The 120,722-nt window shown below is 46.6% G+C and overlaps 1 protein-coding gene across 1 annotated transcript; it reads left to right on the top strand.

Annotated features, from left to right (window-relative positions):
• The first annotated feature begins 18,214 nt into the window (after positions 1–18,214).
• MARCHF4 (membrane associated ring-CH-type finger 4) lies at positions 18,215–109,880 on the top strand. Its single transcript, XM_051623876.1, has 4 exons — positions 18,215–18,679; positions 81,339–81,494; positions 90,118–90,310; positions 109,267–109,880. The coding sequence occupies exons 1-4, from the start codon at positions 18,215–18,217 to the stop codon at positions 109,626–109,628; spliced, it is 1,176 nt and encodes a 391-aa protein (XP_051479836.1). The 3' UTR covers positions 109,629–109,880.
• Positions 109,881–120,722: the final 10,842 nt, after the last annotated feature.

Below are 120,722 nucleotides of genomic sequence, written 5' to 3'. Positions count from 1 at the left end.
CTCATCTAGGCTCCTGTTCCCACAGAAAGTTGGACCAGATCCCTTTCAAGGTCTCTTCCAACCTGAGCTGTTCTATAATTCTGTGAATACCTTCGTAATAAGGTAATTATTCACATTTGCATCAAAAGTTCTGAGAAAAAGGGTCTCCCAGGGTTTTAGTTATACTTGGAGCTTGATTATACACATTGACCTGTCCTTTCTGGGCAGCTGTGATCCCCATGTGCCTGACCAGAGCAATACGTGGAGAGAAAGCAAAGAAAAGGCCCTGGGGAGCACCATAAACCCCTCTCATCTCTGACTTTCACTGCTTTGCCCAGTGGCAGGTCTGGAGCCGCCACATTGGTCCCAGATGCCATTTTCTCCCACCTGACAGACCCTTTGGCTGGGGACACTGAAGCCAGCTGGCTCTTTCACAGTTTATTCATGCTTCTCACTGCTGGTTAATTAGAAAAGGTTATCCTTAAATTGCTTCCTGATTAAGCAGCAGTGAGTGCCATTAGTCAGAAGCTCATCAGCCTGAGAAAAAAAAACAAGGCAGGCAGCAAGAATGAGGTGCAGCTTGACACACAGCACAGCCCTGGGAGTGCTGTTACTCTCCTGGGACTCACACAGGCACAGACGTGAGCATGCTGTGTGCACACAGGTTCTCTTAAGGAAAAGAGTAAAAGTTGATCTTTTTTCCAGATTCCAGAGCCTCTCACTGCAGAGGGGGTTTGCTAGGGAAGGATTCTCAGCCCCGTGGTCTCTGCTCAGATCTTCTGCTGTTGCCCTTTCTTCCCCTGCAAGCCAGCAACTCCATCTGGCTACACAGCAGAGGGAAAAAGGAATGGATGAGAGTCTTTTTTTTCTTCATTTTGTCACTGCCCAAAGCTAAACCAGATTCCAGTGTCACATGCAGGAGAGGAGAGAACATGTAAAGCATGACCCTGCAACTGTTTCTAGCCACCTTCTGCCTCCCAGCAGCTATCCAGTTCTGGGTCTCTGGTGATGGCTCCATATGCGTTGGGAGATCTGGGGGGAAAAAATAAGCTTGGCAAAAGTGGAAAGAAGCCCATATCAGGGACTGTCCCCAACTCCTGAAAACTATGAGAGCAGAGCATCATTTGCAGAGAGCTCTTGGGTTGCACGGCCAGGCAGACACACAGACAGACGTTGCAACATTTGGTCCATATGGCACAACTTCAGCGCAGCACAAGGAACAGCCCAGCCATGCAGAGAACAGACCTACAAAACGAGAGGCCGTTTGTGAGCAGTTTGCTGGTAGCACTCCAGGTGTCCTTTCAGTCAGAACATGTTTCCAGCAGTGGCTTGGACTCATCCTCCACATACTGGGTCAGGTAGCAGAAATGCAGTATGAAAATCCTGGGAGGACTTGGGAAGGTTTGCACTCCTCAGCTCTGCTGCAGAGGAAATGGTTCACCCACTTCCAAAGAAATGCTCCCATCACTCAAAAAAAACAGAAGAAAATGGGGTTTTCATTGTTTTTCTTACCCAGATCTTTCCATCCCTTGAATCACGCTGTAAACATCCTCTCATGTGCTGGGCTGACTGGTCCTGACTGCTGGCTCCCAAGTGAGGACAGAACTGCCTGTGTTGTATGTCTTGTATAAGCAGCCGCTAATATCCAAAATATGAGTGACCCAAAACCCCAGAGAGATTCTGAAATCCCATGGATTGTCCTCTGAGGGGTTTTGAGCTGCTCTTAGGTGGTCCTACTGCTGTCATATTGCATGTATTCGTCCCACTCCACCACCTTGCCAACACACTTTGGTGGTTCTCCACATGGACAGAGATGGCTGCCTTCATCCTGGATGTGTGGCCAGCCTGCACTCACTGCTGGGGCTGAATGTCTGCAGCGCTGCTATGTGCAGCAAAACCATGCAGCAGGCACCTGGAAATCAGTCCAGGCTAATGCCCTTCAGATGTCCCAGCTTCTTGGAGGGTTTTGGTAGCCCACGCTGAGCTCAGAGACACTATTATTGGTGCCCAAATGTGCCCATCCTTCATCAGCTGTGGAGAACTTGTAGTTGCACCTTGTTAAAGAAATTAATCCCATGCTCGTGAGCCTTATCAGTCATTCCCAGCAAAAACCAGTCAAATGGCTAGACTGGGGACTTGCACGTCAGCTCTTCAGAGATGGCCTTGGGCAGAATCACAGAAGCGTCGTGGTTGGAAAGTACATCTAAGATCACGGAGTCCAAATATCAACTAAAAAAAAATCTCCAAAAAACCAACCAAACAAAAAACCAAAACAAACAAAACCACCTTGGCCGCTGTCCTGAAGTACCAATCTACACCTTTTTTTAATATCTCCAGGGATATTCAACCACATCCCTGGGCAGGCTGTTCCAGTGCCTGACCACTCTCAGTATAGAAATTCTTCCTAATATCCAATTTAAACCTCCCCTGTTGCAATTTTAGTCCAGTTCCTGAGGCAGAGCTTCTTCAAGTTGGAAAAACCCTTCCTTGTGGGCTGCTGGCATCTTACCTGAATACTTTTTACAGCACTTGTCCTCTGTAGGCTGCAGGCTTGTCCTTCTGCTCAGGTTTGGGGTTTTCAGCAGGATCTAGGATTCCTAATGCAGAACCAGAGCCCTGGGCTTGGAGGGCCATGGGGTGCTTGGGTTTGGGAGGTGTGCTTGCACTGCATGTACCAGTTCTCCCTAGATTTCTTCTCTTACATAGCTGTTTATCCCCTCTACCTTCACGCTGCCATCAAGGCAAATCAAGGACTGTGGCCTGTGGGACCATTCCACAGCCCAGCTAGTACCACAGGGTAACTCTGAATCAGGCCCTTTCCCCAAGCACATTTGTAGCACCAAAGGCAAAAGTTGGAGTTTGCTGAATCCAGCTGTTCTTTAAACTCTGATGAAAGAGGACCTGCAGAGGCTTTTCTGTGAGCTTTTCTAGCATGAGAAAGTCACTCCCCTCCTTTGACTGCCAGCTCAGTGAAGACCACTTCTTTTTCCCTGCTCCTTGGCGGCCCGGTGCAAAGAAAATTAGTCACCCTCCACTCTTTTGAAGCAGCCTCTTTTATCTGCACAGCTTGTACTCCCCTGGCATGCTGAAGCCTTCCTGCTCTTGTTTATAGCACAGCCCCTCCAACAGATTGCAGGGTCTCTTCTCTGCCTTCTGTCCTTCTTGGCCAGATACCTCTCCACAGCTCCAGTCCAGAGCAATGGTTTACACAGCCCCTGCTTTGCTGCCTGACTGCTGCCACATTCACAAGGCTACTGCAAATCTGAGCCTGCTCTTCATCTTATATGTGATGCAGCCCAGGTGTGGAGGGGCAGTTCTCTGGCACCCAGAGTAAAGATTTAAAAAAGAAAGAAAGAAACAAACAAACAATAAAACCCCCACATCCTACATGGAGACACAAACCATTGCATTCCCAGTTCTATTCTGGAGCTTAAATTAGTGGCCTGGTTTTTGAGCTCAGAATAAGCAGCTAATCCTATGGCCTCAGTATTGATATGAAGCCAACTTTAGAGACCCTGTTTGTTAAAGCTAGCCACAGTTCTCTGCCCTTTCTCTTCCTGGTGCATTGGAGACCCAGAGATAGGGAGAAATCCTTTAAGCAGGAGCACTGGAGGTCACTGATGTTAAATAATTAACCAACAATGTAATATTAATGGTCCTTTGTCCTTGCACAGGAGCAGCATCCCTCCTTCAAGGATCTCAAAACATACTCCAGACCAAGAGGAGTTGGCAGAGCAGCTCTGGATTTCTGCGGGATGCAAAGTCTGATGCCAGGGGGAGTTTCCCAGATAGGTCCAGGTTTGTGGCATGCTCAAGACTTTCCTGAAAGCCCTGAGCTTATGGTGGGTTCTGATACAACTGTCTGCCATCCCCTGCTGTGAGATGGGAGCAGCATAAGACCACTGCTCTAATTAGGAACATGGACTCAGCACAGGACTTTCTTCTGCCTTGGTCTTCACTCAGCCAATGATGAAGGAAGATTGCTCTCATCTTAGAAGCCTCTGTGAATGCAGTGCATGGAAAGTGAGCCAGAGTATGGCCTTGGAAAACAGCACACGTAAGCACATGCTTAACTTGAAGTGTGTGCTTTAACTTGTCTAGCCTCCTCCTTCAACAGAGATGATTTTCCTTTATGTTGGGAGTCTCATCTGCTACAGAAAGGGGAAGTCACAAGGTGATTTATTTTTTATATTTTGTATAGCAGCCTGATCTAGAAAACACTTGCTGTCAGCTACAGTATTTTGCTACCAGCTTGTCTCATTGACTTCCACTAGGCTCCTTGGGATAGCAGTTACTCCACAACAGGGCATGCTCTTGAAGTGTCAGTGCAGTGTGCTTGCAAGGTGCTGCTCCAGTCTGCCTGGGCAGTGCTGTACATCTCTCATGATAAATAACAAGGGTCACAGGCAAAGGACATCCACGTGCCTTTATTTGGGGGGATTATTTCCCCATTTTGATCACAGTAAAAGTTCTGATAGCCAGATCCTGAGAAATGGCTACAAAGGTTCTGTTGAAAAGAATGTGACTACAGAAAGCAGATGGTCATCAAGTTAAATAAGGAATTTAATTAGCCCACATTTTATCTTGTTTTCAGCAGTATAATGAGAAATCATATCTTAATAAAATAACATTAGGGAGCAGCACAATTCCAGTGCTTCAGGAAATGAGAAGCAGTATAAGTTCTAGGCCTGTTCCCACTGAAGAAGTCATTCTCATTCAGAAATCTGACATGATGTTAAGATGGATAATGTTTTAGCAAAATGGTCCTCTGGCATTTAGAAAGATTTACAGGCATTTTCAACTTTAAAAGGCTTAATACATGGTGGGGGGGGAGAAAGAAGTGGCATGAATAGCTCAAGGGACTGGTAGTGCAATTAATGTATTTCTAATACTATGGTGGCACAGGCATGCAGGGTTCTTCACAGATGAATAAAAAGAGTTGTCCTTTTCCCAGTGGGATTATGATTAAATACAGATGTTACACATTGTACAACAGGTTTAGTGTTTGTCATGTAGTTGAATATGTCAACATTTAATTACAAGCTCTCATTTGATCTAGGAAATCAGCTTTGTGTAACGCTTTGAAGGCAGGTCTTGCCTCACCCTGAGAAAGGCTCACGAAAGATCCACAGAAGGTTTGCTCATGTCATTGTTTGAGGGCTGCAAAAGTTTGTCTAAACTTGGTTGTAACTTCTGAGACTTGAGAAGCTAGCATTGTTGGAATATTTCTGTCCGGTAAAAAGGATTACAAAAGACAAGAGTAACAACAAAAAGATTATGAGATTTAGCTTCATTATACAAGAATAAAGGAAGTACTCGTCCCATTCAGCATGGTTGTCCACTGAATTATTTCCTTTGTCTGTACCAGGGAACAGATCATGGTTGGGTGATAGGTCATGGGATTATCACCTAGCTGCCTGCTACAACATGCAGTTTGATCCTGGGTGTCACCTTGAGGCAATATTTTTCACTTGCTGATCCTCTGTTGTAACAACAGTTATTCCTGTTGGTTTGTTTGACATTTTCCATCTTTCAGATTCAGTGGTTGCTCCATAGCTCCTGTATTAGGAAAGGAGAAAAGTGCCAGAGTTGTCTGATTGGATCTCTTCTCATGCGAGGGTGCACACGTACACAGACAGTGCACACCTTGAGTTCTTATGTGTATACATATTTGTGTGTATACAAGTATATATATTTGGTGATAGAGTAATTTTCTGGATTCATGATGTAATGTATTAATCTTAGATGATGCTGCTGTTGCAGAGGACAGGAATGCAGCAAAAGTCATTAATGAATCGGGAGTCTTCTGCCATTAACTTAGGCCTGCATGTAGTTTAGGTTGATGAGGTCTGAAAGCTGTTGCTCTCCAACAGCTGTTCACTGGTGTATGTGAAATGAGTTTATAATTCTTGATCCATGTCCTAGAAAACAGATGTCCTTGCTACAAAACCTACCTTTGCTATTTAGACTCTTACTATCACTGTCTAGAGGGATGGTGATGAAGCTCTGCTCGTTGCTATGGGGCAGCTTGGAATCAAAAGACCATGGAAAAGTATGGTTTGGGAGTGGGTCTCTTCTCTTAACAGGCAACAAATTTCTTTCAAAATTATCTTGCAGGAGCTAGATACAATAGCAAGTGTGGAAGGCTGAGGTTTTCCCTTCTCTCTGTTGATGGAAAATTTTTTGAAATGTATTCACCTGGAAAATCCAAGCTCATTAGCAGCAGCTGGAGTTTCATTAAGTCCCTTGTTTCTTTCTCTGTTGTCCATCTGGATTAAGTGTTACACAGAGAAATCTAGCATTGCCTCTGAAGTCAAGCAGAGTTTGGAAATGGCCACCATTTCCATACAATTTTGCTAGGATGGGTGATGCTGCCCCATGCTCTGAGAACGCTGCTTGCTGGGTGTGAAGGACTCAGTTCTGTAAGCAGTGGTGGGAATGACTTTTCTTATTTGCAGAACTGTTTGCAGAATTGGACCCTGAGCCCTCCTGGAGCAGATTGTGAAGCAATACAGAAATCAAACCAAGATGCTGACTGTGACTGCATCACGACACAATATCACGCTGACAGGATTTGAGGCTAAAAGCAGTGACAATCGTGTCTAGCGATGTCTAATACATCGTATAGTTGTAAAGTGACAACTGAGTCCCAGAGGACAAAGTATGCTCTGCAAACATTTTCCAGTCCACAGACAAGTTAAAGACCAAGTCTTGAAAATCATTTAATGCAGCACCTGAACTTGATCTCTTAACAGCAAAGCAGGCAGTTCCCTCCAAATTTGCACATGCTGTCAGGTTTTATTCGTGGTCATGACAACATGAGGTATTAATGTTCCCCATGGATGCAACCAACTTTATAGATTTTCCAGACTTTCATTAATTACTTAATTGGCACACAGTAATATAAGAAATAAAGTGTATTCCTATAGGACAGTCATACTTCAGACAAGCACTAAGCTATTTGCAAGCAGAATTAAAAACAAACTGGAGAAACATTTTCAGTTGTCCCTGCTTCATCCCCAGTTTCAGTAAGAAAGCTGATATATTGCCAGGTACTGATTCCAGAACCTGGGATTTGTCCAGTTTGAGAACTTATTAGTGCTTACTTGAGGGAAGAGGGAGAGAGAACACAGCCTGTATAAATCAGATTAAAGTATTGACAACTCCTAAGCAATGCTCATTCCAGGAACAAGCTCACTACGTGATAACACCACTGCTATAAAAGAAGTGCAATTTGAAATCGTGCCACTTTGCAAATACCTGGTGGGTCATGAGTTCTTGCGGCTTATTTCCTAGAAGAGAAAACAGGATTGCTGGAAAAGTTGAATACTCTAGATGGAGATTATCCAAATTATTTAATAGGTGAGAGGCTTAACAGCTACTGCACCTTGCTTTGTCTGTAGTTGATGGTTCAGAGGCGTCTTGGGTCAGAGTAGAGTGGAAGTTGTTACAGCTGATACAAACTAAATGAAAAAAAATCAGTCTTGGCCCAGGCCTAGTTAGCAAAGAACTCCACTGTGTGTTGTGATTAGCCTTGGCATGCACATTCAGTGGGAAGGGTTAAATGAGAACCTAGAAGAACAAACTCCCTTCTCTCCTCACAGTGTGGTTGCTGGACATCAGGACCATGAAATACTAATAGTCACTGTGTGTTAAGAGTCCCCCTGTCTTTCTGATCCACAGATGATGTGCAACTGTCTCTGCTTTCAGCCACAGAGCTCAGCTCAAGCTGGGGATGCTGGTGCTTTTCATTTGGGAGCCCTTGATGCACCAGGCAGCAGGGTGGCTTTGCCACTGGTGTTGAGTTTGGGCTTGGCAGATGGCTCCAGCTTCCTGACTGGCACCCTGGCATCTTCCATCAGCACTGAAAACCCCTGTCTTATTTTATTTGACACAGTAATCTCTTTTCTTGCCACAGAAGAGAGCATGAGGAAAGGGTTGGAGGCAATGTGAGATGACTGGAGGATGGATGGGTAGCAGGGTAGTAGGAAGGAAAGGGGAGAGCTACAGTTGCCAGCAGAGAGATCTTCAGTGGCTCTACCAGTATGCCCTCCCCTTTCCCCATCCCTCTTACACACACACAATGGGAGTTTGGCAGCATCAGATGGGGAAAGAAAACTGATGAAGATGTCAGTAGGATGGATTGCTTTGCACTTAGTCTCCTCTCATCTCTCTGCATATGGCTGCTGGTACGTAAAGATCACACAACCAAGGCACTTAGCAATGACTTGGAAAATTTATACCACTGAACATAAACATGAATCAAAAAGAAAAATAGGAAGTAGGAAAAGTAGGAAGGGGATGGTCAAGGAAGAGAACAACAGGAGATTAATTTTTTTTTTTCTGTGTACATCAGGGGTTTGTTGAGACAGCAGTTTTGTGGGAGCACATATTGCCAATGCCACCACAGGAGCAGCTCTGCCTCAGAGGAAAAAAGACCAGGTGAGCAGTTTCCTGTGCTGAGATCCCTCATGTTTTTGATCCTTACCTGCCTAAATCAGGGCTCCCTGAAGGACATTAGAGCTGGACAAGGGTGAGTTCAGTAGCAGAGTCCCAACACATGATGGCTTTAGACAGAAGAGACACCGTCTCCTGCAAGCTCTCCTGATATCATACACCCAAACTACATCAGGGAGGGAAGGAGGAGCTTCTATCTCAGGGTACTCTGGGCCAATTCTCCTGTGATTTTCCAGTTTTCCAGTAAGTTGGTGTGTCGAGGAAACTCTTCCTCTCTGTGTAGTGCTACCATATAACTGCAAAAGCAGCATCCCAAGAAAGAGATTGTTGGTCTGCCCGCCCTGCCTTTTGCCTGGATGGCCAGGGCTCCAGCCATGAGCTTCATTTAGCATATGTCAGCAGCAGTTCCTCATCCTCATAATGTACATAAGCACAGTCCTTCTTGCAGTCCTGCCTGCTTGTGTTCTTCCTCTGGGTCTCATTAGACCCAGACCTATTCTCACAGTCACTATGGGTACCACAACACCATGCCCTGCAGGTGGCAAAAGCTGGTGCTGCACTGGGCTAAGCCCACCTTGCCCCATGCACCGTCCTGTGCAGGCAACCTGGGCAGAAACCCATGACATGGCTCCTGTGCTGGAGCAGGATGATGGTTGGGAGCAGGGGAAACAAAGGCCTTCATCTCCTCTGGTCGGGACATGACAAGCTTGAATGCACATCCCTGCTCCTCCAGGGGTGGGTGGGGAGGATTTGAGGCACCATGGTTCCAGCTCTCCTGGCCTCCATGCCCAGCACAGGAGCCATCCCAGAACCACAGGCAGATTCAAGGGTGGGATGACATTCAAATTTGGCCTGTGTCTTATGTGGGGAAACCTTCCTTTTGAGAACATGCTGGAAACTTTTTTCCTAAGGCACTATCTATCCTTCAGGGCATCCTTTCCTCCTTCTCATTGCTAGTTTCTACACAAATGCAGGATCTTTGGTGCTTAGTCACTCTACCATTCCTGCTGTTTATTGCCTCCAACAGGCATAATTCTCTGCTCAGGAGACTTTTGCGTGTTGCTGTGGAGGAGCCGTGGGCTGTTGTCATCCTGTTTCCAGGGGGCAATAAACAGCAGCAGTCAAACTTCCATGGAACAAGGATTGTGTGATTATTCAGTCATAAAGAGAGGGAAGAAAAACAGATACATATAGCATGTGTGCTTATTTGCACGTCACACAAGGAAGTGCAGATTGCTCTCAGAAAAGAGTCTTGCTATGAGGTAAAATAGGTCCCCACGTAGCGCTTCACTGTTGACTTATATGAGGAAATTCTCCTGCCTGTGCCTCTGTTTCCCAATGCAAATCAAAGGACTTGCAGCTCTTCCACCTAGCTGAAGTGCTTTCAGGGCCAGGTGTTTATTCATGCCCCTACAGGGCAGGGCAGGAAGGCAAGGATGTGAGTTTGGGGGTGAAACAGGGAGAGAAGTGTTTCCTGGGGTTAATGGCTTGTGTTTTCACCCTCTTCTTGAATGAGAGCAAGTGTTTGTCTAAGAGGAAGGTCCAGAGAAACCACATTAGTCTTAAGATGGAAAGGGCTGGAATTAGAGCCAGCCCCTCACCACAGCCACCTGCATTTGGCCTGAGGGTTAAGAAGCCATAGAGAGCTAAAGCCTGTTAAGAAGGAAAAGCCCCTTCAAGAGCAGGGAATTGCTGCCTACGTGCAGACACTGGCTTAGAAGCAAGTGCTTTTGAGTGTTTCCTTTTGGGGGCTGTGAGAATGAATTCTTCAGTCTGGTGAGACCAAGTCATTAGGAGCAGCATGACTGCAAGGACTAGAGGGAACTTACAGCTCATCAGCAACAAGGGTTCAGCCCACTGGGAAACCCGGGTGCTCAGCACCTCCATGGAAGCATTCGGCACCTGGCAGCAACCGTCCCTCCAATGCTCCCCCCACCATAAAATGTAATTACTAAATCCTTTAACTACATAAACTTCTAAATCTGTTAATTATCTTGGCAAGCAAATGTATATGGTTTTGAGATCTCCCTTTAATTAACAAAGAGTCCATTAGGAAGCAGTAGATCTAGGCCATCACTTGGAGGTAACAGTTTCTCACTTCACGTGCTCCTGAGTCCCTGGGAGAGTGTGCCAATGCGATGCTCAAGCTCCCTTTCAAATGCCACTTGCAAGGCCAAGTCCTCCCTTTAAGAACAAGGTTTCCACTCTGATGTACTATTGGGGGGGCCCTCCTTAGAAATGCAATGGTCAAAAATCATCTCCTCTTGCCACTGCCACTGTTTTTCTATTTCTCTCTGCTTTCATCACTGGCAGCACTACATCTCCAGCAGCCCTGCCTTTAAATCCTCACTTATCTTCTTGTGTCTGTCTTATCTCTCCGAGGTGGAGCCCTCAGTTCTTTCATTGACAGACACTGTGCTTGTCTTTTGTGCAAAGGTGTGGGAAAGAAGTGACCATGGAGAGTGATACCTGCCAGTGAAGTCTTTGTGCAGTTACTAGCGACAGTTGTGAATTGTCCTGTATTTCTGATAGGTACTGAAGCACACTCAGAGTGAGAGAGGCAACACAGTATCTTAACAGGCTGTGGGTTAGCCCAGTGTTTTGTACCTAACATTTGCAAGCGGATCTGGAAGCCTACTGACTGCTCCTGCTGTGAAGATGATGTGGAGCAGGTGCATGCAGTGGGTGCTTCTTCAGCACTGGGAAAAACTAGGATGTCTTCCTACAATGTTCCTCACTGTGCCTTGCTCTGATCTCCAGTGTCTCCTTCCTTCTCAAGACCCAGTATATGCAATGAGGGTCACTTAGGAGACACCTAAAGTGGTCTTCTCCTCATGTCTGGACTTTGGCCTCTACCAACATGGAAACTCATCTAATAATCATGAAACTAAGAAGATTATCTGCTAGTAAGCGTCTTTGCCTGCTGATACAGAAACAAGCTGCTGTGGCCAAGGAAGTTATCTGGGCAGCCTAAGATGTTAAACACTAAGATACAGATTTGTGAGAATGTGGGGAAACAAACTCAAATGTTCAATATGTTTATTATACTGAATCAGAATTGTAGCTTAAGAGGGATCTCAGCTCACCACAGGATTCACAGGATTCACCTCCTAGACATCCTGGCATGTTGTCACCCCACATGACCCCTTTGTGACATGATTGGGTCCTAATGGGTACAGACATTCTGTCTTCCCATACACAGTTGTTCCTGTTTTCTTAAGCTGAGTATGGCAGTGTTGTGCCACAGTATAATCGTGATGGTCCTAAGGGGAAAATCCTCAGTGTCACCATGTCTGATAATGAATTCTGGTAGCTAAGCAAGTACCTGATGATATGCTAGATCCTCTCAATTCACCTTGATTTGGAGAGCCTAGCATATCTCTTAGGATCAGCCTCTAATGGGTTTAACAACGTTTTCTCTCTAAATCCTATGTCAGACAAGTGAGAGCTGGTTCTAGGACTGTTGAATGGTGCTAAAATAATATACATGTGAGAATGCAATTAGAGACTTGAAACAAATTTGACTGAAGTCAAGAAAGCAGTGGAAAAATCCAAGGAACTTGCAGTTATATACTTTCTCTTAAAAAAAAAAAAGAAAATAAAAAAAAGAAAATAAAAATCTAAATTACAGGTCCTTTTAAGTTTGGGATTTCGTTACAATTACTGCATTCCTGGAGAGTTAAAACCACTCAGCACTTGGCTAAGTGCCTTCTGAAGATATCCTGAAATGCACCATCTATTACAGCTGCTCTATTCAAGTCACAGTTCTGACTAGTCACCCAAGGGGACAAGGAATTCCTTTTGTAGGAGTTAGTGTAGTACTTGTTACCAGGAAAGCTCTATGTTTGGGGTTGTTTAGTCCTGACGAGAAGTGCTGTGGCTTTGCAAGTTTAATTTTGAAATCTAGATCCTAAAGGAGGAAAGGTGGGGGCTGACCTCAGCAATTGCATAATCTCTCTCCCACGCTCCTGCATGTTGACTGGCCTCAAGACTGCTTGTAGGGAAAGCTCAACAAAACAAAGACCTGCATTTCTTCCTAAACCCAAGGAAAAAGATGTCCAGCTGTACTTCTTTGGTTGGGCTCCTGTTGTGGGACAGGCCTGATTTTTCAAAAAAGAACAAATCCCTCTCTTCCATTAGCAGAGACCAAGCTGCCATGGAAGTGGAACAATTTGCTCTGTATCGTCTCAGGGGTAGACCATGATCCTTGCAGGAAGAGAGCGAGTGGAGTTTCAGTCCCTGCTTGGGGCAACAGCACAGAGACTCCCTGTGTGCAGAGTACCATGCTTTTTGCACTAGCAGCATATAAACTAAGGCACAGCACTCCAGAAATTATTTCTGATTTCCTTTGAGAAGATAATTCCAATCAATACATGGAATATTTCTGGATGCTTGGAGGATGTATAAACCCCACCTGCTGAGTCTGACTTCCCAGCAGCAGCATCCTTTGCATCAGCATATTTGCAACTGCCCAGAAAGGCCAAAGAAAATGGGACAGAGCTCCTTCCAGCCCCCCAGCTGTGTCTGCCCACAAGCTTCGTCAACTGAGTTATTGTAATTACATCACTTGTGATTTACTTAATATCTCCATCTGGGAAAAAAGAACCAGGAAGTCTGGCTGTGACAAGCAATCAGAGGGTACTCAGCTGATGAGCAGCTCCCCATCACTGAGAGAGCAGTAGGAACCTTTGATGGTCTGGATTTAAGTGATGGTTTGCCAGAGGGATGGGGCCCACGTCATGGCAATCAGAGCTCCTCTGCACCATTAAGGAGCTGTAAGTGGAGCAGGAGGCACAGTGAAGCTATTGGAGTAGGTGGGCATGAAAATGGGTTTAGGTAACTGTTTACTTCCTGAGAGATGGAAAACACAAAGGGATGTTTCTCTGGCAGCTTTCTGGCTCTCTGATCCTGGCTGTCCACATCAGCATTTATATTGTCTGTCTCTCACATACTCGAGCACAATGACCAGTATGCTGTGTTCAAGCTGTTTGGCTGCAGTCCACACAGAGCTTTCCTGCTTGCATTTGCCCTATCACTATCTCTGCCATTTTAAAAATCTCTGACCTAACAATATTTACAAAAAAAAATAAAGATTTCTGATAAGATTTTATATCAGACCACCCACCATGTAGGCAGATCAAGTATCACTACAGGTCTAGCCACCCTCTTTCTTCCTCCACCCCCTCTGCACTGAGCAGTGGCTTGTACAGAGAGGTGAAAAGGAGGCACATAAAGAGCAATAATTTTTTCTTCCTTGTCGAGGTGGTAGCTAAGAGCCAATGGCCTCTAGAAGAGCAGACTTGGAATATCTGCCATGAGACCAACCTGCAGCCTGACACCTGAAACTATCGTGACGCAGGATCCATAACAAACAGGCCTGCAGGTCTGCACTGAGATGCCTTGGCATCTCCCTTTCTGATTTCCCAGTCAGTAGCTCAGATGCAACCAATAAAGAAGAACTAGTTCTGCACTCACACCTGATGGATCCATGGGTTTTGTTTCCTCTTTCTGTACCTGAGGAGGACAGGGGTAGTGTGTGCCACAGCTAATGCCTCCTGTACGTTTCCTCTCTATGTTAACCTCATGACTACTAGTGAGCTCAAGAGACATAGCATCAAAACTCCCAGAGACAGGCCCTTCTGCTAAAGGAAGTGTTGCCCATTATTAGCTGCACGTTGCTTCCTGTGGAGCCAAGTTAGCAAGTCTGCATTGGTCTCCTGACAGCTCCCTGCTCTCACTGAGATCCCACCAAAGTGTCTTGGCCCAGCCCTTTCCGGTGTGAGCATTTTAAGCAAGGCACCTTGATCCATAACAAGGGACCTGAATGCAGCATCCAAGTGTGAAAACATTGGCTGCTGTCCCATCTACCAAAACAGGAATAATAGTACCCACTCACCTCTGGGAGCACCTCCGATTTATTATTTGTTTTATTTATTTTGTCACATTTATCAGCCATTCAACTCTCTGGGCACGCAGCCCATACATTAAAACCCAGAGTATAATACAAAGATTTGCTCTAGCCTGAGCATATCCTTTCTGTAAAACCAGGCAGGGGCAGGAGGAAAGGACAAAAGATGCTTTACACCAGCAAACGATGACAACATATTTTCCTCCAATTCTGTTATTGATCGAACCATTCTAAAAATGTCGGTGACATCAAGCCAAGAAGACGAGGGTAATAAAAAGCAGATGGGGGGCGGTGTGTGGAAACCATCCTGGAGCATGGGCACAGAGACTCAGCCAGCCCGTCTGATGCTCAGGAAGTCCCTAAAATGCTTTTTACATTATTATTTCTCTAATGACCCCATTAGACACATGAAATTCTGAGAAGCCTTAAATATGTTGTAGAGAGCCACATTGGCAAATCTGCCCAGCTTTTCTAAGAAATGGCAGGCTGCAGTGATGAATGTTTTAGCTCTAGAGCTTCCCGATGTGTAATTTATTTGCTGGAAATTAATTGCATGTGCTGGTTTCATTTTCCTGTAGCAAATAATCAGTTTTGCTCCCTTTTTAATTAGCTAACACCATAGATTCCTCTTCTGATGATGGCACAGTGGTTTATGCACATCACGTCTTATTCTAAGGGAGATAATTTCAAATTGTTGTCCAGGGCCCAACATAACTTTTGATTGATATTAGCTTGTCTGTCAGCTGTAACTCCTGGGTCACTGCCAGTTAAGACCTCATGCACAAGACCAGCTAGAGAACCCAGCCTGGGCATTGGTGCTTGCTGTGTCCCACTGAAGGAGGAGTTTGAGGAAGCCCTGTAGGGAAACCAAATTAAGGAGCCTGAAATTTCAATGGCATTGACATGATGTCAGAGCCAGGCCCAGTTCTATGTCACCAGAAGGTATGTCCCATCTGGCAGGTGTTCACTGGTCCCTGAGCTGAGACATTGCATTGACATTAGCCAGATTGCATTGACTAGAAGCCTTCAGAGCATCTGTATCATGAATACTTTTGGTCCACATCAAACCCAGCACCTTTGTCAGCTGTTCCAGCTGGGATGGCAAAGACAAAGTCCCAGTGGAGAGGAAACTTTCCCTTTGTATTTGAAGGCTGGATGGGGCTGCATGGACACACATAGCAGGAAAATGTGGAGAAAGCCACCTCTGCTGATGTTTGCAGAGAAGAGCTAGTGGACTCCAGCAGCCTCTACTTAAAATTTTCAAATAGGCTGAAGAGAGGTAAAAACTATGAGCTTTGGCTGCCAGTGGTTACTTTTGGCAAATCTCTAATTAAGCAACAGTTTTCAGTCATATTTACCACTTCACTGGGCTGCAAGGAACCCTTATTTCTACTGAAATATATGCTACTGAAACAAACCAAATCTATCAGTGAGCAAACGCTGCTGGAGTGAAATGGAAAAATATTGATTATCATAGCTATTAAACCATGAAATCCCCTGCAACTAATGAATCTGCTAGGGGAAAGTTTGTTAGTGGGATTTCAGCTTCCTGCTGGGAACCTGTAAAACAGGCACCATTGCCCGAGAAATCCCAAAACACTCGATCGCTGCCACCTGCCCCTGAAAGTTTCCTTATTTCGTAGGTCCCCGCAACGGCCGGTGGGAGGTGAAAACCCGCCTGAAAACGCTCCGGAGCGCAGAGGTTTCGCCTTCCGCGGGCTGCGGAGCTTCTGAGGCTGCGGAGCCGCCCCCTGCCGTGGCCGCGCTGGGCCGGCGGGACCCCCGGGGCTGCCTGGGGTGGGGGGCCAGCCGGGGCGGGATCCCTCGGGCCGCCCGGAGCGGCGGGGCCAGGCGGGGCGGGATCCCTCGGGCCGCCCGCGGCCGCGGAGCCGAGCGGAGCCGCCGCGCCCCCGCCCCGCCCGGGGAGCTGTCCGCCACTCGTGGTGCTGAAGCCGCAGCAGCCGCCCAGCCCCTTCCCCCGCCCCTCCTCCCCTCCTCCCCGGCCTGCGCTCCTGCAGGCAGCCGGCAGAGCGGGGCATCAAAGCCTGAGGAGGGCCCCATTTCTCCCTCTGATTCCCCCCCCCCCACAACCTCGCCACCTCACCCCGCCTTTTTTTCTTCTTCTTCTCCTTTCCCCCCCGCCACCAAACGCGGGGAGGGAGTTGCGCGCGGCCACGTTACACCCCTCCCTTCCTGCAATCCCCGCTTGCACTGCAAACAATCTGCCTTCCCCATCGCATCCAAGGAGATAGCAACAGCAACATCACCACGGCATCACGGCAAGCCGGATGGGCGAGCGGCGAGGCGGCTGCTGAGGAGGGAGGAAGGCGCACACCCCAGCTCGGTGCTGCCGAAGCGGTAGGAGCCGCACGAGAAATAAGCCATGCTGCCCCGTGTGTCTGGCGCATTGTGCTCCATCCGAGCCTTTTAGGAGGAAGAAGAGAATTATCTGCTCTGATTATTATTATTTTTTTTCCTGCCGGCGAGAGTGCGACAGACTTGCGATGGCTGAATGTCAATGCCTCTGAGAGAGAACAACAGTCAGAGGAGGAGGAGGACAGAAGGGGAGGAAAATGAAGGTGGGGACGGTGGTGGAGAGAAAGAAGGAGCCTCGTCCAATGCATCAAAAGGAGGTCCCTGCAATTGCTGCTAGAGCCCCGGCCGCCTCGCCATCCACAATGGTCTGTACAAGCTGCCAATGCGTTTGATGACGTTCCTGTTTTGTGAAAGGAGGAAAGGAAACGTGACCATGTAAGATCCACGTTTCCTTGGTCAATTACATGCGAAGAATAGATCCGATTTCGACGGGGTTTTATTTGCTCCAGGATGGTAACAGCCTAGGGAATAATACAGCCGCCTTCCCTCACCAATTTTGCTCTGATTTTTTTTTTTTTTTTTGGTGTGATCCAGACAGCTGCTGGATTAGAGAAGGTCAGAATATATAAATATATAAAAATATATATGATATATTAAATATATATTATATATATAAAATATATTTATCTCAGTACGTCTGGGATTAAGCTCATTGAATGCTAATTATTTGTTTCAGGACTTTTAACATTTACAATGAAATCTTTTAAAGGCAACGGTAAAATCTGAAGCCACCTGGGAGTACAGTGTTGGAAACGTAGGGTGTTTTCCCACAAACAATGTGAAGGTCTTTTTTTGTCAAAGAGGCAATTTTGATAATAACGACAGCTACCAATTTTGCATTTTGATAGCCCGACCGGCTGCTCTTTTGCCTGGGTGCACACTTGGAGCTCGTGCCATCGGGTTTTATTTTTTAAATGAAAAAAAAAATATTTAAAAATAGAAGAAAAAGGAAAATTACTTGAGATGCCAAATACTGTCGAGAGAACCATATTCTCCCTCCTCCTCACACCCACCGGAGACGTGGACCCTTCTTTTTTACAGGCTTAGGAGTTGCCAGAGCCGATCGGGGGGCTTTCTCCCGAGCCCGCCCCGGCCCCCGGACCCTCGGGCGTGGGAGATTTATTCCCTCCTCTTGCTGGTTTCTAAACAAACTTGTGGAGAGGGGAGAGAGGGGGGGGGGGCCGGCCAGGAATTCTCCAGGAGCGCAGAGTCGGGTTTTGGTTTTTTTGTTGTTGTTGTTGTTGGTTGGTTTTGGGGTTTTTTGGGTGATTTTTAAAACTGATTGTCATCCTCGGCGGATTTCAGCGGGCTGCTGGGGGTTGCACCCCCTCGCCCTCCGGCTCTGCTTTTCTCCTTTCCCCGCCGGCCAGCGCAGCTCCCCCCGCCCCGAAACCAGGCAGTGAGGCCGCAGCCGAGCCCCCCTCCCCGGCCGCGGGGCTCCCGGCTCCTGCCCTTTTCTTTCCCACCCCGTCCCCGCCTGCCAAGGAAAGGCACATGTTAATACAACCCGGCGCGGGCATTTTCTGCTACTGCTGCTGCGGGCTCCTCCGTCCGAGACAGATGTTGCGAAACCAAGGCCTCCTCAAGTGCCGCTGCCGCATGCTCTTCAATGACCTGAAGGTCTTCCTCCTGCGGAGACCCCCCGCACCGCCGCCGCCCTCCCCGCCGCCGCCGCTCCCCATGCCCGGCGGCGCAGAGGCGGCGGCGGGGGCCGCACCGCCCGGGGGGCGCGGGCCCGGCTGGCGGGCGGCGGCGGCGGCGGGAGGCGGCGGAGCGGGCAGCCCGGCCGCCGAGGAGTGGGGCAGCCCCGCCGGGGAGCCGCCCGCCTCCCTGCCCAGCAGCACCTCCTCGGATGACTTCGGCAAGGGCAAGGCCGAGGACCGCTACTCGCTGGGCAGCAGCGTCGACAGCGGCATCCGCACCCCGCTCTGCAGGATCTGCTTCCAGGGGCCCGAGCAGGTGAGACCGCGGTGGGCGCTGGGCCGGGGGGCTGAGCGGCTTGCCCCGCGGCAGCCGTGCTCCAGCCTGCAGGAACTGGGGCCTGCTGCTCGCAGGAGTCTCCCTGTTTTCCAGGACGGGACCCCAAACCCAGAGGGGCTCTGTACCCTGCCCGGACTTTGCGCCTTGGCTGCTTCCCAGGGAGATGTGGGGTGCAATCCTGCTCCATCCCTCTCTGCTCCATCCCTCTCTGCTCCATCCCTCTCTGCTGCCCAGCAGCCTTGCCCAGAGCACCCGTGCCCGGCCCGTGTGGCACGGCATGGAGTCGCAGGCTCCTTCGTGGAGCAGAGCACATCTCAGCATGGGGGTTTTGTGTTGCCTCACGGGTACCTAGTTGTGATGATCCCAGAAGTGATGCGAAGGATGTGTTTAATGTCCTGTTTGCTTTTAAAAAATAGAACTTCAGCCTGTATAAACACGTGGCAGGAGGCAGCCCCACCACATCAGTGGTTTCCAGGGGACAGGTGATAGCGGCTCTGCAGGGTTGCCATTGCTCCCATGCTCCCAGTTGCATTAGCTGGAGGAGTAAACCTGCTGGTTACAATTGTACCTGCTGAAGCTGCAGCCTTCAGATGCTCTTTGATACAGACTGAGGTTGGGCCAGTGGAGTTTCCCTCCACCACACAGGAGAATGAAACAAATGCAATCTCACTAGAACATAAGGTGCCATCCTGGGGCATTATTCTCCCTATTTAATGACAATGAAAAGCAGTCCATGTATTTTCAGGCTGACAACTTCCTCAAAGTAATATACACAGCAACATTTGTACCTAGTGGAACATAGCTGCAGCAAGGAAGCCTGCAGACCTTTGTTGTAGGATCAAGCCTGGATATGCAGACAACCTTTATTCCCCAGGATAGTCCTGTTACCTGTGATAATAAGGGATCCTTGCATGAAAGGGTTGTGAAGTTTGACTTGACTGATACCCGTTTCCATTTTAGGCACAGATTCTGGCACATAATGTGATACGTTAAAATCCTGAGCAAAACAGGTTTTGCTCTATGTGTTCTTTCCCCTTCATAGACCTGTGTGATCTGCTGAGGAAAGGCAGTGCTCACTTGTGAGTGGCCACACTCTGGCACACGTCCTTCCTGTTGTCTGTAACGCAGTGATCGTGCCTCGTGTCTGCCCAAGGATGGTGTGGATGGGGACAGGGAGGTGGGAAGCAGCCTCCCTTTCTTCTTTGGGAGAAGCAGAACCTGCCACCAGCTCATGTGAATACCCACAGCCCTGCTGGATGTGTCATGCCAAGGGTCCCATAGATCAGAGCTCAGCACTCAATGGACTGTAGCCTTCTCTAATGGCTCGTGCAGCTGACAGATGAGCTGTGAGACACAGTTTTTGCCATAGGCTTTCAGATGGGGGTGGGGGAAGTAATTCTTTTTTTGGAGCTGCTTTATGCCTTCCTCACTTGACTGTCTCCTCCCCATCTCTTCTGAAAGTTGGAAGCCATGCAGCTCCCTGCCTGGGAATTTGCGTGATTCCACATTTCTAGTACTCTTCCCTGGCTTGCCATTCTGCCTGTGAACACGAGATGTAGTGCCTGCAAGACTGGCTGACGTGGCTCAGCAAATAGAGCCTAAGCAGAATTCAAATAGAGGTAACTTGCTTCCTTGGAGAACATTAGTGCTCAAAAATAATTGGATGCTAATTTTCACACTGAAAACCTGTGTAGGTTGCATTGTAAAAGTGAGACTATTTGCTGACCATCTGCCAGCCTACCTGAGTGAGAAGCTGAGCAGGCGTGACTGGCATCTAATACAGTTTCACCAGGATTCTCCTTTTTTTGCTTCTCATAGTTTCTGACCAATATAATAAGACACTTACAGCTGGATTCTGCCACTCAGCCTTGAGCAGTACCTTATTCTACAAATAATTTTTTTCTTCACCAGCATGGCTTGAGGAGTATCTGAAACCCTTTGCCCTGCAGCAGCTATGAAGCACAAGTCATAATGGAGGCCCACATCGTGGGGTTTTAAAGCATGGCCAGATCCTGACACAGTTTCCTAGAAGTACAGTTCAGAAAAACTGAGAGCTGAATGAGTGCAGCTGATGTCAAGACCTGCAGTTTGGTTTATTTGGCCATTACATCAACAAAATTCCAACAGAGCTAAATTCAGAGTTAACTGTTCTTTTTTATATGGTGTTTTCTACTGGTTCAGCCTTTGTTTCCCATTCATTTTCTAACTCAACAGCTGAGCAAGAGCCCTTCATGTTTTGGACCCTCACAACTATAAAAGTCATACCATCCCTGCCAAGATCATAATGAAAATTTATCCACTTGGAAACAAAATATAATTGCTGGTTCTTTGCTGTGCAGATTAATAACAATGACAGATATAAAGAGTGTTTTATTTACCTGTCAAAAACATCTGAAACGGCTGCAGCTGTGGGCAAATTTGCAGGGTTGCATCACAGTACTAAGAACAAAAGCCTTCATTATAAATTGACTGCTAGGCATTCTAAGCTTATTTACCCAGATAAAATGACAGCAAGTCTCCAAAAGATGTTTTAATCCTGTTTAGATTTAAAAAAAAAAAAAAAAAAGCCAAAAAGGTTTCTTTATTAATCTGGCTTTGCAAGTAGGTTTTATTTAATATCTAATGTGAAACAGAATTGGTAGGGATTTTCACTTTAAATTTATGATTGTCCAACATGCATGATACTTCAGGCTACCAAATTGCATTTATCTTAAGCTCATCATATTTGTTTGTGGCTCTTATGGGTAAGATGATTCCTTCATTTAAAAATGTGCTGAGGACTGTAGGATGGAGTAAAGCTCATTATTGTAAAACTGTTCTGATCCTTGCATGTTACTCTAGAGAAACCAGTGATGCAGGCAAGAAAGAATGGATTGGGTGGCCAGGTGATCACAACATCTGGGCTCCTGTTTCGAGGGCATGAAGAACAAGCTCTGCTCAGGTCTGGCAGTTGAAAGAGGCAATTGCTTTTATGGAAAATGAGGACTTGACATCGTGAAAGTTGATGGGCTGAACTCTGAGCTTGGCAATGGCATTGCCTTTGGGGGCTTGCTTGGCATTTTCAAAGGTTTCACTGAGTGAGCGTCCTGCACCATTGTGTCAGCTAATTCTGAGCCCCTGGATTGAATGGCAAAGCTCTGGGGAGAAAATGAGAAAGAAAGATGCTGGAGTATTTTCTTCTGTTTTCATTAATACTCAGTGTTTGCAGAATTTTGTCTGCTTTCCTGGATCTCTGATAACGTTCCATAGGAGAAAGAAACTATGGTGAACTCCGCTCTCCCAAATGTTTCACAGTGCTTGGTATGGATCCAGGTGGAAAGCAAGTAATGGAGAGTAGCAGGAAAGGACATGGGTGAAAAGTCCTTTCATATCAGCAGATAAACTGAGTTAGCAGGACGGTTGGGTTAGGAGCTCAGAGTTGGTGCTAGCTTTGCTGAAAATAAATAGAAAATAATTCTGAAATGAAACTGAGATGATTTGGAAATCACTGTGTCTCAAGGACTGCATGTTAGATTGTCAGTCAGAGCATGTGTACATCTTTCCTTACTTGTCAGTTTCTCTCTGCATTTCTGTATTTCTCAGTTCTGGGGACAAATACTGTAAAGAAGATTGAAAGAATCAGTGCAGATAGGATTGGCTGGCTAAGAAGGATCAGAGAGAACAGACTGTGGACTCTTTTGCTTGAAGGTTGCTAGCTTGGACTTAGCTTGGTATTCAACAGAAATGTTTGAAAATAGACTATTCTTCCCACTGAAGTCCCCTCCAGACTTCAGGGACACCAACTCATTAATATGAGAACATGAAGACCTTCAAGGAAATTGGAAGGGAAGACAACTTATAATGGATATTAGGACATGTATTTCCATGTGATATGTTATTATGCTGTGGAGCTCCTTCTTGCAGGACATGAGCAGGACAAAGAACTTTACTAAGCTTTAATAAAATAAAGCTGTGTGGTTATTAAGGATACCTAGAGTCATGACAATTAATGTTAACACTTGTGAAAGTAAAATTTGTGCTTCAGGTCTGAAGCCAATCTAGAGATCAGGGTAACACTGAAGAGGAGCAGAGCCCTGGGGCCGGTCTCCAACCCCACAAGTCACCAGCCCCTTGTGCCTGGCCAGTGAGATTGGCCTCTCCAGATGTGTGTCTGGATGTCATGTACATGTAATGAATGTCTTAATCATGTAGGCACCTGCCATGCTCAGGACCTCTCTAGAGCTAAAGTGGCCCTAAATTACTAGGTCTGGACTAATGCACCATTCTTGGGGGCTCTGTGTGGTATCAGTGAATGGTCAGTGCCATTGAATAGCTCATTTTTAGTACATGTTGCTTGAAATAACAATTCAGAATCTCAACCCCCTTCCTGTTAAAAATACAAAAACAGGCAAAAGCCATCATTAGCTTCCTGCCTGGTAGTGACTGCAGAGAAGACATGAACTAAGCCAGGAAATACTGCCACTCTGCAGATTGGTCTCTCAGCAGCACAGTGGAAGAAGTTTCTGGGATGCTTGATGTCTGATTTACAGCGTCGTAAAATAGAGCAGAATCAGGTACCTCTTTTCTAGAGTGAGTCAAAGAGGAAGAGAGGTAGCCTGTGGCAGAATTCAAGTCATGAGCGTGATAGTGAGTGAGTGGAAGAAGCAGCAACTGCTCAGCCAGCATCACAAGCATGTCCAAAGCCAGGAAAACTTGGGAAGGGGGATGCTGGTGTTTGGTGGGTTCTGTTCAAACTGTCCATTGGGACAGTATTTTCAAACATGTTGAATCACCTAATGACCATGCAGGCTTCTCATCCATGTCCTTTTCATAGGTGTGTTCCCACAAGATTCATTTACTTGGTATTAGAAGGAGAATCATTAATTGGGAAACAGCCAGTCCTACTAAAACTGTAGACTCAGATGCTGCGGAATAGCCCTTTAGATTTCAATCTGTCTATTGTAATTTATGACAGAAAGGAAAGGAAGATGCTTCCTGTGACATTCTGTCCACCTCTCTGCCTTCCTGTCTTTGAATCTTAACACCTCTATAGCTAACTCTACTGTTTCATCTGTCTCAGGATCAAATCTGTACTGTGAGGACAGAACATTTTTGGCTTTGGCAAAAGCTTTGCTTGAGCCATCAACTGAATGGAGCCCAGGATGTCATTTATTTTAGATTTAGACTCTGTTGCCACAGAGTTGATTGGCAAAACTCCCAATAACTTCAACAGTGGAAGGGTAGGCATCCACTAGCAGGGACTTGACCCTTGTATTTCAATAATGTTGTGCACACAGTGGGCTTTCTATAAATAATAGTGAAGGCCACTAATCCCATTGACTTTTGATTGCTCCAGAAGACAAGGTTTTCACCTTTTGTGCCTGCTGAAACTCTGATGTCTGACCTGTTTATTTCAGTGCCACTAGCTAGCCTGAGGAGCAGTTTTTATTTTCTTTCACTTTTCCCCATATAAAACGCTTCATGAAGGAACTTGTCTGTGTTTGTGTCACTGTTTCTTAAATATACATTTCAGGCCATGATTAACAGTGGCTTATGTCAGTTAGTGACAGAACAAGCAGTGCAAAAGCATGTAGTTCCATTGTTTGCATCTCTAGAGTCACTGTTACTTCCACAAAGGCAACACTTGCTCCTGGAAGGGCTCTGTTCGTACAAGACTGAATTGCATTCAGGTTGCCTTTCAAGCAAAAATTCATTCCCAGTGAGGACCTCCTCTGTGACAGCCGTTTGCTCACATTGGTATTTTTCCATTCAAGGTTGGCCCTGACCAGAAGTCAGAAACATGTTTGCGCCAAAAATTTGTGATGCTGTATGTCTTGTGTGTCTGCTGCATGTTTTCATCACTTCTAGGCCTGGAGTAAGAGAATAAGATAGACTATAATAGTTCTCATTCCATATCTGTGGCCACCCCATCCCTTTTATTAGCTGATTGCTAAAGGAATAAAGCTGTGTGATGGTGTTAGCTGTTAGAGTTCCTGCTCATTAGCCTTCCTCCAAACCTATTGACCAACTTCAGCCAGATTTGTCAGAGTGGAGATCTGAAAGACAGTAAGTTCCTGCAAGTTTCATGAAGACTAGCTGGATGAAAAAAAGGAAAACTAAAAATGTCCTGTTGTGGGAGAGATTGTAGCATTGGCTGTGCTACACACTTTGGAATCCATGCAAGACAGAGCTTCAGCTGGAGAGAAAGCTTTGGCAGGAATGTGTATCCCATTAGACTAAAAAAACCCCAACCCAATAAGATATGGTTTCCATGGGAAACCAGACTCAAATAATACTCACAGAAGAGAGCTTGTTAACTTTTTATCTTTCTCCTTTTCCTTTGTTAATTGGGGTTACTTGCCTAAAAAGAACTGCTTGATGCTGAAGACTTTCTTAGCTTTCCCAATCTTTTCACAACCAACCTTTTGTCCTTTTCTGATTTATCACTGGTTACAGTAAAACAGATTACATTGTTGGCAGTGGAGAGAGATAAGTGATGACATTCTTCTGGGTGAGGAAAAAAACAGCACGACCTGGAAACCTATGTAGATAATAAGTGGGCTACCCCTCTGGGAAAAGTATTGCGAGAAGGCAAAATGTTGGAGGACAGACTGGTTCCCATGACAGGGCCCAGATCCTGAAATCCTCATGCATTTTTTCTTCTGTTATGTCTTTTCTTCTTCTTTACATTCTATGGTGATTTTCTCTCAACTCTTCATCCTTCTCTTCTTCTTGGCCACAGTCAATTGACACATCAGAGCTTGGTCCCACCCATCGTATCTGGCTCTACTCTGCACAGATTCTTCTATGGCCTATGTTCCACCTTATCCAACCACCCTGTATTTGCAGCTTAAACACTGGAGGCATCGCTCACAACAGTTGCATGAGTTTAATCTGCTTCCCTGGGTGGGAGTGAGGGAAGGGATGGTACAGAGTGGGAGAATGAGAGGTCTCAAGAGATCAATTAGTCTACCCATCCAAAACCCTTACAGAGGCTGATCTAACTAGTTCTGAAGGATGATCACTGTTGGAGACTCCATCTTTTCTGCTGCAGCCCATTTCTTCTTGCCCTGGCCATTAGGACAGCAGATTACTTACTGTTTCCTTTTTTTCCAAGCAGTAGTTGAAGGTATTATCTGGTAGCTGCATGTAAATAGAATGAAAATTCCTTTTCTGAGGACTCTAGAAGTTCAAGTCACAGCGGAAGCCATGATACTCCCTGTACTTCTCTAGGCCAAACAATTCCATTTCTACCTTTGCTCTTATGACATGTTTTCTAGACCTCTAAACATCCTTGGTGTTATCTTCTGGACTCTCACCAAATGGTCCATATTTTGCTTTAAATGAACTGTCTAAAGTTGGAAACAATTCTCCAGCTGGGTCCTTGACAATGCTGAGCAGTGCAGAAAGGTTGTGAATCCTGTTTAACAGATAACAGATGCCATCCATTCCAGGGTGATGTTTGTCCCATTTATTTATTTATTTATTTATTTATGGAACAGCAGAAGATTATTGATTGTTACTCAACTCCTGATCCCATATAGTCTCCATGTCCTTCAGGACTGCTTTCTGGCCAGTCCTCCTTCATCCTGGCTCTGTGCAGTTGGCATTACTGCCTTGGTGGAGGAGCTGTAATTGGCCCTACTGAACTGCATCCTTTTTTCCCCAGTCCTCCCCTCTGCTTTAGCAGCCCTTTCCAGGTGGTCTTGGAGATGCATTAAGCATTAATGCTACTGAATCTGCTGTTAATTACTTGAGCCCTTCTGCCTTGACTCCTGAGGAGAGTTGGGAGGAAGAGGCTGGAGGAGCAGCTCTGCTTTTCTTTAAGGATCCCTTGGCTGCCAGAGATGAGACTTATGGCTGGGGTTGGTCCTGTCACTGCTTGCTTGTAGCTATCTGGAGGAGGAGAGAATGTATCCTCATTACTTCAGTTCAGGTGTCTGCTCTCTGCCCCAAATTAAAGCCACTCTCGGCAAGGCTGAATATGACCTGGCCTGACAGATGCAGGCCTCCAGCCTGTCCTGCCTGAAAAGTTGCCCCCACCACCCATTTCTCTCCTGCATCTCCAATCACTTTATCATTGATGGGGTAGCTCATATTTCCTCCACAATACCCTAATGGGGTCCCACAAAGCTCCTTTCTCCTTGTCCTTCCCATCTTTCTCCAGCTTGTCCACTTACTCCATTATGTCAGCCTTTAAAGCTGGCTCTGCAGGCTTGATTTGCTCCAGTTCAATCCCAGATCTTCTTCTGTCTCCTGGACATCAGCTATTGAATGCTCTGGCATCAGATCAGGTATCATGTATCCAGCATTTTCCTCCATGTCCATCTTTTTTCTGTCTTCCTCTTGTGCTAGCACTGTCACTCAGGTCGTTAGCCCTATCCTCAGCTTGAGCTTCTTTCCTCTCACTTCCCAGATTGTTGTGCCCAGATCTTGGTTTGCTTTCTTTTGGATTGCGGAGGTGCTTGCTCAGATCTTTATCCCTTCATTTCTGTCATACCTTCTCCAGTTCCTCAGCACAGACATTGTCCCACTTCAGTTAAGTCAAAATCAAGATGTGAAGATAATTGACTGATATTTTGATGGAATAAATGGTTTCCTTAAGAACTCCTCTCCCATAAGTATTCCCTGTCTTTGCCCAGGTAGATCCTGTCCAGTTTTTCACTCCAATCCCCAGTCTTTGGGAAAGCCAGGAAGGCCCTGTGGGTGGATCTGGTGAAGACATAATACACAGCTTTGGCACGGAGGAAACCCACATCACATCAGCAACTTCATGCAGGTGCTGAACTAAAGTTCATAGGATGGTTTGCACTTTCTGCAAGTACAAGGCCATGAGCTAAACCTGCCCCTCCACACACACCAGCACTTTTAGTTGTGTCAGGTCATCTTCTCAGCCTGTCTGATATGCTGCATGACCTTGCCCTCTCTGATGAATGAGGTACTTTCCCTTTCCTTCTCTCCTTGTTAAAGCACACTAGGACCTGTCAGAGTTAAAGGTGCTGGAGAAGTACAACCAGATTATTATCCCATTCCAAGTGATATTAAAAGAACATAAAGACGGATCAGATGAGCATTCAAGAGAAGTAGGTAATAATAAAATATTATATCTGAGAGAAATAGCAGTTAAGTAATTAAAGAGAAGATTTGCACAAGAGGCAGAAGTAAAGTTATGGCTGCTTCTGGCCTCTAGACCATTCTTTATTTTAATACTGTGGTAACCTTTAGAGGATGTCAGGACGTCAAGTATTGCACCAAGAACTGATGCAAAGGCTTTTCTTGCCCTAAAGAGTTCACATTTTAGGACATACAAAAAACAACATTTCCTTAACATTGAAGAGGCATGAATTCTTACAAAATTTAGGGCCAGAGGGGTTATTGGGCTAGTCTAGTCTAAACCTTTCTATAATAGTAGTGAAATAAGTTCCCTCCGTGAAATTCCTGCTTGAAGGTTAATAGCTGTGCAAGCACTAGAGAAGAAATATCCCATCTTGATTTAAAATTTCCAACAATAGGAAACTGTTGCAGTGCCTGAAGAGAAAATCTGAGGAAAAAGAGAATTGAAACTGCCTTTGCATATGAACTTTTTGTCTAAAGGACCATTTACTGTGTGCGTCCTTAGAAACCAGCTTCAAAAACCCTTGGGCTGGCTGGCAGAAGAGATTTCTCTCATGGAAAAAGTTCTGTATTTGAAGACAGTTTTATTCCACATCAGATTAAAAGCAAGAAACTTTCAGTCTGGGAAAACATGCATGGGATTCAGCTAATTAGCAAAAAACAATTTGTAGCCTCCTTTGACGTATGAATGTAGAAGTGCTGTCACCTACATTTAACCCACATTTGGAAAAATTTCTTCATAGGCAGGATGGCTACATCACTGCTAAGAAAAACATTTCTACAGCCCCTATAGCCTGCAGTGAGGATTCTGCATAAAATCCAGCTTGCCATGACCTGGCCGTGCTGCCATTGGCTTTCCCGTTCCCAGTCCTCATGGATTTATTTTGTGCCCTTCTTGGAGACATGCAAAAATCTGTAGGAGAGCCCCTGGCCTTCCCATCCTGCAGCTATTAAAGAGATTTCTTTTCTTGCTTTTTTCTTGGTGTTGCCAGAAAAAAGCTTCTTAACTTCGTAGGTGTGCTCAGACATATGATGCAAATGTCAGGAGAAGGTGGCAATTCTGGGTGTTACATCTCAGGTCAAATGCAGTCAGGCAAACCCAGAGTAATATAGGATGCAGGGATCTCCAGAGGTCATGTTGTCCAAACCTCCACTCAAGCAGATCCGACTAGATCAGGTTGCTCCGGGTCTTGCCCAGCTGAGAGCTGCGTATCTCCAAGGATGATTACTCCACTCCCCTCTCTAGACCCCCAGTCCAATATTTGACCTCCCTTAGGATAATAATGTGTGTAGGGGGTTCTGATTTCTAATCATAATTTCTTGTGTTCCAAATTGTGTCTTTTTCCTCTTATGTTACAATCATGCACCTTCAAGAAGAGTCTGGCTCTCTTTGCTGTGCCCTTCCATGAAGTGGCTGAAGACAGCAATAAGATTTCCCCTTAGCCTTTACAGTGATTTTAGGATGAACTCTACAGAAGATAGGATTAAATGTCTGGCCAAGCTCCCTGGGGTGGAGTTGGATAGGGTCTGAGATTTTTGTAACAGCAGTAAGATAAATACAAGGGACAAGAGCTGCCCAGCCATCAATTGAAAAATGACAGCAAACATCACTAATAGAAGCAAAGGCTCAGATATTTCTGTTTGTCATGGCCAAGACACTTCTTGACCCAAATAATCACTAAACCTCCAAGAGGTGATACTGCTTCAAATCTGACTCTTACAGAAATACTGGTTGTAGAAATGCTGGATTGAGCAAGAACATTCTGTTTAAATTGAATAGAAAGATAAGCAAAGAGACATCTGTAACTAAGATTTTCAACTTGACAAAAGCAGATTTTGAAAATTAGGAATCTTTAAAAAGATGCAATATAGCAGAAATACATGATGCATCATCTAATGACTACCAAAACAGCAGTTAGTGTGTATAAGAAACAAAAGCAGTTTGTTACAGTTGTTGCTTTCTGGAAGCTCACACTTGTTCTCCCTTTTACAGACAATTTTTGTTTTCTGCCTTCAATTAATTTGGAAAACTGCTAAAAACCTGTCCCAAGATGTATCTTAATAAAAATGAAAAATATTATTTTCTCTCTTTCTAGTTTGCTTTCTTAATCAACAGTGTTGTCTGTGTAAGCTCTGTTTGTAAGACCATGAGATACACTCAGTGACATTTATACTTTCCCAAAGTCACCCACCTTTCACAAGTAAAGGCTGCAGAATTACTAAGCTTTTATGAGTTGCATGAGAACATGTGGCCAAGTGGGGCATATCCCCCCCCATTGAGTTTGTGCTGCCATGGAGAAGAGCTGTCATAAGAGGTCCGCCCCTATTAGACATCAAAGAATCCACCTTACTCCCAGGTACAAATCAGGGAAACCTATACTTTGTCTCCATTGCTTTGAGAACTTCTGAGTTTGATTTTGGTTTTGTTCTCCATTCTGTTTAAATTAAAAGGCAAGGAAAAGATCCATCTGCCAGCAGAGGCTGAGCCTAGCAAGTTTGATTGCACTAATAAGTATTGCAGAAAATTACACCTTTTGGAAAACTGAGGAACCACATAGTAAAAGTTCTCTTCTCCAGTGATGATAGTTCAGAATGTGTCACCAGCCATCTTTTCCAAGGGTATTTCACAAAAGGGCAATCACAACCAGGCAAATGATGGCATTTGGCCTTAAGGCAGCATGTAGAGCTGCTTAGGATGGCCTGAAAGCCTGAACCAACATCTGATAGTTGGCTGATGGCAGCATCTCTTCCCCAAGCCTGCAGAACCCCAGGTGTCATACGATAGCTATGGCAAACCCAACTGGAGTGGACAGCCAAGGGATGCAGGGAGTGACTGTAGACCAGTGAGGTGAGCATGCATGGTGGGGAGAATATCAGAAATAATTCTCGGCAGCTTAATGAGAGGAGGAACTTTGATCAGAGGCAGCCAAAGTGCATCTGTCAGCGGGCAAGCAAACTAAGCTCCTGCAGAAGTGGAATGCAGAGATAGCTACAGGCTTATGGGTTTCCATGGAGCAGTCTGAGAAGCTTCACATCAGAGATTATTTGCAAGCGCCAGGCGTACAAATGTGTGTGTGCGTGTAACTGAGCTGCTCTGTGTGTGTTTAGGAGGATCAGAAACATACGGGGAGAATGTTGCAACCTCCTCTGAAGCTGGCAGGAGGTTTGCTACGATAGCATAGCTCTGTTTTCTGTTTGGGTTGGATCCAGTTATTTTTCCTTGTAATGGATGTGAGGAGGCTACTGAGATCAGGTTTCTTTGATGAAACAGAAAGTGCAGGGGAATGATCTTGGGCAAGCAGAAGCTGGAAAACATGTGCTCAGCTTCTCTAATCAGCACAAGGTTGTGTTGCACCTGATGGAGCCTCGTTTGCTCCTGCAGGCAATCCCAGCGCTGCTGAAAGAGCCCAGTGACATTCATCTACTCCTTCCTTCTTTGCATCATTCCCAATTCTGCCCTTCCCCGCTTGTGTAACTCTTTCCATAGGATTTATAACTTCATCTCTCTCCAGGCGATGTCTCTCCTACAAGCTGAGGGAACATAACTCCACCAGATAATCCCTCTGCCCCTAAGTGCTGTGATTGGAGCAGCAATGCCAGCCATTCCAGGCTACAGGGGAGGTTTTTGCCTTCTCTAACTGCATCCTGAATGTTCCCAGTTTTTCAGCATGTTCTGCATTTTGTCTTGATTAGGCTATTTGTTTCATTGTATTGCCGAGACGAGGAGTGGTGCTTAGGCACAAGAGAGTATGTTCCCTACGTATTCTGTAAAATAAGAGAAAATTTGCTCAGCTGGAAATGAAACAACCTGGAGTTCAAAATTCACTTCCACTGACTGTTTTGCATTTTCATACACTTAACCAGCCATCAGCACTGGCCAAGGTCTCTACCCATAGGTAAATGTCTCCAAGGCCCTTAGCTATTTTTATGGTGGAGGAACTGACAAGTCAAAAACAGGCTGTACAAACAGATGAAGATGGGGAAAACTATCCAGATCCCTGCAATTCAGCCTGCTTTAACCATGTCTGGGACAAATATGCACCCCTTGAGTCCCTTTTCTCAGCCTGCCCCGTGGTATTTGGTTCCCAGGGGCGAGATAAAACCCTCAAGTCTCCCTGGCTGACACTGTTTCTTGAGCTTGATAACCCTCTGTCACAGCTTCAGATGTAAGGGGTGGGCTGCAGGATGGGTGACAGCCCTTCCCAACATTTATATCCTGTCAGGATGGGCATAAATTACTTTTGCCAGATACCTATTTACCTATATATGCGTATGGCTTAACTGCTGGGATACAGCTGCACTCCTGTCTGTCTTTAATGTGTTTCCTTTTAAATCACTGTGTCCACATTGCCTTTAGCTGTTTTTCTTCCCTCCTGAAATGTGCGCAGCAGAATCAGAGGTTGGTATCTTCAGTGCATTGCTCCACTCCTCGACTCCACACCCTCTGGGGCTCTCATGAGATGGAGAACCATGGAGGTCAGGGACCTGAGCTCTCACTAACCTCAGTCTTTGGAGGATCAGCATGATTTCCAAGCAGCAGCCAGCCATCATGCAGTGCTGCAGTGTGTGCTGATCCCAACACTCACCATTAGGCAGGGATTTGCTGTGTGTGTGTTTGTGTCAGTGTGGTGGAAGGCAGATGCCATGTGGCTGAGCCAAATTGGATAGAGAAGGAGATTAAGTGGTCACTTGTGGGTCAGCTTTTCCTGCACAGGGCAGCTTGGTGCCACTGTGTGTATCTGGGCTTCTGAGCAGATGCAGCAGAGTTTCAGGCTGCTGCTAGGCACTTTTCTGGAGGTCTCTGCTGAGCTCACTGCAGGGTTGGGGAGACAACACGCCGACCAAGAGCTCCCTTAGCTAGGAATGTTCCTGTGCAGAAAGTGGTCCTTTGGAAGGTGACTATTCTTTGCTGTTACTGGTGCATTTGTACTCACAGATCAGCACTTTGGCTGTTTCTACTGGTCGTGTGTGCTGGCTTTGTCCAGTGCAGTGTGGTGAAATGCAGCTCATCACGACTGGGCTGAATCACAGTGGGCCACAGACCAGGTCTGTTTGTCTTTTGTCTCTTAAATCTCCATACCAGTGCTCTGTGTCCATCCACTCAAAAAGATCATTCCATCTGGCTGGGCAGCTATGAGGTTCACCAGGTCATGAAAGCAGGCTGGCATGGAAAGATCCAAGACATGATGATGGTTAAGAGCTTAGGCTTGTTTAGGCTTGAACACCTTCTTACACTGGGATGTCAGTGCTGTGACTGTGCAGCAGTAATGAGCCTTTGCTGGACAACACAAGTAGTAAAGAAAACTTCGTAGTCAGGGCAGTATTTAATCTATGTGAGAAGATTTCTAAGCAAACAGCACAGCATGTTATGGAGGAAAAAACACACAGCCTGCCCCCATGAGTGCTTGGAGAGATGCACCTCTGCTTTCTGCGGAGCCAGGGTTTGCCTTTCTACTAGAGAAAAAAGGTAGGCTGAAGGATGTGGGGAACTGAGCAGCAAGCACAATCCTCTCAGATGAGAGCTACCCTAGAGATCAGTATTAGCAAACCCCAGGTTTTAGGGTCAAGGTGGAGCTCGGTCACTGCATAACAAACAGATCCCAATGCAGGTGAGGGGTTGCTTACTGGCTGTAAGAGGACAAACTTAGAGTAACTGCTTCACGGTGACAGCTTGACTAGAGGAGATTCCTCTTCTAGTTCAAGCAGGGTGAAGAGGTGATAAGCAGCGACTCAAAGATCTCAGTTTCTCCTCTGAACTTTGTAAACAAGCCATGATCCCAGACACATCACTGAGGCGGGACATATCTCCGGACTGCAGACACCTCAATGTGAGTATCACAACATAGGTGTCTGCATGTGGACTGGGTGTCTAGGAAGTGAAAAATCAAGAGCTTGACTCACGCCCACACAATGTTTTCTTAGCGGAAAGCATCTTGAGATGGGTCATCATGCCCCTAGTCAATACAGTCAGTGGAGTTGGAGAGCCAGACACCTACATTTGCTCAGCTGACTCAGGGCTAGGGCTCTGCTGTCAGCATTGACTAGACCTCCATTGATTACATGGGAACACAGATACCCAGTGTGCATATAGCTGCTACATCTAGGTATAGTCCCGCTGGTCCTGGGTTCATCTGGAGGGATACGTAAGGCCCTTTTATCCTTCCATAAAGCAGGTCTAGAAATCTTCACTTCCTCCTAGGAAAGGTGCAAGGGATCTTTGCTCAACTATAAAGCCTAAAACACTTCAGAGCTAGGTGCTCTGTAAATGCTGAGGGTTCACATTATTATAAGTAAACAGCAATTCAGAAATGCACGCACAACATTGAGGAGTAGTAAACAGATGGGAGAAGTTGCCAAGTAAGGCCATGCTGAAGTGGCGAGCAAAAATAAGTGTTAGAGACAGTCTGACATTTTTATAGCGAGACAGATGCAGCCAGGATTTGAAGCATATAGCAAGGAAATGGGGTCAAGGAAGTGAGCTGCCTTTTCTTGGCCAAGTTGTATCGTCAGGCAATCCCTTCTGTGCTCAGACAGCAAACATTCCTTGTTGCTGGCCCGCCTGGGAGTTTTCAAGACAATCATGGCACAACGCAGCTCCAGTGGAGAAGGCAGGAAAAATGATGTTTATGATAAGATGCTGTGTGGGAGGAAAGAGATTCTAAACACTGCCTTGAAGTCACTGGGTGATACCAGCACTGGGCTGAGTTGAACTGACAACTACTAATTACTAAGAGAAAAATTACTCCCTAAAACCCAATAATAATTGTCTTACATCTAATTAAAATAGATGATTTACAGTCAAACAGAAAACTAGAGTCTTGGCACAGGGGCCATGCAGGATGTGATGGACAGCCTGCAACCCTGTATATCTCTCATAGAAATAGCATTGAAAAGTTGTGTGAGACATACTGCGCTTTAATTAAATGAAGCCCAGAGAAGCTGTTCTGCAAACCTAAACAGAAACTGCATATGAGGATACTGTTCTCCTGGCAAAACAGTGAAGGTCCAGTCTGATGCTGCTAATAACAAAACTCTTCTGGCTTCTAAGGAGTCAACATTTTTCCAGTATCCAGCTGGAACTACTGCTAGAAATGCTCCCATGGGGAGGGGAGAGAATCGACAGAGAGGGTCTCTGCAGGGAAATAAATAGTCAGAGGGGGAAGTTCTTGTGGACTGACGTAGTAAATGTATGTCAAGCACTTTGGAAAATTCATGTGTCTGTCAGAGGTGTTATTTCATGTTGGTGTGAAAAAAATTATTAAATATTTGTTGGGGTTTACACATGCATGGATTATAAGGGAAGCTCTTGTATTTTAAGGGATTACATGCTTCATTACAGTGTTTGCTACCTAAGTAGTACAGGGAACAGTCCTCATTTGTACCTGTGCTGCAAAGGAACAGTAAGTAGAAGGCAAATGACTGTTAGTGGTCTTCCATGTAATTTAGATGAATAGGCATGGCTTTCCTCTTTTTGGCATCCAGAATGATCTCTTCACCTACATTAAGTGACTGAAATCTGTCTGAAATCTGAGCTGGCAGCATTGAGGCTCTCCTCATCTGGGGTAAATGGCTCCACCATGCTTCTGGGGCATCAGAGCTCGGGGAGTCTCTCTCTGGTTCCCAGATTGCTTTTTAACCTTGTGCAGGTCATTTCCAATCTCTATTTTGGGAGGGACAGCTCAGCAGACCTTGGCTCTGAATTTCAAGCCGCTGGTACCACTCAGCAGCCAGAGATGTCTGCTGGGGGGCAAGGGACTCAGCATCTTTGGAAACAGCACTGTCAGTTCAATGTCATTTATTTTTAAGTTGGCTTGGCCCTTCAGTTACTGTTACATTCCCATTGGTATGTTGCTAATGCCTTGGTTTTGGGTCATCTCTGTAAAGCACTTTGAGTGCAGTTCAGGACCAGTGTGGAACACACTCTTCCCTGAGATGGTGGTGGCTTCCTGTTTGCCTGTCCTTCCCTTTTTCTCTCGCTGCTGCAGTTGCTTGAAAGTTCCCTTGAGCCCTTGCTTAGCTGTTTCACCCTGGACTCAAAATAGTAACAGCCTTAATCCGAGGGACTTCTCTAATCCTGGGGTCGGAGTGAATGGCATGAGTGATTGCTCTAAGCAGCAAACCCATTTATGCAAAGTGTTCCTGAGCAGCATCATTTTGAGGAAGGATGAGATTAGAAGGATATCACTGGCAAAGTGATGAAGAGATTTATCTTATTCGTAGGCTTGGCTCGTATTTAAGGAATTTACATTATTGGGATTTTTAAAAATCTGAGCTGGCTGAATCTATCCTTCTTCCAGCAGAGTCACAAGATACAGAAGGCTTGTTTTTTCCTTTCTAGTTCTACCTTCCAGCACTAGCACATCACTCCCATTTTCTTTGTTGCTCTTCCACACTTGTTTTCCAATGCCAGGAGTAGCACAGCCTCCCCCAAATTCCTGAGAGATTATCATAAGGCAATTCAGTCTCAAGACATTTGCCCAAGTATTCAGCCTGACTTTTTCTTTTGCTTAATTAATTTATTCCTGTTTTGTCTAGTTAATACTGTTGGTAAGAATTAAGAGGGATGCATCTCCCTCTGACACTGACATGTCCAAATATTTATAGTAAATAAGAGTTAGATCTCCTTGAAACATCTAAGTCAGAGATCCCCTCTAGAGAGGGATCTGGGCCAGACTGCGGGGTGGCGATGGATACTTCCGTGCCTTTATCCTGAGAGAAAACCCTCAGGAGGACAGACCTCAGCCCCAGCTGAGATTTAGGGATGCCCCCAGCTCACAGTACTGAGGAAAGTCCTGGACTGCCTTTGCTTTGCTAGGACTGTGTATTCAGCCAGACTCCTTGGGAAATTATATCAGCAACACCCCACTCTCCTCTGCTAATGAAGACTGGCACCTTGCTGGGGGCTTTGGAGAGGTGACAGGGCAGGTCTGGGTGAGGAGTGGGGATGGCTGGGCTGGCACATACAAGTTGCTTCAGGGAAAAACAGTGTTGAACAAGACATGCAATGCTGGAAGACAAAATGTCCACAGTGAGCAAAGTCTAGCCAAAGTCAGTGCAGAAACTGTGCCCTCCCAGCAGAGTGTCTCCCTGCCCAGGAACTGAGCCAGCAGCAGCAGGGACATTCCCAAGAGGAAAAAAAAAAAAGAAAATGTTGCTGAAGCTGAGTGTCACTGAAAGAAGGCAAAGTCTAATCTACTGACCTTTTGGTACAGCTACCAAAAGGCTTGAGTGTGGTCACCTGTCTCATGCTTTGAGATGCTGTTTATTTTCTCCCTCAAGGGAGCAGGGGAAGGGTTTTAAATCTGGTCCTGTTTTGTGAAGGGACAAAGTGATGCCAAAATGCAGCCTTGCTCAGCAGAGGAGTCGGGTGAAGAGGATGGCTCTGGAAAGGCAGCGTGGGCTCACCCATGCAGGTCCAGACATCACAGGCAAACCCCCATATCTCCTGAGCTTACCCAGCACCATCAGACAGAGGGTTTCTTCCCTCCCTGTTCTTGTTGGAGTTAGACTCTGAGCATCCCTGCACTAGCAATGGCCAGGAAATCTTGTCTGATTTCTAGCCTGCCTGCAAGTCCAGGCTACTTAAGACCCATTTGGTGCTTTATTTAACCAAAGTCAGACCTTCCGCTGCCTCAGCATGTTCTAAAGGGTGAAACAGTTGATTCGTATTCCTTAAAATTGTTATTAATTTTCTCTTTTAAAATTTCCCTCCCATTCTCCTACACTACCTGAGTTTGGATCAGGTGCCACAACAAGCCTACCTGTCCCTGGACAGGGACAGTTTACTCAGCCTCCACCTGGGGTTTGGTGCCAGACAGCAGGTTTGCAGAGGAGCCATTTTCCTGATTTCAGCATGGGCTTCAACTCTTACTCAAGCCACCATGAAAGGAAAGGCATTAGGGAATGGCTGTGAGGTCCCTGGAGAGCCAGCCCCAAGCAGAACTGTGAAATGTCACTGTGCCAGCAGGTGAGAAGGAAGAAAGTGTGTTAAGGATTTCAAGAAGCACTGTCAGGCCACAGACTTCATTTCTCAGCCATCCACCTCACCACCCTATTTGCAAACCACATAGTAACACCTCCCTTCATCCCTCCCTCCATCCTTCCCTCCCTCGCAAAATTAACAGGCAGGCAAAATTAACTATTGTGAAGTCTCCTGTGCACAAGAAATGAAGAGTCCAAAGGGTCTATGAAAAGGCCTTTCCATGATGTAAATTCTCACTCGGGATGTATTCTAGGTTTTCCATAAATTAAAAATAAAGCGGGACCAGCTGCCTCTCCCCTCTCAGCTCTGGGTGTGTGTGCCAGGCGGGTTTAGCTCGGAGCAGGTGCTGCTCTGCTGCATGAGTGACTCGAAGGAGCCAGCCTGGCCTCCCATTGTGCTGTTCACACAGGAGGAGGGATTTGAGGCTCACTGCAGAGGGGTAGCGCTGCCTTCCCCTGCCACCACGGTCCCACCTTCATTACGGCAGAGCGCGCTGCCAGGAGCAGTTAGGCAGAATGAGTTTTATTCTCTCTGAGAGCAAGAGCTCTCTCGTGGCTAGGTCACTTCTCACTACTCAAACATGCCTTAGCTCAGGAATTTGCTGTGTGTTTTGAAGTAATGATGCCAAGTGAGGTAGGACCAACAGGCTTCGTTAGAAAGACAATGAATGCGAAGCTGAGGAGGGGCACAGGCAGTGGGGTGGGAAGGAAGGATGGTTCCAAGATGAAACCTCCTGTCTGGCACTTGGAAGCTTGTGGCTTAAATCTGGAGACCTCCCATGTGTCCTCCAGCAAGTCTCTGCCCACGTGCCAGCTCCTGCCTGGGCTCTCAGGACACTGTGCTTGTCCCTTCTCCCTGGGGAGAGCGTGAAGGTAAAGGCACCAACAATTACACAGCCCTCAGACAGCAGGAAAAAAGGAGAGATGCGGACATGCCCGAGATAGCCACTATTAACCTTGCCTCTTTTTATATATTTTTACAGCTGCAGATGTCTCTGTGTCTCCCTGGAGGGACATTAGGTACTTAGAGCTCTTTCAGCTCAGACAGAGCTGCCTAGAGGAGCTGATGGCTTCGGCCCTGGCTCTGAGAGGCTCTCTCCTGGTGGGCAGGCTGATTGAAGTCAGTCGAACCATCCCTGCCCTGAAAGGGACTTTTGCAGCCCGGTCAGTGCCAGCAGCCTCTCACCCAGATCTAATGGCAAGCTCAGGACATAAGTAAGACAGAGGATAAATATGAAAGGATATGCTGGGAAGCCCCACAAGAGAAAATAAGGATAATATTATTGATTAGTAAAGATAATACCAATAGTAGCTATTGACCTGTTCTTGCAGCGCTGGGCACACCAGATATGTTGTGCTGATGCAGGAGAAGCGAAAGGTGCAGCAACCCCTGCACATCAGGCACGCAGCTCATTTGCTCTCGCCAAGCTGGACTGGAGAGAGGATGTTTGTAAAATGTAGCCTGAGTATCATAAGCTAAAGTGACCTGTAGGATTTTGCTGTGATAGACACCTAGGGAGATGTTGGCAGCAGTAGTCCAGAAATATTTTTTCTATGGCATTGGCCCAGAGGTGGCATGGCTGTGAAATGTGCTGAATTTGGGGAGCTTTGGAGATGACTGGAAGAGTTTTGCAGAAGATGGTGATTAATTGGGTTTTAGTGTCAGGGCACTGCTGGCTTTCAGTCCCAGGCTCTGTAGCAAACTGGTCTCCCCCTTTAAGCCCCCCAGAAGGAAATGCAGGGTGCAGAGAAACCCATCACCTACCCTCCTTGGGGTGGAAGGAAACACCTGTGATTTTTGCTGGTGGTGTAGCCATCTCTGCTGTGGCTCAAAGTGTTTTGTTTTTTTTCTTCCCATCAAAGATTATCTTCTCCATTCCTTCCTAGCTGTCTGCTACTTGTCTGGCCCTGGCCAAGGCTCTGCCTCTGCAGTGCATGGGTGATGTCTGAGCATCACATCTCTCGGCACCCTCTGTGGTGGCTTAGCCTGGTTTGGAGTGGGGACTTGAAGCAGCTAGGAACAGGACACCCTGACAGGCAGCTCTGCGACCCACTTGCCCTGCACTTCATCCCACCCGTGGCCCAGGCTGCCCCAACCCCAGTCCTGCCTCTCTGCTCTGCCTCCCTGTGTCCTTGCTGGCTTTGGCCTGCAAAGTGCTGGTAGCTACATGGAGATCCCCTTGTCAGAATTAAGGGGAATATTTTCCCAGCCCTGCAGTTGCTTTAGTTGCTGGAGACAGTGTACCTGGCACATCCTGTTACCCTGCAGTTTCCATCTGCTCCCTTGTGCTTTTTTTTCTCCCCATGTAGAAGGTACAATGAGGGTAGCCAGCTTGGTTAGGTACTAGGATGCTTAACATATTAAAGTTCACATGGCACCTGGCCGGCCTTGGATGAAAGTGCATAGAAAACCGCTCCACGTTTTTACTACATGTATTTTCTACCATTCATTCTGTGCTGCCTTCCCCAAGGCACCAAGTCCCTTGTGGATGAGGTGAAAACCTCATACTGAGCAGCTGAGCCAGCCATGGGGACCTGCTGGTGGCAGAGCCATCTGTGGCTGTGGCACAGGGTCTCACCATAGCTGCCTGGGTTCAGAGCTGGCACAGCCATCCCTGGGAATGCCACATAGTGGGATGTATCCCTCCCGCTCCAGCTCAGCATGCACAGCTGGACCCTCAGTCTTACTGCTGAGGCAAGGGGTGCTCTCTACAGAGCCAGATACAATGGCTCTGTCCTCTGCTTCATGGCCCCCCAGCCACCTGGCCCCTTTGCTAGGCAGGTAGCTTTTAATCAGGGAAAGGACTGCCAGGATGCTGCAGCAGCTGCTGGTTTGGAAAACAAGTTGCAAATATTCTGAGTGCGAAATTGCAGAGCTCAGGTAATCCCCACCCACAGGGACTGTGGGGTGAGTGCAGCCTTGACTGGGGTAAGAGGCTTATCTGTGTTGCAGCAAGAGCACCATATGTGGGAGGAGCAGCTCACATTTGCTTTTTCCTCTCACCTACAAATCTGATTTAGGGTGGCCTCGTCTATGAGGAAACCTGCTTATTTCCCATTCCTTCAGTGTGTTTCAAATCATCCTGCTGGCCACACTGGTCGTGTGCAGCTGTATGTGTATGTAGAGGGGTGTTAAGCCCTTTAGAGCATGAAATGTGATAGCTCTCCCTGCACGCAGTGAACTGGGGCTGCAGAGGGAGATGGAATTAATTGCACCAGCAGTAGCAGCTGATTGACAGTCAGTGGGGAGGTGAGCCTGCAGAGGGGTGAGCTTTATCAAGAGCTCGTAATCGTCTTAAATCAGGAGGGTTTTTCTTCAGCTGGTAGCTGGACAGAAAACACATCTGTTGGCACTAGTGCCTGAGGGCACCCACTGGGTTTGGAGGTGGGCAGTTGGGGTGTGCAGCAGCCCCTTGGGTGCTGAGCTGTGCTCCCCGAGGGCATGGAGAAGAGCAGCCTGGATGTCCTGCATGAGAAACCTGGTTCGATGTGACTGCAGGGAAGGGGACACAGACAAAACCTTGGGGATGTGAGCAGTTAAGTAAGGACTTGGGAATGGTTTGAAATACCAGTTTTAAAAGTGAATGTTGAAGGCAGCAGTTTTCAGCGGACGCTGCCCCTAGCCACTGGATTAGAGGATAAGGGACATTTAGCTGCTCATCCTGCATGAGTTTCAGCCTAGCATTTCTGGTCCCAGAGCATGAAGCCATCATGAACCCACTGTGCCAAGGCAGGGTAAAGCACAGTACCAGTCAAAGTTGTTTTTACTGTGCCATAGGCAACACTAATGGCTAATCTCCAACCACCTAGCTCACTGTGGAAGACTTTACTAAACATCTCCATAACCCCAAAACCACTCTGTACAATATACTGACTGATTCAGGGTCCCCAGTAGGACCAGCTCTTCAGTGAGTCCAACTTGGTATCTTTCTCTGCTCAGTGCCAAGGAGAGGTTTTATTGTATGCGTCAGAGATGTGACCACCCAGGCTGATCAGACCAAGGCTGATAGTCACCATAATGACAAATTACCCCATGGCTCTGCCTTTTGTTTCCAGGCTATTGCCACCATGTCTGTGACACACAGATGAATCATTCTGCCCAGCGGTAGCGTACAGCCTCCTCCAGAACGGCTGCTGGTTACTCATGCACAGCAGCCATACATGCTGGCTTACTGCTCCAGGAGTGTTATCTCCAGCTGTGGCCTCAAAATGCAAGAAGGGTGTGATTTAAACCTGCTGTATCCCATAGCTGATTTGGGCTGAGCTGCTAGATAGGCAAAAAAGAGACAGCAAATTTTCCCTGTCCCTCTATGGAGAGTAGAGTTGCTCAGAGTGTCTGCTGAGCATAAGGAAGAACCAGGACTTCCACCCTTGCACAAAGTCATCTCAGCAGGAGGCAGGACTGGGCAGCAGGACCCTCAGCCCAGTATTTGGATCACAGCTGTTTCACTGCCTGACACGGGAAAACGAACTAGGAATTGTGTGCACCTGAGAGTTTCCCCCTGCACTAATCTGGTCTGGCAGGGGAGGCAGAGTAAGACGCCAAAATGTTTTTTTTTTTTCTTTTCATCCTCTTTTAAAATAGCAGTTCAGCTGATGGGCAAAATATGTTCTAGAGTAGCATTTCAGGCAGCAGAAAATTAGTTCAGCTTTTACCCTCATTAGCTGATTGCCAGTAATTAACATTCTGCCATTAACTACAGATGTTTATGGCCTGGAAGAGAAGTTTGGGTGTATCCACATTAGCTCTCAGAAATGCACTGATTATCTCCATTTAATTGGCTGACTTTGCCTCAGTTTCCTTATTGCTAAGGGGAATAAAAGGTTATAATGACTCACCTCCATTGTTTTCTCTGCGTTCCAACCTATCATGGCTGTCCAAGGAGAATCTGATGCCATTCGATATGGGTCCTTTAAGGAAGTTTAGCTTCAGGAAATGCAGTTTTTCACTCTCTGTAGCTTACCAGTCCTTCCTTTTAATGAGCCTCATCATCCAATAGATCATAATCTCCTTGGCATTAAGTGACTCTGCATTGTGTCCTTGGGCTTTATTCAAACTAGTATCTTCAAATGACTGTGGATGCCCACAACTGCATTCATGCCTGTTTTTTGATGGCACCTGGTTCTTTTGCAGCTTATTGCACTAAGGTGTCTTAAAGAAGCATAGTAGGGGCTCAGGTGGATCATTCTACCCTAAAGCTCCTTCTTCTGGTCTGAGAAAGCAGGCATAACCCAGAACTTGGGTACCAAAACCAGCGGCAAGTGGGGGTGGCTAGCACTTGTTTGTGTCATCCTCATGCCTTCTTCTCTGACAAGCTTCTGTGTCTCCCTGAGTTTCAGAACAAATCCTTCCATACTGCTTGTTTTCTCATTAAAATAAATGCATTTATGTAGCAACCTCTTCTGGAGGAGTAACCTCATGGTAGCAAATGTGTTTGTGCAGCCTGGCATTTCAGAGCAACGGTGTAATGGGAAACAAAGCCAGCTGAAGTTTCACTGGGGAAGCTAAGAGAGAGCTCCCTCTCCCTTACCGCTACTCCTCGTGCCTGGGGCACTGAGCATGGCCCCAGCAGCGTGAGGTGGCTGTGGCTCTCCTCCCCTCCTATTCCCACTGCAGCTTCCATGGCCCCAGAAAACATGAAAGGCAGCAGAACTCAGTGCAAAAATTGTGTTTCTAGCAGGCTGCCATGTCACTGAACAACCAGGGAGCCTGGATAGGTAGTAAGAACTGGAAAATCATGCACAATACCTCTCCAGTTTCCCTTTGGAACTCATTCCTGTTTATGTCCCCAGCACACCACTCCCATTCTTCCTGCTGCTGATGGGAGCCTGCTCTTTGCTCACCAGCCCTTCCTCCTCCTCTGCCTATGGAGCAATTCCCGCCTTTTGATGCTCATTCTCTTGAGTGGAAGGGTGAACTTCAGAGGTCCCTGGCCCTGGGCATCAAGTGGTGCTGCTTTCTCTCTACTGCAGTGACTCTGGGTCTCTTCCTGGTGCCTTCATGTGCCAGACTGCACACCATTGCCTCTCCCAGGTATAGCCACCATGTCTGCAGGCTGAGACAAAGGCTCTGGTTGTATCTGAAGATCCTGGCAGTCTCTGACAGGAGGGAATACAGTTTTTCAGCAGAGCTAGAGGCAGCTGGGTGGTTTCTGGTTCACACAGCAGGCCTGGAGCTCAGCTGCTCTCTGCACGGGCAGAAGGAGTTTGTGTGTGCCAGCAAATTGTACACATCGATGCAGCCTTATACATCAACTCCTCCTGCACAGTAGCTCTGGCTGCTGATGCCATCCCTGCCCTTATTTATATCCCAGCAGTGCCTGAGCCATGCTCTTAATTGGTGTCAGCATCAGCACAAGCAGATTTGATGGTCCCTGGGGAGAACTCATCTGAAGGATAGGGACAGGAGGGCATTGCCATGTCCAGGCTGGAGCTGCTCAGGCACAGGATAGTGTTGGAGGCTGAGGACAGGCTGTCATGCTGGGGACAGGAAGCAGGAGAAACAGGGTTCATGCAGCATTGCCCAGCCCTTGCATTTTCTTGCCCTCACACCTGCTTAGTTTCCTCTCCTCCTCTGAGGACGTCACCTGCCGGATCTTTGGCCCTGCTTTTCTGTGTGGCACGTCCTGGCTTTGCACAAATTAAACCCGACTGTGGCTGAAACCTCCTGGGGCAGCACTGGGAAAGCATGAAAGCACAGAGAGTGGCATCCCAGGAGCAACCAAGACAAGGGAATTACTGGACATCAGGATATATCCAAGGAAGGGTCCAAGGACTGGCCTCAAGCGAGGCCAGTTTGTGTCTAGAAGCCATGTTACAGGCACATGTAACACCAGGTCATTATGAAGGAGACTCCAGTGGCTGTCCAAACTGTGCAGAGCATGAGTTTGTAGTGGGAGCTGTGTGTCTCGGAGCTCTCTGTGCTGTCTGCATCCTGGTTAGGCTGAGGGCATGGTACCGTCACACTTGATCTAGTGTCAGAGCATTGGCCCCATAGGGATGACCCGTAAGTTCCAGTGGCTGTGTTAGCTCTTGCTGGACCCATTGTTTAGCTTAAGAGATTTTTTTGAAGTGGGTCTTTTATAAAGAAAATTGTAGTGGTGTGGTGTTGTGAAATGTAGGCAGGTTCCCCTCATTTCAAACTGAGGGACACCAGTCATTTAAAACATTACTAGGTTTTGTTTAAGACTTCAGGAGCTGGGGGACCTAGTGCATCTCTCCATAGGTTCTTTAATGTCTGATTGTTTTCACTGCTTCAACAAAAAAAGCACTTTATTTCTAGACTGTATCTGCCTGCCTTCATCTTCCATCCACTGGATCTCATTCCGCCTTGTCTACCAGAGTAAAAAGCCCTCCACTGTTAAAAGCCTTCTCCCAGTGCTAGTACTTAACAGATTGCAGTTGTGTCACATCTTCACCTTCTATTCGTTAAGCTAAGCAGATTAAGCCTCTCTCTCCACTCACCAGTGAAGCACGTTTTCCTAAACATGGACTCACAGTTCTGCTTTTCACCTCTGAAATTGTAGAAGGGTGGTGGGGAGTCAAGAGTATGCTCCAGATGGTCCAGATGATCAGACTTATCTCAAGACATGAGGATAAGGTGCAGGTTGTGCTTGAGAGGCTAAACACGCTCTGTCTGAAATACTCATTTGCCAGACTTTGGCCCAGGGAGATGAAGTACAGTGCAGTCTGGTCTTGAAGACCTCTCCTCTCCACCATATCTCCTTCCAGGATGTATTTACAGGAACTGGAGGTAAAAGAACATTGCTTAACCTTCCCAGCTTACAGCAGCTCCTCTCTGCCAGTCCTTGGGTTAATTTTTGCACTTGGAAGTTTACTGATTTGTAGAAATGTCCTGTTTATTTCTTGTATATACTTTGTTAAGGATAGGCCCATATGTCCTGTCTGCTCACCTAGCATGAGGAGGATTGACACAGACGAATGATGCCATCCACAGCCTGATCATACCTGGCATCCTTGCATTTGGCAGAGGCTGAGGAGCTAGTTTTAAAAGAGAAGAAAGGAAAACAAAAAATGGAAGATGCTGTCAACTCTGCTTTCCTAAAGGGCTTATTAGAAAGTATGTTGTAAGAATCTGCTCAGCATTTTTGTGATTTGATCAAGAGTACCAAGAGGCATGGGTGAAGCAATCTGGAAAGGAATAAGAATTGATCCAAAGCTCAGCCTGAAACTTGCTGGAAGTTCGTCAATTTGAGCAGCTTCATCTAACTGTTCCCATCACTACTTTTCAGGAGCCTAAAGCCGGGACGTGTCCCGCCCTCCCCAGACTTGCCAGGCCTCAGGGATGGGCTCAGCCTCAGGGATGGCTCTGCCTGAGGGATGGGCTCAGCCTCAGGGATGGGCTCAGCCTCAGGGATGGCTCTGCCTGAGGGATGGGCTGGCTTTGCCTTGGGGATGGGCTCAGCCTCAGGGCTCCCGCCCGAGCCGCGCTCCCGCCCCGCGTGCTGCTCCCGCGCGGTCCCTCCTGCGGGAGGCCTGAGTCCTGTCAGGGCTGCGCCTCAGAGCTGCGGGCGGGACAGGCCTCTCAGCTGCGGGCAGCGGGATTTCCAGCCCCGCATCTTTGTTTCTGGTGTCTGTGAACACGAACCTCTTCCTAGCTGCTTTGGTTTAATGACTCAGATGTTTTCTGTCAGGTCCCTGAAGCCTTTCCCACTCTCTTTGTTTTGTGAGAAGTGGAGAAAGGGAAGTCCAGCTAACAAAACCGTGCCAAGTCCTCAAGACTCAGTAGTCCTCAAGATGGCACAGAAAGATTTAGTTAGGGAGAAGACTAAGCAGAAAACAGCTGCCAGCTTCAGAGGGGGATGGAAAGAAGAGTAATTGTTGGAAATGATCCTGGTGTCACCACAAATGGGTCTGCCTGCTGCTTGGGGACACTTCCAGTCCAGACCCAACAGACTGCTTGGAGCAGCATTACTGAGTTCAAGCAATATTTCCTACCAGGTCCCCAGTGTGCTGTTAGGGCTTGTGTTTATCTCAAGAAGCTTACTTTCAGTCACAATAGCAGTGCCTGCTCCCACAGGCAGGTGTGGAAGTTCTCCTGGTGCTTTTGGAAAGGGCATCCAAACAATAGTGTCCTGGCAAAAGGGCATCCAGACAAGTGTTTGGGCCACTCACCAGGCGGGGGAAATCACTACTCCTGCAGTCTGCCCAGATCTCTCCTCAGGGGTGTTAAAATGTGGTAGGCCTGACACCACTAGCAGCATTGAGAGTAAATGACTAGTTTCAGTGGCAGCCTGCTGCCTCCCTGCTTTGGGCTCTCATCTGCCACATTACCAGCTACCTATTGACATACGTGCACCTCCTCTCTATGTGTGAAGTAGATGAGTTGTTCATTGAGCAGTAAGTCTGATGCCTTCAGGTGGCACTGGACTTTCCAGAGCAACTGGACTTTTCCAGAGGAAGAATCTGCTTTCCCAAGGAGGTTCAGGCTAAAAATACTTAATCCTTATGAATGTGAAGAAAGAGTTTAAGGAGCCATCAGCCTGTTTGGTTATAAATCCCAACTAAATGCTTTTAGCACAGTCAAACATGTAAATTTATACTGACTAAATTTCTTAGTAAGCAAGGAGATTATTAACTGTGTGGGCAGGAAGAGTGGATCAGAGTGCTGATCCTTAGAAGCCAGTGCCCCTGTGGTGGTTAAATTGTCCCTTCTGTATCCCCCTGGGCTTCCACAAAACACACAGGATAAGATGTTTAACCAGGCATATTTAAGGTCATGGGTCATAAGTTCAGGCCTCAGGGGACTTGTAAACACTAAACCCACTAAGACTACAGAAAGGGCTGTTCAGCACTGGGGAAGTCTCCCATGCAAAGATCCTTTTCTGTGCAGCAATCATGGATGTTCCCAGAATATACATGTACAGATTCACATTCCTTTTCACACCTTAAAAACAAAGAACGTGAGAAAGTTGGGAAAGCACAAGGTGTAAAAATAAAATATAAGAAAAAAGGAAAACAAAATTGTCTGCAACAGTGAGAAAGTTGCGATCCCTCCAGCTTTCTCCATCTCTGGACACTTCCAGAATAAGGACCAGAAGTGCAGTCCCTGCAGCGCTTACACCGGTGTGGTGGGTTTTGCTTATCAGGTTTCCCAAGAGGCAGAGAAAGCCTGATTGAAGGACAGAGTGGCTTGGAGGACTATTACAGGAATGTGCTAATGAAATCTGCTGGTGGAATGAGGTTCAGAGGCATCGGCTGTGGAAAGGAGAAGAGTCTCAGCTTTGGATTACTGTGGACAATAGAAATAATATGAGTAGGGCTGCAGGGAATAACAGCCTTGGACTTCCAGTGTTGCAGCTGGAAAGTCAAAAGTCTTGATCATGGTATTGGCAAGCTCTCCTGAGGAGACCTGGACAGAGGAGGATTTCTAGGATGGCCTCAGGCATGGAAACCCCATTGGATGACAGGAAGACACCAGCTGTGTGTTTCTAAGGAGGCAAAGTCTGAAGCTCTGCTCAAGGTAGGAAATAACAGTGTGAAGGGGCAATATACTCAGCACTGGTTCTCAAAGGAGAGAAATTCAGAAACAGCTTCTCACTAGGAATAACAAAAAGAGGGAAACTACTTTTAAGAGGAGCCTGAGTCTTTTATTTGGGATTGAGACTTGCCTGGGAGTCAAGTGACTCGATCTGCCCAAATTCAAAGTCTTCTTTGACTGTAACAGTCAATTCAGAAAAGTCTCACCTGAATCACCCACTGTTTTATGTCCCAGAGTCTGTAGCCCTACTGTTTTTCACACACCTGTGCATATTTGCCAGAAATAATAAACAAGGTGGGTATAGGTAAGAAGAAGGTGTCATGAAGTTTTAGCTGGGAGAGGAGGATTTGAGATTCCAACGTTAGGTTTATAATTCTTTATGCACAGCTGGTTAATCCCGGCTGGATTTGTTTGTTTTAGTCACTTGAGACTCATCCACCAGCAAAAATAAAAATAACTTTGAACTTGTGACTATTTCATCATCCCTGGTTTCTTCTCCCTGATCAAAAACTGGAGCTATAAATCGGATGGTTCATCTTTCTAATCTACATCTAGTTAAAGAAATGTTATCCTAGATCTTAATCAGAATAAAGCCTCATTTGAACATAGAATATTAAATCTGGGAAAGATCTAGACCTCCACACACACTCTTTACTCCACTGAAGTAACCAGATCTGCTATCTGGAGGCACAGAGAGGAGATGTGCTCTGGTTCAGTTCCTGCTGTCATAAACAAGGGGACAACAAGCACAGACACCAAGACCTTGTCTCAGCTGTGTCTCAGCTCTCATGGCTTTGTAGAGAGAAGAGAGATCAGATGCAAATCATTCAGCTCAGTATTTACATTTCCACTCACTGTTCAACTGGTGGTCTCCTAAGTCATGGTTATCTGAGGACAAACCCAACTGATCACCAGGCAAATGGGTTTAGCATTAGATGTTGCTAATTACCTGTAGCTATTGCAGGCTCTCAGAGTTAGCCTCTAGTGACAGCCCCATTGTAACTCAGCCATTTGTGCAAGGCAGTGCAGCCTCTTCAGTACATGAAGTTATGAACATGCCTAATGCTCTCTGCTAGGCAAAAAAATCCCAAATCTCCGAGGAGGTGCAACTGGGAATCAAGCTCCCTTCCTGGGCCTGAACAAGGGGCAGCAGGCTTTCCAGCTGTTGTTCAAAGGACTTACAGAGACTGCATTTTTTCACTTAGAAATTGCAAGGTCCCCTTTAACAGGTAGTTTCAGCTTTCCTGAGATTTTATGAAAAAATGGAAATTATAAGCTGAAACAGTCATTGGGGTGATCTCTATGGGAAGCAGTCTCATGTTGCTCCTCCACCTAGAAGTATCTCTAGGCACAGTTCCTATCCTACTTTCTCATGGCCCCAGTGCAGGTAGAAGACCTCTGCTCCAGCCCAAGTGGGCCTGGGAAAGGGTCTTTAGCTCTTCACAGCCAAAAATGCGGTGGGTTTGAACACACCCTCTCTGAGTGACCTGCCCTGAGACCCATCTTGTGGAGGGGCATAAATTACCCAGCTCCTGTGGGCTGCACAGAGAGCATTAAATGACTCACTAAGCTTTTATGCCAATTTGTTGGATTTAAAATTTTTTATATTATTATTATTTAGCCTCCAAAAGCATTTTTCATATCCTGTTATCTGCTTTTAATGGAATTAATTTAATTCTTTTTTTTTTTTTTTTTTAACTGAAGATGAAGACGTTACTCTATTTTTAAGCCTGGGCTGGTCGTTATCTCTGTCAAAGTTTTTGGTATGTCTGGAGTTTCTTTTCTGTGTGTGTTAGGGAGAGCAGGACTTGAAGCAAGAATAGACATCTTACATTTATCCACTGTGCCTGCCATGAAAACCATTCCTGTTTGGAATGAAGTCTTGTTATCTCAAAGATGCCTTTTCTGCGGTGGCAGCTGCCAGAGAAAATGCATTACCCTTCTAGCTTCTGCAGGGGGTTGTGGCTGTGTGTGTGGGAAGGGAGGAGTGTTTTTTCTGGAAGGACCCTTTACCCAAGTGTCGATGCCTTTCCAGCACAAAATTATTGCTCCTGAGCTGAAGGACACCAGGCGAAGATGGAGTTTGCTCCTCAGGAAAACATGGGAAGAGCAATTGAGATGAATGGTGTGTGTTGCATTTTTAGGCACTCTCTCCTGTCACTTGGCTCTGGCGCAGGCTAACGTGCTTTTCTGGTGGAGCAGAGGGTCTCCAAGAGGAGCAGCACAGCTCTCACTGCCCACCTACACAACAGCACATCGAGGTCTCATTCCCAGCCTTTGGTGAAGCCTTCGCCAGCGCTGGAGATGGAGGCATGTGTGGGTGAGAGGGGTGCCTCTCAGAGCAGCTCTCCAAATTACGTCACTGGAGAAAAGCAAGGAATACAGGCAGGGAGCAGGGAAAGGGAGGGAGGCAGACTGGAAGGGTGAACTCAGGAGCATGCAGGGAAGAGAAGATTGGCAGGATCCCAGAAGCAGAGGCAAAAAGAGAGCTTGATGCTGTCATCAACCTGGGAGGATCAGGTGAAGAGCAGGGGCATCCCAAGTACTGCGTGTGGCTGCGCTGGGACGCGTGGCTGTATTTGCTATCTGGAAGAGATTGCACAGCATCTTCATCATCCCAATCTAATACACTGATTTATGCTATCATGTGGCCTATCTGATTAATTAACAATGGCTTCCCACTTGCGACTGCTCCTAGCCCAGCAAGTACCTCAGCTCTTGCCGAACAGATGGTGGTACAGGTATTGCTGGACCCATCAGTGATGATCCCTACTGCCCACCATGGGAGCAAAAGCACCACATTGGAGACAAACCAAGCTTTGTCACAGGAGGAGCAGGGTGGCCCATTGTGCCAGTGGAAAATGTAGCAAAAGGAATGATGTTCATCTGGTCCAATGGAGCGGTAGGCTCAGAGAAATCAGAGTCACCCCTGTGCAGGGCCTTCATTCTCCTCACAGCTCCCAACCATCAGACTGTAGGCTTTCATCTTCCTCCCAACTGGAGCACTCAGCACTATTTGGACAGGACGGTTAGAGGCTCTTCATTGCCTCACATCTCCTCCTTTGGCATCTGTTGTTTTTTCTCCCTTATAAAGTTCTCCAGCCTTGCCAGAGAAAAGGCACTATGGGAACCTCCTCACATGACCTTCATGGCAGGGGAAATCAGAAGTCTGCACATCTGCATCTCCTCTCTCCTGTGCTCAAAAAGCCGTCTTGATCTGCTGCCTGTTAGCACCTGCACAGGAACCAAAGGAGAGTGGTGGATTTTTGCATCCTCTTCAGTGTGGAGGACAGCTCTCCCTCTGCTTTCCCCCTCATCCAGGGACAAGGCCAGCATTTGGCATCCCCTCCCTGCTGTGTGTCCATCCTCCCCCCCACCCCAGTTGCCATCTCTCCTCATGGTATGTCTTTTGTGGATGTTTTTTGAGAGCTGATAACCTGTTACCATGACAACCAGCCTCTGTTGTGACATTGGTCTTGAAGCAAGCCCAGGCTGATGGTTTTCAAAGTTCCTTCATGTCTCAAGCAGTCAGAGAGCTGCCTTTGTGCCCTCTGTTCATCCCTGGCATGCTTCCGAAGCCAAAAGGATGAGGCCCTCTAATGAGGGCAGTGGGTGCCTGGCTACATTTTTATGTATTAGTGAACCAGAGAGAGATTAAAGGAAAGAGGCTCCACTAAAGGATTAGTAGATTTGGGTATTCAACTGTTTCTTTAAATTATTATCCTTCATTATGAGTATGATGAAAGTGCACTTGGTGAGGGATTAGAAAATAGTCAGATGGAGCACTTGGGGCTCTTGTCCTAGCGCCTGGCTCTGGGAGGGTCTCCATGTCATGCTTTTGTGTGCTCCACTCTGCTCGCTCTTGTCCTTTTGTGGAGAACAACTCACTTAAATGGGAGCTGAGGTCCTGCTGTTCCCTCTCCACCCCTCTGAACCTACTCAAATGATCCATGTGTAGGAGAAGACAAAGGCAAGCAAGAATCCCATCCCCTTCTTGGCTTCTCACTATCTGCCTTTGCATCCAGTTCTGATTGGACATAGTTTCTTTGTCTTCCCACATCATGACATGATCATATCCTCACCATCATTTGCAAAACCCTTTGGGGTCCTCACATACACTCCAGACAGAAAATTATTTGCATTTAAAATCCACTCTATCTTTGCTACATATAGATCTTTTGCACTTTTTGCATTATTTTTGCACTTAAAGGATTCCAAAGTGGTTTGCAAGGACAAGACTGAGGTTCCTGCTACAGACAGAACTAGTGGTGGGAGGGAAAAAGGTGGCTGTCACCAAAGACACAACAGCTCAAACAGGGCCAGACACTGGAAATGCTTGGGAAATGGGTGAGTAGAAGGCAAACGACTTCTTGCCAGAAAGAAAGCAAGCTGAAATTTGGGCAGGAGATAGGGACTAAATCACCTATGTCTTCAAAGTGCACACAGAAAGGTTTTAGGTCATTTTGGGTGTCATTCTGGGGGTCCTGAACCTTTATTTTCCTGGAAAGCTGGCACACTCATTCCTGGCAGCCTGCGGAGGCTGGAGTATCATCAGCCACAATGCACAGCTGAGCCTTGGGGCCAGAAAGGAGTCTATGCTCAGGGTTGAACTAATTAGCTCAAACACCCTCTGGGGAAGGGTGAGGCTGAGCAGGACTAGGGAGGGGGAGAAGCAGCTGGCATCCATGAGCCTGGGTTTTGTCAGGGCCTTAGTGATACTAATCCTGTGAGAAGAGCAGAGCTTGCCAGCAGCTGGGAGAAGGACCCTACAACCCTGTGTGAACTGTGCCTGGGAGCAGTTCTTCAGGAGCTTCAAAACTGGCTGCAGCAGCCTGGGCTCTCTTGTGGCTGTGGTGTCATACTACAAATTTGACTAAATAATTCATTTTTTGGGTGCTGAGTGTTTGGGGATGGGGGAGGGTAAATCACTGGCAAGAACTGGAAACACAGCAATTAATAGGATTAAAGTGTCATGTTTTACAGAACTGTATACACAAGTTACAGTAATGAGAATTGTAATCATAAGTTCTCCCAGCTGACAGGGAAGGCACAGCTTTGCAGGTTGGAGTGCCTTATCCAGCACTCCACAGCAGTTCTTTAGGATGGGGAAGAAATGAGCAGCAGTACTTGGGAATGGCATCATTTTAGGAGAGGAGTTGTTAAATGGGCTCACAGAGGAAACCTGAGTGGTCCCAGGTGGGGAATGGAAACCACACCCAAACCAAACGTCATCATTGCTATCAGGGCTGCAGAGCTCCAAGTCATGTCCTGGTAATCCCAGTTGTATTGCCCCCAAAAAGTGATAACCATGGTTTTGCTAAGCTTCTTGCAGAGGAGAGGGGAGAAGGAGATCAGAAAGGAGTTGAGTAACCACATTTTGATCCCTGTGGCTCACTGGCTTCCCTACAGTGATGACCTTATGTTTGTGCATTTGGTGGAATAAGATTGAACAATGTGCAAAGAGCTCTGCATGGTGGGGTGGCAGGGTGGTGAATGGAAAAGGCTCCTTGTGCAGGGCCAGTGCCCCAGGCATCTGCCCACCTCTGTCACTGCCCTGGCCATAAAGCACAGTGGGTCCATGGTCAAAGGGAAGGTTTCTGGGGGCATGCTTGGGGTGGTTAATTAGTAACATTATAGTAATGAGACAAGAGGTGTCAGTAATTGGACTCTGCCACTTCATTTTATCTGCATGTCAACTTGGGGGTTCCCAGCACAAGGAGATGGGTGCCAAGCAGGGCTGGATCTTTGGAGGATTTCTATGTTGGGGACCTCTCTGAGTCTGGATGCAACACCAGAGCTGTGACCTCTGGGTCCATAGTTCCCATATGTGGGGTTGTCTTAGCCAGGAGGGTCACAAACTCCTTGGAAATACATTCCTAGAAATAGGGCTACGAAATTAACCCAGTGGTGATATAGCAAGTGGCCCATCCATGAGAAAGTCTGGATGCAATAGAGCTAGAAACTGCCACCAGAAAGAAAGCTGAGATTGTCACTGAGGGGAAACAGGTTTTGTTGGCAGGGAAGTGGCACGAAATATTTTTTTACTTGAATTTCTGTGGAAGACTCCCACTGTAGACAGGAGCAAAAAATGTGTCCTTCATCTGACACTAATCAGCAGTTACCATGATCTGTATGTAGAGATCTGCGCAAAGGCACTGCAATATTTGGGGAACGCTGAGGGCAGAGGGTGGGCTAGATTTATTCAAATACAATTTAGGATAAATTTTTGTGTTGACTCTGAAATTCACAGCAAGGGCAGAACAAATCTCATGCAACACAAAGGCCTCACAGGAAAGAGACGAGTAGGTCAGCACAGGGGGTTAATTCCCTATTGCCAAGGAAAGCTGGAAAGCATACCTCTTCCAGCTTGTGATGTGCCCACCTTCCTGCCAGGCTGGTCTGTAAAATCCCTGCCCACAGCCAAGAGTCCTCCTAGTTCCATGCAGTTGTTGTTCGTGTACCATTTCATCGTGGACCTCTTTATGTCATGTTTGCAAGGTGCTGATGGAAACCTCATTCATAGCTCTCAGCTGAGAAGCTGGGTCTGCATTTAATGACAAAGAAGTGTTAGGGGCAAATGTTGCCTTGGTCAAGATCAGTTGTTACAAGTTTACATTATTTTCAGCTAGATTTATATCCCTGTCCAGCCCTACTCCATGTTTGGGCGTTATTGCTGCAAGTAATTAATAAATAAGTGAAAAACTGGGCTGAGATTCCTGCATTTAAGCAGAAACCCACTCCCTTTTGGGCTGGTTTTCTGATGGCCAGCAGGGAACAGAACAATTTCAGACTCCCCTGAGCCTTTAGCTGAAGGCTTTTCCACCGTGTCTCAGTACCAGCATTCCAAGTCACCCTCTTGCTGATTTAAACATTTTGCAGCTTGCAGGGCCTTAAATGAGTTGTGTATTATGAACAATAAATTACATCACAGTGTGTGCAATTGGGTTCAGCCTAAACATGAAACACTCATTTCCCTGAGTCAGCGAGTTTTCCCAGATAACTTTTACAGCCATTTGTGTTTAAATGTCATCTGTGCAGAGGATCTGGGACGTGTCCTTTTGAATGCTGAGGTCAATAACTGCCTACTGAATGCTGGCAAGAGCAATAAAAATTGTAGTTATGCCCACTCCTTTTGCCAGGGAGATTACTGCTCTGTTCGCAGAAGTTGTGTGTGGTTTGCAGTGCTTAGGGGATTCAAAATTTTGCCAGGAAGCTGCAGTGTTTGATGGCTGGAGCTCTCTGCTGGGTCTTGAGTCCTGGGTTCAACTCTTAAGTCCGTATTTATTCTCCTGAGGCATCTACCCTTCCCATGCCTCAGTTTCCCCAGCATTAAAATGGAGACAATGGCTCCCCTTCCCTATAAACTGCTATGAAGTAATCCTAAAAAACAACTCATCTGAGAGGAGTTATATTTTCAATACGGTGTTAATAAATACTGCAATACAAATAATTCCATAGCCTTACATATAATTATATACCCTCCTTAATTATTGAACAGATGCTTTAATAAAACATGCAACAAATAATTCAAAATCTATTCAAGGAAAAAGATGTGCAAAAATTTTTCCTGTAAATATGTACAAAAAATAATGTGTGTATTATTTAATCAGAGCAGTCCCTTGCTCTATCTGTAGAGAATAATTGAATAGAAAAATATTGAAGTTAGTAAACAGCAAATTAATAATTCACATAGTATTTACAGTCACAGAACACCAAATTTTCCACCAAGTGCATGTTCTCTTTTCACCAGTCGACTGAAGAGGTCCTGCAGTCTGAGGCATGTGTGTCTGGGCACTTCAGTTTTGTGGCTGAGGGATGCTGCTCTGAGTGACTCGTCAGTGAGTGACTTGTCCAGCTGACATTGGAGTGATGAGGTGGAAAGCCAGCCCCTAACTAGAGGTCTGCAACATTTCAGCTCCAGCATCTGGAGCATTTCACAGCCCCTTCTTCGTGTGAGTACTAGTGATCTCATTTGCATGCTCTGCATCCTGGTCCCATTATCACAGACTGTTTATGGCAGACAAAGAAATAGATTTTAAATTAATTTGCCTTCTCCTAGTAATGGTCAGTTTTGGAGGTGATTGTCCTTCGTTAACGTTTATTCTTCTCTGGGATTGTCTGAAAATCTATTGCCCAAAATCTGTGTGTTGCTCAGGAGAAGTAAGAAGTCATCTAAGTCATTTAAAGAGGAAATGGGGGTAGAAACCAAATTTTGCCACAGATCTCTGGTGGGATCTTGGTGAATCACTTGGAGCCAACCTGAAACCATCACTACAGGGTGCAAATGTGGGGGGAAATGGAACAATTTAGGTTGCCCACACCACTCTTGAGCCCCCATGCCTAGCCCCTGGGGTGTCACTGCCAGGGGGTGTGGACCTTCAGTACCCAGATAATGGATGCTCAGGGCTCCTCAGCATTGAGGGGGTGGTTTGAAAGCAACTGCTCACTAGGGAAACACAGGATGGTATCTCTGGCAGCTTATAGACATCCAGCTTGTACCCTCAAAGGTAGCACCATCCGGGAGTGGGGACTTTCCATCCCTGTTCCCAACCATGACTGGGGAAGGTGTCCTCACACCTCACATGCACAGCAGTGCAGGAGGAGACATCCCAAGGGTAGTGCTGGGCCAGCCTCTATAGGCAGCTATGATCCAGCTGTCTTGACATCAGGCTGGGGAATGTCTGCTCCTGCCTTCAACCCCCTGTTAATCAAACGTCTGCAGCCAGGGAGGAGTTTGCCAAGAGGCCAAAACCTGAGAGTCAGATTTAATGTGGGCAGCCCTCTGGAGAGGGTTTCAGACCTGAACTCAGCAGCTTTTTGGGTAATTTTGTTTAGGATCAGCTCCAGCCATCTACATTTTCTGCCCAGGGCAGGTCTCTAGAGTTCAGGGCATTTAATAGCTTTGGAGTTTTTTCCATGATAAATCTTGGGGGAGGAGGCCTTTTCAGAGGTTCTTTGAACAGGTTTTTCTAAGATCTAGATTTCTATTGTGGCAGAGAAAGCCAACCATGTCCTGGGCTGCATCAAAAGAAGAGTGACCAGCAGGTCGAGGGAGATGATTTTCCACCTCTACTCTGCTCTCGTCAGACCCCACCTGGAGTAGTGTGTACAGTTCTGGAGCCCCCAACACAAGAAGGACACAGAACTGTTGGAGCAAGTCCAGAGAAGGGCCACAAAGATGATCAGGTGGCTGGAACCCCTCTCCTACGAAGACAAGCTGTGAGATTTGGGGTTACACAGGCTAGAGAAGAGAAGGCTCTGAGGAGAACTTATAGTGGCCTTCGAGGTGTTAGTAGAGCTGAGGTGGAGTCAGGGAGTTTTGGGGGGAGTCAGGAGTTTTGGTGAAAGGAGAGCAAGTGACAGATGGCTCTCCAGCATGGGCCATGCTCAAGGAGAGGCCAGGAACAAGGGAACAAGCCTTCAGCCAGGAGTTAAGAGTGCTAAACCCAAAAGGAAGGAGATGTCTGTGCAGAGCAGAGAGAGGAACTGTGGCCACGTTTGCAGACATTAGCCCTCAGGGGTGTGTCTGGATCTGCTGATGAGGGTGGGGAGGGGTGTCACCAGAGATCTGCATCGGGAGTTATTTCTTCAATCAGGTTTCTCCTGCGGTTTCCTTTGGGAGCCCCTGACTGACAGCTCTCCAGCAGGGATTCATGCAGCACTGTCAGTCATTTATTATTGCCAGAGACATTATGTGCTGAGTGCAGCCACTGGTGGGACCACAAAGGAGTGGGGGATGTCTGAGGGACAGGAGGTACATTTTACTCCATCACTTCCCTTCCTCGTTGGGGCTCACTTGACTTCATATCTGACAAAGTCAGGGGTATTATCTTCAGGTCTGTGACCAGATTTCAAGGAGGCAATTATTTTATTTCTGCTTTACATTAATTGAATGCCTGGCTGCAGAGAGGAGGCATTGCATAGGGATTAAACCATTCTCAAATCTGCCAGAAGTGGTGAGCCAGAGCTGCCATCTGTGCTTCCTGTCCCAAATCTCCCACAGAGGCAGTGATGACCACCTTGCCCCAACCCACAGTTAGGAATTTCAGCAGAGGATAATCAGGAAGTTTGGGGTGAAAGCTGCTCATGAAAGCCAACTTCTTACCTTTCAAGGTTAAGACTGCAAGACCATGAAGCATGAAAGGCAGCCACAGACTTCACAAATGTTGCCTTGCCATCCCATCAGGGGAAGGGTCTGGGTACAGGTAATGACTGGACACTCCACTTGTGCTTTTACATGGTGAGGGCTTGTAGGGCCAAGTGGAGAGATGTGATCAAGAATCCACTAATGTCCTCAGCGACTGGCCATAAACTGCCTCAGATGAGAGCAAGGAACATGGGTTATCATGAGGGTGCAGTGTGGTTGCATGTCAGGACAAAATAACCTTTTGGTTCATCTCTTTTCACATATTTTCTTGGACACTCACAACCACATTAAGGAAAGCAAACAAAAGTGAAAGGATGGGATCCACATGGCAACACCTGCTATTTTCCTTCCTCCATACTCTTCCACATTTTTAGTTCCCATCATCCAAACTGCTTGCTTGGGTGAGGTCCTCAGCCATGGCCTTGCCTGGAGAGATGTGTTGCAGCTTGTGTGTGATTTGTCTCTCGCGGCACTCCTGCAGTTGTCCATTCATGAGTACAGATCACACACTGGCAGGTGTCTGAAGTTAAGGGCTGGCTCTTCTTGGCAGCAGTATCTGTCCAACCATGCAGGTAGAACCTTCCCTTTTCCATAAGGATGCTCTATTCCTTTTTAGTTTTATCACTGGAGATAGACCACATTGCTACCATGGACCCATTTCTGGGCCTTTGGTGTGTATTTAATATATTTAGCATCTGTTTCATGCTAATGCTGCTGTTTTCTTTTGCTCATGAGAACACCAAAAGAACTGAAGTGAGATTTAGATTATTTTCTTCTTTGTTCTCCCAGAAGTATAAAGGGCATTATTCACAGTAAAGATATATTTAAATCAGCTGAAACAGAAAGCCTGTCTCCCCCGCTATATACATATAATATAATTTCAACTACAATTTAAAACTGAGGGAAGTTATCACTGTAAAAGCTAATTATATTCAAAGACGATTAGTATAAACGAGACATCAACTGATCAAAAATATTTCTGCATTTATAAAACATTTAAATTCTAGTCAGCTTGATTGTGCAGGAAAAAGCCAAAAAATATCACATCTCAGATTTCCTGAGACAGAATTTCTGCCATTGAGATCAGAGTAGGGAAGTTTCCAGGTGTGCAGGGGAAACTGAGCACATTGCAGCCCACACACTTCCAGAAACTTCTAGAAACCAAGCAATATCTCCCTGGATTAATAATGGATATGGTACAGCAATAAACTGTCAAGACCAGCTCATTGGTCTTGGCTAGTTAATCATTACTGCTACAGCTCTCAGCCTGAGACTCTTGCTTAGCATTGGTGTCATCACAGGATAACGTAGGTGTCCACATCTACCTCAGACTCCATTAAAGACAGTGGGCTTGGGACATGCATCATCTCACTCAAAATAAGCCTGCCCTCTCTCATCTTTGTGACTCGGCCCTAAACCAGGAGCCCAGGGAGCCAAACTTGGATGGAGGTGTCTGCATGGGAGCACTGCACGTTAGCTGTGATAAATCCCACCTTCAGTGTGTCTCAGTCGAAGTTTTTCTTTTGGTGTCAGTGCCTTTCTCAGTGTTCCTCTCCATGTCAGGTTTTCAAAAAAAGGCTGCTGTTGCTTCTACCTATAGGTTAAACATCAACATTTTTTGCCCCAAATACACGACCTTCCTTTGCTCTGTTTCTAGATAGAAGGAAGCTTAATAACTAGCTTACCTTGGCTTGGCAAAAGAATGATGGTGGGGATGATGGGGTAGAAACCTCTAAAATCCAGAATGGAGTGGAGTACAAGAAGAGGATGTATTTATTCACCACTTCTTCCAGTCTGCGTACCAAAGGGTGCCCAGTTATCAGGTAACAGGTCAGAAGGCAGCCAAAGGAAGGTGTTCCCATACAATGCATCAGCTGGGTGACTCATTTCCTTGGGATTTTGCAGGAGGAAAAAGAACAAAACACCTGAGGAGTTATTAAACTCAGTGGTCCAGAAGTTACCTCTTTCAGTGAACTTTCAGGTCTTATGATGACTGGCATTTACAAGCACTGTTACACCCCAAGAGGAATACTAATCAAAACACAGTTGTCCAATCTGGGGCAGACAGTATGCAGAAGTGATGGGGGGAGACTCAACAGATAATTGTGGCTTTAGAGGTGATACCCTCTTCTGTCAAAAAGCAAAGGAGCTCCAGCTGGATGCTAGGAGGACTTGGGGGTGATGGTGGATAAGAAGCTTGACACAAGTGGGCGATGTGCCCTTGCAGCCCAGAAAGCCAGCTGTGTCCTGGACTGCATCAAAAGAAGTGTGTCCAGCAGGTCAAGGGAGGTGATTCTGCCCCTTTACTTGGCTCTCATGAGACCCCACCTGGAATACTGTGTCCAATTCTGAAGGCCCCCAACATAAGAAGGACATGGATCTCCTGGGGAAAGTCCAGAGGAGGGCCATGAAGATGATCTGAGGGATGGAGCAACTCTCTTACAAAGTCAGGCTGAGAGAGTTGGGATTGTTCAGCCTGGAGGTGAAAAGGCTCCAGGGAGACCTCATAGTGGCCTTCCAGTGCCTGAAGGGACTAAAGAAAAGCTGGGGAGGGACATTTTTACAAGGGCTTGCAGTGAAAGGACAAGGGGTAATGGATCAAAACTGGCTGAGGGGAGATTTAGGTTAGTGTGACATTCAGGTTGTATAGTGCTTGTCTTAAACACTCCAAGAGATGGGCAGTGTCTTTGGACACTCAGGATGCCTGGTGTTTGCCTTGATAAAAAAATTTGCCACATATCCAAATACTGGATCATGACAGTTAGACATGAGGAAGAAATTCTTCACTGTGAGGGTGGTGAGACACTGGAACAGGTTGCCCAAAGGAGTTGTGGAAGCCCCATCCTTGGAGTGTTCAAGGGCAGGTTGGATGAGGCTGTGAGCAACCTGATCTAGTGGGAGGTGTCCCTGCCCAAGCAGGGGGATTGGAACTAGATCATCTTTAAGGTCCCTTCCAACTCAAACCATTCTACGATTCTATGAAACCAGTTCCTTGTTACTGCTCCTGACCGTGGTCTGTCTTAGTAACATGATAGTCACTTCTGTAGGGCAGGAGCAACCTTTTACTATATGTCTGTTCAGTTGTTTGGACAAATCAGCCCATCTCTCAGGCAGTGCCTCTCATTGTGCTTGCAAGAGAGACCCAAATTGGCAACAATTGTGTCTGTTATGGAAAAAAATATCCATTCCACTGTGTATTTTACTCTGCATATTTGAAGCTGTTCCATTTACAGACACCCTCCATGTGTCACTCCAGTTACAGACTCTGATGCAGATGGTCCAATTATTTATTAATCTCCTTTTAAAATATCCTCAGAGTGTTTCAGCAGGAGACACTTTCTTCAAGGTCCCAATTTCAGCAGAGTCAGTAAGAGTTTTGCTGTTGAATTTTCTGGAGAGCAGGACTGGGGCTTCTTTTGTCCTTTCTGACCTTTCCTTTTACATACTACCAACATCACTTACACCTGGGAGAGGCAGTTACTCTTGTGGTGTGTTCGTATTTTTAAAATATCTGAAATTGAAGGGAGTACATCTTATATCTTCACCTGCATCCCTAGAGTGCCTTTATACTCACACAAGCCATTACAGCCTGGATAAGAAAAAGCATAAACATTTTTGTGAATTAAGTGTTAAAGAGGTGGGGTTTTTTCTTTCTGCCATGGGTCCCAGCAGATTCAGGACATCTGGGATGTCAGTTGCAGGCCTGAATGAACTGGTTTTAGTGGCAGCTTCTTGGACTTTGCCCCTCCATCTTTGTGTGTGAAGCTGACCAGGTGATACATCCACCCTAGGCACTGCAGCTGAATTGGGCATCCCTTGTGCTGTGACACAAGATCTGTCTGGCTGCAAGCTAGGTCATGTGGGCTGTGCTGAAACCCCAAGGACAAATTCATCCAAACCATGGGGGACTTCAAACATCAGCTTGGGGATTGCACCCTTCCTTTGCAAAAAACGGAGGAAGAACAGTGCTAGGAAACACATTCACTGCCTTTTTGCTTTTCCAGCACCAACATTTGAGCACCACTGCTGATGTGCTTATGGGGGGTGATGCACCAAAGGGGTCCAGAAAGCACTCTTAAGATCTGTGCCTGCAACCCTCCACTGGCTTCACAGGAGGAAGTCTGAAAATAACCATCGCCTTCAAAAGGTCACGGCAGAAAATAACACACACAAGACTTTCCTCTCATGCATCCTGGGAACCTGAGGTCATGGTATGACACTGCTACTGCCACAGCCAGCCTGAGCACACCTGGGAGGAGGACTGCCTTGTAGTGAATGGCACTGAGTGTATTTTAGAGGTCTGAACCTCTGCCTCTAGTTCAGTGCTCTGCCCTGTGTGCAGGAGAAGCATGAAGGAACAGGGCAGCAGGTTTTCCCAGGCAAGTCTTTTTTAGCCTTATGTGCTGACCTGCCTCTCAAAAGTACCTGTCATTCAAATCCCACCACTGCAAGGTTAAGCTCTCTTTTGTTGCACTGAGTAAATTTAGAAACAACTAGTTAATCAGTACATTCATCTTATGCCCATTAAATTACAGTGCAGCAAAAAAGTTTCCCAGAATTAAAACAATTACTGTGGAAAATGAAAGGAGCTGTTTGTTAAATTCCCTCTTGTAATGAATTGTTTGGACAATGCAACATTGGAACTGACAAGCAGGAGACAAAGGGACTCTGCCACTAAAGAGAAGTGGAAGTCCTCCCAGCACTGGTGCCCCACAGGGCAATTTTCTCCCTCCCAGCTGCAACTCGGGCCTGAGAGGGAAGCACAGGCAAGTGGGGCACTAAGGGCTTCTGCTCTGCCAAAGGAAATCTTCAGCTTATCTGGGCTTTCGTTGCTATGCCTTTTTGTGCTTTTCCTCCGTATTATTTAGCTTTTTGTAGCCAGGGGTTTTTGTGATTTAAAGGCCTTTTGGCTCAGATCCCTACGCTGTGTCTGAAGCAGGCAGAATGCCAGGGAGCAACACTGGGCTTAGTCGCAGCCAAGGCTTGGGCAGGTGATCTAGTATGGATCCATGCCAAAGGTGTGGCATCCTCTTGTAAAATCTCTCAGTCCCTAATGCACAAATATTTGAAATTTGATAAACTTGTGAGGCTCCTACCTGCCATAGGCTGGTGTTACAAGACTCCAATATCACCATCTGGTACAAATAATACTCCTACACTTGCTGCTGTAATGTCCTGCATACATCAGAAGCAGAAGGTTGTATGTTTTCTTGTGTCTGACATCTCCACTTGTAGAAAAATTAAGAACAGGGAGAAGGTAACAGAGCTCCTTGAGGAAGCCATTTATCTGTGCATCTGTAATACAAAGACCTTGGTGTTATCATTGAACATATGGTGATTTTGCATGACCAGGGTGCTTCTGGGCTGAAAAAGACCAATATGATCCTGCAACACTGTGGAAAACATTCTCCCCATCTGCTCTCATGTAGTATTGATACCTCTGTGCCTGGCTGCAGGAAGGGCTGGGCTAGGAGAGCATGAAGAGCAGACCACCCATGCTAAAAGAGAAGGGTTCCAACCCAGCAGCAGCACAGAAACAGGCTGCACACATAACCACCGTGCTGGGGCCTCATGAGCTCAGGAGTCCAGGAAATAGAAACAGCAGAGAGGGGACCTGAATCGTCGCTGTAAATATGCAAGAGAGGGGGATCTCTGGGGAGGGAAAGAGCTGTTCAAGACCCCAAAATAATTTTGCAGCAGGAATATTTTATATAGATAGAGCTGAAATGCATTTAGGGTGAGAATCATAAGCAAGTTTCTAAGTGAACAAGTAGGCAGGTTTTGAAAGAGCTTTTCAGAAGGAGTTGGGGCATTAAATTGAACTGATTTTATAATGGAGCAGAGCACATTTGTGAGCAAATTTATATGACATGCAATAAGAGGAGGCTGGAGCTGGCTGCTGAAATGATCTCTTCAATCTTAAATCTGTTCAAAGCAGGCTGCAATTTCTTAAAGCAAAGGCATTTACCTCAGTTAGTGTGGGAGGACACGTGGCTGGACACCAGCCCATGGGCCTCTCCCCGTAACTCGGATCTGCGTCCCGTGGTCTGCTCTCCCTGTGACTGGGCTGGAGGCTTCTTGATCTGAAGAGATACCAGCAAACTACAGAACAAGGCCAAAAAAAAAATTCTGCACTGAAGAAACTGCTTTCTGTAACGTCAAATCCAGTTGTGTTCTCTTTCTGGAAAATCCTCTCTTGAATGCGCTTAGGCTTTTTTCTCTGGCTACAGAGTTAAAAAGTGTCTTATTCCTAATACTGAAGCAACCCGGAAAAGGCGTCCACAGAATGTAGAAGCATTGTTGTTTATGACACAAGGGCTATTAACAGTGGAAGGGGAAGAAACTTTCCAGCCCAGGAGGGCATAATCCAGGCTAAGGAGGACCCTTGTCACGTTAGGGAATTTTGTACACTGTCTCCCATTGCCTCTCCCTGAACTTGGCTAAGTAATCACTCTCCCTGCCTGACCTTGCAGCTTTCAGGGGGCCATAAACACAGTGGGGCTACCTGTCCCTCTCTGGACAGTTTGCAGACTTTGAGCATGAGTATTCCCCTGTGCTAAATCCCCTTGGGTTTTCAAGTCTGAATCAGGACAAGCAATCCTCAAATCAGCCACAGTCACTGAAAGCAACAAGCTCCAAACTCACACACACAAGGCAACAAGTTAAACCTAAAACTGGTAAACAGCGTGTTGCTCTTTTAATATTATTGCTTAGCAAATAACCCAGTTTGCTATTACACCTGGGTGATCTCATTAAAATTACTGTTGAATTGCAGAGAAGCATCCTCCAAAATAGTTCCAGGTAGATAGCACTTGCCTGGCAGACAGCTCTGAGTATCTCCCAAGATGAGTAAGTACTGTTTCCACCTAAATAGGATCTAACGAGGCATTCAGGAGAACAGAGAAAAAAAAAGTCTTTGCCCTGAGGAAAAGCATCCCAAAGAACTCAACAGTATCCCAGCCTGCTGCTGGCAATGCTTGTCTCTCAGATAAGACAGGCTAAGATAATTCTCTGAAAGTGTAAAGAAAACCACAGAGCTAGGTGGAGGAGGTGGGGAGTCTTTGAGGTACAGATTTTATAATTGTTTTCTGGAGTCTCACCATTAAGTTTCATAGTACGTCATCCTATCATGCTTGCAAAAAAGAAAAAAAAGAAGTTGTTAAAATGGACTGTGGTGGTCCCAGAGGCTGCTACCTGTGTTTGCAGGGAGCTGGAGGCAACAGGTCAGAGCTGAGCAGAGGCTCATCGCAGGTTCCCAGTAATGCAGGCAGCAGTATCAGTGCGGTAGGGACCTCTTCAGAGCTCACAAAAGCCAAGAATTGCAGCAGAATCACACACACACAAAAGTGAATGTCTACCCTGAAAAGCTGCTGGGTTGCAACAGCCTGCTTCTCTGCGCCTGGGGGCAGGGCAGGGAGATGCAGTTCTCTGTGCAGTTCCGTAGTCCGCAGCAAGGTGTGCAGAGCGCAGCGACTGCTTTTGTCAGCTGAGTTGATACCGGTGAAAAACTGGCCAAACTCACAGGAAAAAAAAAAAAAAAAAAAAAAAAAAAAAAAAAAAAAAAAAAAATCAAATACAGGCCAGATACAGAGGCCCTGTGTTAATCTGATTGTACAAAAAGAGGTGAGGCTGGGCAGCCCTGGGAAGCAGCAGAGGGTTAGAGAGAGGAAGGAAAGGCTGCAAGCCCCAGACAGAGAGAGGGAAGGATGCTGAGCAGCAAGTGAAACCAGGGGTGAGCAACCTTGTTATTGCAGGCCTTAAACCTGAGAAAGACAGTGGTTCGTTGACAGAAAACTAATTTTTAGCCCCCAAGATCATCTCTTGAACTCTTGAGGGTCAGGGAAGAAAAAAGTAATTTGTATCATCTCTGATGAAAGAACATTCCCATTGACTGGATGTTTCTATTCATGTTCATGAAAGAGAGGACAAGTCTGGAGCCTAAAACACCGTGAGGATAAGGCAGGTTAGACATAAGCAGAAGGTCTCCTCTAGGGACTAGAAAAATGTGAGGGGCTTCTGAATCACAGAAGCTTAAAGATAAAATGTGTTTAGCAATTAGGTCAAAGAGATCATGCCAGCTGCCTGCTCACATCCAGCCATTAATCTGCTTTCGTTCTTGCACCTGAGAAACATGCAGAGTAAGGGTGAATGCAGGAGGAATCCCAGTCAGACCAGTTCAGAACTCATGTTCTCATTTACACTCAGCCACATTGTGGACCAGGACCAATAAATCTGTCCTAAATGGCTCCAAAGTGACCCCTGGAGCTGTCAATCCCAGGGGAGGGGGAGCAGAAAGTCTCTGACAGAAGGGTGGGCTTGGGTGTGCTCTGATAACTGCAGGCTATCAGGTGGCTTTTTCTTCTTGTGTGATTTAGGAATAAAAAAGTTAATTTGTATTTTTTTATTAAAAATTTAAAACACATGCTTGGGAATGGTCTTACAAAGTACACAGGTGCTGCATGACTGCTCAGAGACAAGCTTAGGAGATAGGATAAGGGGAGGCTGAGAAAATCAATCTTACCTGCTTTCCAAGGGACTAGAAGTCCAGTGAGCCAATCTTCCTAGGAGAGAGGTGCAGAATAAGTTTGTCTCTCTACCAGGGAAACCAATCCTGTTTAACCCACTAAAGCCAAATCAAGGCAGAATCGCAGAATCACAAAATGGTAGGAGTTGGAAGGGATCTCTGAAGATCATCAAGTCCAATGCACCTGCCAGAGCAGGACCACCACCAAATCTAGGGTAGGTCACACAGAAATGCATCCAGATAGGTCTTGAAAGTCTCCAGAGAAAGAGACTCCACCCAGTACTCCATAATTCTCACAGTAAAGTTTTTCCTCATGTTGAGGTGGAACTTCCTGTGTTCTAGTTTGCATCCATTACCCCTTGTCCTATCACAGGGCATGACTGAAAAGAGATTGACACCCACCCTTCAGACATTAAGGTCCATTAAGAAGATCCCCTCTCAGTCTTCTAATAATGCTGCCTAAAAGGGAGTGAAGCCTGCTGCCAAGCACAGGTTCCCTTCTATCTATTTATCCCTTCCCCAGCCCCAACAAAAGCTTCAGTTTTTCCCCAGGTCTGCATTCAGTCAGACCAGCAGAGCTAACCAAGCACACAGCCACCAAAGTGCCAGCTGCAGTGCAAGAGAGACACAAAAACTTCCCAGCTGTCTGTGTGACCCATAGTAAACCTATGCCCAGCCAGATTTCTGCTTTCATAGAGGCTGTAAATGTACCTCTTCACAGCTGTGCTAGGAAGAGAGTCAGCTACTGAGGTTCCTGGGATTATCCCTGGGCAGGCCACCTGAGACTTCCCAGCAGGAGGTCCTGCTGCCTCATCCAGTCCCACAGCCAGCCTCGCTTTCTGCTCTGGGAATGTGGGATGCTCAGGTGTGTCTGATAATGAGGGGCGGGACTGTGGAGATGAGCTCAATGGCTTGCCACAAGTGTGTTTAGTAACCAAATCAAAGAGAAGGCTTGGGCAAGAGAAGTTCTTGGATGCCTTTTGGACAGGTGCAGGGCTGTGGCAGCTGCAGGTAGATTGTGATGCTGTGAGATTCCTGCTGAGGAGGTCTGAGTTGGAGAAGCCCCAGGTTCTCCCCAGACAGTATTTTAGGAAGTTGGGCTCCTGCAAATATTTTCTCCTTTAGCCAGGATGCTTTTAGTTTTAATTCAATATTAATATTTTAAAAGAAAGGCTGTAATAAGACTGTTTCATGTTCCAAGGCACTTCAGGATCCTCCCCCTGCTGCCCAGTGGGACATGGGGAAGCTTTTCTATGTGTGACAGTCTCTGTAACTGCATCAAACTGCAAAAAAGACTGGGTACACCCGTGTTGATGCCTTTTCTTTTAAGGCATCATCTGCAAGATAGATAATGGCATTTCCCTTGTAGGCCCTCACTCCCTCCCTGTGTCAGTCCCCAGATCATCCCTCATCATCTTTCAAGGCTATACCCTAAGATGTTTCTCCTGTGAGAACAGTGCAGGTGGGTGTGGCATAGAGTATGCAGCCATCTATTCCTGACAGTCTGGGATGAAAAAGAAGAAATGGGTGTGTGTAGGGAGGTCACGTAAAGAGCTGACAGGAGAGGAAAGGTTATGGCCAAGTCAGTTGGGCAGGTTTGAGTGACTGCCTTTGCTCATCTGAGCTTGTTTGATAGTGCAGGGAAAATAATGGTTTTGCTTCTGAAAAATAATGTGCAAGTATCTGTACAAAGCTGGGGATGGTGCAAAGCCCTGCCCTGAAGTGTTTGCATCCTGGGATGATGAACATGGAATCAGGCCTGAGGTCCCTCTGCCTGAAATCCCTGGGCCTGAAGCAGACAGGGAAAGCATCACCCTGCTCACAGCAGGACTGATCCGCTGGCAGTCTTGAGGCAGTCTGACTTAACACATTCAGTTCTAGCAGCATTTTATCCCTGCCTCATGGGGAAAACCAAATACCAGATCTCCCTGGGTTGCTGCCTGGCAGTGGCTCACAGCTGGTGCTGCTATTGACTGTGGGCAGCATGTGGGCAGCACTGGGCAGGGCTTGGTGCCTGCTGCCAGCTCCTGTTTACTCCTTGCACCACAGCTCTTCATGTCTCCATTTCCTTTGCAGTTCCACACCTCACTCCCATCGCATTAAGCTGAGGTGACTGCTTCCCTCTGCCTTCCTCCTCCTGTGCTCCAGCCCAGGTGCCCAGCGTTGCCTTCACACGCAAGAGTTACCTGCAGGCTGTGCAAATAGAATAATTTACGCAGTGACAAACGTGCCCCTATTTTTGGCTCACCTTGGGGAAACTCTCACTCAGCTTATGTCCCCGTTTCCTTGCAATCTAATCAGGTACAGGGGGAGGTGAGCTCCCCTGTAATGACAGGCAGATCTAATAGTTGTAGGCTTGGTTTATTTCATTATATTTTTTTCCTATTAGCAGTGAATTTAACCAGAAAACAAGCTAGTCAGGAGAGACCTGGGCACCATGCTCTCTATCTGTAACATAGCCAGCCCTGAAACACGTGGCAGTGCAGCAGAGTGCATTTCAAGACCTTCCCTTGTGTGCTGATGTTCATCAGCGCTGTTACTGGGCAGACTTTCCTCTCAGACATCTCCAAAGAAATTAAAGAAAATAAATTAAATTAAAAATTCAAAAACTCTTGCTTTCCTCCCAGCAGCAGGGGGGGCAAAATTACTGTAGATCCTGTACAGTGAGGCCCAGGTTGCAGGTTCCCCCAGCCCCTAGGAGACCCTACTCAGCTTCCCTGGCTGCTGCCCAGGGATAGTGGGCAGGCAGAAGAATGAGAGGATCTGGAGGACGCAGGAGGAGCATTTCCACCTGCCAGGCCCCGGGGCTGTCAGAAATGCTGTAACTTTTCAGGATGATTGCAAATACCCTTGCCAGCAGGCACCACTGGTTTAATTTCTCGCTCACTGCCCCTTAAAGCAAAAACAAAGGCACTGAGTGAATTTACCACCTTTGGAAATTACATGGATATGAGACGAAGGCAGATACAGTTTGGGCAGGAGCTGTGGATGCAGGCATCATGCCTCTGCCAGGGCACTTCGACCCTGCCCTGCTCCCCCAGAGGAAAGGAACTCACTGAGCACTGATGCTTCATGGAGGCTTGCGTGGTAGCTGGAGGCACTCGTTTTGGAAATGAAGTTTAAAAAAATCGTCTCCCACTGCCCATTCCTCTCAGCAAGGTCACAGAAGTCAGACCAGGGATTTGTGAGCAAATGTATTGAATAAGAGAAGCCCCCTGACTGGTGGATGTGCAGTAGTAAGATCATTTCTTTTCCCTCAAAGGCTCAGTTTGCTTTCACACAATGCTGGCAGGAGTCTCTGAGGGACACCTTCCACTTGGACACCCTGGCAGCTGGACAGGGCTGCTGCAAGGGATGGGACAGGATATTCCTCCAGAGCAGGCACGGGCTGCACCAGAGCTCCAGGCTGGGACACACTGACTGCCAGAGCAGCAAAGGCACGCCAGCAAAAATTTAAGCCCATGCCAATGGGTGACCAGCCACATTTAATCATTTGCTCTTCAACAGCCTTGTTTATTCAAGATCTCAAAGCCCCCAACAAATGCAGTTAAATGAAGTCTCCAGTTGGCCATGTGTGGTGGATAAGAGTCATTACCCTGACACACAGAGCATGGAGCCCAGCATGGAAAATGCCCCAAACCCAACAGCATGTTGTCAGCAGAGCAGCAGGAGGGAGGGCCAGGGCCAGGGCCAGGGCCAGGACCTGCTCTGCCGGTGCCAACCTCAGATGGACGTGCTTCCCAGCACACCACAGCCCACAAGGAACATCTGCAGCTGCTGCAGATATTTCCCATTCCTGGAGCATCGCCGTGAAGGGTGATGGCTGCATAATGAGTTTCTTTAGTCTTGCCTGAATGCTTTCAGCTCTGCAGACACAACTTCTCAGCGTTCAGCATCAAAGAGCAGATGAGTAGCTGATTACATACTGCTCTGCCCTGAACACAAATCTCAACAATTAGCAGGATGTCTTCCAGGTAATATGCATCTGTGAATAGTGATCATTTCTGTGCTCATCTCTCTACCAACCCCAGTTCTGCAAAGGCAAGAAAAGAAGCCAGGGAGTTTCAAAACCCCCTTAAAATCTTCCTGGCATAACAAGGCTGAGGAACACCATGCTGAGATCTTAGCTCTTGAGACTTCCAGCCCTGGCCAGTTCAGACCCATGACACTCAGGGCAAAGCACTTCTGTCTCTTATGGTCCAGCTGGTGACTCTCTTGCAGCATGAAGTGAAGAAGAAACTTTAATAGCAAAGGAGTAACTGGTCCTGTCAGAAGACAGCAGGGAAGGGGGCTGGCTGAGTGGCACATTTCCACGTTGCTCTTAGCTCAGTGCACCAATAAGTGGGGTAGAGCAGCTGGGTGGGTGTAAAGGACAAGTCCATCCAAAAAACTGACCCCAGATTAGAAAGACAACAAAATCTCAACCACTGGTAAGTAACAGCAGTGGCCTCTCTGTGCAGTTTGAGTGGCTGAAGCCTGTGGTCAGTGCATTCCAACTTTTAGCTCCCAACACTGCCCAAGAGCAGGTCATTACTTGTGCCTTTGGCTTCATTGCCAAGGCAAAATAAAAGCCCAACCAGGAGCAGGTACCTGTGCAGAGACACATCTTACCAAAGGAACTGTAAATTGTGTGATGGAAGGAGGCGAGTAGTTTTGGAGGAAGGCACGCTACCCCCTGGCTAAAGGTGGATACTGGAAGACCCATCACAGCCCAATCTGACTTGGATGTAGTTCACCAAGTTAAATAACCTAATCCAGTTGTGGTGGGAAGTGCCTCAGGTGGTAGAAACAGGTTCTGTATCTGATACAGAAAATCTCATGGGGAGGGAGCAGGAGAAGCAATTTGACAAAGCACAATAAAGATCAACAACAGAGAGGGTAATAATTAATATTTCAATAGGGCATCTTTTGTGCTGAAGGGTACAATTGATTTGGCCACTGCTTCAAATTCAGCCACCTCTGGAGTGGAACACAGCTGTGCATAACATCTGACATTGCTTCGGTGTTGATGTGTTTGTTAATATGCAAATTGCCAATCACTATATCTTCAAAAGGTTATTGCAAAGTCAGATAATAAATCAGCCCTGTGTAATGCTTAGTGTCTTTAAGCTGACAGTGCTGAAACCTCAGAGCCCTGGCCCTGTACATATATATATGCATGTCTCTGTGTGTGTATTTCACTCTTACACACACAATAAACCTGATCCTGTTCTTGGGCAAAAGAAAGACTGAAATAAAAAAATAGAAAATGGCCTCTGTAGCCACATTACTGATGTTACAGCTATTCTTACATTCTTTCATACCTTTTCTCCTCTCTGGTTTTTACTCTGCTTGCAAAAGGGAAAGCTGGATTCCCCAGCTGGGTGGGAAAACACAACAAGGCTTTTCATCAGGAGGTGTATGTAGGCAAGGACCGAAACACATGGATTCCTGCAGCTTCTTATACTGGAGGCCTTTGGCCAGGGCAGCACTGGAAAATCAGAATTAATGTTGTTCAGCTTCCCCCGGGGCCAGTGCTGCCAGCCCTGCTGGTACGTTCAGCTCTATCCTCTTGAGCTGTTCTTGACTGGAAAGTTGTCACGCAAGGCAAAGGGATTTGGGGATTAAGCTGCCTGTTCTCCTTTCCCATGGCTTATTTTTGCTGCACTTCTACTAAGTGGCTCTACAGGTGTATGGGCTCTGGACCACACTTCCACGGCAGGGGGGAGGATGGTGCTGACAGTCGGCAGGAGCATGCTCTCCTGCCTCCTAATCCCAGCTTTACCCCTGGGGACTTCACCTACTTTTCCATCACCCAGGATGCCTTGAAAGTAGAAAGCAAATGAAGGGGCAACATGACCACTCCTGCTATTGCCAAGTGGTTTGAGACTTCCTGCTTTTATGCCCTTCCTTATCCCATCTCTTGCTCCGGCTGCTCCATGTTGGTGCTGGACCTCCCATCTGATTTGCAGTCCCCTGACCACCCCAGGTGTCACCCTAAGGTGCCAGCCCTGCAGATACCTCTCTCCAGATCCCATTGTAGAGATATTACCAGCAGTGGTTGTTTTGGCCTGTTCAGGGTCCTGCAGGGTGTCCGTCATGGCTGCACAAGTCTGTCCCGCAGGCAGCTGCTCTGCTGCTGCTCCACCCACCAGCTCGAAGGGTTCCTGCTGAAGAAACACTTCATGTTTATGGCTGGTCTTTAGGTCACTGCCAGTAAAGGCAGTTCAGCCTCACTCTGTAACTGCATTGTTTCCAAAGGAGGTGCCTCTGCCTCCAGTGCATGTTTGTGCCAGGCAGCATTTTGACTTTATGCCAAACATTTAAGTGACCTTATGGCAAGATCAGAAGACAAGGCTCTGGAGCTCCACCACCCACCATCCCTCAGGGCCTCTATTCTCCTCTCCACTGCCTCCTTCATATATTTTTATTAAGCATCTCTGCTTGCAGCATTGCCTGAGATGTTAAAAATAAATGTCTTCCCCACTAAGACACTCTCTGGTAATAAGGAACTTGATCTCACATAAATTGGGATGTTCTAAGAACCATTTTAATTTCTTCTAATCGTGAGATGAAAAATGAATTACTTCAGATGTCATGTCCTACTGCACAAGTCTCATAACGTTTGGAAAAGCTGTAACAGAGTTACCCGGTAATTGAAGGGCTCTACATGAGTGAACTTTGTAATTGCATATTCTTCTCCTCGAGTCCAGGAGGCAGAAAGGAAAAGCAGATCAGGCCATGCCTTAATGAAACAGCTCAGTTCAGCGGTGTTACCAAAGCTAAAAGTAAACAAACTGTGCTCATTATTTTATCTCACAGCTTCCCAGCTGCCAGCGCAGCCCTGTGTCTGCTCTCTTGTCTCCCACTCCACTGTCCTTCCACCACTTCTGCTTCCAGCCCCATGCCAGGCTGCCCTCAGCCCTGGTGGCAGCTTCACCCAGTGTACCCGAGACCAGTGGCCACTCTTCTCCCAGTGCCAGCCCACGCGGTGGGAGGCACAAACAGCTTTGGAGACACAAGGCTTTCCAACTCCAAGCTGCTGATCCTGAGGAAAAGCAACTGCATGACAACACCATCCAGACCTGTTGGGGTGGCTCCTCCTGCCAACCTCTGTCTCTGCTGCCAGCTGGGAAACACTGCCTCTGATTACTGGAAATATTTCTGCCTGCACCTTATTACTGGCTTCCACTTACTGAACCTGCACACAGCTCCCCAGTGCTCCACCCTGCTGCCCTCAGTCCTGGCTGAGGGTCACTTGAGGGTCCTGTGGCAAACGGGAACCCGCAAATCCGCATGTACCATCATTTTCCTCTCCTCTGCATTGATGAGCTGATGGTACAGGCATGAACCAGCTCTTGAGCAGTTGTTGCACTTCTGGAAGGAGCTCTCACTGCTGTAAGCTGCAAACAGCACCAGACTTTCCTTGTTCTTGAAGAAAGCAGGAAGATGAGGCAAATATTACAAAAGAAAGATTTTCTGAGCTCTTACATTGAAGGGTTTTCCAGCTTTCTCAGGAGAAAAGAAAAAACGTCTATTGCTCTGTTTGTTTCACTACCTTTAAAAGTGGTACCTATCATCTGGAGAGTCAAACCAGCATCAATTTTTGTGGAACTTCCATGGCTGCTTCTCAGCAGCTGATGGCATAATGTTTTCTGAAACGGCCATTAGCTGAGTATCTTTATGAACAGCTTCCCAGGGAAGCAGCTGCAAAGTTCAATTTGCTGAATTATGAGCACATCTCTGATAAGAACTGCATTATATGGTGCTTGCATGCTGAAAGCATTAACTTCATACATTGAACCTTCAAAATACACATTGATGGATCGGATGTAGTAGAAAGGTGAAGGTCCCCAAGGTTTAGAGATAATAAGGAATAATTGCTATCTCCTTTTTTTTTTTTTTTTCCCCCTATGAAAAGAAGCAGTGTATTTAGAAGAATTGTGTTTAGCTGAGGCTTTTTCTAGTGAACAAGCCATTTGTGCCCCTCCAAAAATTAATGGAAAACTTCTTTAATTGGTTGGAAATTTATTACAACAAGGCATAACTTAAGGGCATTTGCTTTGTGCTGAAGAGCTGTTTGGCTTGGTGGAGTAACATCAGATTTAGCCCAGCATCCTAGGGAGCAAAACTGAGCTCATTCTTGTATCTCACACAGAATAAATCTTAAGTATTGTCTGAAATACTTTTATTTTTAATTAAGAAGATCCAGAGTGAAAAAACAGTGGTTTTCTCTTCCAGAAGAGATTAGATCATTCTACCTCACAAAATGAATGTGGTCTACAGTAAATCTCCAGAAGCTTAAAGCCTTGATGCTTCAGGTGAAAGCCCAAGAGTTGAAGACTAGGATGCTTTTTTGGGATGCTGAGACAGATTCTGCTCTGTATGCAGGACAAGTCTGGAGCTGAACTCTCTCTTAACACACAAGTGCTCGGGGATATTCAGGTATCTTGATTTCACATGCATAGCACCATGATTTCTATGCACTGAAGGCTCTTCACTTAATTGGTGCTATTAACACACATGATGAGGCAGAGCAGGTGATATCTGAGATGCTTGTGTTGGATTCCTTGCAACTGAGCAACATTTAGTAAGAATTACTTAAATCAGCTAATCAAAACCATGTTCAATGGCATTAGGTTGAAGTGGGCTCTAGAACACCTAAGCAAAGTTATTTTTCCTGTGGAAATCCTTCCATAGAGAGAAAAGCACATAAATCCAATGTGATCCATACAGAGTAAGGTCTTGGGCTACTGATAAGTAGTTCCTGAAAAGTCCTTTGTTATTCCATATTTCAGGCAGGGTTTGACAAACCTTTTCTACTAGTATTTTGGTGGCATAGCTGAGGTGGGCTGAGAGGCTAACAGCTGCAGAAGCAAAGGGCAGGCAGTGGTGCTGCTGGGCTGTGGCTGGGCTCTGTGAGCACATCTGTGCACAGCTGGGCCAGCCTGGTGTCTGCCTCCCCCATGCAAGGGAAGCAGGGTGGTGGGGCTGTCTGCAGGTATCGTGTTCATGTTGGTGCATGTAGGCAATGGCATGGTCCTTTGCTGCACTGGTCCCTCAGCTGCTGTTTCTATTGAATAGGCATTGAGCCCCTTGAAACCAGGTTTTCAACCCCTAGGTGTTCTCTGACTTTAGGAAATTAATTTGCATGGAGTTTGGCTACCCAAAAGTCCTGATGCTGAAAAGATGGGGACCAGCCAGATGCCTCTCTTCCCCTCAAATCCCTGCACTGTGTTTGAGCATGGGGGCACAGAGGTTTTGTCTGCTGTCTGCCTCTGACACAGCTGGGCATTTTCAGTTCTATACATGCCACAGGGTCTTGCAAGGCATCTTCTCTACCAGACCTGGTCATGGAGGTGGCATGGCAGCAGTGGTGGCACCTGGGGGTGGGAAGGGAGCCTCGACAAGTCTGGTCGACTTCCTTTTATAATTATGCACATAGATTTTCCTATAGGTACCCCAGGTTTAGGTCAGGATACCTATAGGTATCCCAACTGCCCAGTCGGGGGATCCTCCCCCTGCAAGGGAAACTCCCTTGACAAATTGCCACCAAGATGGAGATTTGGGTCAGCACCCAGCTTTGCTGGGGTGCCTGGGGAGATGCCACCTCACCACAGAGCCCCATACATAATGGTGTCCTATAAGCCCACTCCTTGGTGGGTTCATGCATCAATCTCCCACCAATGCTGGAGAATTTTCATGCAATAGACACACATGTATTCATAACCTATTTCATGTCCCTTGTTGTCTGTTGCTGGCTGGCACAGCACTGACACACAGGAGGGATCTTCTCATGGGAAGCATTTGAGATGCTGATAGTAATATGTGTGTTTACATTTAAAATCATGGAGGGGCTATTCCTGCAAGTATATGTGAAGACAGAGTGATCATTAGTACCTAGTTATTGAAGTTTATCAGCTCTCTAACAATGCGTTTCTCTTTGCCATCAGATTAAATTCCTCTGTAATTACGTTCCTAATATTGAAATCATTTGGCATTTATTTGCCATAATAAAACTTCCCATTGCATTTAAATTCAATGTGAAGATTTAAGTGTATTTAGGAGACTCAGTTGAAGACCTGAAATTAAATATTTCTGGCTTCCTTTTCCAAACAAGACAAACTCAGATAAATGCTAGCAGTCTGATCCCTGGATGCAGCTACTCCTGTGAGCAGCAGCAGCTGCGTGTGCGTACCTTGAGAGAGACTGCAGCCCTGGAGATGGGCACGACTCCTTTCAGCTTCTTCTCACCATCCTCCTCTGGTCTTGGGCACTGCTCCTACTGGCAGTGCTAATGACTGAAGTTACTTTGCACAACCAAGTAGGGAAAACACACAATTGGGAGAAAACACACAGGTGTTAAGATCACCATCAGCCATCCCAGTTTGCTGTACAGCTTGCACTGGTTTTCACAATGTTTGCTTTAATAGTTGCAATAGCAGAGTGTTGCTAATGTGGCTCTTACCAGCTGAGCTGGTGCTCAGGAGCAGCCCAGGCAGCAGATGTAGGTCAACACAGCTGGAGCTGGGAGAGCTCAGAAGACCAGTCCTGGCCCAGTGACACTGTCATCCCCAGCCCTGCCATGTTCAAAGGAGACTACATGGGCAAATCTGCTATACTTAATGTATAGTTAAAAGAACAGGCCTGGGAAACACATCCCATGACTGCCTGTGGGTGAGTGAGCAGCTGCAGCTTTGGTCACAATGTGAGGATGGGCTCCCGTATAAATGATAAATGACAGATGAAATGGCCGGGTGAAACGTGGACAGCAGGACACCACAGGGGTGACGCTGCTCCTGACATCGTTATTTTCTCCCTGGGATATAGTGAGCATCAGAAGCAATAATTTTTTTCCATCCTTTCTCAGAACTCCTCCCAGTAGGCTTAAAATAGCAGGGCCCAGGTAATCATTAACCTCTTTGACATATTGCAACGGGCACAGCTTGGGAGTTCGTAAGGAGAGGACAGAGCTGAAGCAGACCTATGTTCCTGGTTTGTCTCCAGCAGCATCCTTGGGGTAAAGCCAGTTCAGCCTTGCCACTGCTACTCCTACACATGCTCCCATCACAGCCAGAAATAGGGAGGAATACTACACATAATTGCTTAATATATTACTCTTCCCAGAAGCAGGGAAGAGTAATTATATGTAGGAAAGAGTATTTCATCTATATGTTGAGAGACCTAAGGATGAAGCCAGAATGACCCTTCCTTTTTTTGTTAACTCTAGTTTTCTACCTTTGACTTGCATAACAACAACAGCAACAACAAAGCAGGTGCCCTGAGTCCTAAGCCAGTTTGGTTGTTTCAGGGGAACAAAATGGCACTGAGCAAGCTGAGGGTGAAGGTTGCAGCCATGGAGCATTTCTCCACTAGTTGCTGATAAAGCAGAAATGCTGCTTAGGCTCATCCAAGAGACAGGTTGTAATTCTGCAAAGGAAAACTGCAAAGTGTTGGGAAGTAGACCCTTCAAAAGGTGTTTGGAGAGCAATTGCCAGAGGGAAGTGGTGGGAACACTGTTGTTTGAAGCACTGGAAAATATGTTGTGCAGAGCAGTCTTCTACAAACCGACAGAAATTAGCATGAGGATTTAATTTCCCTCCCTAATTGCTGTGATCTGCACCTCATGTTGGGCTTGCTTTTGTGTGTTTTAGCAGAAGTCTCTGCCCAGCAAATCCTCATGTGTACCACAGCCAGTGGGCTGCTCATGAGCTCGCTATAGCCAGCAATGAGTTTCCTTCTCCTTTGCTGTACAAAGGATTTATTCCTTTAATACACGCCGGGTGTTTATTTTTTTCTGCTGGTAGAGGGGTGCATGTGTGTGCATGTGGAAATGTTTTACAAAGCCTGCTGTGGACAGAATGGGGCTTTGCAGTATGCAGAAATAGTTGTGTGCCACACACAAGGATAGAATATTTCACACAGCTGCAGAAAATATGATAAATCAGGTTATTGCTGGATTTGTAAAAATCAAGAAACCACCATTGAGTCCCGAGCTCTTGCAGGAGCTGGCAGGACTATCTGGGTTGGAATGTCCCAATTAGGGAAGGGGGACCAGGTCCCCACGGCAGTGTAGGACATCTGTGGACATCTCTTGGCTCTGAAAAGACAAGCTGAGATTTCATAGACTCATTTATTACAGAGCCCAAAAAGCCAGCAGGAGTCTAGGCTGCAGCTACAGCTTTTCTCTTCTGCCTTTGCCTGGAGGGTTATTGCTCTTAGTTCCTGCTCCAATCTGCCTCGTTCCTGATCACTCATCACCACTGCCTGTAGCTCCTGGTTAAGACAAAGCACAGGTCCCTCACTCGCCTTTTTGAGACCCGAGTAGACACCGGTGTGCAGTGACATGGAAAGGCAGGGACACCGTAGAGCTGAGAGGTTTCTGCCTTACCTGCTTGGTGCTGGGATCACACTTGTGCACTGAGGCATCAGCAGCTTGAAACACACCAGGGACTGAGATGAGGAGGGCAGATGGGAGGCACAGGGCAGCAGTCTTTTCATCAGGGTGGCTCTTGGCACAGAATAGGGGTGTCCAGGCACAGACATGCACAGCCAAACCTCTCAGCCAACCCCTCCAACTGCACCTCACAAAGGAGTCTGAAGAGCAAATGTTGGTTCTCCTTCCCATGCGCACCTTCCTCCCATCTAATCCTCCCTACTTCCCTTCTCCTGGCTCGTCCTGTTGCACCTTTCCAGGTGAAAAAGGTTCCCAAATCCTACAACCCTTCTTGCTCCTCCTCTCCCTTGGCATCCCCTTCAGGGTGCAATGAAAAGAAGTGACAGGTAGAGCCGAACCTGGTTTTGTAATGTAAACAGATATTTACAGTTTTGCTAAAATGTTATGGTCGATGACATTTTTAGGTCACCCAACTGAAGCAAATTAAATTATTAACGTTTGCATTAGGTGTCATTTTTAAAAAGTATCACTTCTGCCAGTGTAGTGCTCAGTTCCCCAGGTCCTGAGACCCTGAAAGCTAAGACAGTTTCCTCCAGGGTTAGCAAGAGCAGGATCTGGTTTTCCTAACCCAAGGCAGCTGGGATGGATATCTTTTATGGTGTCCAGCAGCCTCAGATACCAGGGTCTGTTATCCTGGTGCACCATCAGTGGTAATGATAGGGCTGATCTACAGGTGTAAGAGGAAATATCCTCTCTCCACACTGAAAATATGATGCCAGCCTTTCCTGTCCCAAAGATACACTTGTTCTTCCTTTAAAAGCTTTTAAATCTTGGAGCTAAATACACTGTTGGGGTATATACTGTGGCTTTTAAACACTAAGAGGTGGGGAGTAAAATCTAACAGCTCTTTTCTTCCCTAAGTAAGCGACAGCAAATGACTCTAAAATGAGCTCCTGAGCTTGTGTGTGTGCAGAGGGGAATTTAGTTCCACAGTGAACAGGATGATAGCAGACAGATTGGAATAATATTGGGGTTTCTTGGATAACCCTGTTTAAAGCTGCACCAGAAACAAGAGAGTGAGCCAGGAGATTCAGTGGTTTGGCCACTGCTCTAAATGTCTGTGTCACAAGCCAGAACACGATTTGTTCTCCATCCTGCTTGCTTCAAGGGTGGAAATAGCCAGCCCTACAGGCTATCTAGCAGTATGACTCACTTGCAGGACAGGCTGTCTGGGGGACTGAGGGAATGAAATTTGAGGACGTTTTCCTTGCTGCCGGGCTATATGTACACAAAGACCTGGACCCAAAGCATGCCACCCACAGCCAGGTTCATCCCTCTCAGTCTGGGAGTGCTGGGAAGGAGATACCTGTGTCTAGCACTGCTAACACCCACTGCCTGCCAAGTCCTGGGAGGTACTGCAAGGCCTTGGGCTCAGTCCAGCTCCTAGGGCACCTCCACGGCTGGCATGAGTCAGCCTGTACAGAAAGTCCAAGGACCACCAGTCTGTGTTCCCTCTCCTGCCCATCTGGGCTCGAGGAAGCCAACCTGGGCTGAGCAGGACACCAGCCTGCAGCAGAGGTTGTCTCACAGCAGCCCCTACCACCAACCTCGCTTTCTGAAAGAGGTAGCAGCCAGAAACCTGAGCAGTGAAACAGTGGCATCTGGTTACCAGCAGAGCCATGTCCACTTGTGCTCTAGTGTCTAGGAAGAGCTGTGCTCATCTAGCTTTTCCCTCAGCAGTGATACTAAGCATCTTCCATCTACCCAGCTGTCTCTCTCCATAAAAAAAATAAATGGTAGGACCCAAGTATTTGATACAGTTATATCCCTGTCAAACTCTGTTCCCATCTGCTGAGAATGATTAGAGGGAAAACGGGTGAAGCCAGCATGATTCCCTGAGCCAAACCAGGTAAAAAGGAGCAAAGAGCAAATGGGTGGATGATGGAGCTTCTGCTGTGCTGTGCTCAGTCCCTGTGGGAGGAGGGGAGCCTGGCTGATGCTGTCTCTGTTTTTCAGGGGGAGTTGCTGAGCCCATGTCGATGCGATGGATCGGTGAAGTGCACACACCAGCCATGTCTGATCAAGTGGATTAGTGAGAGAGGCTGCTGGAGCTGTGAGCTGTGTTACTACAAGTATCATGTCATTGCCATAAGCACAAAGAACCCTCTGCAGGTAAAGGTACTAGAGACATTTCAAAGTCTATTTATTCTTGTTTCTATTTTTGTTTCTGGGAGCAAGTGGATTTTAGCTGTGTGGATTTTCCTTCCATGCGCACAGTGATCTGTACATCTGAGGCACTTAGAAAGGGTTGTCAGGGGGTGGTCCAAGGAAGCCTGTCAGTATCTTGAGACCCTGTGTCTCTAGAGTTGTGCCATTAACCCTGATCTCCTACTGGGCCTCCTCTATGTTGGCATGAGGGATGGAGAAGGTGGATGGAGGGCTCTTACGACTCTCATCTCTGATCCTGTCACACTTTTCACTTTACTGGTCCCCAGTGATCAAATACATCCTGGCACAGCACAAGGAGTGTTGGCTGTGATGGTCTAGTCTCTCCAACCCTGATTCTCACTGGACAATTGCAGATGTACACAAAACAGGTAAAGCACATGTTGGTGTATGTGGCTGTGAAAGGCATCAGAGGACCTTCTTTCTCTTGCAAGTTCAAAAGCACTGTGTTGTATGTAACAAGCCCTGCTGCAGGCTGGTAATTTAAAATCAAGATTCAGAATGGGGAAAAATGTGTGACCATTAAAAATGGGATAAATTATCCTTAATAACTATTGATTTATTGTGGGGGAAACACCTGCAAATGGACCAATTGCTGCGTGTCTTTATTGAGCACTGTTAGTGCCTTGGATGTAAGGAAGCACATCCAGACACTGCTGCCTAATTAGCATCATCTGGACTCGAGAGACATTATGGCAGCATGCTGTGGTTGACTGACTGGGGCCACGTCTGTAAGGGTGCTGGTCTGTCCAGCACCTGGAGGAGGGCTTTGGCTCTCTGCTGGTCACCCTGCTCTCTAACAGGAGGCAAGGGCTTTGCTAGTGATGGTGCCTGGTGGTATGGGATTGAGGGAGAATGCAAAGTCCTGCTCTCTCCTCCAAGCTGCAGTCTCTGTGTGTCTAACCACACAGGTCATGAACCACAGTGGGGAAACAGGGACAGTCCTTTAGGACTCCAGACTTAAATGCAGTACTGAAAGTAGTGGGGCATCATGGGGAAATTTTGCTGGGAGGAAGGAAAAAGACTGCCTGCCCTCTGCAAGTCCCTACAGCTTCTGATTCAATTTTCCATGTGCTGCAGGCTGGAGATCAGTGGTTTCATCCCAAGCCCCAAACCCAGGGTATTTTAATTTCTTGGCTCTAGTAACTCAGAGCAGATTGAAACACAGGAGGGGAGATGTGGACAAAGCAGTGTTTGTTTACTTGTGGAAAGCTGGTCCATGAGTCCCCTAATGCTTCCTGTGCCTCAGATGGGGGGTGAAATGCTGAGCAGCACTGAAGGTTTGTGGGTGCAGATTTACAAGTGTGCCTGTAGCCAGCACTGCCTTTAATGAGTGACCTCCAAATGCTCTGTGCCTTTGGGTGGCTCAGGGCAACAAGTCTGTGACTTCTCCTGCTCCTCACTCGGCTAAAATGTATTTGGGCAATTCACAGACAAGCTCCCCTCCCACACACACAATCAAAAGCCTCCACAAAAGATTGCTCATTTTGGGCTCCCCTGATAGAAGGTGGCCTGGTCTGTTGGCCTTTACCAAGAACACAGAAACTAAGTGGTAGGAGCAACTGGGTTAGAAAGCTCAGCTCCAGGAGCAAGGGTCCCAGTGGGCTGTGCAGGTCCTGAGCTGGGAGGCTTTGCATCACTGGCTTAGGCTTCACAACACTTCCTGCAGAGGTGCTGGGAGATTTGGAGGGGGGAAGGAAGCAACTAGAGTGAAAAGCCACTTGATCTGGAATAAATGCAGCTTGTGTGGACTATAGCTCCATGCACAGGTGCCCTCTCTGGTGGCAGCACAAAGGTACTTCTGGAAAGCAGATGCTACACTGGCACTAGTCTGTGAAATCCCATGGGAAGTAGCTGATGTACCAGGTATGCACTTCTCAGGAGAACTAAGGGCTCAGGCGCGCTGTAGCCCATCACCACACACACCACCAGGGTTTCCCTCATTCCTCAGTGGCTCTCACCATCCTGTGATGCTGGGAAAGGGTGGCAGAGAGGGGCTGCAATTCCCTGACACTATGTGCCATAACAACATGCTACAGCATGTGCAGGTGGGAAGAGTATAGTTCTTCTTGGTCTTCATCCCACACATGGATAGCAGCAGCCACCATGTCTCTAAGTAAAGCAATAGTCCCTGACCTTTTTCTCAGGGTCTGCTGGCACTTCTGCCCAGCTTTATTCTTACTAGAAAGTTCTGAATTTCTCAAGCAGGGGTTTTGGAGGGCAAATGATGTGGGAAGTCTTGGTTTTCTGCTTGTTCCAGACCAACCATAATACAGTCAAGGACCACACAAACCTCACCTCTTTGTCAAATGTGTGACACTCTTGAGCCTGGCTAGATTTTAACCAATAACATGCCCTACCTATCCCTTGTGACTATGCCTGTGTCCTCTCATGTGACAGACCGATGGGAAGTGTGCAGCTGGCAGGCCCTGGGCTCCTTGAAGCATATCCAATTGATACGAGCCGAGCAGCTCACCCAACACCCACATGTTCCCCAGGATTTGCATGTTTCTCTGCCCATTTTGACATCTGCTGCACATTTTTTGGAGCACCTAGGAGAGCAGTATGGGCCAGATGTGTGTGGAGACTTGTGGTGTGGGCAGAGAAGTTACAGCCAGGGGAACATAGTTCATGCATAATTAACACAGTCTCCTTCCAGCCTCCAGGCTGTTGTGATGTCTCATACCAGAGAGAGGCCTTTAGTATTTTGGCAGAATGAATCTCTATAAATTAACTCTCCCTCCCCCTGGCTCCCTCCGTGGGTTGCAAACGTTTAAGAGCAAAGGTCTCCAAGCTGCAAACCTCCTAAGACTAGGAGGATTAAAGTTGTTGGGCAACATAGCAATTAGACAGCAAATGAGCAAAAACAGCCTATCAGCTGTGAGTAACCAGACAATCCAGAGCTTTTGTCCTTCTGTCCATCCATCCATCCATCCATCCATCCATCCATCCATCCATCCTCCTGTTCTCCAGTCCCTCAGTCACTGAGACAGGAGTCATGAGCTTAGAGGTTTTAAATGCTTCTCTCCATTGCAATATTTGTGCAAAGTCCATGACTTTAAAAATGCCCTGAAGACTCAGGATTTCAATAGCACAGCAGGCACTCTGTTGCTGCTACACGGTGGAGTAGGTACCTGCCATGATGGGACTCTGCAGTGGATCTCGTTTATACATCTCTTTTGTAGTTGTTCCTGAGCCACATTCATGCTGATGCTCTGATTTTAGCAAATACAAGATCCATTTGAACCAACCTTCCCAGAATTGCAACTGTCTGCTGAATCAGGGAGTTCAGCTGTGTTTTACAGTTGCTATCCCTGACTCTTTGTGTCTTGTGGATTGTTTCAGCTCCAAAGATCCTCAGTTATCCAGTGCTGGGGTTGGGATCCAGTCCTGGTTCTCCTCTGGCTCTGTGTTGACCATAGTGATGCTGATGAGTGTTTTCTTGTATGTCCTCTTCATCAGGATTCCCAAATCTGCAAGAAAAGTGGCTGAGGTCCCAGGGTGTTCAGCCTGAGCTCCTGAGCAAAAAAGCTCAAGATAAGTTCACTGGAATCTCCTGCTTGTCCCAACTTCCTGTTGTTGTATGTTGAGTACAAGCCTTGGCTGGTCCCTGCCGAGCTCCAGCTGCAGCCTGTAAGCAATGGGAGCAGTCACAGAAAGATACTTCATGGCCTATGCCTTATAAAGGGGACTTTCTAGGATACCCAGACTGTAGTCTCAGTCTCACCAGATGCTCTGGCACATGGAGGAAAGGGGGTTTCATTACTGCATGTTTCCATTACACAGCCCTGCTGGACTCTCCTTCCTCACTTCTGCCTTTTCAGTGTCTGAGTAAGGCACAGCACCCGTAAATGCACAGCAGGGACAGAACTTTGCTTGGTGAATTTATAATTTTTAAAAAGCCATCCTCCAAAACATAATTGAGGAGGATGGCCAGGGCCTTAGGACAGCAGAGTGGGGAAAGCCAGACCTGAGCAGTGCTGGGAATGGTCCACTCCATCCTTCTTGGAAAAAAACTCTTCTTACTTGTGATCCTGGATCTGAAAATGAAATTGCTGACTAGCACAGCTGAGGATGTTAATGATTCGTGCTAAGGGGACATGTCAGATACAGCAATAAAAATAAACTGAACTGCCTGAGGCAGGCATGGGAGAGCTCTCAGAGGAGTGTAGGAAGGCTTTTCCTGCAAGCAGGTCTTCGCAAGCTGCTGCAGCAAGACACAGATATCTTCTGCAGCCAAATGTCTGCCTTGGATCTGCTCATGTTGGAGCTTGAGAACCTTTGGAGACTGCTAGTGCCAAATAAAGGGAAATATGAATCAGGCCTTAAATACTATAGTAATGACATTGTCTGTGTTACAGTAGTAGTGAGGGTTTTTCACGCCTCTGAGCAGAAGCACTGGTTAGTCTTAAGTACAACAGGTAGGTTCTGAAACGGTGTAAGAGAACAACTGTGACAGGATTGGCAGGCACCTGTCCTGGCTTGGCTCCTGGCCAGGGTCATCACAGATGTCAGACCCTAAGCAACCCTTTCTGAGACATCTGGGCCATGGACCTTTGTGATTTGGGAGAAACTGGGAAACCTGGAGGAAACCAGTACAAGTGAGCTTGGTGTTTTGCATGTACACATCTGGGTGGTATGCCAAATTGTCCAAGAGAGATGGTAGCAGAGGACACACAGACAGCTCCTCAGTGAATGACGACATTTCTTCAGAGCAGTCTGTAGGGACAGAGTCCTTTTTCCAGTGCAGGTGACAAGCCATTGCAGAGAGTAGCTTGGGTGTGCTCTGAAGCCATTGTAAGCCCAGAGCTCACAAAGCTGCTCCTGCTATCCTGCAGGAGCCTCTAAAGCTTTCTGGTACCACCAAGTCCTTAGTTCTGCCCTGTTCAGTGCTAGTAGAGCATCTGTAGAGCTTTCTACCTGACTAAAGGTCACATTTCTGATTGACAACCTGGGTGAGCTGCTGGTTGTTAAAGGTGCATTTGAGTGCTCAGCAGCTACATGGGACTTAACAGTGATTATCAGTTGAGGAAGGAACGGCTTGGTTTAGGTCTCTTCCTGCAAGGTGGGATTGCTTGACACTGTAACCTTGCTAGAGCTTAAACTTTTGAGCTGGAGATGTGGAGCCAAAGGATTGTGTCTGCAGACAGGCATTCAGACAGAGAGCTCTGGGGGTTTCAGATGTGCCACTAAAAGTACTGCAGCATTGCTGAGAACTTCCCTTGCAGCTCTAGCAGTCACGGGTGATACTCTAAGGGCCGTTATGAAATCCGAAAGGCACAGGGCTGTGTCTGGGGTGGGCTCCTGAGGCCTCTGGCAGGGACATACCAGCCCCAGCTCCTGCAGCTGAAGTTCACCAGCACGTTCCACCTCTGAACAACCCTCAGACTCTTCTGTCTGTGCTCCCACTGGGTAACACACTTTATCCCCTGTCTCACCCCTTTTCTTCTCTCTGTGCAAAATGGAATTAAAAGATGAAAAATGACGACTCAGGTTATTGCTGGCTCAGGCTGGATGTGGGCTGCTCAACTGCAGTTCTCAGGGTTGCCAGAGAGGAAACACAACATTTATTACTTACTTTTTTTTTTTACTTTTTTTTTTTTTTCCTGGAAAATATTAAATTATTTTGCAAACTGGTTATTTTCTCTAGTGTTCGGCTCTGACCCATTTACCTCCTTGCCAGAGGGTAATCACACCCCGGTGCCACCTCCTGAACAGAGTCAGGACTGCTGCTGCGTGTGTCACTGTCACTTAGTGCCAGATGCCTGGGGAGAGTCTCCTACCCCTGGGCATGGCTGTCAGGCTCCAGCCTCTTCACTATAGCCGCAGGAAAAGTTCCTGGCAGCTGCTGCCAGCTGAGCAGCACCAGGCAGTGTCCCTGCCTGTGCTTCAACCTCTGTTCCCAACCAAAGGGAGCGGGGTTTGAAGCTTGCACTCAGGTGTCACTTCTCTATGCTCTGAACCACATCCCCCTGCACAGTGTGTTCAATACTGCACCCACGCCTCCCTGGCTCTGCAAAGCAGTAGTGCTAGTTGTACATAGCTCCCAGTTGTAGAAAACAGCTCCTTCTCCTTTTTCTGTCTCTAATTGCTACCTTGGAAAGACCTGTTGCCACCACAAGCCTTGCAGTGTGCCAGACAGATGGTGAGGAGCCAGTCCATTACCTCCTCGAGAGAGAGAAATGATGCAGAATGATTTGGCTGGCACAGGCACACCCAGGTCAGTGTGAGGGACCTACAGTGGAACCTTTGCGTGCAGCACCAGGCTGTGCACCAGGATCCTGCACCCCTGTCCCTGTGGCATTTGCCAGTTAGTGGAAGGGGAGATGATGTCTGGGATAAGCTGCAGGGTCAAAGTGCAACCCCACACACTTAACGAACTTTTCCCCAGCATGTTCCCCTACTCCTGCAGCTCTGAGTTGATGGCACTGGTTGTGGTCTTGTCCTGCATCTGCTTATAGTCTTGTTGAGGATGAAGCTGAAGAGCTCACGGAAGGGCAGCATAGCTCCTCTTCTCACCCTCAGAACCCAAATCTGGGGATGATGGGTACTGGGAGGTCTATCACTCCCTCTCAGGTGTGAGGTGGCCTCTGCTCTGTCCCATGAGGGAAGAGGAATCTCCTGTGGACTCCAGCACTCCTGTTGTGGCTGGCACCACCAAGCTCCCAGCCCTCAGAGGAGAGCAGTTTGCTGCCTCAGCTGGCTGAATTTGGTGGAGGTGTGGAGCAGGTCAGGCTGTAGAAGAATGAGAACGAGCTGTTTAAGAGGTCACTGAGTGTCTCCAGTACTTGGTGTTCACCTTTAGCTGGGCCAGCTGCTGGAGCAGATGGCAGGAGGTGACCTGGGTAAGCTAAGCAGAGTCCTGCCTTAGTGAGGAAGAGGTTCTCTTCTGTTCAGCAACTTCATGGCTATCTAGACTATGGCCAACTATGAAATAAGCTGGTACCACCCACCTCACTGATGCTGCACTTCCCTGACATATTTGAGGGCTGTCTGCCCTTGCAGGACATAATCCAAGGAGCAAGGCTAGCAGAGATAGACACTTCAGCTCACCTCTGAGCCAAGCCAGGCTATCTCCTTTCAGTTGCAACCTGCAGACCTCAGACTCAGGCTCAAGCTCTTGCCTGTTTCTCTTCAAAGGCAGCCCTTTGCAGGGGAGTGCATTTGGTTCAGGGTTTGGTCATTGGACCATAGCAATGCCATGTATACCTGTACCGGCACAAGTCACCTGTTGTCCTTCTTGTCTTCGTTCAGGGTTCAAAGTCCTCACTACCTCCCAAAAAACACTGGTTGCTCTTGGCTGGCCTGGGCATTAAAGAGGAACTCAGCAACTGAACTCCTTTCTTGTCCTACAAAAGGGTAGGGCAAGGCTTGGCAGGTGACCCTGCTGTCCCAGCACGTGTTTGACAAACGGGCAAGATGCTGAGGGCTCACCAGAGTTGCCTCCTCACAGGGACACTTAATTTGGGCTGAATCCAGGCTAAACATTTTCACTTCCTCTGAATCATCTGTACCTGCAGGAGGTTGAGCTATGCCTTTATTTATGCTTCTGCCAGTCCCACTGAGATGTCAAGGGCATGTATCTCACAGCTAAAGGTGGCCTATATACTTTGATGCCAGGGGAGACTGTCTTTCCCCAGCCTGTTTACATGTTTGATTTCTGATTTTCTGATTTGCAGGAGGGGCCATGGACCATGTTCCCAAGTCTTGTAAAAGAAAAAAAAAACTGCTCTTGGTTTTTACCAAGTTCTCTCAGCAGTATAAATCTGAGTAGGAAGGTTTTATTCTGGATGACATGGAGAAGTCCTGGCTTAGGATATTTATACTGTAGCTTATACAAAGTTATTTGACATAGTGAATGGGTCTGGGGGAGCTATTTCTGGTTTTTTTGCTTCTTCTGAGGAAGAAACATTGGCATTTACCTTGGAACTCAGCCTGAATGTGTCATCACCCAAAGGCACAGTGTCCTGACCACAGCAACTTGTGTTGTTTGTAACAAGTTTTGTGGGATGTGCGTTGCCACTGTGAGATCCTACCTAGTGCTGTGATCCTGTCAGATCTCACAAAGTGGCACAGAGCCAGCTCATGGGAGGCCTCTGAAGGAAAGCTTGGCTCTCTGAGACACTTATTCTCATGGTAGTAGGATGCCTGGCTGAGGATGCTGCTTGGCTTCCATTTGAGGTAACAACTGAATGCCTTGGAGGCCATCACAGCCTCACTGTCACGGGGATGTTACTTTTCATGTCTTGTCCCCCGTCCTTTCTGCCTCCCTTGGATCTCTGTGCCTTCCTGGTGAGATGCAGGATTCGTCCCCATTTCCTCTTCAGCAATGCTGCCAGGAAACATGGGGCCGTGCACTGTTGAACAACTGCTGTGCTACACCCCAGATGTGGACCAGGTAAAAACATCTATGTGTACAATGCACACATAAGTCACAGGCTCTCTCCAAGATCTCCAAAACCACCACAATGATGTAAAACAGTGATGTGCCCCATGTAACTAATCTTTTCTCTTCTTCCTTCCTCCCTCCCTCTTGTCCCCTCTCCTCTTCCCATTGCCCCCCTTGCAGTGGCAGGCCATCTCTCTGACAGTCATTGAGAAGGTTCAGATAGCAGCGGCCATCCTGGGTTCCCTCTTCCTCATCGCCAGTATCTCGTGGCTCATCTGGTCGACTTTCAGTCCTTCGGCCAAATGGCAGCGCCAGGACCTGCTCTTCCAGATCTGCTATGGAATGTATGGCTTCATGGACATTGTCTGTATAGGTGGGTGATCATATCTCATGGTACAGCTAAGGTCGCCTGCCCCCTCGCGCATGGGGAGGAGTGGGAGACAGCATGGAGAGCTGTTGGTACAGCTCAGCTGGTTGAGCCTCCCCAGCTTTTCCTCCTCCTGGCTTTTGTGGCACCTTTTCCACAGTCTTCTCTGCTTGTCCTGACAGCCCCAGAGTGTCTTCTTAGCTGGGCTGGCAGAGGGACCTGTGGGGACCCCAGAGAGAAACAATCTCTCTTCAGAGCAAGAAGAGGGTGGGGATGACTGGAGGAGGCCGGGGAGGGTGAGGCTTTTGAGAAACTCCTTTCTTTTTGGAATAGCTGATTTAGAGACAGCCCCGTGGTTGGATAGGGCAAAGTCTCTCCACGTGCAACTCCTTTGCTTCCCAGCCCAGTCTCTCTGCCAAGCAGGGGTGACTGCTTCTTCTTTGGCCCACTGTGGAGCTACAAGTCCCAACAAGCCCAGATCATGGCCTCGTCAGGTTGCTGGTATAGAGCAGCTCTGAGGATGAAGTTGCTCCACACTGAGCAAGCCCAGCCAGCAAAGCAGATGCTGGTGGCCTGGCCTCTCTCCTCTCCCTGAGAGCAGGAGCTGTAGTCCCAGTGCAGATCTGCAGGATGGGGGAACATAGCTGATGATACCCAAGTGCAGAGGCACTCACCATCCAGGCCCTTGAAAGAGCATTTGTTGCCAAAACAGTCCAGTGAATGCCAGCCACCTCCCAAGGTGCTCCTGAGCAATGTTCACCCAAGCACAGACCACCAGAGATACTGTAAGTTCAAGTGACCCTGCCAGGAAGCAAAGAGGGTCCCAGAGAGCTCCCCATGTCTGTGTCCTTCCATCATTGGTATAAAGGCAAAAAGAGCATCCCAGAAGCTCGGTTGGACAAGGCAGTCCTCTTGAGTTGGTGAATTTGTGTTTGTGTGGGAAGGGCCACTCCAGAGGGAAGGAGCAAAGGCCCCAGTTCAGCCCTCAGGAGAAGCAGGACAGATTGTATCGTAGAGCAGCAGTTGGTGGAATCAGAGTACAGAAGTAAAACAAACCCAGCAGCAGTGATAGGTCTGGACCACACACCTTGGTATCCGGGTTCAAATGTCTCTTGGCTTCAGCATCTTTCCCACACAGGACTTGCGTCTGGTGAGGACAGTTCTTCCCACTGTTGCCACCACTGTGCTGATGAGATGTGAGCTTGAGATGTGAGCTTGGTCTGTAGAGATATCCTGCTCCTTCATGAGATGCTCATGGAGCTACCACGTGCATCTTGGCACAATAGCCACTGGTGATATCCTCTTGCTGGTGGAATTAGGAGTGGTACAAAATATCCCTAGGTGTGTGTGGTGTACATTTGTGTCACCTTGTTGGCAGAGGACAGAAGTGGAGAACTCTGGCCTGGGCAGACATCAGTAACATGATTAACTGGCTTTGATAAAGCTTCAGGAGCTGAGGGGAACTGATTAGCTCATCTGTCAATAGAAGATAAATCTCCCACATGGCAGTGAACAAACCATGCCAGCCATGAACTGAAGGGGAGCTGGGCAGACAGATTCAGATTTGACATTATTTTTCTTTCTTATCATTTTTTTTTTAAGATTTTGGCCTCTATTTCTCTTTTCCACCTTCTCTCAGTGGAAATAAAAGCCCCTTTGCATCTCCACTCATGTCACCATTAAAGCTTAATGCTCTAAGCTGGGAGCTTGATTTTTTTCAGCCAAAGAGCAAGTGGCCATCCTGTTCCCAGGAACATTTCAGAGTCGTGGGCAGCGCCTTGTCTCACAGTCCTCCCTGTGCAGCTGGCAGTCCTGGTGGGCCAGGAATGCTGGCTTTCCCACAAACTCAAAAAGCAAGTGGGAAGCATTACAGCTGCAGTGAGTTAACATGTCTGTATATGGCTTCTCTTGCCCAGCGCATCAGAGGCTCCCCAGAGATGGCTCCACTTGTGCTGTGTGCAGCATGTCTGCCTGTGCTGCCAGGCAGCCCACCCATGCTCGACCAGAAGAGGTGATGTTCTGGACCATGTGAGCCTTTGTCTGCATTTCCCTAGAAAAGCTCCTATGTGCATGCAGCCAGCCCCTGCCCCTGCCATGCTCCAGTGTAAAACTTGCTTGTACTGTACATCAATACCCTTTGCAATCCCAGCTGCTGCTGCTGCTGCTGCTGCTGCTGGGTCTGCAGTGGAGGGGAAGGGAGCTCTGAGCAGTGCTAGCTGAGATCTGGTGTTCACTCTCCTTCCCACCTCCTCCTCTTCTTTCTCTGCCCAGGTTGAACCAAGTGACAAATGAGATGTTCAGAGGGAGCTGTGACTCCTGGCTGTCGATGCAGGCAGGTCACTGCTCTGCATGACTTCTCTCTAGCTGTGCTGATTTCAGGGGGCTGCACAAGCACTAGCCAAAATGCTGGTCTGTCCCGTGGAGAGGACAGGCCAGGTCAGGTCAGCAGGAGGGGCTGACCAAAGGGAACTCCGTGACTGGGTTTAATACCTCATTCGTTATAGCTTTGCTCAACTGTGATGGATGCAGCAATGCCAACTCCCTAGAAGACTCGCAGTGAGTTCCTCACTGTGGAACAGTTATTCTCCCTCTTTTTATCCTTCTCCCAAACCTTGCAGCCTGGCGCAGTGTCTTTGATCACAGCCGGACAAAGCCGGCTCCGGAGATTCAGAGTTCTGGTCCTGACTGCCAGGGTGGCTCAAAGCCTCCTGTTACTCCTCCCTGTGCTTTAGTTCCACTTCTGCAAGTTCAGGATAAAGCTTCTCATGGATAATTGCAGTGACAACAGTTCTTGAAATACCAGGGTGCTGTCTGTGCATTTTGGTGTCTCCTCCTCTGCAGTCCAGACCTTTTCCCCTTTTGCTTTCCAATCTGTGGGTGGGTAGGAAAGATTTAGGAACTAAGAAATGCTCAGCTATGGGGAAAGAGCAGGACATTAAGTGCATTCAGTTCTACCATGCTTGGTTTTTTCAGCTAATGTAACACATACGTTGTGTTTGGGCAGCCTTTGAGCAGCAGAATGTTATTCAGTAGGCCCTACATTAATTGTAAGAATTCCAGTTGTTCCTTCCCTCAGTTTGACCCCAAGTTTTGAGTTCACTGGCAGAGGAGCAGAGGTTTAAAAGACAAGGAATTTACTAAAGCACAGATCCTCTGTAGTTGCTGCCAGTTCCCACTTCAGTAGTTCTTGCATATCTCATGTCCACTGAGTAACCAGTGACATCTGTCCAGGAGGCCAGCTTACACAGGCCGTCACTGGAGGTGCTCAGCAGGTCACTTCCTCTGGGACTGCAGAGTTTCAAAGCTGGAGAAGACACCAAATCTGCAGAGATCCTGACTATCACCAGACAGGGAATATGCACCTAGTCAGCAACTGCTCAGCTGTTTTGTGTGATCTCTCTACCAAGTCATTCAGGGATTTCAGGTAGCAATATGCCCAGACAGACATATTTGTGGCAATTTGCATGGACAAGCCCACGGCAGCACTGGTCTTTCCAATGTGGAGTCAAAGGTGAGGGCATGAGTGCTCACTTGCACGTGTAGCTCCCTGAGCACAGATTGTTGTTATGTTCACTTGAGCTGTGCTTGATCTGAAACAGTCAGGTCATCTCCAAGCTGAGCTCTCAAAATATGACTGTTAACTCAGAGCCATGCATCAAAATCCAGAGGTCTTGGGTTTGACCCTCAGCCACTCACATTCAATAACACACTAGTTTTCTTTGGACTTTTCCAGATCCTAGCATGCTCCACAAAAACAGCTGTAAAGAACAGACGTAATTTGCTACCCCTACACTCACCATAGAAACAAAATCACAACCAAAGTAAAATGAATCTGCTCCTCATGACCAGCAGGACAGATGGTCTGGCCCCAAGTACCACAGGCTATGCTCATCTGGTCGAGATGTGCAGGATGGTCTTTCAGCATCTTCTCCCCCTTACTCTCAGACATGTAACAGGAGGGCAGGAAGCACTGGAAAGGATTAGTTGGGATTCTGTGGGAGTCTCCAATACTGGATTTTTTTTTTTAAGAACCTGTTGGAAAACATATGTCAAGAACAGGTTGTGGAGAGATGATCCCAGTTTGTGCAGGAGGAAGAGACTAAATGTTTCTTGATATTCAGCCAGTCACAGTGTCTTTGATTCTGATCTCTTTCTCTTTCATGTGCACTTCCTCTGGTCATATCTGTAGGACAGATATGAGAGTTGGATTAAACTGGCAATGGTGCCAGCACAGGTATTGCTCTGCTATGAAGCCATCTACAACATAGACATTTAAGATCAGCATCTAGGAAGTGAATGAAAAGTGAGATGGGGTCTGTTCATCTGATTGATTAACTTCTCTCTCCATGGGTCCATGAGAGGTAAATCCAGAAAACTGGCATAGAGAGGGATTAGCAGAAATGTGGTTATCAAAATGCAGAGATAAATGGAATCTCGACAGGCCTGAGTTACTGAGTAGGGAGAGTAGCAGCTTAGAGCTGTAAATCCTGAGAGACACCTGCCTGTTAATTAAATGACAGTGCTTGGAGGGGGAAGGAGGACTTTGCCTTTCTCTCTGTTAAGGTGCAATTTGGGAAAGTCAGCATTTATAGATTAAGGTGTCATTTGGGGTCAGGAGGAGGGGAAACCATCACCTGTGAAACAAGGAGGAACTCTGCCAGCTAATGAGAGCCCGGGGGCGTCCCTGTGGTTGGCAGGATAGGGGGCTTAACCCCAGCAATGCAAAAGCAATCCCATCTGCCTCTCCTGGGAGCACTGTCTGGTAAGGACTGTTGCTTCATCTGTGCCCACCCAGTCCTTGCTCTCTGACTCACCCTGCCTTGGTGATGACAGCCCTGCACTTTCACATGCACTAAATCCTCATGCTCTTTGAAGCTTTTCCCTTGCCTTCCTTGGCAGCCAGTCCCTGAGGGTATTTGCCTTCACAACAGTAACTGCACTGCAGCTCAACAGCACAAGAGACAGGCAAAGCAGAACCATTCATCCTGCAAACGATTTTTGTTGGCACACTATGGCAATCCATTACAGATCAGGAAGTGTGTGCCCACTGTTTTTAATCCCAGCTGCCAGCAGGAATAATCAAAAGCATCCAGCACGTCTGATGGCATCTCAGCACAGCCGTAGGTTATAACATAAGGAATCAATAGCCAATTAAAACTGATCCACAGCATTTGATCTTTCATAGTGCAATGAGAGCAGTAATTAATGGATCTTCCTTGAGACACTCACAATTCAAACTTCCTGCCAAGACTAATGTGGTTTTGTTTTAAATGAGCTTTGTTTCCTAGAGGAAATGCCAGGCTGGGGTAGCCTCAGGGTGTTTTCTAGCCAGGTCACTTGGGCTCTCAACATTCCAATGATTTAGGAGTTGACAAAACAAAATAAAGACAACCTGAGAAATTAAGGGGTCTTCAGGGTCTTCATCTCTATTGATCTGATTTTCAAAAGGAAAGCAGATGTTTTCAACCAGGTCTGCATAGTCCTCCAAGGTACAAAGAAGGAAGAATTGCTACAGCAAGTAGGGAAGTAGTTCTGGAAAAGCACCAAGCCCATGTGTTGGCTCAATGACACTCTAAAGCCAGAGCACAAGGCAGAGTTTCAGCAGATGTCTGCAGAGGAGAAACTTGAGACCAACCCACTCAGCAAATGTGTGTGGGATCAACACACCTGGAAGACACCCATGAGAGTATGCACAAGTCTTCTGTGCCCTTCAGCTTAATGCACTGCTTGCCACACTTCTTGCACTTCTTGCCCAATTTGCAAGAAAACTGGAGCTACTGGGAGCTAACTGGAGTGACCAGATCCGGACCCTATCAGGCAGTTGGGATAAAGTCAGGCAGCCAGTTCCCTTCTTTTGCACTGTGAATCCTGGTTTGCATACATTCAGCCACAACATGAATGCTCGGAAAATCAATGAGTAATCAAGGGGGAGTGTGGGGACAGGAACAGTGCCCAGAAGGCAATTTGTGGGGTTCTCAATCCAGCGGGGCAGGGACTGTCCCTGGAGAGCTGTCACTGAGGGCCCCATACCTGGGCCAGCAGCAGGAGCAGCGACACTGCTCAGCTGAGCTGCCAGCTGACTGCTTGGCCACCCTCCAGGAACAGCGGATGCTCGGCAAAGACGAGACATGTCACCCCTCTGTTCCTGAAAGATGGGACCTATTTTTATCTAATGCTGCATTGATTATTCAATAAGAGAGCAGAGTGGACCAGCTGGTGTGTGTGCATGTGTGCTGCTTTCACCAGCGGGCATTTCTGCAGAGGCTCAATGTGCCTGCTGAACTCCAGTGCAGCACCAGCAGCTCCCTGCAGAACAAGCACATCACTGCTGAGCAAAGAGCCACGGGGTTTGGACCTGGCTCTGGACCCCCTCCCTTTTTGCAGGGATGGAGCTTCACTTCCAGCAGTCGGGGCAGCACCTGGCCTTTCACACTTGTCCTTTCAACTCCACAGTCCTTCACCACAACCATCTCTGTACAGTTTCCCACTATTGCAACAGGGCTCCAGTGATATATTTTGTCATGAATAACCATGTGGTGCTCTCTGCTCCAGTGGATCAATGTGTTCAGCATTTAATGAGGCCAATATAATTAACAGTTTTTGAGGGGAAAAAGAAATCCTTTTGCTTTGTGAACTGCATCTGATACATTGGAGGGTGATACATTATAATCAGAACAGTGCTTCCCTTTCATTAACCCTCATGTTGAAGTCAAGTGCCTGGTGTCCCTGGGTTAAGTTCCCATCCGTGGGCAGAGGCAGAAGCATTCACCTGCCTGTCACAGCTTCTACATTATGGCAGGAGATTCCCTCTTAGGCAGCTGGTGGGATCTCCCACACCAGCTGCATAAACTGTTCTATCTAGTAAAGGATGGAGTAAGTCCTCAGCTCTGTGCCAGGCTGTGTTTTCCAGCTGCCTTCTTGCCCATTGCTCCTCCTGCTACAGCCTTCATCCTTGCAAACACATTACTCCTGGAGGTTGGGAGCCTGTGGTCAATGGTATGCTGGTTTGGCTGTAGCAAGAGAAGTCTACTCAGTAGTCAAAGATGAGGCTGCAGGGGGTATCATTCTCCGTGCACAGTGGGTGAAGCTGCTTCTGCAGCTCTGTAGGGAGCCAGAAGCAGAGATAAGAAGAGATTAACATGAAGCCACATTAATCCAGCTCTGGGATTGCTTCTTAAAGTAGTGACTGATAGGTTCTTCACCTGGAGGCATGGCTGCTTACCAACAGAGCCATCTTTCAGACCCAGATACAACAGCCTGTAAGCAAGAATATTGCAAAAAGGCCCATGGGCTAAGTTGCTAAAATTAAACTGATACATTTATTCTGCCTGGAAGTAACTCCCTGAAGTAGCTCTTTTCTTCCTGAACCAAGACCTACCAGTGACAACCACAGCCTAAGTCCCTCTGCTCATGGTAGAGATGGATCTACAATACCCATACAACCATGCACTGTTTGGCAGAAGTTGTTCAATAAGATTAAGTAACTCCAGGAATCCTCTGCCCAGTTGTCCAGCCAGCACTTCACCTTCTTGAAAGAGCTTCAGTCAGCAAACAAACCCCCAGCAATGACATTCAGGCAGGGCCAGTGTAGAGTGGGCAGTCATCACTACCTGCTGAATGCTGAGAAGCTTGAAAAGCGAAAAGTCCAGGCATCTACTGTGCCAGGTGGGACAATTCACTCTGCTCAGCCACAGCCACATCAAGGACCTTTCTGTGTTCTACAAGAATTACAGAATCACAGAACTATTCAGGTTGGAAAAGACCTTTGGGATCACCAAGACCAACCATCATCCCTACACTACAAAGTTCTCCCCTAAACCATATCCACCAATAATACAAGGCTCTTCTCCAGACTTTTGCTGAAGCCTTAGCCACTCTCAGTGCCTTTCACTGCATTCATTCTTGTCAGCTCAGCATTGATGAATGCCATAGGTATGTATGAACCCTTGCCTGCCCCTGTCAGCCCGTGTCAGCATTCATTCAGCTGAGTATCCCAGCCCCTAAAGGTTTTCAGCTCTGGTGGAAGAAAGTCATACACACAGAGCAGGAAGGCAAAAGTTTTGCCCTTCTAGAGATACCAGCTAGTAACAGATCAGACATGATAGTCCCTTGTCCTCTTGGCTCCTACCACCTTCCTTAATTTTGAATAGTGCCTCTGAAGGTCTTTGCAGGGGAGAGGATGGGGTGAGACCTCTGGGGATACTGGTGGGGAGCAGGGAGCAGAGGCTGCAGCACTTGAGGTGGAAGGATCCTGGAAATCTCACAGAAATCCTAGGATCTGCAATGAAAGATTTTGTCATGGTTGTTGAGGACAAAGCAGCCAAACACAGGCTGCACCATGGTGCAACAAAAGGTTGGCCAAAGAGCATTATGAGTACCTTCCGCCTCATATCCTTGGACTGCCTTCCTACATGGCAGAGGGGAAAGGTAACCAGCCACATTTCACTCCAACAAGAGGGGGGAAGCAATGATAATCCACACACTGACCTGCAACTTCAGAGGCACTCCCAGGTCCATTCAGGTTAACCTGGGTGCTCTATATTACCCTGGGGGATGATACTCTGTTAAGGGAGACCTATTCTTACCTTTATGTGAGTTTTTATAACTGGTCCCTACCCCTCTTAGTTAAAGAGTGGTCGGGTAGCTGGAATAGTCTGGAGGGATTTGCCTCAGACACGACCGGCGTTCCTCAGAAAATGGAAAAACTGCAAAGTTATTCTCATTTTTTCTTACAGAATTTAGTTTGCTAATAAAAGCAGAGGGGGAGGCACTAGCTCTACCTTCAATAAGCAAATGTCATGTTTTGATCATTATTGAACAAAGCATTTTGATTTAACATTTAGAGATGACTGCTCATGCTGAGTATTTTAAATTCAGTGTCAGAATTAGAATGCAACATTTAAAAAAAAAAAAAATCAAGTCCTAATGAAGCATTCCCACCTGTCTTGAAAATATGGTTGTATGCTTCCATTCTGGGGGACAGGGTGACTTTTTTCAAGTCTGACTCCAAGCAAGTGGGAAGCTAGATTTCCAAACCCAACACAAAACAGAGCTGTTGTCCAGCTTTGCCTATATAAAAATGTTTCAGGAACGGCTGAGGATGCAGCGTGACTGAACAGGCAGAGCTTTGGTGGAAGGACCATTAGCTATAGGATGGAAAGGTTCAGGACACAGACCTGGAGAACTCACTGCTGTGGTGCAGATGCAGTGAAATGGAAGCCACATGCTTTTAGTTTCCTCACCATGAGTATCCACTTCTGTGGACTTTTGTCAGGGAATGTCTGGAAACAGAGACCCAGGGTCCAGGGTGTGCATTTGGCCAGTGCTCCATTTAATCCACTTTGAAATTATTTTCTATTCCCTTCTTTTAAAGATGTAGGAGTGTCTGCCATACAGATGAGTGGCTTTCACTTCTAGTGCACAAAGATGTGGGATGTTGTCCTCATCTCCAGTGGGAAAAAAATGCACCAAGACAGTCTATATAATCTTAGCTACAAAGCAAGGAGGGGAAACACTAAGAGAGCAAGGGGTGATATGGGTAATGCCTCCAAGCCCTATCCCTCCTATACTGACAGTGTGGATAGACTCTCAAGTGGGGAATGATGCTGGAGATGTATGATTCAGAAACTAGGCTGTTCTGCTGGTGGGGCTCCCAGTCTTTATTTATTTATTTGCTTTTTCAAAGAAGAGTCTCATTTATTGGCTCCTGCATAGCTAGAGACTGCCCTTTAATCCTCTGCTTTATTGCATACAGTGAATTAAATACCACAGGAGTACAAGAACCCTTAAGGGCACAACATCCATTTTGCTGTAGCTGTCCACAGCCAGCTGAGTTACAGGAGTGATTTTGTTTATGGTTTATCTGTTGCCTGAGTGAGGACTTACCTGAGTTTTATTCTACCTATTTTTGCTGTTATTTCTTGTCTTGGCTTTGTTTTTTTGGTCCCGGTTTCAATGCAGGATGTAAAAGTGCTAGTCTGGGCAGGAGAAAGTTGTGGTTGGTAGCTCCTCTGCTTACAGCTGAAAATGCTATGGACTTTCTAGGGCTGTGTGCAGTTCCCAGGGTCAGTGCAGCTCCTCTGTCACAGGTGATATCCTGCAGACACCTAATGCTGTTTTCCCATTGCAAACAAACCATGTGGGAGTGCTGAATGAAAAGGAATTTTGTGTCCCTTGGGCACCTTCTATCAGCTCCTCAATTTTGCTAGTCTTTCCTCATTTGGGGCCTTACTAGCTCAGCCCTACAGGGCCCGGTTCACATGTTGTAGAGGAATGTGAGGGTGGGCAGAGAACATGAATGAGGATGGCTGCCCTGGGATGAAGGCAGCACCTCACAAAGAAGCTGGGATCTGCCTGGCAGCCAAAAAAAATCTTCCAATGCTCCTACAACGTGCCCCCCAGCTTCCACCAGCTCCACAAGCCCTATGGCAGGCAGTCCTACCGATCTTCTCAGTACATCCCACTGAATAAAGCATTGCTCCTTCTCTGGCTACAAAATCCACATCTGTGGGATGGACTGCTCCTGCTTTCGAGGGAAAGCCATAGCATCTTGTGCACACAGAAATCCCTGAGTTACGTGAACTCATGACGTGTTGCAGTGCTGTGACCTGGAAAATGTCTCTTGCTGCAGAGCTCAGCAGCATCCTGCAAAATCACAGTGCTGCCCAAGGAAGAAACATTCCCAGATGTAACACCAAGAACTCCCATCAGTAACAAAAGAGCTGCCTCCTTTCCCTGCCGCACCCGATGTCCAGCCCCAGAATGACAAGTAGTGATGTCTGCCATGATCACTTGCCTGGTGGAACAGCAACCGTGGGGACCCTCTGAGATGCTGGTGTGCTGGATCCATCACCCACCCAACAGGGCTTTTGCTGAGTCTGGGGGCAGGTGTTGATGGCTGCAGAGAGCTTGAGGTGTAGGGTAACCATCCGCCCAGATGGGACCTGCTGCTCCTGCTACTCTGCCAGATGGAGTGGAGGAGGCAGGGAAGGAGAAGGGCTCTCGCTGCCTTTGTGGGGGGCCCTGGCCCACCTGGGGCTGAGGAAGCTTTGAGGCAGAGCCATCCTTGAACCCAAGCTTGCATGAGAGGAGAGAAGCTGTAATAACCACAAGGTTTGCCTGTTAGTCAGCAGGGGGGCCAGCCAGTTTGTGCTGCTAATGACCCAAAATAGAAGGGTCTATACCTCCATTAAATACCTCTGCAAGACAGCTGGGCAAAAGCTTTTCTGCATGCACTGATGGGGGCTTTGCACAGGCCATGGAGGTCTCACCCTTTGAGGGGCTCAGCTTCAGTTTTGCTGGAGTGGTGGCCCCTGTGGCCTGAAGAAAGCCAAGCACAGCATACACACTGGTGTGAAAGCTGCCTGCCAGCAGAGCCCCACCACAGCCAATGCACTTGAAGGGTGATGGGCAGAAGGAGTGTTTTGTCTTCCTCAGACTCATGGGCTCCATGATCACACACATCATCCAGTGGTCAACAGCACTCGGCAGGGTCCAGCCATGCAGCTGCGCCAGTTCTGCTGAGCTAAAACACAGCCCATCTTTGTACATATTTAATCAGTTCTTCAGATATATAAAAATGTGCATGGAGAATGATTCCTAAGAAAATGCCTGATTATAATCAGCTAAATATTTTTTCTACATGCTAAGCATTCACTTGAGCTGTAATCATTATGAATATATATTCAGTTTATGCTAATCGTCATTCAATACTGGACATTTCTCAGCTTGCACACCCTCCTTGTACAGTTTCAGTGTTATTCAGAGGAGACCTTTGCTAGATGGCTTGTGGACTGGAGACATCCTGCTTACTGGTCCAGTGTCTTGCAACTACCAGAGAAGTACCAGGTTATCCATGCCCTGGACTTTTTCTGGATGTAGGGTAGACTGTCCACTAAACTCTTGAAACATTTTGTGGATGAAATCTGAATTTGTATTTTGTAAAGCAGAGGCAACAGTTATGAAGGAGTCTATATTTCCTATTGGATTTCATCCGAAAGCAAAGAATCCCTGAAAATCTGTAGGTAGCAGTAGTTTGTATGAAAAGTGTGATGAAAGCATTCCTGAGCTGAAGAAAAGTATGATGTGAGGATAATGGACTCCAGAAAAGTAACAGCAGCAGCCTCAGGGAACCAGAGCAGGGAGTGTCTCTTGGGAAGGGAATCTGAAGGATAAAAGAGCTGCGAACAGCTCAGCTGCCAAAAGGGATGATACTAAAGGCACAACAGTAAACTGTGCCTGTGCAGGGGAGAGCTCAGAAGCGTGGGAAGAGAGCACTGAGGCTGCTGCATCAGGAGCTCTTTGAGGTCCCAAAATCAGAAGCTGCAATCACACAAAAGGCAGAAAGAAGAGTCTGCAACTAATGAGAAGTCTCTAGAAATGGCAGAGGCATGGGGAGCCCTCAGAGCCAAACCCAAGGACGGCCCTCCAGAGATAAAAAAGACAACAAGAAATGGGTCCATAAGCATATGGAGATTAAGAAGAACAAGACAAACCTCAGAACTCAAATAATATTTGATACAAAAAGGGCCAAAGAGTTAAATGTTGCCTTTGTTTCAGTCTTCAAAACTTAACTAAAATAATTTTAATGAGGAGAAAGGAGCCCAGGGCAGAATCAGAAAATAACAGACTCAAAAATACTCAAATGAGTTAGCTCTGTCCTTGTCAGTGTGTCCTAATGAACTTCAGAGGAAGCTGCAGAAGGACTCTCTGACCCGTGAGCACTTCATCATCAGGAACTTGATGGGAGGATGCAGGAGATGCCAGGCAGCTGGGGAGATGCAATCAAAGCATGTCACTTTAAATATAACCTGTGTCATTATAAAAGGTAGGAACTGAGGATGGAGGAAACAAAGGGCAAATCAGCTTAACTGATTAACAGAAAGATATTAGAATCATTTTTTAACTAACCAATTGATGAGCACAGGACTATAACCATATCTAATTTGGGATGGTAATTGTCCTAGTGGCTGAGGAGGAAGCAGTCAGTTTGATATGCCATGACTTGGGCAATGCTTTTGGTGCTTTGCCTTAAGATTCTCCTGAACAAAGCAGAGAAATGTGGTCTAGAATAAGTAACAACAACGTGGGTGTACAGCCAATTGAAAAACTGCTTTCTCAGTAGTTGTCAGAGGTGCACTGTAAACTGAAAAGACATTTCAAGTAGGACGGTTTCAGACTCTGCGCTCTTCAGTATTTTCATTAATGGCTTAGGTAATGAAATAGGAAGCACTGTTATAAAATTCACAGATGATACCAGGCTTGGAAAGGCTACAAACACTCTAGAGGATCAGATCAGCAATTGAAATTATGTTGGTAATTTGGAGAAATCAACAAGATGGAATTGAATAAAGAGAACTGCAAAGTGCTACCCTCTGGGAGGATAAATCAGAATCCCAAACACAGGTAGTCACACTGCTGAAGACAGCAATTCTGTGACATATCAGTTTATTTCATCAGGGTATTGAAAGGAAAGTGGGGTGTACAGTGCTGATTGTGCACCTCTCTGCTCTGGGGACTGCCCACTCCCGGGGCAGTTCACTTGCAGGAAAAAGGGGATGAAATAAAGAGGTTCTGGAGATGATCAGGAATGCTGAGAGGGAGGGCATTACCTAATTCCCCACCTGGTCAACTCCAGTGTTCACAGCTCCCCTTCCAAATCAGCCCAAGTACAGAGTCCCACTGGTGCCACAACGTAACCTTCCATTATGAATTTACCTCTCCCCACTCCCTGTTCCACCCTCCTCCCCACTGTCCACAGATCGTGGCTCTGAAGTCTTGAGTTTCAGCCCCTAGAGATGCCAGGTTATTTAAAGAAGTTGTCCTATTTAGCTGGAACTGCCCCTGCCACAATGCTAGGGGATGTCAGATACCAGGTGTCCCTTTCCCAGCCCCTAAGTGCAGAAGGTCCCTCTGGGTCTATTTTCCCAGTTTACCACCAAGGACCATCTTGCATCACAAATGAGGGATAAAGTACAGGGGATGGCACTGAAAAGCAGTATGGGTTGGAAGGTACCCAGTGACTCATCTCCCAGGTACTGCCAGGTACTTGTGAAGTTGGGGTGAGGCAGAGATTCATGGTTATTTGTAAAGCACTTTTTGAAGTGATCTCATGGGGACTGTGGGAATTTGGGAAGTGGTGGGGCAGCCTAATTTGAGTAAATGCAGTGTGCAGAGCCCATCAGATAAACATCACTCTTCTGGCTTTGTTTTCACACCCTCCTTTTGGCTGGAGGCGGGATGCTATGATAGACAGATACCTTTTCTGAACCAGTACAGCCACTTTCCTGCTCTTAGGTTAACATAAAAGGCAGCTAAGGATGGAGTATATAGGATGAGCTTAAGGCAAAGAGATAAGTGAGGGCTGAGCTGCTAGAGCTTTGGAAACAAAAGTGAGGGAATTTGAGATTGCCACAAAAGCTGAAAGGATTCATAGAAAGGGAAGGAAGGGTTTGTGTATGCAATGATGTAAACAGAGGGAAAGCCTAAGAATGCAAGTGTTACCTCCCAGGGGAATTGGCTTGCTTTGGCATGAGCCACCACTGCTGTGGATACAAACGTTGTGCTTTGATCACAGCTGCCATAATCTTCCCCTGACAATGAAGGCAACAGAAACAGGCTAAATCATGGCAGCTTTCTGGCTGAGGTGAAACTGCATTTGTAAAGGAAATTGAAGAGGAAAGTGCTGCTGAAGGTGAAAACAAGAGGTGAAAGCTCAGGTGGCAGGACAAGGTCTTTATGAGAAGCAGGGTGGAGTGGCTGGAATGAACTGTGACTTCCTCCTGTGGATAGTGAGTGACAGCTGTGAGTGACAGTGCAGGGACATTCCACTCACTGTCAGGACAAGCCTTGTTTTGGTTGTTTCTTGACTGGCAAACAGGAGAAACAGCTCCTGCCCCAAGAACTTTCCTGTCTCTTTCAAGAAAATGCATGGCAAGTGTTGGAATAAGAGGAAGGTTAGAGGCTGAGAGTCTTGCTTGCACTTCATGGCAGAGGCTGACTGTGGAGAAGGTGACTGCTTGTCATTTCTGGGAATCTATAGCAAAAAAGGCAGATATATGGATTGAGCGAACACAGTGAAGAGATCAATACAGTTCCCTGCACATATTCTTCCAGATTCAGCCTGTGTTAATTTGGAGCCCTGCTCTAGGTTAGCCCTGCCATGTTAGCTCGGAGATTCTGTGTCTTGTCCTAGGAACAGCACAGCCACATCCATGTGGCAATGCAAGCCACATTAGAAATATTTTTTTTTTTTGAGACATTGCTGTCAGATTAATGACCCCAACACATAATCTGTGCTGTCTCCAGCTCCAGAGCCAACTGGCAGATCTTTTCATGGCACAAGCCAGTGCAAGTAGGAATGTCTAAGACTGTCAGAATGGCCAAGGCTCTATCTAGCCAGCTGGTCTGTATCCATCAATGGCCACAAACAGACTTAAGAGTGAAATAAGAACAAGACAAGTGTATTTTATAGTTACCCTGAATACTTCTTCCAGCACTCAAAAATTTTCATTTCAAGGAATTCCTTCTGATGCCCAGCCAGGTCTATACAAAAGAAAACAGGAATAAGAACAGCACATCTTCAGTGCCCACATATCATAGGAGTTGCATTTCACCAACAACACAAACAAAGGATTTCATGGACCAGGCAATAATCTGAACCAATACTTTTTGCATTAAAGTCACTGAGATTTTCCTTCAGAAGAAGATGGTTTTCACAGAGGATCCATTGAGAACAGATTTTATGAAGCAGAAGAAGGTGAGATAACCTTGGGAGGAGAGGAAAAGGACCAGGCAGCTACCAGAATCCAGCTGAAATTCTCATATAGGCATTTATCCATTGAAATGAGAGAAATGCACAAAGAGAGAAGTTCACACAAACCTTCTGTCTTCCCCACATAAAAAGGATTTGGCTTATGGAATAAGTGCTTCTAGCTGGACACTTCTAATTGAATACAGTTCTTCCTGAAGGATTTCCCACTTAAGTCTGGCCTTTAATTGGAAAGTTTCACCACTGTAAACAAGAATGATCCTCGAGGGATGGGTGTTTCTAGCACGGGACACACAGAGCTGAACATAGGATTTCCAATCCTAATTTATCTCAGGCAGACAAAATTTGCTTCAATGGGAGCATTAAGTGTCTGGCAGCTTGATATAAACTGATGGACTCCTGCTTACTCTTGGCATTTACTCTTGCAAATGAATTGCTGTTACTTCCGCCTCCCTGCCCACCCCTCCACTTGGTTCCTTTTTAATTTTACAGCTTCCTGAGCTTGACACTGGGAAATCAATAAGTAATTTAGAGCCCAGTAAATACAGAGGAAAACAAGTTATTTTGTACTTTTATAAATATTTGGAAACCAAAATTATCTAAGAAAACAGGTGCTCAGTTGACACAGCAACCCATCCATCAGCATCACATAGTTAATTGCGTAAGATCATAAACATTTATAATTAGAAGGCAAACAAACAAGAATTTTATAAACAGCCCTCTTGAATCAGGCTGTGTATTAAATATTTGTGATAAGGTAATTAAGAATAGATTTACAATCCCAGCTCAGTGTTTAATACTTCAGAGAATAGATTTGATTCTGTGGAGAATGTTCCACAGCCAAGAAGGAAACATTAGATTTTGGCTTTTTTTATCCCAGGCTTAAAGTGGTCTCAGGGAAACATTGGCTCTGTCATTGATCAGAGCGGAATTTCATTCATTACAGTTCAGACAGCTCATTTAAATATATGTCTAATGTCCCTTGTCATGGGCTGATCCACTTCAGACCTGCTTCAAAGCTCACATCTCCTTGGCTGGATCTGCAGGCTTTTCCTAAGTCCTGTTTTTTATGTTTGATGCTTTGATCAGAAGATGCCTGAATTCTCAACTGCGTTTCAAAGTAGGGAGGAAAAAACACGTTTTTCACTTAGGACATCATGGTATTTGGTTATGAAAAGCCAGCATCACTACAGGGTTCCAGCTGTGCAATCTCACTGGTATGGTAACCTGAGTAAAGAGGTCGCCTGTACTGTAGTGACCAATGCCACTCCCTGTCCCAAAACAGCCAGATTTGAATACTTAAATGGTCTCATACTAATACTTCCACAGCCAGTGAGCAGGCTCAGCACCCCATTACGATGAATGTAAGAAGCTATTGCCCTGAAGCTGTTCTGTGATCAAGTCAGCAGGGCTTCTAGTTATGCTCAAAACCAGAGAGGCTAGAAAATCCGTCTATACTGAAGCTAGACTTTAAATTCTATAAAAACAAATGCAGACCCTAAGAAACCAAGTGGCTGCATCCCATCAGTGAGTAATGGGGAGGTCTGCCCAAAGGGTAGGATGACCTTCAGATGTTTTGGTTTTTGGTATACACAGATTTAGTCCAATAATGGCCTGTCATCAGAATCTAGAACAGTCTGGAAAAGCTGGGTGGAGGGCAAAGGTCTAGCATTTATTTCATCAGGGACAGCAGTAAACCACTTTATTTTGTGGTGACCATCATCTCTCCCCGCACAATGCTGGTCAAGGTAACCTACTCGTTTCAGTATGATTTTGCTTCTTACTTCTTGTGGGCCTTTTGTTCTTTGCCCTGTATTAATATGTTTGCAACAGGTAGAGAAGAGAGCTACTCTTCCTAGAAACGGTTCTGATAATCTTGATCCTGACCAAGAATGGTGAAGCTGTTATTATTAAAAACAATGAAGCTACCCATGTGCTAACTCACCCAGTTCTATCTGCTGGTCAGGTTTCAGTACCTGGGGTGCAAAGGCAGTTTCCTAACAGAGAGCTTGCTACAAAACAAGGAGACTCAGACGCCACCGACCCCATTCTGCATAAATCTCACTCTCTAGTAAAACTTGATAATTATATTACAGTGTGTCAACTGAGCCAGTCTACAGGAGATGTTGCAGCTTCCACCAACCTCAGCAGCTAAGAACAACACACTGTTGCAGTCACTGCTGGTCCTAGTGTTTTCAAAGGGTCTAGCCAAAGCCTGGCAGCTTAAATAATAACAGAGCTTAATACTCAAGTACTGTCATAGTTTAAACAACTAAAAACATTATCTAATCCTTCAGTCCTCTTGCAAGGGTGGTGAGGATGATGACAGAGGTTGCTGGGAAGTGAGATAGCTGCTGGGTGGAAGGGCCTGAGCTGCCCCCTGCCTTTCAGATGCAGAGACCATTAAAGGTCAGGTGTCCTACAGCCCAGTGCCCTCCCCAGGACATCACGTCTGGTCTGTGCAGGTGGGTAGCAGGACAGATGCATTATGTGCATGCTCAACACACGCACCGTGTGAGCTCATCTGCCCTCTCTTTCAAGAGTGTTGTTTTCCCCCTTGGATGGGAGCAATGACTTATGATGAGGTACCTGCAGATGGTGCATGCTCATCTGCAAATGAGCGAAACTTCGCCTAGGATGACAAACAATTTACAGGTATAGACAGACCTTTTTTTTTTTCTTTTTTTGGCTCAATTGCTGCCTCTGGCCTCCATCTGCGTGTCTGCTGCGCTGCTGTGTGTGTGGGGAGGCTCGGGCTGTGCGCGCACATGATGCTGGTGCAGCAGACGTCACCAACACGTCAGATCCAGCTACACCCCCTCCAAACACACACCGTTAGCTGGGTGAATCATGCCTATGCAGCATGCAAAACCAGCCCCCTGGCAGATAAACCTTGGGCCTTTATTGGTAAACAGATACTGTTTTGCTCCAGGAGCATAAGTCACTCTGCTGCATTTACGATCCACTTATTGATTGCTGAGATAAAACTGTAATCCTTTTAATTCAGGGGAAAAGGGATCCAGCAGAGCAGGAGCACCGGTAATTAAAATACATGATTTATCATGGAATAAACACTGGCTAAGGGAGAGGTGAGCTAACTAGCTAGCTGGGGGCAGGATGCTGGGGTAGGTTTATAGTTCTTTCTAAAGTTTTGTTTCTGTTTTATGTTTATTTCTTTCCCCCTTCCCTCCAGGTCTAATAATTCACGAAGGGCCCTCGGTTTACCGGATTTTTAAACGGTGGCAGGCGGTCAATCAGCAGTGGAAAGTGCTGAACTATGACAAAACAAAGGACATGGAGGAACAAAAAACAGGGACCAGGACAAATCAGCGCCCCTCCTCCCAAACCACCCACTCGTCCTCCACTGGTGGTACAGCCACTAACTCCGCTCCAGCCGACAGCGGGGCACGGGCTGCTGGCCATGCCACAGGCACCCTCTCTGACCACCACTGTGCTTATACCATCCTGCATATACTCAGCCACCTGAGGCCTCACGAACAGAGGAGTCAGTCTAGTAGTAACAGAGAGCTCGTCATGAGGGTCACGACGGTCTGAGCCGAGGAATTCAGGAGGCCTTAACACAAAGCAGAGGAGACAAAGAACTCATAAAGCAGAGGAGCATGGTGTGCCTTTTTCTTTCTCTTTTTTTCTTTCTTTTTTTTTCCCTTTTTTTTTTGTTCTTCCCCTCCTCTCCTTTCTTTCTCGGTAACTGCACAAGATATAAGAGGTGGCACCTGACCAGCTGAGGAATAAAACAGGTGGAGGGAGAGCTGCACACTCATGCTAGAGAGGCTCATGTTTTCCAGCCAGTTAAAAAAAAAGAAAAAAAGAAAAAAAAAGAAGAAAAAAGGAAAAAATGAAGAAAAAAAAAAAAGCAACAACACAAATCACAAAAAAACCAACAAAACAAGTGCAATACAGACTACAAACTGAGTAGGCAGAGTTCTGGGGAAGCAGAGGAACAGACGGTTTAGCATGTCTTACAAATCCTATTACCTGGAATAGGTAACGCTCTGTACACACCCCCCGTACACACACGCACACGTACACACATACACTCACACAGTGTGAGATTTATAAAAACAAGGAAAGGAATGAAATATTTGGAGTATTTTTATTTTCCTGACTGTGATTAACCAGGGCTATGAGTTGTTTTGTTTCATGAGTCACTCTGGAGCCTTGTTCAATTTACCATAGGATACCTGAAGTGAAATGGCTGGGGATTTTTCAGTAGTGATTTACAGGAAGAGAAACTGAATCATCCCACAAAAAAAAAATCTGACAAAACCCAGGCATACCCAAATTTCATCAAAAATCCAGGGTTTTTTTCATAAGGTTCCTGACAAGGGGTTTATGAGGGTGGAATTGGGAGGGGGGAGGGCATGCCATGACCTTTATTCGACGTATAGGCATTTTTGGCAAATTTTGTACAAATGCTCCACAGGTGTTTCAAGCACAAGTACTGGTGTGTTTTATTCCTTCATAACCCCAAATCCAGCATCCAAATCTTGCTACTCACACACATTAATTTCCATGCAGACATTCCAGGTTATTTTCCTTCCATTGTACTCTGATCACAAGAAGCTAACCCAGCTCAGTGGGTGTCTGCTCCCTTGCTGATTCAGGCACTCATGTGTTGGAGATGTACATCTCTTTTTTTCAGTGTCTGTATCCCTGCTGCTCAATTTGCAACAGTCTCACTCAGTCTTGTAGGCTGAGCCTTTCACTTCCAGTCTGTTAGTTTATTACAGAGTCTATTCCATTCCATCATTCAAGAGAGTTAGGCTGAAGAGGGAGCACAGTTGCTAATCAAATATGTAACACTTCTAATAAGTCTCCTTCTCTGGGATATATCCTCAAAGGTACTGGTTGCTCTTCAGGAACATTCTCTTTCAATGCACAATGGCTGAATCATTTGTGGATATTAAAGGGACACTGTCAAGTACTTTTTTAATAGTTTTTAGGGTTTGGGCTTTTTTTACTCTCCATTGTTTGTAATATTCTCTTACAAGCTTGAAAATAAAATTTCTTTCCCTACCAATTTTGTCCTTCTCCATTTGGGCACGTATCGTTCTCTCCACTCACTCCATTCCTTTCACCAACCCTGTTCTTTTCCCCACCTTTCTTCTGTGACAGGAGAAAATCCATGTCACTGATTTCCTGCTGTCTGTCCTTGCTCTATGAAGGATATGTCCCAGCTCTACAGGGTTGAGCTGTTTTGCCAGTGCAGCTGCCACAAAGGAACATTTTAAGAGCAGGAACCCTAAAAATATGGAGATCAGCTAATTGAGGAGCAACAGCTCAGCAATCCCAAAACAGTGACCTGTAGTGATCAAGCCTGAACCCAGCCCCCCACCAAAATTAAGAAAAGGGCTTCAGCCAAACTGCATGCATTTAGCAGCAGTGCTGAGCAACTTTGCACAATGGCTATGTCTACCTGCCCTACATCATTGTACCAGCACCTCTCACAGCTTCTATTCTGCTTCTCAAAGCCAGGACAAACACAAGCCACAAACTCCTTAGGCAGCTTGGCTGTCACAGGTCAGGTGTTTCTGGACCACAGAAGGTGTCAAAATTCAGCCTCTAGGTTTGAAAACACTAGCCATTCTGCAATGTTGAAGATGAAGGTTATCCACTTAAGGCAGGTTGTATTTTTTACCTCAGTTACTTGACAGTGTCCCTTTGAATATCAGAATGCAACAGAACAGGTAGTTCTCTGGCAGAGAATGTGGGAGGTGGAACACTGGCCAGGAAAGCTGACTTACTGAGGAACCATGTGAAACAGCCTGGTTTCTGAGGCCACTGTACCTTTATCTGACCAATCCTACTATCTACCAAAGAGTGCTTTTGGCAGAGAAGAGGGAAGGGATGTCGATGGGCAGAGGGAGAGAGAAGGGGCAATTCTAATAATCTCTGATAGCAGCTACTCCCAGAACAAAAAGTGTTGCAACAAACGGTCTCTGGAAGAACTGCTTCTGATCCACAGTAGAGAGAAACCTGGCCAAAGCAAGCAAACACAGCAGCCTCTCACCCCCATGCCTGTCCTGGAAGCTGTCCTCATTGCAAGAGATGAGTAATTATGGTGTTTTTGGGAATGGGGAAGCATACACAGAGAAAGGGACAGCTGTCAGACATAATGTTGTTTCCCTCTCTGCCCTCCGCTCATTTAATAAGGAGAAGTCAAATTCCTTTAATTTGGCTAACTGCTAAAAGTTGATGAGGTCAGAAGCACAACTTGCTGTGAAAGAGTGGTGTGATCTAGTACTCTGAGCACGCAGGACTCTGCATACTCTCACTCCAGCTCTGCCACCGACTCTGTAGCCTTGGGCTGTTTGGCTCAGTCCCCCCCTCCAAGCAAAGGGGGAATAACAATACGTACCTACCTCACAGGGGAGTTGTGAGAATCCACGTTGGTAAAGCCTGTTGAAGTGCTAAGTCTACCACCGGTAGTCACGAAGCACGTGGTGGGGTGAGCAGCACTGCCCTTTTGCTGGTTACAGTCCGAACCGCTCAGCGGGAGTCCCACCAGCCCTCTCCTGCCTGGAGAACCTCCTCCATCTGCAGCGGAGGGTGTCGTCCAAGTGCCCTCTCCTCCATTGCATGACATTTTAAGCGGCTGTGAGGTGCAGGGTAGTGACAGACATGAAGTCCTACTTGACCAGGGATTTGCTACAACGTTTTCTATAACTGTGGGGTTTGTTGGTTTGGTTTTTCCATATATTGTGCTTAGAAATAAACTTTCCACTTAGGGCTGGTGGTTCGGGGTCTCTTCTGTTGCATGGCAATGTATACAAGTCTTATTGTCTGTCTTACTGTGCAAATGATCCCGCAGCCCAATTTCAGAGATGGGTGTGGTCTGGGCCTTTTCATAGCGGCGCATGACTCTAAAGCCTGTCTAGACTGTTTAATATTTAAACAACACTATGAACTTGTCAATTGTATGTGTTCTGTGCAATATGAAGCATGTCATTAGCTGGCTTGATGGGCAGAGGGGCTAAAGGAAGGTCAAAACTTGTTCAAAAAGCTTCATACATGTGCCAGCATGGAGCCAAAGGGCTGCCACCAGCAAAGCAAACTCGGGGAAGCCACTGGAAACTGTTTTCAGTACAGTTTACTCCAGAACAAGGCACTTCTGAGTTTATGAACTTCTAGGCTGCCAGCCTGAGAGAACAAGCGCAAATTTAGTATGGGGTTTGGGGTTTTGGATTCTCTTTTTCTTTCCTCCCCAACATATTGATGACAAAAATACTGATGAGGGTCTCTTCCTTCCATAGCACAGCTCTCTTGTCCCCCACAACCTCCTTGTGCCATCCCCTTTGTGTTACTATGCAGGACTTCAAAAGGTGCAAATAGAGGGAGTATGCTCCTGAGATGTGCAAAGTATGTTGTGTAGCGAGGACTCTATCAGACAGAAGAGATGGGGCAGAGCTATGCTACAGGAGGTATCTCTTCTTTCCCAGTTTTCCTCTAGTCTTGTCTGCTGGGCTCCTGAAGAGACATTTTCAGCATTTTGTTACAAAACAGTCAGATCAGCTTCCATCAACAAACAAAGCTTGCAGTTTGGCAGCTGTTTCTCCCAGTGGAGAAAATTCCAGGTCCTATCACTGTGGAGACCCCTCAGTTCTTGGGCTTTGCAGTCCTCCAACACCATTTGGGGGGGAGGACTGTGTTCAGTCATCATCAGAAATTGTGTGTGTGGTCCTGCTCACTCTTGTGATTTCTGCTAGTCTTTCCATCAGTTTTCACAGGTCTTTCTGGTAATGCTTTCCTGGTTATGCTCTTCAGAGGTGTTTTGCTCTGGCAGTTGCCAGTGCTATTCTTGCCTGCTGAAATATCAGTGCTGGCCTCCAGCTTCCACAGCCCTTACATTCTTGCCATCCAGTCTCTTGGTAAATACCCACTGCCAAGTTCAGACCCTCTTCCTCTGTGACTGCAATGGCTCAAGCACATGCACTAACCCAAGGGTCAGCAGAGAATACAGGGAGCATTAAGAGTCTGTATCAGCAGTCAGAATCCATACCATCAGTTAGTCCTCTTTGATATAGATTCACTTTGGCAATCTCAGTGCCTGCTGTAAATTGGTTACCAAAACTCCCATAATGCTAGCAAAACCCATCTACTCAGATAACACTTGGTTTCCAATTTCGAATAGCAGAAGTTATGGGCTGTTTTTCAAGTAAATAAGGTGTGTTCCCTGTTGTGGCTTCCTAAGCAAGATACTGAAGAGATCCATGTCTTACCTTACCATGATGTGTGCCCAAGGAAAGAGCAAGTCAGCACCATAGATTTGAGTCAAGAGAGGTGTCAGCTGTCCACTGTATTTTTACTCGGGGAGACAAAGAAATATTATTCATGTTGCCAGGTCCCTGACCCTTCCCAGAGCCTGTGTATCTGGCAGCAGAAATATTAGAAATCCAATGCCTGTAGACGGAGGACAATTTTGAAGACTTTCTAGTTCTGAAGACCATCCCTTGCCCATGTGTGGTGGTCAGCCATTAAACAATCTTCTTTGTTTTCCTCAAGAGAAAAAAATATTGTTTTGAATAAGCAAAGTACTGCTTCTCTTCTGTGTAGGAGGAGGCTGCACCATTAGCACTTCCAACCTGTGGTTTACCCACCAGGACTCCTGCACATCTCCTTGCGAGAACACATGGTCAGATGACCTGTTCCATCCTCTTACTATTATATGTCAGTCAAGCACTTGGAGGAAAGTAGTCAGCAGTGCAGTTGCCTTATTGACTACTGGCTGAGTATCCGAACCTCCCCTCCACTATTCACCTCTCCTGTGACTGCTCCTTCTTTTTCCTCAGCCAACAGATGCCTCATCCCCTCTGCCATCCCTAGACTCCAACCCTGAAGATCTCCTGAGCAGACAGACAAAAGATTCCCCACAGACTAGTTTGAAAGTCTTCTATATCCTTCATGTATCCAGACAGGCAAATTCATTTCATTGATAGACAATAATATATTTGAATCCTGAGAGAAGAAACAATGTAGGAGCTTACTGCATTGACCTTTGCCTGTTCTTCCATGTTGAAGGAGATAGAGAGAAAACATCAGTTGGTTTCCATATGACAGCAATGAGCTGATGGCTCTAGGAATATTTTCCTCAGTAACGCAAGTCTGACATGCTGCAGTGACTGAAAACAGTCTTTGATCTCACATCTATCACACTGGATACAAGGAGAACAGAATCCGACACTTCTGTGCTGTTTACACACACATCAAAAACTATCTTAGTTCATTATTCAAATTACCTCCAGGTCAGTGGGTGAATTTCTCCCTTGATGAAAGAATGATCTCTTCCAGAACTTAAATTGCAAGATAAAATATATGTACACACATACATATATATTTATAAATGTTATTCTGAAAACATAAAAGATAAGGAAAAAAATCACCTCAAATAAACCTGAAAGAATACTTAACTGTATTGAATATGTCTTGACAGGAGCTAGGGAGCTGCTGTATGGAAAGTAAAACATATGATTTCACTGCAAGCAAAGAAAAGATAGAAGAGGGAAATGCTTTTTTGTGACCTCTGGCCTGTCTCATGCTCATTATTGCATAGCATTTAATTAATGCAGAAGTATGCGGAAAACAGACTCTCAACTCCAGCAGCAGGAAACAGACTGAAGACCCCTCAAACTTATCTGAGCCATACTAAACAAGCACAATGATGCAAAAGCACAAACAACTGCCATCACAACTTGAGAAGAGATGAATTACTGAACAGGGACAAGGACTTGGAGAGAAATTGTTTTCCAAGCCCCATTGACAGTATTTTCCCCAGCTTGTTTAGTTCCTATTATTAAGCCATTTCCCCCCAAGCATCTTAGGAGAGAAAAAGAAAACAAAACAAAAAAAGGATTCTGATATTCAGAACTTACAGAATTAAGTAACAGCAGAAATAGGTACTAAGGGAAGATGCTTCTTTATATGTCATGTATCAAGATGTGCTTTACCAAACAGAATTAGGACATCACATTCTGTTCCCTGCTTGCTCAGAGAAAGTCTGAGCGATTGAGTCTGCTTGTAATCAAGGAGCCTTCCTAGAGCAAAGCCTTCTACAGGGGACCACATCTTCCCTCTGCATGGGATATCATTGGCATCAGGCAGAGATTATTTGCCTCCAGTTGCACCCCTCTATGGCAGGATGACAGCCTGTTGTTAGCAGGTTGCTAGCAAGTCACTGTTGGGTAGTGGGAACCTGTTATTTTAAGGAACAGCTTACTTAAGTTTTGATACGAGTAACTACAAGAATTGCACATGCCCAGTGTGCCCCCACAAGTGACTTACCCTTTCACAGCTCAGGTTGGTGACACAGCTACTCTGCTCTTCATTACAAGCCAGCTTTCCTTTAAAATCCAGCCTACCACACTTCTCTGGGGGTTTTTCCAATGCCCATTAGAGTTTCAGTTTAGTCCTTCTTCCTAGAAGGACGCACAGATGCCACCTGACCTTCTTTCCCAGCTAGAGAGACAAAAATTTACATTATCTGAAGAGCTTATCTCAGTACCTATGTTCTTATGAGATTATATTCCTCCTCCCCTTTTCACTCACTGCTCCATAAGCGTCACTTTCCTTTGGAAAGGGGTGATCTATTGCTACTAAATGGCAGAGCATGTCTCTGAGATGGCAGTTCAGACAGCCCTTCTACTCCTTGCTAACAGACACACAAACCTTCCTCCCATTTCTCTAGACTGGTGTGGCCAGTTGAACCCTTTTTCATGGAGATTAGCTTCTTGATCTAGAAGAGCAAATGCTTTGAAGCATCTCCTTCACTGCTATCAAGCTGTGGGATAATGGTATGGGGAATCTTGTTACTTAGCCTCAGGGTAGCTAGAGTGGATGATGTACTTAAGCCAAAACCACACTGAGGACAAAGTGCATGTTTAGATGGTTGTAAAACTGGGTGAGGTCTGCTCCAATGACATGGGAGCAAGAATTTTTGTTGGATGTGTATGGTAGAAAAGCAAAACGGCCTTGTCCCTCATGTTTTTAGCTCATACACATCAGCTCTCCATTATAAACAAACCCTCTGTAGGCAATGCAGGCCAGGCTTGAGGAGGAAATCCTCCTCATTCCAGAAGCACAACCAGCCCATAGCTATGCATCAAATCCTTCAGGACTTTTGCCCAAAAGAGGCTGAGAGTAAGAACGGAGGTAGCTAGTGGAGATGGCAAGAACACTTCCCTGGATCTTCATTCCCAGCAGACAGAGTCCCCAGTAGGCTAATTCTGCATCTCCTTATGGGAGTCCACTTTGAAATCACTCCAAGGACAATGGTCCGATCCTTCACTTCGACAGGGTCTGCCCAGGAGAGGAAGCAGTGTCTCTGCATGGATCTCCAAGGTCTGTTGGTAGGGTCCTGAGTTGGGCCTAGAGGAAACCACTGCATTCACTGAGGGATGAGATGAGTCAATGGTGTGTCCATGCAGAAATACTCTGAGACTTCTACAGAGATGTCTGTGGGGTTGGGAGCGGGGGATCGGTTTTGTTCAGGGCAGAAAGCATGGGGAAAGGAAGGCTGCAATGTAAGAAACAATCAGCCACATGGGAGGGGTTGACTAAAAGGAATGACCATGTCGACTGTGTTACTGTCCTGTCATTCTCTTGAACCCAGAATGGAAACTTCCAAGTGCTCTTCATGAGCTTACGTTTATTAGAAAACTATTCCTGGGTGTTCAAGGTTGTTTTCTAATGAAAATATACATAATAAAAAAAGCAAATGAATGACTCTTGTTAATCTTTTCCTCTCCTCTGTTATCCTGTAACACACATTGAAACTTTGCTCCTTCCTTCTTCGTTTACTGCCATTCCTGGTCAATAAAATCTCTTTCTTTCTGCTCATGATCCACACAGGGCCTTACACAGTAAGCTTTCATCTTCTGCCTACACATCAGAGGCCAAGACTTCATATAAGGTATTGAACAAAATGCCATGGCTTAGTGTACATAGGACAATGTGTTAGCACTCTGACTTATTTGTTCATGGCAAAACACATTTACCAAACATCACTATAACATTCATGTGTAGTGCCTTCCCTACAGGCCAGAGAGAAGCTTGAAGCAACCACAGTAAGTACAGGCAAGGACTAAAAACTGTTGCTGTTTTCAGAGTACCCACTCTGGTGTGCCAAGTCCTTCCCAGGGACAGTAAGGAGCTGCTCTTGACAATGAACATCTCCTGTCTAAGCAGTGCTGGAGCCAGCCCTTGCTCCAGGTCTTTATCTTCTACAAATTGCTGTGTGAACATCCAAGACACAGGGAATACTCTCCTGAATGCTGGGCACAACAGCAAGCTGTACCTTTTGAGGCTGTTCCTTGTTTCTCTAGTTCTCACTGAATGCCTAGACCATCACTTTTCAAGGGGGTGTGCCTACAAGCCCAGTGCAACCAGCTGCACAGCCCTCCTAAAACAGGAGGAAAGCAAAGGCAGTGTTTCTCCAGCCAAACACAGAGTTCACAAAAGATGGCCACAAGAAGCTCTGAAAACTCTTTTTCTGCCAAAGGATGACAGAACTTTCCTATGCTTGCAGATGTGAGGATCCTGCCCTGGAGAAACAGGCAAAGTCTGTTCCTCATCCTTTCCCTGCAAACCTGAGAAATCCTTTTCTTTTCCTTCTTTTTTAATACAGGTCTATTTCAATAAATTCATTGAACTACAGAGAGAAATGGAGAAGGGAACAAATGGAGCTGGGCAGGACAAAGTTGTTTCTTTGCTGCTTGCAAAGAAACAACTGTGCTGATCAGAAATGGAGGACAAAAAGCAAGGGGAGGGGATATGACAGTGGCAGCAGGAGCTGGGGGCAGATGATAGGGAGCAGAGACAGGAGTGGCAGAGAGAAGGGAGATATGTGGTGTGAAGAGGATGGTGGCAACTATTAATTATTGCAGCGATAACACTGATGGTTTGGAGAGGAGAGGGCAAGACAGGCCCTAGAGGACACTTAGGGAAAGGAGCGAGGAACTATGAAACACTGGCAGACCAGACTTCACATAGTCCTCCAACCAGCCTTTCTATGTGTCCAGGACCAAAATGGTCTGCAGCTGAGAACAATCCTCTTCTTAAATTACATCTCCTGATTAACTAAAAGCTGCATCAAAACTAAAAGTTTGCCCAGGCTAGGCAAACACAAATAACATATCATGTTACCTGTAACTCAATTATTCTTACCAAAAGTTATTATTCCTCATTCAAGGCAGCCTCCCAGGGCTGTTTTATTCTGTGCACACAGCTACATTACTAAAAACCATAATGTACCTTACACCTGCTCAGACCAAAAGTAATTTCCTACATCAGCCAGCCAGGGCCCTGCTGAATTGTAGCAGCTATAACACAACATGGTCTTTGCCAGCTCAATGAATTTCAGGAGAATGAGGATGCTGAAACACTGGGTTGCTCTACAGAAAAAAGAAGGTTGTCTGTAAAACAAGGAGGTGTGAGTGATACTGCAGGCTGGATTCCCTCACACAGAGACAGGAATGTTGCCAAAACAGTGAGCTAAAGCTGCAAAATTCACAGCAGAATTGCAAAAATCACAGGCTTGAGAGTAAAAAGCATTTCAAGCAAGGTGGTAGCAGGAAGAAAGTTTAACCATTGGGAACATGAAACTATTTTGGTTTACAAATGGGTAAACATTTCAAAGCCTAATCTGCAATGAAGGTAAGTGTATCCACATGGGGAATATATTTACCTGAATCTTAAAGAGGAAATTATTTGGTTTGAGAATTTCAAACAGCAAACAAGCATCTCCCACCCAGAAGTTACTGGCCACTTCCAGAAGTGATACAACAGCCATCTGCTCAATGGCCAGAGGATGCCAATTCCTGAAGAAGATGGCAAAAAATTGTCTGCAATTACAGTAATAAAATTCCCAATGCAATACAAGTCTGTAGAACAACTAGTTTCTTAATTTTGAACAAGATCACCTAAGGGCCTGACATAAACCTGACTAACATCAGCAGGATTCCTCCTCAGGCTTGAGTGGGCACATCGAATCAGGATTGTGCCCCTGGGGCGTTTTGTGCTCCCAGCTCCTCTGTACTCGCATCTTCTGATTTTACAATCCAGAAGCAAAAGCACAGGAGAGCAGCAGGTGGATCACCTCCATAAGGCCAACTGAGTCAGTCTTAACTGCAGAATTTGCAAAAGTCACTATTTTTACTATCCACCACCAAAAACCCCCTCACCTCCCCATGAATTAATAGCCATTAATCTTAAAGCATCATTTCTGCAACACAGTTTGTGTGAATCCACACACCTACATCCAGTCATGCTTGTGGGTGTAAATACATGCTTGTGTGAGGGGCACTGAAACTGCTTCGGGCACACACAAAGTCAGTACAAGGCAAGCCCAGGGATATGCACCAGCTGCTCTGTGATGACTCCTGATATGCATGGTTTTACCACCTGATAAACTGGCATCAGCCAAAGTTAGTTGGCTTTAATTTGCAGGAGAGAAGAGTGTGTTCACAGGAAGTTACGGTAGGTTATTTAATGCACTAAATAACAATAGACATCCATAAAGCCACTTACATTAAATACTTCTTACATGTCCACAGCCTTCTCTAGTTTGTGAATGCTGTGAACTTTATTGAATCACCAAAGTCTTCTGAAACTTTGCAGTGGTCTTAGATTAAATGA

Source organism: Apus apus, chromosome 6 (genome assembly GCF_020740795.1).
Source record: "Apus apus isolate bApuApu2 chromosome 6, bApuApu2.pri.cur, whole genome shotgun sequence".
Taxonomy (NCBI): Eukaryota; Metazoa; Chordata; class Aves; order Apodiformes; family Apodidae; genus Apus; species Apus apus.
This window is presented reverse-complemented; position numbering and strand designations above follow the sequence as displayed.

What these genes read in the sequence shown, in the direction of transcription:
- MARCHF4 (XM_051623876.1), top strand. Translation starts at nt 18,215, where the DNA reads ATGTTAATACAACCCGGCGCGGGCATTTTCTGCTACTGCTGCTGCGGG. An exon ending in GCTTCCAGGGGCCCGAGCAG is followed by an intron (nt 18,680 to 81,338) that starts GTGAGACCGCGG and finishes TCTGTTTTTCAG; the next exon opens with GGGGAGTTGCTGAGCCCATG. An exon ending in CATGGACATTGTCTGTATAG is followed by an intron (nt 90,311 to 109,266) that starts GTGGGTGATCAT and finishes CCTTCCCTCCAG; the next exon opens with GTCTAATAATTCACGAAGGG.